Raw genomic sequence first — 144179 nt, 5'->3', positions numbered from 1 at the left:
TGTATCTGATGCCCTTGTCCTAGATGGAAGTGGTCGTGGGTTTGGAAGGGGCTGTCTAAGGATCTTTGGTGAATTGCTGCAGTGCATCTTGTAGATAGTACACACTGCTGCTACTGAGCGTCGGTGGTGGAGGGAGTGGATGTTTGTGGATGTGGTGCCAATCAAGTGGGCTGCTTTGCCCTGGATGGTGTCAAGCTTCTTGAGTGTTATTGGAGCTGCACCCATCCAGGCAAGTGGGGAATGTTCCATAACATTCCTGACTTGTTACTTGTAGATTGTGGATAGGCTTTGGGGAATCAGGAGGTGAGTTACTCACTGCCAGATTCTTAACCTTTGACCTGCTCTTGTAGCCACTGTGTTTATGTGGTGAGTGCAGTTGAGTTTTTGGTCAATGGTAACCCCAAGGATGTTGACAGTGTGGGATTCAGTGATGGTTACACCATTGAATGTCAAGGGGCGGTGGTTAGAGTGTCTCTTATTAGTGATGGTTATTGCCAGATGTGGATTGAGGGATAAATATTGGCCTGGACACTGGGGAGAACTCCCATGTTCTTCTTTGAAATAATGCCATGGGATATTCCACATCCAACTGAGGGGGCACAAAGGCCTCAGTTTAAAGTCTCACCTATTTAGACAGCGCCTCCAGCCATGTTGCACTGGGAAGTGTCAGTTTGGATTATATGCTCATTGTAAATTCTCCCAAGATGCCAGACACAAGCAAAACTCATGAACATTCTCCACTTTAAAACTCAAAGGGACACAGGGGAATATTTTTAAGAAGTGTCTTTCATAAGTGGATCCGGCTGTTAGGCACAGCTGGATACAAAAGCAGAAATCTGGTTTCAAGCCAACCAGGTCAGACCAAATTTGAGGCCTTACTCAGGGCTTAGTTCAAAGAATGAATTGTTTTATTAGATCTCTGTCCTACCCACTGCCTGGTAAAGCATCTACCTAGACAGGGATGACTATCACTCTGAAATGACAGTGACATAGGTGGCAAAGTCCACACCAGGTAATCCACACCTTACCCTCACTTATAGGGCTTTCAGTTACAACACTCACTCTCTCACACTCTACCCTCAGTGTAACGCTGTTACAACACTCTCTCTCTCACACTCTACCCTCAGTGTAACGCTGTTACAACACTCTCTCTCTCACACTCTACCCTCAGTGTAAAGCTGTTACAGCACTCTCTCTCACACTCTACCCTCAGTGTAAAGCTGTTACAACACTCTCTCTCACACTCTACCCTCAGTGTAACGCTGTTACAACACTCTCTCTCTCACACTCTACCCTCAGTGTAAAGCTGCTACAACACTCTCTCTGTTACACTCTACTCTTTCTCCAGGGTTTTCCGGTCTGAAGATATTAGCCTTCTTCTCTTAAAATGTTCTAGTTATTTTAAACTGTATTTTGAATTTCCACTACTGTTCTTTCTTACGCTGTAGAAATTACTGAGTAAGAAGTCTCACAACACCAGGTTAAAGTCCAACAGGTTTATTTGGTAGCAAATACCATTCTCCACATCGAAATTACTGAGGGCAGCTTGTAAAAGGGCAAGAAACAGCCAGCCAGATGATAAAACTATTCCCCTTCATCAGTTCAGTGATATCATTGTGCAATGAGCAGAGGAAGAGATTAGCAGTACAATGCCACCCCCTGGTGGACATTGCTAGTATGGCCAACATGTGCCATATATGTTTAAAATGCTCTGGGTATATTAAACCTGAGTGGGTTCGTGATCCGTAGTCCTTTCGGTATCTTGTCTGCTTTCTTGCATGTTTGTAGAAACTTGATATCTGTGTCGATATGCGCGATCTTCTTGGAGATCCTCTCCACTTGGAGCTGGCAGTTTGCGGCGTCGATGGTAGCCATGATGTGGAGATGCTGGCGTTGGCCAACGCCGGCATCTCCACATCATATATTAAACCTAACCCACCCTGATAGTAAACTGAAGGGATTGGAGAGGCTAAACTATTTCTCTGCTCCTGTTTGAATTTAATCAGCAGAAAGTCAGTTTTCTGCCAATCCAGGTTAGGTTAATATTAGCTGCCATCCAATCAATTGCCAGTCAGAACCATGATGTAGAAGTACCAGTGTTGGACTGGGGTGGACAAGATGAGGGGTCACAAAACACCAGGTTGTGATCCAACAGGTTTATTTGAAATCACAAGCTTTCAGAGCGCTGCTCCTTCGTCAGGTGAGTGCGCAGGCACAGAATATATAGACGAGTGCCTGCGTACATCGCTCCACTTCACCTGACGAAGGAGCAGCGCTCCGAAAGCTTGTGATTTCAAATAAACCTCAGTATCAGAGAGATGATCATTTTTATATTGTCCGGCATCTTTTTACAGTATTTTTAAAAATTCAATTTGAAGACTATAAAACCTATTAAATGTCACCTGGGGCAGCACAGTGGTTAGCCCTGCTGTCTCACAGCTCCAGGGACCCGGGTTCAATTCCCGGCTTGGGATCTCACTCTCTGTGTGGAGTTTGCACATTCTCACCGTGTCTGCATGGGTTTCCTCCGGGTGCTCCGGTTTCCTCCCACAGTCTTGGATAGGTGCATTGGCCATGCTAAATTCTCCCTCAGTGTACCTGAACAGGCGCTGGAGTGTGGCGACTAGGGAATTTTCACAGTAACTTCATTGCAGTGTTAATGTGAGCCTTACTTGTAACAATAATAAATAAACTTTTTAAAAAATCAGCATACACCTTTTAAATTTTATTTATAAAGTTTATTTCCTCACCTTCTCCAGCTCGACAATCCAGCAAGTTATCCACATTATTCCACGTTTTTGTCTCAAAGAATTCCTTGTCCATTCCTAATTTTCAACACTCCAACACTAGTGGTCCTAGGTTCTGGAATTCTCTCCATAAACGTCTCTGCCTTCCTATCTTTCTCCTTAAAGACACTTTTTAAAATCTACCTTCACCAATCCTAGTATCTGCTTATGTTTATGTTCATTTGACACTGATTCTGTTGAAACCCTGTGAGATGTCAACAAGTGGTTGTTGTTGTAAAGGAGCTTGGTCGTCTCCAGATTTGACACAGGTCTTACTCCTGGAACACGAACCCTCTGTTATAAAGGCACAAAATGCTGGAAGGGTTCACCAGGTGCCGGCAGCATCTGCAGAGAGAGGAGCAGAGTTAACATTTCAGATCTTCCATTAGAAATCAGGACCTGAAACATTGGCCGGAACTCTACCACTCGCCCGCCACAGAATCGGCGCGGGCAAGGGTGCGACAACAGAAATCTCTGTTGACCTCGGGCGGGAATTTCCAGTCTCGCCCGAGCCAGGCTGTAAAATCCCGCCCATTAACTCTGTTTCTCTGCCCCCACAGATGCTGCCTAACCTGCTGTGTGTTTCCAGCATTTTCTGTTGCTATCACAGATTTCCAGTTTCAGCAGTAATTTCCTCCTGCGTTAACCGCCTCTTCATATTGTTTAAAGATCCTGATGAATCTGCGGTATATTTCCAGCATCGTTCATTTGACTTGCTCATGGTGAGTTAGTTTAATATCCAACTGTTCTTCCTCCCTGTGAAGACGGCTGGTGTGACTCTCAAAGTGTGTAATACTGCACAAATTGACAACATGTGCAACTGTTATCATTGCTGGAAAACATTAGCAGGTCTGACAGCATCTGTGGGGAGAGAGTAGAACTTTCTGATTTGATTTATTATTGTCACATGTATTAGTGTACAGTGAAAAGTATTGTTTCTTGCGTGCTATACAGACAAAGCATACTGTTCATAGAGAAGGAAACGAGAGAGTGCAGAATGTAGTGTTACAGTCATAGCTAGGGTGTAGAGAAAGATCAACTCAATGCGAGGTAGGTCCATTCAAAAGTCTGATGGCAGCAGGGAAGAAGCTGTTCTTGAGTCGGTTGGTACGTGACCTCAGACTTTTGTATCTTTTTCCGGACGAAAGAAGGCAGAAGAGAGAATGTCCGAGGTGCGTGGGGTCCTTAATTATGCTGGCTGCTTTGCCGAGGCAGCGGGAAGGGTAGACAGAGACAATGGATGGGAGGCTGGTTTGCGTGATGGATTGGGCTACATTCACGACCTTTTGTAGTTTCTTACAGTCTTGGGCAGAGCAGGAGCCATACCAAGCTGTGATATAACCAGAAAGAATGCTTTCTATGGTGTATCTGTAAAAGTTGGTGAAGTCGTAGCGGACATGCCAAATTTCGTTCGTCTTCTGAGAAAGTCCAGAGTCAGAGTTCTGATGGTGGGATGGAACTTGTTGATGTCATCATATAGTTGTTTCAATGATTGTTCACCATGAGTCCAAAGGAAGAAAATGTCATCGATGTATCTAGTGTATAGCATCGGTTGAAGGTCCTGTGCGGTGAAGAAGTCTTGATCTTCATCCAGACTCGAAACATTGGCTCTATTCTCTCTCCACAGATGCTGTCAGACCTGCTGAGGTTTTCCAACATTTTCTGTTGATATTTCAGATCCCGGCATCCGCAGTATTTTGCTTTTATGATATCATTGCTGCATCCCTGTCACTGAACTTGCTGCTTCATCGTCCACTGATCTCAGTAATACCAACCGACTAATAAAAACAGAACATGCTGGAAATACTCTGCAGGTCAGGCCGCTCCTGCGTATTTATCAGAAATGCAAACAGTTTTAAAACCATTATAATTGCGGTATTTTATCCTTAGGAAAAATTGCATTTCCACAGTGTCTTTCTGACTTTAAGGCACTTTACAACCAACGCGGAACATGTGAAGTGTAGTTGCTGACGTGATGTAGCAAGGGTGGCTGCCAATTTATGCACAGCAAGGTTACATAAATAATATTGTGATCACAGCCAGATAATCTGGCCCACACACCCGGACATTCTCTCTTCTACCTTCTTCCATCGGGAGCGTAAGGAGAACATGCCCCTGTCTACATCATGATGTGGAGATGCCGGCGTTGGACTGGGGTAAACACAGTGGTACTGGGGGAGGCTTGGTTGCTGCTGCTGGTGATGCCAAGTTTCTCAAGTTTCCTGTTCAACCGGGATCTTGGGTTCATGTCACACTATCTGTAACCCCCACAACTTGCCTGGACTTGCAAAATCTCACAAGCTGTCCTGTCTGGAGACAATACACATCTCTTTAACCTGTGCTTAATGCTCTCTCCACTCACATTGCCTGTACCTTTAAGACTTGATTAGCTGTATTAGCATTGATTAGCTTGATTAGCATTCCAATCATTATTCTGTAAATCGAGTTTGTGTCTCCGCATGCCCTGTTTGTGAGCACATCTCCCACTCCACCTGACGAAGGAGCAGCACGCTCTGAAAGCTAGTGGCATTTGCTACCAAATAAACCTGTTGGACTTTAACCTGGTGTTGTTAGACTTCTTACCCTGTCTACATCAACAGGGACAAAGTAGAAAGGGTCAAGAGCTTCAAGTTGTTAGGTGTCCAGATCACCAACAACCTGTCCCGGTCTCCCCATGCCGACACTATAGTTAAGAAAGCCCCACCAATGCCTCTACTTTCTCAGAAGACTAAGGAAATTTGGCATGTCAGCTACAACTCTCACCAACTTTTACAGATGCACCATAGAAAGCATTCTTTCTGGTTGTATTACAACTTGGTATGGCTCCTGCTTTGCCCAAGACTGCAAGGAACTACAAAAGGTGTTGAATGTCGCCCAATCCATCATGCAAACCAGCCTCCCATCCATTGACTCTATCTACACTTTCCCGCAAAGCAGCCAGCCTAATTAAGGACCCCACACACCGCAGACATTCTCTCTTCCACCTTCTTCCTTTGGGAAAAAGATACAAAAGTCTGAGGTCAACTGACTCAAGAACAGCTTCTTGCCTGCTGTCATCAGACTTTTAAATGAACCTACCTCGTATTAAGTTGATCTTTCTCTACACCCTAGCTATGGCTGAAACACTACATTCTGCACTCTTTCCTTTCCTTCTCTATGAACGGTATGCTTTGTCTGTATAGCGCGCAAGAAACAATACTTTTCACTGTATCCCAATACATGTGACAATAATAAATCAAATCAAATCAAATAATCTGTTTAATGAGGGTGGGCTGGCCAGGAGACAGTGAAAATTGTCCTGTTCTACTTCAAAATAGTGCAATGAAATCTTCAACGTCTACCTGACAGCTCCTTGGTTTATCTGACAGTGCTACATTCTAAAATGGGGCTCCGATGAGAGACTCTCTCTTGAAATGAGGTGCTGTCAGTGGGAACCCACCTTGCGATGAGTTCACTGATTAATCGCACTCCCTCTTTAGAGTGGTTCCAGATGAACAGTTTTTTAAAAAGTTTATTTATTAGTGTCACATACAGGCTTACATTAACACTGCAATGAAGTTACAGTGAAAATCCTCTAGTCGCCACACTCCGGCGCCTGTTCGGGTACACTGAGGGAGAATTTAGCACGGCCAATGCACCCAACCAGCACAGCGCTCAGACTGTGGGAGGAAACTGGAGCGCCCGGAGGAAACCCACGCAGACACGGGGATAACGTGCAGACTCCGCACAGACAGTGACCCAAGCCAGGAATCGAACCCGGCTCCCTGGTGCCGTGAAGCAACAGTGCTAACCCACTGTGCTGCCCCACAGACCACAAACTGGAGGCCGCCTCTCCTTGTTCCAACTCTTCTGAGTCAACCAATAAAAACCAAATAAAATGAAGCGAGGGACAAAGTAAAAGGGGCAGCCCCTTAAAGGGGAACTACCCTACACAAAAACAAACCACACGTGAGACTTCTAAACATCAAGCCAAAATGTGATTAAATGTGATTAAATCCTCATTCCAAACCCCCACTTGGAGGGGAGGCAGTCACTTCAGTCTCTGCACAGTACAGCTGAGACCAGGTTTGATGGTCTGGAAGGAGAAGATGAATTGACAGACGAGGCTGAAATCTGGCCTACCCTGATCTCTCCCAAAACAACTGGAAGATTTGAAACAGAAACTCAGCGCCGTTTGAAATTTTCCAGGCCGGTGTATAATCGTTCCTGTTTGCATGAAGCTATGTTGTATTTTGTTCCTATCGGGCTGCGGATCTGAAGAGTGAGTCGAGGTATTTCTTACTCGTCCCTTGAGGAATGCAGACAGCAGCTTCACATGCGGACATTGTGTCAAACGACTGCTGGTTACTATCTTATTGGTTATTTTTTTATTGAATCTATTTTTGGCCTCCCAGTAGCTTTGGGATTAGGTAATCCAACAAAAAAAAATCTACTCGAAGGTTTTTACTCCAGTAAGTGCCTGAACATTGGAAAATCCACAAGGCAGCTTCCTGTGCGATAAAAGCAGGCCTGGAAATATTGACACAATCTGAAATGGTCTCAAATCAGGGACAAAGGAACAGGAGACCATTCAGCCCCCAGAGCCAGAGAAACCCTACAGTGCTGAAGGAGGCCATTCAGCCCATCAAGTCTGTACCGACAAGAACCCCACCCAGGACCTATCCCTGTAATCCCACATATTTACCCCACTAATCCCTCTAACCTACGCATCCTGGGACACTAAGGGGCAATTTAACATGACCGATGCACCTAACCTGCACATCTTTGGGGTGTGGGAGGAAACCAGAGCACCCGGAGGAAACCCACGCAGACACAGGGAGGACGTGCGAACTCCACGCAGACAGTGACCCAAGCCGGGAATCGAACCCTGATCCCTGGCGCTGTGAGGCAACAGTGCTAACCACTATGCCACCGCGCCGCCCTCAGTTGCACCATTCAGTTAGATCATGGCTCATCTGTATCGGAACTCCACCGAGCTACCTTGCTTACATTGTCCTTAATATCCTTGTATGGCAAAGAACTCAGTTTTGTTCATGAAGTTTATTTATTAGTGTCACAAGTAGGCTTACATTAACACTGCAATGAAGTTACTGTGAAAATCCCCTAGTCACCACACTCTGGCGCCTGTTTGGGTACACTGAGGGAGAATTTAGCATGGCCAACGCACCCTAACCAGCACGTCTTTCGGACTGTGGGAGGAAACCGGAGCACCTGGAGAATGTGCAGACTCCACAGGCAGTGACCCAAGCCGGGAATCGAACCCGGGTCCCTTGCGCCATGAGGCAGCAGTGCTAACCACTGTGCCACCGTGCCACCCCACTTGGTATTTTCAAGTGAGATTCTAACCTCAGCAACTTGCTTGGAGGGAGCGGGGGGGGGGGGGGGGGGGGGGGGGGGGGGCGGTGGTGGGGGAAGCGTTTGGGATTTCCAATGGCTGCTATTGTGTGACAGAGTGTTTCCTGGCTTCACCTCTGATCGGTCTGACTCTAACTTTTCCGGACTTCCCTACGCACCCTCAGCTCCACCCCCACCCACCCCCCCACCCCCCCCCAACCCCACCAGAGGAAATGCTTTCTCTATCTACCCTATGCAATTCACTCATTCATCATCAATCATCACTAAGACTCCTTAGGTTTCCATACTCAAAGGAACACAGGCCAGGTAGGTACAGTTCAACCTTCCTTCAGAATTTAATCCTTTTCGCCCTGGCATCATTCTCTGGTGAACCTGCACTGCCTCCAAGCCGAATAGGCCCATCCTGTCTTTCTAACAGTGTGAGGAAAAGAAATAAGAGCAAAAGGAGGCCATTTGGCCCCTCGAGACTGTTCCACCATTCAATAAGATCATGCCTGATTTGAAGATGGCTGAAAACCAAACTCAGTTACTCCAGATGTGGGGGTCTAACCAGAGCTATAAGATGACTTCCATTCCTTTGTATTTCAGATCTTTGAACCAATATCTCTCATAAAATAAGGATAGGAAATAAATACCATCGCTTTCAAAGGACATACTACGACAAAGGGAAATATACATCAATGATTTGGGTGAAGGAATTGAATGCAATATCTCCAAATTTGCAGACAACACTAAGCTGGGTGGCAGTGTGTGCTGTGAGAAGGATGATAACAGGCTGCAAAGTGACTTGGACAGGCTGGCTGAGTGCAATATAATGTGGATAAATGTGAGATTATCCACTTTGGTGGCAAAAACAGGAAGCTAATGGCATACTGGCTTTCATACCTAAGGAAGGATGTGCTGGCCTTGGAAAGGGTCCAGAGGAGGTTCACAAGAATGATCCCTGGAATGAAGAGCTTGTCGTATGAGGAACGGTTGAGGACTCTGGGTCTGTACTCATTGGAGTTTAGAAGGATGAGGGGCGATCTTATTGAAACTTACAGGATACTGCGAGGCCTGGATAGAGTGGATGTGGAGAGGATGTTTCCACTAGTAGGAAAAACTAGAACAAGAGGGCACAACCTCAGGCTAAAGGGACGATCCTTTAAAACAAAGGTGAGGAGGAATTTCTTCAGCCAGAAAGTGGTGAATCTGTGGAACTCTTTGCCGCAGAAGGCTGTGGAGGCCAGGTCATTGAGTGTCTTTAAGACAGAGATAGATAGGTTCTTGATTAATAAGGGGATCAGGGGTTATGGGGAAAAGGCGGAAGAATGGGGATGAGAAAAATATCAGCCATGATTGAATGGCGGAGCAGACTCGATGGGCCGAGTGGCCTAATTCTGCTCCTATGTCTTATAGTCTTATGGCTTTATAGCAAAAGGGTTTGAGTATAGAAATAAGGATGTCTTGCTGCCATCAGGGCCTTGGTGAGACCATACCTTGAGTATTATGTGCAGTTTTGGTCTCCTAGTCTGAGGAAGGACATTCTTGCTATTGAGGGAGTCCAGCGAAGGTTCACCAGACTGATTCCTAGAATGGCAGGACTGACAGATGAAGAGAGACAGGATTGACTGGGCTTGTACTCACTGGAATTGAGAAGAATGAGAGGGGATCTCATAAAAACATAGAAAATCCTGATGGGACTGGACAGGCTAGATGCGGGAAGAATGTTCCTGATGTTTAGGAAGTCCAGAGCTCGGGGTCACAGTCTAAGAATAAGGGGTAAGCCAATCAGGACTGAGATGAGGAAGAACTTCTTCACTCAGAGAGTTGTGAACCTGCGGAATTCTCTGCCACTGAAAGCTGTTGGGACCAGTTCATTAGATATGTTCAAGGAGGGAGCTGGACGTGGTCATTGCGGCTAAAGGGATCAGGGGGTATGGAGAGAAAGCGGGAGTGGGATACTGAAAGTGCATGATCAGCCATGATCATATTGAATGGTGCTGCAGGCTCGAAGGGCCAAATGGCCTACTCCTGTACCTATTTTCTATGTTTCTAGTATAGTATTGAGCTAGATAGGTATCATTCTCTGGTTCGCTACTGTCCTTTAGGGAAGGAAATCTGCCTTTCTTACCCGGTCTGGCCTAAATGTGACTCCAGAGCCACAGCAATGTGGTTGACTCTTAACTGCCTTCTGAAATGGCCGAACAAGCATGCATTTTAAGGGCAATTAGCGATTGGCAACAAATGCTGGCCCAACCATCCCATGGGTGGCACGGTGGCACAGTGGTTAGCACTGCTACCTCACAGGGACCCGGGTTTGATTCCCGGCTTGGGTCACTGTCTGTGCAGAGTCTGCACGTTCTCCCCGTGTCTGTGTCGGTTTCCTCCGGTTGCTCCGGTTTCCTCCCACAGTCCGAGCGACGTGCTGGTTACGTGGATTGGCCGTGCTAAATTCTCCCCCAGTGTTTCCGAACAGGTGCAGGAGTGTGGTGCCTAGAGGATTTTCACAGTAACTTCATTGCAGTGTTAACGTAAGCCTTACTTGTGACAATAAATGAATAAACTTTATGAACAAAACAAAGAAAAAAAATCCCCAGCTGTTCCAAGTCCATTTCCAGAGAGTTGAGCAGGATCTGGGGGCAGTAAACAGTCTCAGCATCGCGGGGCTGGACTGGGGGATACTGAGAGCAGAAACCATCAGAGTTCCCATTCCTAATCGCTATCCTGACACTTCCACTGGAAGAGAAAAGTTAGAGTTTATTTATTCGTCACAAGTAAGGCTTACATTAACACTGCAATGAAGTTACTGTGAAATTCCCCTAGTCGCCACACTCCGGCACCCATTCGGGTCAATGCACCCTAACCAGCACGTCTTTCAAACTGTGGGAGGAAACCGAAGCACCCGGAGGAAACCCATGCAGACACGGGGAGAACGTGCAGACTGCGCACAGGCAGTGACCCAAGCCGGGAATCGAACCCGGGACCCTGGCGTTGTGAGGCAGCAGTGCTAACCACTGTGCCATCCATAGGATGCTGCATTGGATGAAGACAAGGTGAGACCTGGCTATTCCTGCAAAAGTTGCGGGTTCAAGTTCCACTCTAAACACTCTGAGCACAAAAACTCTAGGCTGGCATTGTTGAAGGCACCATCTTTCAGATGATATGTAAACGGAGGCCCCATTCGCTCCTTCAGGGAACATAAAAGATCCCAGCGCACTGTTTCGAAGGAGAGCTGGGGAGTTTCTCCTGTGTACTGAAAGGCTGTCGGAACAGTAACCCAATTGGGTAGGCACCATCGGGTAAAGAGAAATGATAAAGGGCAACTGATTAATAAGCCTGCAAGAATCTTCCACAATCTGTAATGAAACAATAGTGATAGAAGAACGGAAAATCTCAGAGAGATTAAATAAACCTGAAAGTCCTGGAAGTCTGAAATTAAACTGGTGAAGTGTCCAGCAGATCAGTCAGCCAATGAAAGGACACATGGATCCTCAACCAGGCTAGGAAGTCAGTCCCCTTTCACATTCCTCCTTAACCAATCCCTTGGAATCGAGGATGAGTTGCTTCCAATTCAGTCCAATGGGTTCTGAGATGGCTGATAAGTCCACTGCATGACCTTCAAACTCTGCCCATGTGGGACAGGCGCTGCTTGAAGGGTTGGGCAGATGGGTTGATTGGAGGTTGGTGCGCCTCCTCTGATGCCCCGACTCCACCTCTGTAACTTCCTGACAAAGTCCCTCGATGGGTTCAGATCCTGACCAAACAAGCATTCTGCATTTTGCTCGGTTAATAAGCCAGGGTCCCCCATGAATTGCCAGGTGTGGTTCACTGCTGAAGGGATGCTTTGAGGACATCTCAAAGTCTTTCCGTTGCCCTCCTGGGAATCTCCGGCTGCAATCGAGTTCCAAGCAGAACAGCTGCTTCAAAGGTCTGTGTCTGGCGTGTGAAAGCCATGTCCCACTCCGTACAGCTAGTTTTGAGTGATTAGTGCTTCAGTGCTTGGCCAATTGGCTTCAAGGAGGATGCTGCTTTGCACCACCCCGCTAACTGCCTTTCATTGTACTTGTTGAAACAGAGCAGGGTGGAGTAGACATGCAGAGGTCAAATGTTCCAAATATTGGGTGGGATTTAAGCAAACGCGTCATCCCAGTACAGCTATTTCACCTTTATTCCACTATCAGCATCTTTGTTAGTCTTCAATGCTCCCATTAACACTGCTTTGCCTTTTGTCCATGACATCTTTATCAAACTGTCCTTAGCTCTGACCTATCCCTGACCAGGGGCGGCCCGGTGGCACAGCTGGGCAGCACAGTGGCACAGTGGTTAGCACTGCTGCCTCACAGCGCCAGGGACCCGGGTTCAATTCCGGCCTCAGGTTACTATCTGTGTGGAGTTTGCACATTCTCCCCATGTCTGCGTGGGTTTCCTCCCACAGTCCAAAGATGTGTAGGTTGGGTTGATTGGCCATGCTAAATTGCCCCTTGTGTCAGGGGGATTAGCAGGCTAAATATGAGGGGTTACGGGGATAGGGCCTGGGTGGGACTGTGGTCGGTGCAGACTCAATGGGCCGAATGGCCTTCTTCTGCACTGTAGGGATTCTATGATTCTATTCCGCTCCACCTCCTTTCCAACTATATAATACATCACATCTCGATCTCTCTTCAGCTGTGAAGAAATCACATAGACTTGAAACATTAACTGTGTTTCTCACCACACAGATGCAGCCAAACGTGCTGAGCTTATCCAGCATTTTCTGTTTTTATTCCCAGTACGATATTGTGAAGCCTGAGAGTGCTACCAGAATATCAAGCAAGCTAGTTTTCCTGTTTTGCATCTTTTTTGATGCAATGAGTTGTTGAGGTCTGGAATATGCTGCTTGCAAAGGCGGTGGAATCGGATTTATTGGCAATTAATAGACAATTGCACAGATAGCTGAAAAGGAAATATTTGCAGGGCTATGGGTACGGAATAGGGGAGTAGGATCAACTAGATAGCCATTTCAAAGAGCTGGCACAACATGATGGGCCAAACGGCCTCATAGAAACCCGACAGTGCAGAAGGAGGCCATTTGGCCCATGGAGCCTGCACCAACAACAATCCCACCCAGGCCCTAGCCCTGAAACCCCACATCTTTACCCTGCTAATCCCTCTAACATACACATCCCGGGACACTAAGAGGCAATTTAGCACGGCCAATGCACCTACCCCGCACATCTTTGGACTGTGGGAGGAAACCGGAGCACTCGGAGGAAACCCACGCAGACACGGGGAAAATGTGCAAACTCCACACAGACAGTGACCCAAGCCGAGAATCGAACCCGGGTCCCTGGAGCTGCGAGGCAGCAGTGCTCACCACTGTGCCACCGTGCCACCCAACCACTGTGCCACATTGCTGCCTTTGTGATTCTATGAAAAGGCCACTCGGCCCATCAAGTGCGAGCCTTTCTTCTTGTATAATTGGTGTACTTTGCACACTCTATTTTGATTTGATTTGATTTAATATTGTCACATGTATTAGCATACAGTGAAAAGTATTGTTTCTTGCTATACAGATTGAGCATACCATTGTAAATATGCAATAATTAGCTATCCTCCTGTGGGGTGAGGTTGGAAAATCCTGGCCATCATTTACTACTTGTGTTCTATGACCGCAGGAAAACAGCACATGAGAAAAAAGACAGCACTGGTGTCTGCAAGCTGCATGTTAAGTATTATATTACTGCTGTTCGCTATATTATTTGGTCAAATCTTGAATCCTTTATACTTTTCTTCAGTATTACATGTCAAATCGGACACTCCGGCGATGAGTTAGGCCTTTGAAGTTGACAGGACGACTGTAATCTCTTTGAAAGCTTCTTTTTTTTATATTCCTGGTAATCAAAGAAAAAACAAACCAAGTTTGAGACACATGAGCATTTTCTATTTAAATAAAATAGTCTTGTCAGGAAAGGTCCTGTCCAGGGTTCACATAAAGATGAGTATCAACCTCATTGCACATGGAAATGATTTGATAAGTTCACCATTCTTCACATTGTCAAGTACCCGCACCTAGGATTTGAAGATTGTCCCTATGATTGTTGGAATCTTGTCATTTATTCAAGCTGAGAGTCAGACCTCCCTCTGCACACACACAATTTAGCTCTTAACGTCATGGTTTAATTATTTGATGTGCATTTTATCCTAGGAGAGAGGCTGGAAATTTGGAAATGGAAGTTGTAAGGTCTGTAAATGCACAGGATTCCTGCCTGAATCAAAAAAGTGAAAGGTTATGTTCACATTATTAGATGGCCCATTCGTCACAGTTCAACTAAGCGCATTTGGAACAGAAGAACCAAAAGGAGGCCATTCATCCCCTCATTGGGTGGCACAGTGGTTAGCACTGCTGCCTCACAGCACCAGGGACCCAGGTTCGATTCCCAGCTTGGGTCACTGTCTGTACAGTCTGCACGTTCTCCCCGTGTCTGTGTGGGTTTCCTCCAGGTGCTCAGGTTTCCCACCACAGTCCGAAAGACATGCAGGTTAGGTGCATTGGCCATACTGAATTCTCCCTCATTGTACCCGAACAGGTGCCGGAGTGTGGCGACTAGGGGATTTTCACAGTAATTTCATTGCAGTGTTAATGTAAGCCTACTTGTGACTAATAAATAAACTTTAAACCTGCTTTGCTGCCATTAAATTAGATCATGGCTAATCTGTATGTTAAGTCTACCTTGGTCTGTTACCTTTAACACTCTTGCTTAACAAGGACAACAGTACTGAAATTTCCTACCGAGACCCTACCACACTCAATCCCTCAAATGTTTCTTCAGAAGGAACTTTTCAAAATGCAGGTAATGAAAATACAACAAAACTTACTCCGACTTATAAATCAAAGAAAGGGTTTAATAAAGAAACATCATTACTCCAAACTTGGGGCCTCACCCTGGGCCACTCCAAGCTCTCCACAATTCTACATAGTTCCTTATTTATAGTGAATCAGCTGATCAGCTGACTATTACATCACTCTGTAATTGGTTCCATGGTTTACTGGGTCAGCTGACCCGTACATTTTGTTCCCATTGGTCACATTACATCCAATACAAAGTTGTCACCGGTTTTACATTCCAAGATCAAAAATCTTAGCAACCTTCAGGGGAGAGAGTTCCGGATCTCACAACTTTTGCATGAAGCAATGTTTCCTAACATCATCCCTGAAAGACCTTTCATTTTATGGTTACCAGCACTTTATCTGTGCTCCTGCCACCAGAAGAAATAGTTTCTCTCCACTTTGCTTTTTGAACCCTCTAATTACTTGCACACAAGTCTTGTTGTGGATTGATAACCTAATATAGGGACAGGCCGATGAAATTAATGGAGCTACAATTGGAAAGTTTCTATAATAACCAGTCAATCTTGTTTACCAGTTTTATGACTGGGTTAAAAATTTGCCCCATTTTGATTTTACCTTCCTAGAAACCAGGAATTGCGGGATCTATCACATCACTGTGTTTTTGATATTATTGGAAGTTATTTTGGACCCTGGCCCTGATCTAGAGAAAGTGTTGGTGTTACTCTGTCTAAAGGCCTCCGTACACCATTAACCTGGAATCTTATAAAGGAAGAGACAGGTACGGAGCAGACAGAAAATACCCATGCAGGCAGAAAGGGGCAGTGCTGTAGGTAAGTGTTTCTCAAATTGGGATCTATGGATCCTGGGGATCCATAGACACTTTCCAAGGTGCTGAGGGTGGCATGATGGCACAGTGGTTAGCACTGCTGCCTCACAGCGCCAGGGACTCAGGTTCAATTCCGGCTTGGGTCACTGTCTGTGTCTGCATGGGTTTCCTCCAGGTGCTCTGGTTTCTCCCGCGGTCCAAAGATGTGCAGGCTGGGGGCATTGGCCATGCTAAATTCTCCTTCAGTGTACCCGAACAGGTGCTGGAGTGTGGTGACTAGGGGATTTTCACAGTAGCTTCATTGCAGTGTGAATGTCAGCCTATCTGTGACTCATAAATAAAAACTTTAAACTTTAAAAGTAACATGCACATGCTCACCTAGCGGTGACGGCACGATAGCACAGTGGTTAGCACTGCTGCTTCACAGCTCCAGGGACCTGGGTTCGATTCCCGGCTTGGGTCACTGTCTGTGTGGAGTTTGCACATTCTCTTCGTGTCTGCGTGGGTTTCCTCCGGGTGCTCCGGTTTCCTCCCACAGTCCAAAGATGTGCGGATTAGGTTGATTGGCCATGCTAAAATTGCCCTTAGTGTCCTGGGATGCGTAGGTTAGAGGGATTAGTGGGTAAATATGTAGGGATATGGGGGTAGGGTCTGGGTGGGATTGTGGTCGGTGCAGACTCGATGGGCCGAATGGCCTTTCTCTGTGCTGTAGGGTTTCTAAGATTCTAAGGTTTCTTTCTAAGATAGCAGGGCCAACTTTACAGACGGATGAAGTGGGTGGCCAGAGATGGGTCTGGTGTGAACTGGGACTTGAGTATAACCACTGCAGTGCGGTGCAGAGTTGTCTGGCTGTCTCATCTCCGAGGGAAGTGCATACAGACGAAAGTAAAGTGTGTCATGAACAGTGAGAACCATTCCCTGTCTCGGTGTTACTGTTGGGTATATTCAGGGAAAAGGCTACACTCCCTCTGATGAAGGAAAAGTTAATTCCTGAACTCGTTTGTGCACTTCTCGACAAGAACATTTAATGGGAGTTCAGTGTATGGATCATAGAAATAGAAACCCTACAGTGCAGAAGGAGGCCATTCGGCCCATCGAGTCTGCACCGACCACAATCCCACCCAGGCCCTATCCCCACATATTTACCCGCTAATCCCTCTAACCTACGAATCCCAGGACTCTAAGGGGCAATTTTTAACCTGGCCAATCAACCTAACCCGCACATCTTTGGACTGTGGGAGGAAACCGGAGCACCCGGAGGAAACCCACGCAGACACGAGGAGAATGTGCAAACTCCACACAGACAGTGACCCGAGCTGGGAATCGAACCCAGGACCCTGGAGCTGTGAAGCAGCAGTGCTAACCACTGTGCTACCGTGCCGCTCCATGCACTGAGGATATGCACTGAGGGCAGGATTCACTGACTGATTATCGTAATGCATTGGAATACCTTTTAATATATATTTAATTAAAGTCAGGTTTTTGCAAAAGGGTAATTTTCTTTATTTTATTATTATCCAATCATTTTAATCAATGAGCAATGTACCTGAAACAAATTTGCATATTGACAATAATGTGACTCGAATGCCGAGAGCCCCACATGAATCGCTATATCCATTAGCAATCAGTAAATAAATGCAAATCAACAATGTGTGAGGGCGTCACAGTGGCACAGTGGTTAGCACTGCTGCCTCACAGCGCAGGGACCCGGGTTCGATTCCCGGCTTGGGTCACTGTCTGTGTGGAGTCTGCACGTTCTCCCCGTGTCTGTGTGGGTTTCCTCCAGGTGCTCCGGTTTCCTGTCCAAAGGTGTGCGGGTTAGGTGGATTGGCCATGCTACATTGACCCTAGTGTCGGGGGATTAGCAGGATAAATACGTGGGGTTACAGGAATAGGGCCTGGGAGGGATTGTTGTTGGTGTAGACTCGATGGGCCAAATGTCCTCCTTCTGCACTGTAGGGATTCTATGATTCTATGAAATATGTCAGGAAAATATCTGCTTTCTCAAACGCATTATTAGAACATTATTTACTCGCAGCATTTTCATGTTATGATTTTTATTATTGGGGTGGGGGAGGAAGGGCATGATTACTAATCTATTTCAACCAAAACCTTCGAGAATCACTGCCAAAGGGGACGGAACTAATTGCTGACTGATGGTGTTTTTACATTACTGGAATCCAGCTCACAGGAGCACACAGTTCTCCCTCCATCAGCTTCATCCCTGGACATGAAGAAGCAAACAGCTCTGGAACTGACAGCATCATACACCCACCAGTCTATGAACCTGCCACTGGGTTTTAAGCCACCAGTTTTTAAAAAGGGGTTTAAAAAACAATGGGCGGCATGGACAAATTGGGCCGAAGGGCCTGTTTCCATGTTGTAAACTTCTATGACTCTAGTTGCTTTAATTAGGGGTGTTGAGACTGCATGTTTGCAATCTGCTTAAGCAAAAGGGCCATTGCATCCCTTCAAGGTCAGTAGATCTGTTGGTTCTTCATAATTACGACCAGGCTGATTCCTGGAGCAGCGAGGCATTGCTATCACAGTCTCCTCACCGCTGATGCCTCCTGTTAGCTTTCTCATGTGGCGTTCCATCATCTCAATTTTGGTAGTCCACTTTCTCCCAGCTGGATCCCACTCCATCAATGACCCTGAGATAGGAGCTGGTGGAATCGGGGTAATGTCACTGGAACCCCATTTGGTTCATGAATGTCCTTTCGGGAAGGAAATCTGCCATCCTAACCTGGTCTGGCCGATACGTGACTCCAAACAGCAATGTGGTTGATTCTTAACTCTCCCCTTGGAAATGGCCCAACAAGCCACTAAGATCATGGACAAATAGGAATGGGCACCAAATGTTGGCCTTGTCAGCGACCTCCTCCACATCCCATGAAAGAATAAATAAAAAATACATAACACAGGTACAAGAGTAGCAGTGTAACAGTAGCTGTTCTGTTCTGTGTAAGTCTGTATTGCTCTTTTGGAAATGCCACCTTTTAGATGAGACATTATATCAAGATCCCATGTCCCATTCTACTTCAAATTTCACGGAGCAGGGGCATTCTCCCCAGTGTCCTGGCCAATCTTTAACTCTCGATCAACATCAGTAATACAGATTATCTGGTCATTATCACATTGCTGCTCATGGGGAGCTTGCTGTCTGCGAATTGGCTGCACTGTTTCCTACACCACAACAATGACTACACTTCAAAAGTACTTCATTGGCTGAAATGTTCTTTTGGGTGTGAAAGGCTATATATAAATGCAAGTTCTTTTTTGATTAAACTGAAGATTATCTTCATTCCCTATCCAGGGATCTCAGCCTCTTATTAAATAAAGCTTTCCGTTATTGGAGAGAATGAGATTCCCCTCCCTCCTCCTCGCTTTCAATGCGATACACTCACAGATGTTGTAAACTCATGTCAGTGTCCACACCCACACATGGGAAAAGCTTGATCACATTAAAGCAGGGATTCTCCGTCCCAGGCCCTAATGGACCTTTTGGCATGGGAGCCCTGTCTGCAGTATATCGCTCAAGTTGGTGCACTGACATTTCCTATCTGATTATCCGCCGGTATCATCTGGAGAGGAGCTGGAATGATCAGTCAAGTGCGACAGACTGAATCATTCATCCAAAAACAGAAGAGGTTTGTCTGGAATATTTTTCTCAACCACAGTGACCAGCTATTATCTAAACCGATCCAACCAGCATATTAAACTCTGCTGCCTGTATAATATTTCACGTGTCCATTTCTCTCTCTATCCGCACCGGCCCATTTAAGCTCTTGATCTCTTCCCCAAAAAAATGTGAAATTTAAAATTCATATCCTTGTGCAAAAATTTCTCCCCATCTCCTCCATCATTCTTCCATCATTACAGCCTCTCTCCCACTCACGGCTCCTGATTTACACTTAGTGGAGCCTTGCACTCACCTTCATTTCTGCTCCCCCATGACGTCATGCCCCCGGATCCTGCCCAGCCACGCCTCACAGAATGCAAAGGCGCACTTGTGGGCAGCACGGCGGCACAGTGGTTAGCACTGCTGCCTCACAGTGCCAGGGACCCAGGTTCGATTCCCGGCTTGGGTCACTGTCTGTGCGGAGTCTGCACGTTCTCCCCGTGTGTGCGTGGGTTTCCTTTGCACGCTCCGGTTTCCTCCCACAGTCCGAAAGACATGTCGGTTTGTGTGTTGGCCATGCTAAATTCTCCCTCAGTGTACCTGAACAGGCACCGGAGTGTGGAGACTAGGGGATTTTCACAGTAACTTCATTGCAGTGTTAATGTAAGCCTACTTGTGACGCTGATAAACTCTAAAAAGACACAAATATGCAAATTGACCACTGCTTTAGTGGTTTTTAACTTGTAAAAACATGTCTGTATGAATAATTTCGCATCTGAAATCCAAGCTGACCTCAGATGGTCAATATTGCCCTGGCTAACCCTCCCCACACACTTTCCTAACACAGTCCCCCTCCCTCACACCCTTTCTCCCACCTCCCCCATCTGCTCACAATCTCCCTCCACCCCTCACACTCTCCCATTCTCATGGACCTCGCTCGCCTGAGGTCTTCGAGGCAGTTTCCTGCCTCTCGTTGTCCCCCTCGTGCTGGTAAGGTTTGATTTGGCGCCTCACACTTCGCTGGTGCTGGCTGGCCTGCCCTCAGCCCTGGCTGGGTCCAGTGGCCCCTCAGCTTATCCCCTCGCTGCTGAGCCCCACTGGCCGGCTCACCACCCCGTGGTTTTCATCCAGTCCCTGCGCCTCGCTGGTGCTGGCTGGTCTGCCCTCCTCAGCCCTGGCTGGGTCGAGTTACCCTTCGCCTGCTCTCCTCGCTGCTCGACGGCTGGCTCACTGTAGCTTGTGGCTCTCGCCCGGCCTGGATCCTGCCTGCTGGCCAGCCCTCAGCTCCGGGTCGAGAAACCTGCTGGCTGCCACTTTTTTGCAAAAGTAAAACATGGGATCTTCTGCCTCTCTCCCTCCTCTCCTAGATGCCTTGCGTTCCCTGCGTGCACACCTCAACATTCAGACCAGTCTGCTTTCCCACTCTAAGGAGACTCAACCTTTCAGAATCAGATGTCGCTCTGCATAGCCTACTGATAGGCTCGCCTATCAGCAAATGCAGAGTTATCAGGCCCTGAATGTTGCCCACAGTTGCTGGCACGGGCACCCCCCCTCCCCCCACTGGTCAGGGCCCTGTGTCTAGGCACGGTGTATTTCATTGTAAATCCACCACTGTCACACAGCCTCTTCACTTCTGACGAAAAGGCACCAACTTGAAGCGTTAACTCTATCCTTCTCTCCACGGATGCTGCCTGATCTGCTGAGCATTTCCAGCATTCTCTATTTTCATCCTTACGCCCACCTTCATCTCACCACAGGCAACCACAAGTCCCTACAAACCCACTCTGAAATTCTCTCCACTGCCTTCTCCACTTCCATCTCCTCCTTTAAGACACTTCTTAAAATGAACCTTTCAGACTAAGCCTTTCAACACATTGTTCAAAGATCTTTCTTTGGCTTGGCATTCATTTTCATATTTTATGCCTTCATGAAGCACGTTGGCATGTCCACCTACATTAAGGACATTATAAATATTAATGGTATTATAAATATAAATGCAACTTGTCATTACTAACCGAACAGAGTATAATAAAAGGCATTCTGTTGCCTCTAACAAATAAAAGGGGTGCTATTCTCTGTAATATACACGGACATGCCATTTTCTGCAAGATATTGAGAGTCTGTTATACGGTGGTATACACAGTAAGAAGTCTCACAACATCAGGTTAAAATCCAACAGGTTTATTTGGTAGCAAATGCCATTAGCTTTCGGAGCTCTGCTCCTTCGTCAGATGGAGTGGAAATCTGCTCACAAACAAGGCACACAGAGACATCTGTATCTTTATTTGTCTCTGTATGCCTTATTTGTGAGCAGATTTCCACTCCATCTGACGAAGGAGCAGAGCTCCGAAAGCTAATGGCATTTGCTACCAAATAAACCTGTTGGACTTTAACCTGATGTTGTTAAAACTCTTACTGTGTTTACCCCAGTCCAACGCCGGCATCTCCACGTCATGAATACGGTGGTATACCCAGTGCCTGCTGTATTACAGTCCGTCCAAGGTTTGCTATCCTCCGAACTATACAGGGCCGGAATGGCTTGGCCGTTCATGCCGGCGGGACTTTCCCATCCTGCTGCAGCGAACGGAGATTTGGCTGGATGCCAAATTCTCCGACTGTGCTGCAGTGGGAGCGTGGAGTGAACGGCTGGTAAGATTATGCCCAGGGTGTTTATAAAGTTCTGTGTAATTTTAACCTTTAATAACATTGGACATTCACATGATAGAAGAAAACTGTAAATGGAATTTGAAAGCATAAATTAAATATTTTTATGTTAATATTGCTAATTTTGTTGTGCTGGTGAAATGAGTGTCTTGCTCGGCCAGTGAAACTGGTGACAGTGGAAATAGGTGACCTGTGTGTACTGGCTGGCAGAATGGAAGTCTAGAACATCTATGAGCAGAAAATCAACTGCTTGTGAGAGGAAAAATGTATCAAGAGAAACTCAATTAAAGTTCCTTTCCCATTTGCATTCAAAGCCATCAAGGTTTAAAATTGCACATAGGACCATAGAATTCCTATTGTGCAGAAGGAAGCCATTTGGGCCATCGAGTCTCCCTCTAACTTACACATCTTGGGACATTAAGGGGCAACTGAGCATGGCCAATCAACCTAACCCGCACATCTTTGGAATGTGGGAAGAAACCGGAGCACCCGGAGGAAACCCACGCAGACACAGGGAGAACATGCAGACTCCACACAGTCACTCAAGACCGGAATCGAACCTGGGTCCCTGGTGCTGTGAGACAGCAATGCCACCGTGTAGCAAGATTGTTTTATTCTTCTCCAATCCCCTTGCAATAAAGGCCAACGTGCCATTTGCTTTCCTAACTTGCTGCACTTGCATACTAACTTTCTGCATTCCTTGTACAAGCACACCCAAGTATATTTGAGCATGAACACTGACAAATTTCACATCTTTTTAAAATAAATACTCTATTTTTCTATTCTTACGACTGAAGTGAATACCTTCAGATTTCCTACATTTTACTGCAGCTGCCACCTTGTTACTCACAGGCTTTATAAGCTCCGTGTATTTAGGAGCTGTTCCCTTTAATATACGCAAAGAATGTCATTCTCTATTTTAAAATAATAAAGTTTCCCTATTCTCTCTCATTTGGACAGGGTTTATTAATCCTGAATATATATTGAGCATCTTCCATTTCCTATTTCTCTCTCTCTTAATACATAGGGCTTGCTATTGTCTAAGAAATGCAAGATGCTATATACACATATTCACTGTAAATACACAAAGTCCGATACTGACTATAAAACACACAGGTTTTGATACTGACTATATCACACAGGGTATGGTAGCCTGTATCATTTACAGAAGGGTAGCCGTTCTCTAGAACAACTGCAGATACCCTGCTTTTCCCTATAATGTGCACAGATTCTGCTGTTCTCTATCATATAACCATTCTGGCCTGGATTGTCATGTCTCCGTCTGCATCAGAACAGAGGGGGTTAGGGGTGGGGGCTTAAAAATGGTATATGGGACCCAATTCAAGGATTTCTATTCCATTCTTGTCACGTGTGATTTCTGTGGGTCTGGGATACTGGTGCCAGGTAGCAGGACCACACCCAGCGGTCCCAGACTGGGGTGGTTTGTGGTGAAGGGAGGGAGTGTTGGTAGTATTTTCATGCAGTCACGCATGTCTTGGTATGTGATGTGGTTCACAGCACCTCAGAGGAGCTAGGAAACACAGGGGAATCCTAGTCCCACAGGGGAACCAAAAGAAAAACAGTCACTTGCTCCTGGAATCTTTTCATTGACAAGTTTTGAGAAACAAAAGCAAATTGTTCTTTTAGTTTTAACAGTTAGATGCTTTATCATAAATTAGATGACTATAAGGCTCTGTCTTGCAAAGGTACGTTGTCCATCACATTGACCACCATAATGTATGTGTTTACATGCATTTCTCCCAATGGATAAAGTGCCATAATGCATTCAAAACTGAGAAAAATGTAGTGGAAAATTACTGTCATCTTTTTAACACTCCAGCAATCATTAGCTTTGAAAAAAATGGCCCTGATGTTGAATGTTAAAAAAATCTTGACAAGCAATTTGCTTTGAAATGGAAATTAAATAGTAATTGTAGCTTGAAAAAAGACCACATTGTATTTAGGTTTCAATGGGTTCCAGTGTTGACATTTCCCAAGATTTGTTCTGATAGCTGAAGCTTATGAATGCTCTGCTGAGTTTCAAAAGGTCAGCAAGGGAGTTATGTTCACATTTTGATGGGCAATTTTAAGAAGATATTTAAGGGTTCTCTGTCTTTGATGTTGTGTAAGTGGACAAGTGTTTATTTTTTGTAACAGATTGACTACTTGTGAGGACTTACATTTTTGGCTGGATTTTATAGATGTGATTTTCATTCAGTATGAAATGTATTTGAATATGACAATTGATAGATGTTTACTTTTTTAATGTCCATTTCAAATAGATCCTGAGGTCTGCCCATTACTGGAGAATAAATGAGGGGCATGTAGATAATACGGAAGTTTCAAGGCCCTAGAGGGGGCATGTTGGGTGGGCAGGGATGAGTGTTTGAGGTCCTGACATTCATCATTAAAACTGGGCTGATCCAAACGGAGGTTGGAATTCCAATCAGCTGGCCTGGCCATCCGTCTGCCTCCCGAGAACAGAAAAAAAAGCAGGCAGGGGCTGTTTTAAAGGACAGGGTTGGCCAGGTCGGGAAGTTTCCTGAACCCACCTTCATGCCTCCTCCATCAAATTCCGGCCCTCTTTATCACTTCCTATTACAAGCAGAGATCTAATGCTCTTTGTAATATAGAGAGGGGCCACTATTGTCTAAAATATACTCAACAGTCTGATATAGATATTATGCATGATATCCACTGCAACAACCACAGAAGTCTACTACATATTAAAGGTTACATGTATCTTAGAACCATAGAACATTACAGGACAGAAACAGGCCTTTTGGCCCTTCTTGGCTGTGCCGAACCATTTTTCTACCTAGTCCCACTGACCTGCACCTGGACCATATCCTTCCACACCTCTCTCAACCATGTACCTGTCCAAGTTTTTCTTAAATGTTAAAAGTGAGCCCGCATTCACCACTTCATCTGGCAGCTCATTCCACACTCCCACCACTCTGTGTGAAGAAGCCCCCTCTAATATTCCCTTTAAACTTTTCCCCCTTCACCCTTAACCCATGTCCTCTAGTTTTTTTCTCTCCCAGCCTCAGTGGAAAAAGCCTGCTTGCATTCACTCTATCTATACCCATCATAATTTTATACACCTCTATCAAATCTCCCCTCATTCTTCTACGCTCCAGGGAATAAAGTCCTAACCTATTCAACCTTTCTCTGTAACTCAGTTTCTCAAGACCCGGCAACATCCTTGCAAACCTTCTCTGCATTCTTTCAACCTTATTAATATCCTTCCTGTAATTAGGTGACCAAAACTGCACACAATACTCTAAATTCAGCCTCACCAATGTCTTATACAACCTCACCATAACATTCCAACTCTTATACTCAATACTTTGATTTATGAAGGCCAATGTACCAAAAGGACTCTTTACGACCCTATCTACCTGTGACGCCACTTTTAGGGAATTATGTATCTGTATTCCCAGATCCCGCTGTTCTACTGCACTCTTCAGTGTCCTACCATTTACCTTGTATGTTCCACCTTGGTTTGTCCTTCCAAAGTGCAATACCTCACACTTGTCTGCATTAAACTCCATCTGCCATTTTTCAGCCCATTTATCTAGCTGGCCCAAATCCCTCTGCAAGCTTTGAAAATCTTCCTCACTGTCCACTACACCTCCAATCTTTGTATCATCAGCAAATTTGCTGATCCAATTTACCACATTATCATCCAGATCATTGATATAGATGACAAACAACCAGCACTGATCCCCGTGGCACACCACTAGTCACAGGCCTCCACTCAGAGAAGCAATCCTCCACTACCACTCTCTGGCTTCTTCCATTGAGCCAATGTCTAATCCAATTTACTACCTCTCCATGTATACCTAGCGACTGAACCTTCCTAATTAACCTCCCATGCGGGACCTTGTCAAAGGCCTTACTGAAGTACATGTAGACAACACCCACTGCCTTCCCTTCATCCACTTTCCTGGTAACCTCCTCGAAAAACTCTAATAGATTGGTTAAACATGACCTACCACGCACAAAGCCATGTTGACTCTCCCTAATAAGTCCCTGTCTATCCAAATATTTGTAGATCCTATCTCTTAGTACTCCTTCCAATAATTTACCTACTACTGACGTCAAACTTACCGGCCTATAATTTCCCGCATTACTTTTTGAGCCTTTTTTAAACAACGGAACAACATGAGCTATCCTCCAATCATCCGGCACCTCACCCGTGGATACCGACATTTTAAATATATCTGCCAGGGCCCCTGCAATTTCAACACTAGTCTCCTTCAAGGTGCGAGGGAATACCCTGTCCGGTCCTGGGGATTTATCTACTCTGATTTGCCTCAAGACAGCAAGCACCTCCTCCCCTTTAATCTGTATAGGTTCCATGACCTCCCTACTTGTTTGCCTTATTTCCATAGGCTCCATGCCAGTTTCCTTAGTAAATACAGATGCAAAAAACCCATTTAATATCTCCCCCATTTCTTTTGGTTCCATACATAGCCGACCACTCTGATCTTCAAGAGGACCAATTTTATCCCTTACTATCCTTTTGCTCTTAATGTACCTGTAGAAGCTCTTAATTTTAAAATTTTTGTCACTTTATTTAACTGGCTTGTGAAAATCTACAGGACGACGCAACTGGGCAGATTGAATTCAAAATGTAAATTAATGCACTTGAAAGTAAGAATAAGAAACAATAGTAAATTCTAAATATATTAGGGGAGCAGAGAAACCTTGATGTGCAGAAGCGCATGCAAGTTGGCAATATAATTAGATAAAGGCATTTTTTAAAATCCCTGATTTTTAACTGTGGGAACAGAAAACAAAAACAAGGTGCAAATGTTGAGTGTGCAAGGCCTCAGGATGTGGTTGAAATTGCGTGTGCAGGTTTGAGCTACTGAAGGAAGATAAAAGCAATGAAAAAGTTTTCCATAAATTATTTCTAATGCCCTTTAGGGAGGGAAATCTGCCATCCTTATCCGGTCTGGCCTACACGTGACTCCAGAACCACAGCAATGTGGTTGACTCTTACCTACTCTCTCAAATAGCCGAGCGAGACACTCATTTTAAGGGGAAGTGAATGTTGGCCTTGCCATCGAAGCCCAGATCCCATAAGAGAACAAATTTTTGAAAGATTCTTCAGGTATACACACCAGTGGCTATAGGCCAATATTTATTGCCCAGCCCAATTGAGTGGCTCACTAGACCACCCCAGAGGCCATATGGAGCCAACATTTGGTATTATATATAAAGGAACTGCCATACAGTGCTCTTTCCTGCTCACTATAATTATATAAGTACGGTTATTCTCATAACATACACAAGGGGCTGCTATTCACTCTCAAACCTTCAGAATTTGCAAATCACTATAATAAATAAAGCGGCTGCTATTCGCCAATAAATACAGAGGTCATCTTATTTCCTGTTACACTGACGAGGCTTGGTTCCTCATCGCTAACTGCACTCTAAACTCATGCATGAAGATTCATTAGATTAATTCCTGGGATAAGAGGATTATTCTGCTGGGAGAGATTGAGAACACTAGGCCTATATTTTGTGGAATTTAGAAAAGTGAAAGGTGAACTCATTGGAACATATAAATGTCTTAAGGAGCGCGCCAGGGAAGATGCTGGGAGGATATTTCCCCGAACAGAAGAGGCTAGAACTAGCGATCTCAGCCGGCCATTTAGGATCTAAGATGAAAAGAAGTTGCATTTAAATAGGGTCTTTCATGACTACCATGTGTCAAAAGCACTTTACAGCTAATTAAGTACTTTTTAAGCGTAGTCATTTCTGTAATTTAGGAACATAGCAGTTCGAAGACGTGCAGGTTAGGTAGATTGGCCACGCTAAATTGCCCCTTAGTGTCCCAAGATGTGTAGGTTAGATGGATTAGCAAAGTAAATGTGTGGAGTAACAGGGATAGGGCAGGGGAGAGGGCCTGGGTCAGATATTCTATCAGAGAGTTGGCGCAAGCTGAATGAGCCAAATGGCCTTTTCTGCACTGTAGGGATTTATTCTATGATTCTATGAATTTACACACAGCAATCTCCTACAATGTGATAATTACAAGATAATTTGTTTTAGGGACATTGATTTGATTTATTATTGTTACATGTATCAGGATACAATGAAAAGTATTGTCTCTTGTGCGCTATACAGACAAAGCAAACTGTTCATACAGTACACAGGGGAGAGGAAAGGAGAGGGTGCAGAATAGAGTGCGACAGTCATTGCTAGGGTGTAGAGAAAGATCAACTTAATATATGGTTGGTCCATTAAATAGGACCTTATTAGAGAGATTGAAAGAGTTGGAGCACAGTTTTGAGAACATAGAACGGGAGTAAAAGTTAGAATTAGAGGGTACGCTGGGGACAGCTCGCAAGAAGTCACCCCACTCCGGCGCCATCTTACTGATTGTATGACAGACCTGCATTGCCCCAAAATAGTATTATGGGACATTTTGAACACACCTGAGAAAGCAAATATCTGATTTGAAAGAAATCTTTTCTTCATGCTACACTGGAGTGCCGGCCTTGCTTTTTGCGCTCAAGTCTTGGATTGGAACTTCAACCCACCATCTTCTGACTCAGAGACAAGCATGTCACCAACTAAGCCAAAGCTAACAAAGAATTATGGAGCTTTGGAATTCTTGACCCCATGGAGCTGTGGAAGCTGATTTATTAAATATAATCAAGTCAGAGATTGATAGATTTTAGAGATGAAGGGAAGCAAAGGATATGGGGATAGTGAAAGAAGGGGTAGCAAGTCAGCTATGATCCTATTGAATGGTAGAGCAGCCTCAAAGGGCCGAATAGTTTACATCTGCTCCTATTTATTATGTTCTTATGAAAAGTAGCATCTTAGGCAGGGTATCTAAAGATAGCTACCATCTGAAGGCCTGTACTTTTCAGACATTTTGGACACTAATAGAACTCAAGTCCTTTTGCTCACTAACATCTTAAGTGCACCTTTTAATTTTAATGAAAATAAATTTGAAAATCAAACTGATGTAATTATTTCTCAAAATTTTCTATTAATTTTTATTCAAGTGAATGCATGTTTAAAGTCTTGAATCTCAGTTAAGTTGATGGCATCTACATCACCATTTATTGTGCCTCATGATTAGGCGTGTTAGGACAGTCAGTGGGAAAATAAATATTCACACTGGCTTTTTCTGCAACATTTGAAAGGAGCACAGAAGAGGCCATTCAGCTCATCATGGCTGTACCAGCTCTTTAAAACAGCTATCCAATAAGTCTCACTCTCCTGTAACCCTCCAACCCTCAAAGTCTTACAAAGTTCTTGTTAACATGTACAGTAGATATCCAACTTCATTTTGAAAGTTATTATTGAATCTACTTCCACAATCCTTTCAAATCGCATTCTTGATCATGGACATTTTGTTACACATCATCTTTTTGGTTTGTTTACTAATTACCTTTCCATCTTTGGTCCCTGGTTACCTATGCTCCACCAGTGGAAACAAATTCTTATTTAATATGTACAAAATAGGATCAGAAAACCCATCAAGCCTGATTCACCATTCAATAAGATCACGGCCAATCTCATAGAATCCCTACAGTGAAGAAGAAGGTCGTTCGGCTTGGAGAATACACCTATTCTCCAAGCATTTTACCCAGGCCCACCCATCACCTTATATATCCCTGTAACCCCATGCATGTCCCCGCTATTCCCCCTAACACTTAACAAGGGACAATTAACATAGGGGCAATTTAATATGGCCAATCCACCTAACCTGTACACCTTTATGACTGTAGGAGGAAACCAGAGAACCTGGAGGAAATCCACGCAGACATGGGGAGAACGTGCAAACTCCACACAGACAGTGACCCAAGGCTGGAATCGAACCCGAGTTCCCAGCGCTGTGAGGCAGCAGTACTAACCACTGTGCCACCGTGCTACCCTACGTTTGTATTGAATTCCACATTCCTCATCTACCTCTGATAGATTCTTGTTAGTCAAGGTTATCTACCTCTGCCTTAAAAATATTCAGTGACGCTGCCTCCACCGCCTTCTGAGGCAAAGGGTTCCAAAATCACACAACCCTCAGAGAAAAAAATTCTCTTCATCTCAGTCCTAAAAGGACAACTCGTAATTCTGGACTCAGCAACAAGAGGAAACATTGGGTGGGGTTCACTGGCCTCCCCGCCGTGTGTTTCTTGTGGTGGGGGTCTGCTGTTCGGCGGTGGCAGGATCTTCTGGGTACTCCGTCAGTGGGACTGGAGGTTCCTGCCAATGTACAATTCCAGCCATCATTTCCACATCCACCCTGACAAGACCATTCAGGATCTTATAGACTTCAATCAAGTCACCCCTCACTCTTCTAAACTCCAGTGGAAGGAAGCCTAGCCTGTCCAACCAATCCTCATAAAACAACCTGTTGATTCCAGATGTCAATCCAGTAAACATACTCTTACCAAAGCTGTTCATAATTTTGAATACTTTATTCAAACACCTCCATTCAATTCCCTCTTAAACATCTCTGCTCTGAGGAGAACAATTCCAGATTCTCTACGCTCACCATATAGCAGAGGTGGATTAACAGGGTCAATACATGGGGTTATGGGGATAGGGCCTGGGTAAGGTGCCCTGTTGGTGGGTTGATGCAGATGCAATGGGCTGAATGATCTCCTCCTGAACTGTAGAGATTCAATGATTCTATGATTCAGCTCTGGAATTCCCTCCCTAAATTTCATCACCTTTTCTCCTCTCAGATGCACCTTAAAACCAGGCAGCACAGTGGCACAGCAGTTAGCACGACTGCCTCACAGCTCCAGGGACCGAGCTTTGATTCCCAGCTTGGGTGACTGTCTGCATGTTCTTCCTGTGTCTGTGTACCATATTCCACTGGTGTTGAAAGATTCACAATGGAAAAACATGGATTAAATTGTACGTATTAATAACCTGATTTAAATTAATATACTTAGAGCAATCAAGACTCGAAATGCTCACTGGGACCCTAAGTATACAAAGGGTATGATCTACTGGTAACTTCCGGCAACTTGGAGAGTAATTCATGATGTGGAGATGCCGGTGTTGGACTGGGGTGGGCATAGTAAGAAGTCGCACAACACCAGGTTAAAGTCCAACAGGTTTATTTGGAATCACGAGCTTTGGAGCACTGCTCCTTCATCAGGTGAGTGGAGAGGTAGGTTTCACAAACACGGCACATATAGGCAAAGACGTGATTGCAAGATAATTACAGATTGGAATGTGAAGAATGGTTGGAAGCAGGTTTATACAGTTAATCATGTCATTACAGGTACAGACGTAAATGGAGAGATGGATAATCACATATTAAAGAGGTGTGAATTGTCTCAAGTCAGGACAGTTCGTAGGATTTTGCAAACCTAGACAGTATGGTGGGGACGACAAGTAGTGTGACATGAACCCAAGATCCCAGTTGAGGCCGTCCTCATGCGTGCGGAAATTGGTTATGAGTTTCTGCTCGGCGATTCTGCGTTGTCTTGTGTCTTGAAGCCCGCCTTGGAGAACGCTTACTCTAAGATTGGAGGCTGAATGCGCTTGACTGCTGAAGTGCTCCCCGACTGGAAGGGAACACTCTTGCCTGGTGATTGTTGCACGGTGTCCATTCATCCGTTGTCGTAGCGTCTGCATGGTCTTGCCGATGTACCACGCCTCAGGACATCCTTTCCTGCAGCGTATGACAACATTGGCTGAGTCACAAGAGTATGTACCATGTACCTAAGTGCGTGGTGTTCTCACGTGTGATGGTGGGTATCCGTGTCAATGATCCGGCACGTCTTGCAGAGGTTGCCGTGGCAGGGTTGTGTGGTGTTGTGGCCGCTGTTTTCCTGAAGACTGGGTAGTTTGCTGTGTACAACAGTCTGTTTGACGTTGGCCGATTGTTTGAAGGCCAGAAGTGGGGATGTGGGGATGGCCTTGGCGAGATGGTCATCGCCATCAATGACATGTTGATGGCTCCGGAGAAGATGTCGTAGCTTCTCCGCTCTGGGGAAGTACCGGACGATGAAGGGTACTCTGCCTGCCGTGTCTTGTGTTTGTCTTCTGAGGAGGTCAGTGCGGTTTCTCGCTGTGGCGCGTCGGAACTGTCGATCGCTGAGTCGAGCGCCATATCCTTAAGATATGGGGAAAATATCTTAAATATGAGTCATGGGGAAAGGGTCTGTGGGGGTGGAGTGCAGCCCAGTGTGAGGGTTATCGGGGGACTGATGAGATTCAGTCGGAGGGATGATCAGTGGAGGAAGAGGGTCAGTGATGGGTGATCACTGGCGGAAGGATTGAGGGTCATGGGGAGAAAGTCAATGGGGGAGATGGTCACTGGGGTGGGGGAATCACAGGGGAGAAGGAGAGAGGGTGAGTGTAGTAGGTGGAGGGATGATCAGCGACAAAGGGCTGGAGGGTCGCTGAGGGGGTGATGGTCAGGGGAGGAGATGGTCATGGGGGAGGCAGTCGGGAGTGATGGCAAGGTGGGAAGTGAGTGTGAGATAATCATGGGCTATGAGGTGATGGGGAGAGATGTCGAGAGGCGAAGGGCAAGGAAAAATTGAATGGAAGCATGGAAGTAATTTACTGTGAATGCTGGAACCTGAAACAAAAACAGAAAATGCTGGAAAATTTCCAGACCTGCTGAGATTTTTCAGTAAGTGAATCAACAGTTCCCAGTGTCATGGGGCGGTTTGTGAAACCAGCACCAAAAAAACTACTGACAACTCAAACTCACCGAGACTGTGAACAGACCTTCACTGTGAGGCTTCACTGAGACAATCAGGACATCCCTCAGCCCTGCCTCTGGACTACAGGATCCCATAGCAACCCCGCTGCCGGAAGGCGGCTCTTCCGAGTGGTGCGCGACGCTTTGCGACAGGAGCTGGCGCTTGTCACCCTTGGTTACGTGGCCGCCGTTTTCCGGCCGCGGCTCCTCGGCGGCGGTTTGGCGGCAGCGCGAGCCCGGTGCCCCTGGCAACGGGGGGGGGAGGCAGCGACGTCACCGCCCAGTGACGTCACCTGCGGCCCGCGACTGCTCCGCCGGGGCCCTGGGGCCCTCGACGCTGATTGGCGGATCTGGAGTGACCCTGCCAGGTGAGTGACGTTTGAGAGCCAGGGGGGGCAGAAGGTCATGGGGGAGAGGTCATGGTGAATGGTCAAGTCAGAGGAGAGAGGGTCAGTGGAGGAATGGTCAGTGAAGAAAGGGAGAGAAGGGGGGGGTGGGGTGGGGTGGTTCATGGTGAACGGTCAAGTCAGAGGAGAGAGGGTCAGTGGAGGAAGGGGGGGGTCATGGTGAACGGTCAAGTCAGGAGAGAGGGAGTCATGGGGAGAGTGTCAGTGGAGGAAGGAAAGAGTGCTGGGGAGAGGGTCATTGAGGAGGAGGAGGAAGGTCATGGCCAGTGGTCAGGTCAGAGGAGAGAGGGTCACTGGGGCAAGGGTCAGTGAGGAAAGGGAAGGGAAGAGGGGGAGGGGTCATGGTGAATGGGCAAGTCAGAGGAGAGATCTTCAGTGAGGAAGGGTTATGACGAGAAGGAAGTGGGGGTAGGAGTGAGCTCTGGAGAGAGGGGTCATTGAGGAGGGGGGGTCACAGGGAATGGTCAAAGGGAGAGAGAGTCATGGGGAGAGGGTCAGCAGGGAAAGGGGAGAGGCCAGGGAGCAGGGGACACGGGGAATGGTCAAGTTAGAGGGGGAGAGAGTCAGTGGGGAATGGAGAGAGATATGGGAGAGGGGGATCATTGAGGAGGAGGGTTCATAGGGAATGATCAGATCAGAGGGAGAGAGAGGCAAGGGGTGAAGGTCAGTGGAAGGAGAGAGATCTGGGGGAGGGGGGGTCATTGAGGAGGAGAGGTCATGAGGAATGGTCAGGTCAGAGGGAGAGTCATGGGGAAAGGGTCTGTGGGGGTAGGAGTGCAGCCCAGGGTGAGGGTTATCGGGCGATTGATGAGATTCAGTTGGAGGGATGATCAGTGAAGGAAGAGGGTCAGTGATGGGTGATCACTGGGGGAAGGATTGAGGGTCATGGGGAGAAAGTCAATGGGGGAGATGGTCACTGGGGTGGGGAATCACAGGGGAGAAGGAGAAAGGGTGAGTGTGGTAGGTGGAGGGATGATCAGTGGCAAAGGGCTAGAGGGTCACTGAGGGGGTGGTGGTCAGGGGAGGAGATGGTCATGGGGGAGGCAGTCGGGAGTGATGGCAGGGCGGGAAGTGAGCCTGAGATAATCCTGGGCTATGAGGTGATGGGGAGAGAAGTCAAGAGGTGAAGGGCAAGGAAAAATTGGATGGAAGCATAAAAGTAATTTAGTGTGAATGCTGGAACCTGAAACAAAAACATAAAATGCTGGAAAATTTCCAGACCAGCTGAGATTTTTCAGCATTTTCTGTGTTTGTGTTGGAAGATTGGATGGGTTGAGTAGAGGGAAGGGGTAGTATTTGAGAGCAGAATTGAGTCTGGAAACAATGGAAGGGGAGAATGCAGAGATGAGGAACGAATAGCAGGGCAAGGAAAGATACAGTCCAGGTTGCAGGGAACAGGAGGTTGGAGAGCAGATCTGTATAATTATTTTTCACTTGAATATTACTGAAGAGAGAGACATGTGGTGAAGCTTTTTGATTTGCACTCATCAGGACAAATGCAAGAATGTCAAATTTCAAACAAAGAATTTATACTAAAGGAAAATATTCTTCCTGATGAATGCAGGATGAAAAGCTTCAATAACAAGTCTCTCTTTTCACTAATATTTAAATTTTTTTCACCCGTGTCCAAACAACTCACAGATGCTTCCAAGATATATTTAAATGTAAAGAATAATATTGCGTTGAGAGGTTGTCAAACCTGGTTTGGGGGCGGCACGGTAGCATAGTGGTTAGCACTGCTGTTTCACAGCGCCAGGGACCCGGGTTCGACTCCCGGCTTGGGTCACTGTCCGTGTGGACTCTGCACGGTCTCCCCGTGTCTGCACACCTCCGGGTGCTCCGGTTTCCTCCAACATTCTGAATGACATGCTGGTTAGGTGAATTGACCCGAACAGACTGTGACGACTAGGGGAATTTCACAGTAACTTCATTGCAGTGTTAATGTAAGCCTTACTTGTGACTAATAAATAAACTTTTTTAAAAAACTGGTTTTGAAGCAGGGCTGTTAGTTTCTGTGTCACTTTAATCCCAGTTTCCCATTTCAGAATGTGTAGCAGTCATGTTCATGATGTGGTTCATGGTTGAGATTTGATTAGGACAGTGTAAAAGAGAGCCCAATCTATTGATCATGCACTGTATGCTAGCTTTTATCTCCCGATTAGAAATGCTGACTCCAGTTCAATAAGCTTGCGGTGATCATGTCACAGTGCATCAGCTGCAAGGGCCTGAAATGAATTTTGGCATCTGCTCTCACATCTACTACCCAGTGAAGGAAACCTAATGAGGACTTGTGGGGTGCAGTGGCTTAATCACCTTAAGAGACCAGGGCAAGATTTTCTAGCCCCATCAGGGTCTGGTACAGCGGCAGACAAAGTCCAAAAATACCGATACTGTTCTGATTTCCCAGCATTGGCCATTTGGTGGAGGCAGATTTGGCATTCTCTTGGTAAGCAGTCTATCAGGCTTATTAAGAGCCTTATTAGCAGCAGATAAAGGAGATTGGTCATGATTTTTAAGTTGACCTCCAGTTTCCCAATGCAGCAGGATGGAGATGGGGTGGTAGTTCCATTGCCTGGACATGGGGCAGTAGGCTGGGGTGCAGCACTTCAGAAAAGCTGACAAGCCCTTTCTTTTTAAAGTTTATTTATTAGTCACAAGTAAGGCTTACATTAACATTGCAATGAAGTTACTGTGAAATTCCCCTAGTCGCCATATTCCAGCGCCTGTTTGGGTCAATGCATCTAACCAGCATGTCTTTCAGAATGTGGGATGAAACCGGAGCACCCGAAGGAAACCCACGCAAACGCGGGGAGAAAGTGTAAACTCCGCACAGGCAGTGACCCAAGTCGGGAATCGAACCCGGGTCCCTGGCGCTGTGAGGCAGCAGTGCTAACCACTGTGCCTTGAGTGTGGGTGCAGCTGAAAGCCATTCTGTGGAGGAACATTTAAGACATAGGCACACTGGTGAGTCCCAGTGGAGGCAGTTTTTTTACTTATCACAGCATTTGAGGCTTGTAATGGACATTCTACAATGGGAGTTCTCCCATTTCACAGCACCAACATCCTTTATACTACATAGAATTACATAGAATATACTATTTACTGTTTAAAATAATGGGTCTCCCATTTAAGACAGAGATAAAGAGATTCTTTTTTCAGAGGTTAGTGAGTCTTTAGAACTCTTCCTCAAAAGCAGTCTTTAACTATTTTTAAGGCAGAGGTAGATAAATAGATTCTTGATTTTAAAAAAAGGGATGAAAGATTGTCGTAGGGTAGGGGGGAATGTGGAGTTGAGGTTACAATTAGGTCAGCCAATGATCTTATCGAATAGCAGAACAGGTTCAATAGGCTCAGTAGCCTACTCCTGCTCCTAGTCCATATGTTCATATGATGTATGGCACAAAAGCAGGTCATTGGCCCATTGAGTCCATATCAGTGTTTATGCTTCACTTGAGCCTGCTCCATCTTTGCTCATCTAAATCTACCATCCTAACCATCTATATTTCTTTTTCATCCATATGCTTCTCTAGTTTCCTCTTTAATGCATCTATACTATTTTCTTCAATCACTCTCAGTGGTAGCGGGTTCCACACTCTCACCACTCTTTGGGTAAAAATGTTTCCTTTGGATTTTGTCAATGACTATCCTTTATTGATTGCCCCTAGTAATACTCTTTCCCATATTATTCTCTCTGTATCCACTCTGTCAAAACCTTTCATAATTTTAGACCTCTATTAGATCACCGCTCAGCCTTTTTTCAAGAGAGAAGCAACCCAATCTGCCAATACTTTCCTGATATTTATACCCATGCATTTCTGATATCATCCTTGTAAATCTTGATTTTTGATTTGATTATTGTCACCTGTCACTGTACACAGTGAAAAGTATTGTTTCTTGCGCGCTATACAGACAAAGCATACCATACATAGAGAGAGAAAGGAGAGTGCAGAATGTAGTGTTCCAGTCATAGCTAGGGTGTAGAGAAAGATCAACTTAATGTGAGGTAGGTCCATTCAAAAGTCTGACAGCAGCAGGGAAGAAGCTGTTCTTGAGTCAGTTGGTACGTGACCTCAGACTTTTGCATCTTTTTCCCGATGGAAGAAGGTGGAAGAGAGTATGTCCAGGGTGCGTGGGGTCCTTGATTATGCTAGCTGCCTTTCCAAGGCAGCCTTCTCCAGTGGACCTTCTTCTCCAGTGCCTCTATATCCTTTTTATAAATGGTGACGAGGACTACTCACAGTCTAAGTCTGAACTAACCAAACTTCGATATAGGTTTAGCATATTTTCCCTTCGTTTTAATTCTATTCCTTTAGAACTAAAACCCAGTTTTGCTTAATTTACTTTTCTATTGCCTTGCTAACTTGTGGCACACCTTTTAGTGATTGATGTATTGGTACTGAGTATAACATTCACACACCAGATTGAAGATAGAAATTTCGAAATGTCTAACTTACTAAAGGGGTTGATGTGGCTGAGTTATTGCAAGAAGTGCCACAACTCAGCCACCTGCTGTTACAGAAAATGGCTCAGTGATGGATCAGTCTGAAAGCCTGCATCGGTCATGCAGAATCGCGGGTAGGAAATAATAAATGGAGAGGTCGTGTGAATCTGTTCAGTGCTTAGATCTTTATTGATGCGTTTTGCTGCTGATTATCTGCTATGTCTATCTAACTTTCCTTCAGTCTCTGTTTATCTCCCTCTCTCTCTCAATGTGCTTTTCAGTTAACCTTTGAGCCGTGCATAGCAAAAGGAGGCAGGTCTGACCCACGCTATCAGCAGCGTGCACCTATCAACTCAAGATGTTGAGGTGACATTCAGCAGCAAGAAGCTTAATATAGAAGCCGTGTTGTCAAGGTCCTTCCCTCCTACACACTGTGCCTTTACCATATGGCTAGGTAAGTTGTGCAACTCCTTACCTCATGCTAAATATTTTCAGACTGCATTTTTCTTCATGATTTAACAAGTTAGGTTTGATAATTAAAGGTCGAAAGGATTATTCTTTTTTTAAAAGTTTATTTATTAGTGCCAGAAGGAGGCTTACATTAACACTGCAATGAAGTTACTGTGAAAATCCCCCCGTCGCCACACTCCGGCGCCTGTTCGGGTACACTGAGGGAGAATTTAGCACGGCCAATGCACCTCAGCAGTACGTCTTTCGTACTGTGGGAGGAAACCGGGACACCCGGAGGAAACCCACGCAGACACGGGGAGAACGTGCAAACTCCACACAGACATGTCGGAAATCGAACACGGGTCTCTGGCATTGTGAGGCAGCTGTGCTAACCACTATGCCACCGTGCCATCCTCTGCCTCTTCTCCTCAGTTTAAGGGGCTTATTTTATATCATGGCCTGATGCAGGTCTGGAAATGATGAAACTGTTTGCTTTTGAAAGGGTAATGATCTGTAACTGATGGAGCCAGTGCAGGATAAGTAATTTCATTGGAACTTTGATTATCTGACATTATGAAAAGTGGGGTTCAGGAACATCTCAAAGGATAATGAAAAGGGATAGAAAGTTTAAGCCGTCACAAGTACAATGGACAAAACAGCGTAACAATGACTATGACAGCTTACCAATATGTACAACCCAATGGCCAGCTAACAGCAGTGGAGCCTGTCTATTGCAGTCTACTATGGGCCAAAGTGACTGCTGGCATCTCTTTGCAGGATGCTAACAAATCCAATCATTTTAAATTAATTTGAGTCATGAGACTAAGTTTTGTTTTACTCTATGTGGTTTTTTAAAAATAAGGATTTGAATTTCCCATGCTCACAGGAAGTTCCATGGGATAATGGGACGGCGCCCTGCCAACTACAATTGCCTGCTTATTTTAGCACCGTTGAGAACTCGCAGTACAATGCAGGGCTTTCCTGATGATTTTCAGCACACAACTACAGTGCCAATCAAAGTACCTTGCTTCGACCTTATAAAGAAACATAATATAGAATCCCGACAGTGCAGAAGGGGGCCATTCAGCCCATCGAGCCTGCACCGACAACAATCCACACAGGCCCTATCCCCGTAACCCCATGTATTTACTGTGTTAATCTCCTGACACTAAAGGACAATTCAGCATGGCCAATCAACCTAACCTGCACATCTTTGGACTGTGGGAGGAAACCAGAGCAGCCGGAGGAAACCCACGCAGACACGGGGAGAATGTGCAAACTCCACACAGACCGTGAGACCCGAGGCTGGAATTGAACCTGGGTCTCTGGCGCTGTGAGGTAGCAGTGCTAGCCACTGTGTTGCCTATAGTCTTATCTTGGCAAAGCTGGCACATTATGCGTCAATTGAACGTTGACTGGCAGTGGGCAGGACTTCTATCTATCATTGGGAGGAAGTCCCAACTCGGAGAGCAGTCTGCCAATCAGATTGGCCGATAGCTCTCCAATCCTCTCCAAGTACAGCGCTGCAATGGCCAGAACAGGTACTGCAGCCTCTGCTTGGAACTAAGTCCATAAGCTTTTGGAGCGCTGCTCCTTCGTCAGATGGAGTGGAAATGTGCTTTCAAACAGTGCACAGAGACACAAAATCAAGTTACAGAATACTAATTAGAATGCGAATCCCTACAGCCAGCCAGGTCTTAAAGGTACAGACAATGTGGGTGGAGGGAGCATTAAACACAGGTTAAAGAGATGTGTATTGTCTCCAGACGGAACAGCTAGCTTTAAGACCTGGCTGGCTGTAGGGATTCGCATTCTAATTAGTATTCTGTAACTTGATTTTGTGTCTCTGTGCACTGTTTGAGAGCACATTTCCACTCCATCTGACGAAGGAGCAGCGCTCCGAAAGCTAATGGCGTTTGCTACCAAATAAACCTGTTGGACTTTAACCTGGTGTTGTTAGACGTCTTACTGTGTTCGCCCCAGTCCAACGCCGGCATCTCCACATCATGGAACTAAGTCCCCAGACTAGGTTTGGTGAGGGACGGATTCCATTTCATCTCTCACCGTGGAAGCACGGTGGCACAGTGGCTAGCACTGCTGCCTCTCAGTGTCAGGGGCCCAGGTTCGATTCCAGGCTTGGGTCACTGTCTGTGTGGAGTTTGCATGTTCTCCCCGTGTCTGCGTGGGTTTCCTCCGGGTGCTCCGGTTCCCTCCCACAACCTAAAGATGTGCAGGTTAGGTGAATTGGCATGCTAAATTCTCCCTCAGTGTACCCGAAAAGGCGCCGGAGTGTGGTGACTAGGGGAGTTTCACTGTAACTTCATTGCAGTGTGAATGTAAGCTTACATGTGACTAATAAATAAACTTTATTTATATTTTAAGCCGGTTTGGTGAGTTGAAGTTATCCAGCTGGAAATGAGAAAAAGAGTTGAGAATAACTTTGAACTGGTTCCAGGAGAATGAAGTAAGGGACAGAGTAAAGTATAACTACATACAGAATAAAGTATAAGCCTCCTCCAGCCCCCCTCCGCTCAACAGCTTTCGTATCCCCTAAATTTTCACCCCCGGGGCACAGTAGGAAAAGTTCGGGAAGCACGACCTTCCTCAGTTTGATACAGTTAATTGGCTTTTTAAGCTTCTTCAGAGCTCAGTTCAGAGCCAAACACTTATGTAGACAAATGTGCCAACCTTATTTTGGTCAACACGATCCCAAGACAATGATTATTTCACCTTTTTTTGGCGTTGTTGGCTTTGGATCTTTTCTTAGCATATCTTTACACCCACACTGTTTTGGGGAATAGTGGGGTAAGTGGTGAAAGGATTCTTGAGCTGTCTAACAGCCAATTGAACTGCGTATGGACACTTCCTTCTGTGGCCAACAAGTCCTGGTGTTGAACTTGAACATGGAGATCCTGGTAGGGGTGCTGTCACTGTGCTACAATACCTGCTCTTGTATTTGGATTGCAATTATGAGACGGATGATGCCATAAATACTCATTTTGAGTACAGAGCAGCAATGCTCCCTTGATCCAGTCCAGTGAATATTGGGGAAGAGTTACAATTGCTGTAGAGACCAATAACTTTTGAAAAGAAATTCAAACTTTCAGTAAATGACTTGAAATTTCAAGGTTTCAAGATTTAAGCTGTTACTCTAACAAACTAAAAGCGACATTGACTAAACACCATTTCAGTAGATGCAGATCACCAGCGCGCCTGCCAGCCCAAAGTCGAAACTACAGAAACATCCTGCACTTAACTTTTACAATGACTAAAAATCCCCCTGCCTCAGTTCTACTTTACTCTGTCCCTTAAGTGGATACTTCATTCGTTCAAAGCTCTCCTCAGCTCCCTTTCCCTTTTCCAGCGAGAAAGCTTCCATTTCCCAAAACTGGCTTTCAAGGTGAGGGATGAATTTGAGTCCTTCTCTCTAACCAAAGCTCGGTAAATCATTTAACTTTACTTTAAACCCTCACTAGCTTGGCTTGTTTAATCTGAGCATCCTGCCTGCTGAGCATTAGAGACTTGCTGCCTCAGTCTCTGCTCTCTCCCTTACATTCTTTCAGACTGACCCTGTCTTTGAGATTCAGTGATATTTTGAGGAAAACCTGCAGCCTAATCCGGCAATGGCTTGTCATGGACTCTTCCCCCCCCCCCCCTCTATGGAAATGTGAATCCCATAGGCCTTGTATCCCTTGCATGGGGAGGCGGTAACCTAGTGGTATTATCACCAGAGTATTAATTCAGAAACTTAGCTAATGTCCTGGGGACTTGGGTTCGAATCCCGCCACGGCAGATGGTGACATTTGAATTCAATAAAAAATATCTGGAATTAAGAATCTACTGATGACCATGAAACCATTGTCGATTGTTGGAAAAACCCATCTGGTTCTTTAGGGAAAGAAATTTGCCACCCTTTCCTGGTCTGGCCTACGTGTGACTACAGGCCTACAGCAATGTGGTTGACCCTCAACTGCCCTCTGGCAACTAGGGATGGGCAATAAATGTTGGCCAGCCAGTGACGCCCATGTCCCATGAATGAATAAAAAAAGGTAGAAATCCTCTAGACCAAACCCCCCCCCACCTGACCCGCAACTTAATGGAAGTTTGAGGTACCTGTTTGAGATATAACCAATGAACCTGACAATCCTAACACGTTCCAGGGAGTTGGAAACTAACAGTTTATCCACGATCAGCGCAGCTGCTCAGGTCATTGCTACAGATGTGAATATCTTGTCCCTTTGGACCATCAAAACAACCCAGTCCTCTTTAACCTTTAACAACCAAGCCACCCAGGCTTGTTGCCAGCAGAATTCAGTGAAGATCACAGGACCTCTTCATTGCTCCATGTTACCTCAAATTAAAGACAGTGCCAAAACAAATCGATCTTATCAACTTTGTATTTGTAACAGAAGCCCGGATAACTGAAACTCTGAATAAACCGCAAACTTAAAATGCAATGAATGAAAAGTTAAAGGACCAGAATATTGCTGGTGATCTGTCCTTTACTTTCAAGATCTGGAATTCCTCTTTCTGCTCATATTGCTCTCTCCCCCTTATTCTGACTTGCCACACAATGCATCCTTCAGCAGCCTGGCTGCAGAAACTGCCTACTGGCCTTGGCCACTGTTGCTGTTGTGCCTGTGTTTTGCAGAGGTGTAAGCATAACTCATTGCTGAGAATGAATGTTTGGCACGGTATGTCAGAACAAAAACAAAGCCGTTTGATCTAAAGCTGAGAAGAATAACAGAAGGTCTCAGCTGGGGCCCTTGGTAGAATTGGAATGCAGCCAAAGGGAGATAGTGGCCAACGAGGAGCAAAAGAGTCAAAGGCAAAGTCCCGAAGGAGGTGTCTAACCACAGGTAAAAATGGCCAAGCACAGTGGAATTTCCCTCCAAGATAATCTAGCAAAACGTCAGGCTAGCAATCTAACAGTACTGCCAACTTCACTCAACCCCAACCAGCTGGGGTCTCGGGATGATATTCCTACTTTCTCTGCAATACATGTTGTAGTTATCCATAGGATATTAACTGCTTCAGAGTATTGAGACTCTGTTGCATGCTGTAAACTGTGAGGCATGCATTGAGCTGATATACTTGCAAGCAACCATGAGTGCCTTCAGTAAATAAATACGATAACATTACGTAGTATTCAATATTAAGAACGTACTCAGAAAAAATTATTGTGGGAGGTGACAGTCATGGGCCCAGTAGAAATCACAAAATCCCTACAGTGCAGAAGGAAGCCATTCGGCCCACCGAGTCTGCATCGACAACAATCCCATCCAGGCCCTATCCCCATAACCTCACACATTTACCCCACTGATCCCTCTAATCTACACATCCCCGGGGCAATTTTGCATGGCCAATCAACCTAACCTGCATATCTTTGGACTGTGGGAGCAAGCTGGAGCACCGGGAGGAAACCCATACAGACACGGGGAGAACGTGCAAACTCTGCACAGAAAGTTGACCCGAGCCGGGAATCGAACCTGGGTCCCTGGCGCTGTGAAGCAGCAGTGCTAACCACTGTGCCACCCCAGTGTGTGCTGTGTCTCAGTGCATAGTACATTCTGAATCAGAAAGCCATGAGTTCAAGATTAATTCCAGATTAACTGGCCTGGCACTTCAGTGCAGTACAACTGTTGGCGATACAGTCTTTCAATGAGACTTTAAACTGAAGCCCTCTCAGGAAATGTTAAAGATGTTATGGCACCACTTCAAAGAAAAGCAGGGGAGTTTCATGGGGTCAGATTTTATGGGACCTACCCACCCTTAGCTAAAATGTCAGGGGTGCAGAACCCACCCATAATCCCAATGGCTGCGCTGCAGCTGTTTAATGCCGGGACAGTTGATTGCTTTAAGGCAATATTAATGGTCCTTTCTCAGGAGGCAGTCCCGCTTTAGAGAACTACTGGAAAACCTTAATCCTAGCTGTTCCAGTAGCAATTACTGGGACTGCAGGCAGTTCCTAATGCTGAGGAACCTGGATTTACAGGTAGGTCTGTGGTTGGGGGTCACAATGAGGCAGCTGAGCAGTGACGTCGGGGTGGGGGCCAGATTCACGAGACCATGGGGGAGAGTTGCTGGGGAGATAATGACCACGGATGGGGATGCCTCAGATGGGCCAACCCTAGTGAAAGACGCCCCCCCTTGCCCAACTCCAGCCTGTGCAGCTAAAGCTGCTAGGCTTCTGGGTTTGGCATGTGCCTCCCCCTCTGCCACAGGTAAAAGATGGGATGAGGCCCTCGGGTGGCCAATAATTGGCCACTTAAGGGCTTCAATGGGCCCAAAAGTGGCTTGTTGCCCAACGCCTCCCCTTCACACCCATAAAATTTCAGACAGCTTGGGGATGGTTGGGTAGGCAGCTGGAAAGCCTCCGTGCCCTGCGGTCTGCAAGCTTGTCAACGGAGCACCAAAAAATCCAGCCCCCAGTGTCCTGACCAATATTCATCCCTCGATTAATATCTAAAACAGACGATCCAGTCATTTATTTCATTGCTACGCCCAAGTTGGCTGCCTGGCTTCCTGCATTACCACTTCAAAAGTATTTAATTGGTCGCAAAGGTTGTGAAAAGTGCCATCTAAATGCAAGCCTTTTATTTTTCATTATGTAATGACAGGCAGTAATTACTATAGGATTAAAATGTTGCCTTTGAATTTTCTTTCAGAGTTTGGTTTTCCTGTTTGTTTCCTGCATCGTGGCACTTCAGCCTGTCCCCCCTAAACACCACAGCCCGGCAGAAAGTGGCGTTTGCAGGTGTCCTCTTCACATTCTGTCTACTGTTCTTCCTCATTTTTATGGAATATCGGCATTGGAGGCCAGCATTCAGGGACAAAGAGCTGGAAAAGTAAGTCGAATCTATAGTAAGGCTGGAAATTACTATTGACTATAGCAGGTAAATTTGTTTGACACTCCCCTGTCCATTTTTATTTAGCGGAGGCTTTAATCTATTTGTGAATGGTTCTGTTAAAATAATGAACGATGAAATGTTGTATATGTGTGCTGAATCCTGTGCCAGCTTATTGCCATCGTGACGTGTAGAATGCTTTGAGGCAGAGCAGGTCTTCAACGCAAACAAAATTGGCCCGTTCTGGAAGAAAATGCCAAATAGGCCTGACATCTGCCCAGAAGAAAGGACAGCTCCTGGTTTTTAAGCTGCAAAGGACAGGCTAACACTCCCACTATGTGCCAATGTGGCTAGCTTTAAATGTGAACCAGTGTAAATAGTGAGTGATTGCAGAGCTCTGAGATGCAGAAGGATCTAGGTGTCCCAGTGCATGAACGGCGAAAGGTTAGCGTGCAGATGCAGCAAGTTACTAGCAAAGCTAATAGAATGCTATCGTTTATTGCAAAGGGAATTGAACACAAGAGTAGGGAGGTTATATTTCAATATTACAGGGCATTGGTGAGATTAAATCTGGAGTACTGTGTGCAGTACTGGTCTCCTTATTTAAGGAAAGGTGTATTGGAAGCAGTACAGAAGTTTACTAGATTAATACCTGGAATGGGCACGTTGTCTTCTGAGGAAAGGCTGGACAGACTAGACTTGTATCTGCTGGAGTTTAGAAGGTGACTTGATTGTCACAAGTAAACTTACATTAACACTGCAATGAAGTTGCTGTGAAAATCCCCTCGTCGCCTCATAGAACATAGAACATTACAGCGCAGAACAGGCCCTTCGGCCCACGATGTTGCACCGACCAGTTTAAAAAAAAAAGCAGTGCCACCGTGCCGCCCTCAATTTAATTCACTCCCATTATAAAGTATGTTCACAATTTGCAATCTTGTCCTCAGTGAGAATTTTTAGGAATGCAGCCCTCACAAACGGAAGGACTTTACTGAGATGGGATCAATATAAAATCCCGAATTACATGTTGATAAAGAGCATTGGCTCAAGAGCGGCTTTGTCCTCATGGTGTTTTTATAAATCAGTCTGGTGAGTGAGGCTTGTGACAACATGACACTGGGTGTATAGTTAGTGCACACTATAGATTTTGATTTGACAACTACTGACCATAATGGTACCTTTGCGATCGCTGAAATATCTGGAACTGCACAGAAGACCAGCCAGTCATTGGAAGTGAGGGTGGCACCGTGGCACAGTGGTTAGCACTGCTCCCTCACAACGCCAGGGACCCAGGTTCAATTCCAGCCTTGGGTCACTGTCTGTGTGGAGTTTGCACATTCTCCCTGTGTCTGCATGGGTTTCCTCTGGGTGCTCCGGTTTTCTCCCACAATCCAAAGATGTGCAGGGTAAGGTGGATTGGCCATACTAGATTGCCCCTCAGTGTTCCAAGATATAGCGGGATTGGTGGTGTAAATACGTGGTGTTATGCGGTAAGCCTGAGTAAAAGTCGGTGCAGACCCGATGGGCTGAATGGCCTCCATCTGCCCAGTAGGGATTCTAATATTCTAACAGCTAGTTTAACATTTAAAGAAGGAACCTTCATTTGACAGGGACAGTCAAGTAACAGTCATTTTTATAGGACAGACCAAAGCAGAATGGTGAGATGGAGGAGGTCAAAGGTACAGATAGAAGTCAACTACTTTCATAGCAAGATATAAATAATGGGTTAAGTACCATTTAAATTAATACAGATATAAATAATATTAGTGGATAAGTTGTGCATGGAGAGTTAAGGCGACATGTAGTTTTCAGGTGAGATTGGGTTAGAGAGTACAGAGATGTGATTCACTCATGTATCCTGTTCTTATTTTTCTATTCTGAAATTTTGTGATCCCACTTTTATAATGGAAAATGCTGTTGTAAGATTACCATGCTATAATCACACCCTCTTGCCAATAGTAATGGGGCAGGACTCCCACTGGTGGGAGAATGTAATGTCCAATTTGAGGCCCAGATTTTATGCTGGGTGGCAAAGCAATAGCGCTTGCTGCTGACCTCAAATCAGTTTTCTACAGAGTGGATTTCCCCTTTCCCAATGTCAGTTTGAATCTGGCGCCAAGCCAGGGGATCTCTAGGCATCCACAATAAATTATGGCATCAAACCGGGAAAGCAACCAATTGCATTGAAGTATTCTCATGGACAGCAAATTCGGATGTAAAATGTCTTGATTATCCTTCACTTGATGGCCTAGTGGTATTATTGCTAGACAATTGATCCAGAAAATCAGCTAATGTTCTGGGGACCCGGGTTCGAATCCCGCCACGGCAGATGGTGGAATTTGAATTCAATAAAAAATATCTGGAATTAACAATCTACTGATGACTGTGAAACCATTGTCGATTGTCGGAAAAACCCATCTGGTCCATTAATGTCCTTCAGGGAAGGAAATCTGCCGTCCTTACCCGGTCTGGCCTACATGTGACTCTAGAGCCAGAGCAATGTGGTTGACTTTCAACTGCCCTCCAAGGGCAACTAGGGATGGGCAATAAAATGCTGGCCCAGCCTGCAACGTCCGTGTCCCACAAGTGAATTAAAAAAAATCTACCTCCACTCAAACTTGTTACTCCAAATTGCAAATGGTAAGAAAACAGAGGCTTGTTGACTCTCGAACTTTCTCCTTTCATCCCCTTAACTCCATCTTCTGTTTCCCTCCACATCTTTGCCTTCAAAATTCAACTTTAAAAAAAAAATTAGAATTAGGAATGAGAGTACCTGTTTGCCTTTCTTGTCTTCCTCTCGTTCTATCCCCTCTGTCATCCGGTTTAACCCTTGACTTTGACCTTATTTGTTACTCTAAAAGCAGGCAAGGAAATCAGCAGTCTGTAGAACTTAGCTTTCTTTCTGAAAATTGAAGTAACATTGCAGACATACTTTAAGAAAGACCTCAGTTTAGCTTTTGATAATTGTCCTCAACTGCTTCAAATCGTTTTGCGAAACGTTTGAACACAAACGGCTAGATACCAAAGAAAAAGTAATTGGCGTAGCTGACGGAGCAGCAGCTTGGGAAATGAGTTAGACCGCACACAGGCACAGACTCACAGTGTGACAGCCCTGGACAAAAATATCTGCCAGAACCCCAGGCTTTCAGGAAAGGCTAAGGTCTTGACCAAATTTTAATAAAGGCATTAAAAGACAGAAACGACAATTCAATGGATAAGTATAATCATTGTCTTTTAGAATGTGTAATTTTAAAGCTTATTTATTTTGGTTAAACCCCTATTTTGGACATTAGAAATTTCAATTTTTGAAGAAAGAATTATGAATGAAATAAATTTAAGAAAGCACTTTTAAGAGAATTGTAGGAATGCGATGGCCAGATCGTGGATTCAGACTGATGACCATACATCGTTTTGCCATTATAAAATGTAGAATAAGAAGTCTCACAACACCAGGTTAAAGGAGGATCGGGTGAGTGGAGAAAGGACTCGGCTGATGAAGGAGCAGCGCTCCAAAAGCTCGTGATTCCAAATAAAGCTGTTGGACTTTAACCTGGTGTTGTGAGGCTTCTTGCTCTGCCCACCCCAGTCCAACGCCGGCACCTCCACATCATTATAAATGTAGGCATTGTAATTTATATTAAAAAAGAAATCGATAACGAAATGTATGACAAAAATTGTTAAAGTAGCGAGTTGGATGGATTTGAATCTTGACCAAGCAAGAAGGGTTTTTTTTTGTTGCGCTGTATAGTGGGAGTTAAACATCGCAGCCATAGCTCAGATCTCTGCCCATAACCTGTCAGAAAAGATTTGTAACTATCCTGCTCAATCTACAGCTCAGAGACAGGCTCCTGCCATGTCTTGCTGTCATTGTTAGCCATTCTGTTCCCATCATAATCTCCTGCTCTACAGGAACTCAATCAAGCTTATTTATTATTCACCACAAGGACCAACCATCCGATCAAAGAAGATTCAATCAGCGATCTCTATCAAAAGTCGCTGGTATTCTTCCTTTTTCCTGTCACGCTTCCCGTAATCGGGTGAGCCAAAAGCCATATTTCAGCTTTCGTGTGTCACATTTTTTTCAAATCTTTCACAAACTTTGTTTCCTTTTGGCATAATTCGCAGTAATTGCTGAATGTATTACTGCTTCATCTGTGAGGCAAGACTGAGCATGATGCTACTGATATATAAAAGGTCCTGATCCAGATCTGACTTCAGCCTAGACCTAGACCAGTTTTTCTATGTTTCTATTAGGTAGGCCTGAAAGGTAGGGATATGTTCGGCACAACTTGTGGGGCCGAAGGGCCTGTTTTGTGCTGTAATTTTTCTATGTTTCTTCTATGTTTCTAGACCTGTTGACAGGTTAGGCCATTATATCATTTGTAAATTGTATATGCCATTTTGTTATTGGCCATAAGATTATTATTTTTTTAAAATGCTTGCACTTGTGAATATCTTTAAGTTCCCTTCACCCCCCCTTTCTGTCCCAATTTGCTCCGTAAAGTGTTGATTCTTTCTGAGAGATAGTTCCCAGGATGCGGATTGGCTTCCACTACTTCATCTCAAGTGGCCCTAAGTATTGTGTGGGTTGAGGATTGGGAGGCCTTTCAAACAGTCACATCGTAGTGAAGGCCAATCTTATCCTTGCTCAACATCCAGGCAAAGATGTGGGAATACAAACACACCCGATGGAGATTCAGAGTGGGTAGCCTATTTTAACCTTTATAACCATGCTGTGTTGTGGCCAATTGTTGTGCCTACTACCTTCATCCCTAATATGATCAGCTAATGCCACAAACCGAGAGTTGAACCTGCGATCCTTCTGCCTTGTACAATCAGCTGGCCACTGGCTGATTTACAAGGATGATAACAGAGAGAACAGAATTGTGTGGGTATAAATATCAGACAAAGATGAGCAGGCTTGCTTTCCTTTCTGAGGAATGGCCTGTTAGAGGTCTTTAAAATGATGATGTGGAGATGCCAGTGTTGGACTGGGGTGGGCACAGTAAGAAGTCTCACAACACCAGGTTAAAGTCCAACAGCTTTATTTGCCATCACGAGCTTTCGGAGTGCTGCTCCTTCATCAGGTGAGTGATCATCAGGTGATAAAGGAGCAGCACTCCAAAAGCTCGTGATGGCAAATAAACCCGTTGGACTTTAACCTGGTGTTGCGAGACTTCTTACTTTAAAATGATGAAAGCTTCTGGGCGGCACGGTAGCACAGTGGTTAGCACTGCTGCTTCACAGCTCCAGGGTCCCGGGTTCGATTCCCGGCTCGGGTCACTGTCTGTGTGGAGTTTGCACATTCTCCTCGTGTCTGCGTGGGTTTCCTCCGGGTGCTCCGGTTTCCTCCCACAGTCCAAAGATGTGCAGGTTAGGTTGATTGGCCAGGTTAAAAAAATTGCCCCTTAGAGTCCTGGGATGCGTAGGTTAGAGGGATTAGCGGGGAAAATGTGTGGGGGTGGGGCCTGGGTGGGATTGTGGTCGGTGCGGACTCGATGGGCCGAATGGCCTCCTTCTGCACTGTAGGGTTTCTATGATGAGAGTGAATAAAGTGTCTGAGGAAGGATGTCCTTGCTATAGAGGGAGTACAGCGAATGTTTACCAGGCTGATCCCTGGGATGGCAGGTCTGTCATATGAGGGGAAACTAAGTCGGTTAGGATTATATTCAATGGAGTTTAGAAGAGTGAGAGGGGATCTCATAGAAACTTATAAAATTCGAACAGAATTAGACAGGGTAGATTCAGAAAGAATGTTCCCGATGGTGGGGGAGTCCAGAACTAGGGATCATAGTTTGGGATAAGGGGTAAACCTTTTAGAACTGAGGTGAGAAGAAGTTTCTTCACCCAGAGGGTGGTGAATGTGTGGAATTCACTCCCACAGAAAGTAGCTGAGACCAAAACGTTGTCGGATTTCAAGAAGAAATTAGATATAGCTCTTGGGGCTAAAGGGATCAAGGGATATGGGAGGAAGGGGAGGATCAGCCATGATCAAGATGAATGGCAGAGCAGGCTTGAAGGGCCGAATGGCCTCCTGCTTCTAGATTCTATGTTTCTCCTCCATCTTATTTTGTTCAGTCCTTATTTGGGGCTCAATGTCTTCCAATTATGAAGTCTCTGGACCTGAAATGTGAACGTCTCTCTCCCCTCTCTCTAAATGCTGACTGACCTGCTGTGTATTTGCAGAATTTTCTGTTTATAATGCCACAGCGTAGAGACAAAGGACAGGGTGTAACATCCATGAGATGGTCTTATGCCTGAAATCGGAATGAATTTGCTTGAAGTTCAAGCAGATCTGGTGTAAGAACAGAAAATGCTGGAAATACTCAGCTAGTCCTGCAGCGGTGGAAAGTGAAGCAGAGCTATTGGTTGGAATCTTGTGTCCTCCATTTGGCACATTTGGTATTGGGGGGTGGGGTGCCACCTGGCTCCCACTGTCTTCGTTGGGGCCTCCAAGCTTGGCTCCGCCGAATACCCCACGGAACATGCCTCCCTTATCGCCATTTGGGCCTGGCTACAGAACCCAGAAGTGGCCACTGATCCTGGTGACAGTGCCGGGGCCGCGAATGGCCAGCATCTCTCGGAGCTGGGACTTCCCAAATGGGGGCGGAAGTCTCGCCTGAGCCAATTAACCCTCTGAAAATTTAATGGGTGTGGGGCAACTCCAACAGAGCTGGGGTGCGCTCACCATCAGCTTTTACCATCCAGGAACTCCAGTGAAGTGCAAAATTCTGCCCTTAGAAACTGAGAAGTGTGACTTGGATAATTGAACTGCATGAATCAGACATGGCAAGCTGCCATTTGGTCATTTAGCAGCTTGCTCAGGTGTGACTGAATATATATTTTCTCCAGTATTTTCAGGTGAAGGACAGGCTGTATCTCTATCTGAGTTTTCATGAGCCAGAAACCTGACCTCATCCAAAATTCTGCTGCCCATGTCCTCACATATTCACCCTCTATGCCTACTGATCTAAAGCATGTGAGAGCAGAAAAACGTTCTACTTAGACTGATAGGTGGATTGACTGGCCTTCCTCGTGCTCTATTTTTAAACAAAAGTAGCCTTCAGAGGTTATATTTCTGCTTTACTCCTTTCCCAAGGTTAAATCTAGTCATATTTTTCCAGTCAACGTAAAGCTGACGGTTTTGATGGCCTTGAGCTCCCTCCCTGCCCCTCCAATTAATTAATGGCCCACAGAAAGTGTGTACTGTGCAAACTATACCACATATTGTCCCAACCCTTTGCTGCTGCGCATGAGGAACAAAAATATACAGAACTTGCAGCACTGAAACAGGTTGTTCAGTTCATCTACTCTGAGTGGCTGTTCATGGCCCACAAGAATCTTCTTCCACCTTAATTCACCGAACCTCATCAACATAACCATTGATTCCTTTCTAATGTATTCCTAATCTATTCCTTTTTAATAGATAGATCGATAGATACCCTACAGTGCAGAAAGAGGCCCTTCGGCCCATCGAGTCTGCACCGACCACAATCCCACCCAGGCCCTATCCCCATATCCCACCCACTAATCCCTCTAACCTAGACATCTCAGGACTCGAAGGGGCAATTTTTAGCATGGCCAATCAACCAAACCTGCACATCTTTGGACGGTGGGAGGAAACCGGAGCACCCGGAGGAAACCCACGCAGACACGAGGAGAATGTGCAAACTCCACACAGACAGTGACCCAAGCCAGGAATCGAACCCAGGTCCCTGGAGCTGTGAAGCAGCAGTGCTAACCACTGTGCTACCGTGCCGCCCACAGCAGCATGTATACACATTAAAAGAGAAGCTGGATAAACAATCAAAATTGATTGCATTTGATACCATTTGGGGTCTCGTGCTTTCAGTAAAGCTAGGGTTTAGAGAATTTTAACCAGATAACAAGTGAGATATAAGTCCTGTCATGACATTTAAGAATTTTTGGGAGGGGGGAAAAAGAAGAAAGAATGCCAATGCCTCAATTTTCCAGATTCAAGGAATTTTCCAGGAATTCAAGATCAATCCAAGACACTTCTGTGCCCAACCCTGGAGAAAAATAATCAGGATGTTTAAAAAGATTGTTTTTTTTCTTGTAATTTTCTTTGGACATTTCTCTTTACCAGATATAAAAAATATTGAAAGCAGGAAAAAGACTGTTTTACAGCGAATCAGTATCCAGTCGGGTAATGAGTGTTTTTGTTTTCCATTGACATGGGAAGGCAGTACATCACAAGGATGGATGAGTTGTCTGACTAATGGCTGGACAAATCATGCGATGAAATCTCCAGGACAGGAAACTTATATCTCACTTGTTATCTGGTTCAAATTCTCTAAACCCTAGCTTTAATGAAAGCACTAGACCCCAAATGGTTTCAAATGCAATCAATTTTGATTGTTTATCCAGCTTCTCTTTTAATGTGTATACATTAAAAAGGAATAGATTAGGAATACATTAGAAAGGAATCGGTGGTTATGTTGATGAGGTTCGGTGAATTAAGGTGGAAGAAGACTCTTGTGGGCCATGAACAGCCACTCGGAGTAGATGAACTGAACAACCTGTTTCAGTGCTGCAAGTTCTGTATAATTTTGTTTCTCATGCGCAGCAGCAAAGGGTTGGGACAATATGTGGTATAGTTTGCACAGTACACACTTTCTGTGGGCCATTAATTAATTGCAGGGGCAGGGAGGGAGCTCAAGGCCATCAAAACCGTCAACTTTACGTTGACTGGAAAAATATGACTAGATTTAACCTTGGGAAAGGAGTAAAGCAGAAATATAACCTCTGAAGGTTACATTTGTTTAAAAATAGAGCACGAGGAAGGCCAGTCAATCCACCTATCAGTCTAAGTAGAACGTTTTTCTGCTCTCAAATGCCTTACGCGCAAGGAAGAATTTGGGAGACATTCTGTGATAAGTTTTGTTTCAAATGAATCCAGAAGAAATGTTTAAGGATCAGAAATCTTCCAAATGTTTTCCTGTGGTTGAAAATTCATGTTCATTAAAATTCTGCATGGCCAGAAATTCTCTGGCATTTCATCCTGCCCTTCATTGGCGAATCTAGGTAGTAAGTATTGATGTACTTTAGTGAATCACCTGAAGCTGATCTGTTCTTATCCAGGAGTTGATCTAGGTTAACTTTCTAATGCAGCACTGAGGAAGTGCTATATTGTCAATGGTGCCGTCTCCTGCATCGGACATTGCATCAAAATCCTGTCTACTTGTTTTAGTGTTTCAGGTTGGATATTTAAAGATTCCATGGCACTATATGAAAACAATCAGGAAATTCTCTTGGTTGTACTGTCCCAACATTTATCCCTTAATCAACAGCACCAGAAATGCAGGAACTAGTCATTCATCTCATTGTTGCTGGTGGGATCTAGAAACTGTGTAAAATGGCTACCTTGCAAAATGGCTGCCACACAAGCTTTACTCTTCAAAATAACTGGAGTTCAAGAATTTTTGATCAATGTTTTTGCACTACAGTGTTTGTCCCCTTCCATCATCTCCTGAAGCTATTGATTCTGCTGCTGCAGTACGGTTCCTCGGAGCAGTTGATCTCTGGGGCTCACTGAAGTGTACAGCTGACAGGCAAAAGCTTTCCACCTGACTTCCAAGAGGACCCCTGGCCTCTACCTCTGTTCTCATAGAAGAACAGAAGCAGTGGTGGAAATTACAGCGAGAGGATGAGTTTTATAACTTTACAGCTTCATTCACAAACAGAGGGTCAATTGTGGATTTCTTTTTCCTGTTCATTCCCAAAATGTGGGGATTGCTGGCAAGCCCAGGATTTATTGCCCCTCCCTAGTTCCCCGTGCGGCGAACCTCCTTCTTGAGCCACTTCAGTCCAGGTGGTGATGGTATCTCCATGACGATATAGGGTCTAAGATATAGTTCCAAGATTTTGACCCACTGACAAAAAATACTCTTGAGTATCAACACTTCGCCTTATTTTGCGCTGCCAACTATGTCATTCTATTTAATTCATTTATTATTATCACAAGTAGGCTTACATTAACACTCCAATGTACTTACTGTGAAAATCCCCTCGTCGCCACACTCCGGCGCTTGTTCGGGTACACTGAGGGAGGATTTAGCAAGGCCAGTGCACTTAACCAGCACGTCTTTTGGAGTGTGGGAGGAAACCAGAGCACCCGGAGGCAATCCACGCAGACACGGGGAGAACGTGCAGACTCCGCAAAGACAGTGACCCAAGCCGGGTCCCTGGCACTGTGAGGCAGCAGTGCTAACCACTGTGCCACCATGCTGCCCTTATTTTAAGAAAGGATTACAGTAAAGCAGTTAGGGCTTTGTGGCTGTTTGCTTCAGAGAAGAAAGAGAATCATAGAATCCTACAGTGCAGAAGGAGGCCATTTGGCCCATCGAGTCTGCAGCGACCACAATTCCACCCAGGCCCTATCCCCATTACACCATGCACTTACACTAGCTCGTCCCCCTGACACTAAGGGACCATTTAGCATGGCCAATCCACCTAACCTGCACATCTTTGGACTGTGGGAGGAAACCGGAGCACCCGGAGGAAACCCACGCAGACACGGGGAGAATGTGCAAGCTCCACACAAACAGCTTATTGGTAGCGTTCTTTGAAGTAGGCTTTAATTGATTTAAAATTTTGGTGCACATTTTAGAAAGCTTTGCACTAATCCACCAAGTGTGGATGCACAATTTCACAATGTTTACATAAGAACATAAGAAATAGAACATAAGACACTTATGGATGCACAATTTCACAATGTTTACATAAGAACATAAGAAATGGGGCGGCACGGTAGCACAGTGGTTAGCACTGCTGCTTCACAGCTCCAGGGTCCTGGGTTCGATTCCCGGCTCGGGTCACTGTCTGTGTGGAGTTTGCACATTCTCCTCGTGTCTGCGTGGGTTTCCTCCGGGTGCTCCGGTTTCCTCCCACAGTCCAAAGATGTGCGGGTTAGGTTGATTGGCCAGGTTAAAAATTGCCCCTTAGAGTCCTGAGATGCGTAGGTTGGAGGGATTAGCGGGTAAATATGTGGGGGTAGGGCCTGGGTGGGATTGTGGTCGGTGCAGACTCGATGGGCCGAAGGGCCTCCTTCTGCACTGTAGGGTTTCTAAGCAGGAGTAGGCTATTCGGCCCCTGGAGTCTGCTCTGCCATTTAATACAATAATAACTGATCCACTTCAACTCCACTTTCCTTCCTGCTCTTCATTTCTCTTGATTCCCTGAGAGATTTTTAAAAAACCTATAGATTTCAATCTTAAATGAACTCAACAGTGGACACCACAATGCTCTGGGGTAGACAATTCAAAAGATTCACAACTTTCTGAGTGAAGAAATATCTCCTTACCTCAGTCCTAAACCATAGAATCCCTACAGTGCAGAAGGAGGCCATTCAACCCAATGAGTCTGCACCAACCACAATCCCACACAGGCCCTATCCCCATAACCCCACACATTTACCGTAACTAGTCTCCTGACACTAAGGGGTAATTTAGCATAGCCAATCCGCCTAACCTGCACATCTTTGGACTGTGGGAGGAAACCGGAGGAAACCCACGCTGACATGGGGAGAACGTGCAAACTCCACACAGATAGTGACCCAAGCCGAGAATCGAACCCGGGTCCCTGGCGCTGTGAGGCAGCAATACTAACCACTGTGCCACCGTGCCAGCCTTTATTAACCCTTATCTTGAGGCCGCGCCTTATGTTCTCGATTTCCCCAGCCAGAAGAAACAACCTCTCAGTGTCTACCCAGTCTAAGCCCCTTCAGAATCTTGTATGCTTGTGTGTTAAAATAGTCCTTCACCTAATTTCCCATGTGGAAAAATCATCAGATTGATTAACTCTGTCATCTCAACTCTGTCTCTCATTAATCCAGTAAATCAACTTGCATTTCAAACAACTGCCTTCTTAGAAATGAATACCTCCAAGTTACTCACATTGATGCAGTAGATAACGCTATATGATGGAGTGATACCAAGCTGCAAATTGTAAGCTTGCTTTAAAAACATTTCTGCTTATCCCTACCCTTGATGTACGAAGGAAGTCATCTCTGACCTCTTCCGAGAATTGCATACTGTGTTCTTTTAGGTTGTCCTGATGGTTGAGAGGTAAGCACAGAGAGAGGATTAAGGATTAACTATTATTAGCTCCTCCGCTCTCGCAAAAGCAATGATCTATTTTTGGACATCTTAAGTTTGTGTCCAGGGAACGTTTCCTCGTGTAATCTGGACCCATCGGCGCACATTGTGCTTTGCTGTTCATTTTCTTTCCCAGATGTGACAGTTTACGTAAAATCGCAATTTATTGCTCCATCTGACACTGACCTTCTTGCTGTGTTTTGATGGAAACGGCTTCCTCCTATTGAGAAGGCAACCCTGTGCCCAGGGTATCGGTGTAGGGAAGTACCAATTTGCTCTCAAGTGCATGTTTCCAGGAATGATTGATGTCCATCTGTTTCAATAAAAATCTCACATTGTTTCTGTATGCTTCATTTTTCTATTTTAAGCTCTTGCACCCTTCATCCCCTAAATGCCACACATTGTAGAACATTCCCCCACCCCCTTCCCCTCACTGGCATGTGCCAATCCCACTTCAGAGGAAACTTTCCAGTGTGAACTGTGATGTTACATAGAATCATAAAATCCCTACAGTGCAAAAGAGGCCATTTGCCCCGTCGAGTCTGCCTGGGTAAGATACTCCTGTCAGGCCGTCTCCCCCACCCTATCCCTGTAACCCCACACATTTGCCATGGCTAATCCATCTAACTACACATCTTGGGTCAATTTAGCATGGCCAATCCACCTAACTTGCGCATCTTTGGACTGTGGGAGGAAACCAGAGCACCCAGAGGCAACCCGCACAGACACAGGGAGAATGTGCAAACTCCACATAGGCAGTCACCCAAGGGCGGCACGGTGGCACAGTGGTTAGCACTACTGCCTCACAGCTCCGGGGACCTGGGTTCGATTCCCGGCTTGGGTCACCGACTGTGTGGAGTTTGCACGTTCTCCCCGTGTTTGCATGGGTTTCCTCTCTCAGTCCAAAGATGTGCGGGTTAGGTTGATTGGCCATGTTAAATTGCCCCTTAGTGTCCCTGGATGTGTAGATTAGAGGGATTAGTGGGGTAAATATGTGGGGTTACGGGGATAGGGCCTGGGTGGGATTATGATTAGTGCAGACTCGATGGGCTGAATGGCCTCCTTCTGCACTGTAGGGATTCTATGATATTGTAGGAATTCTATGACTGGAATCGAATCCAGGTCCCTGTGAGGCAGCAGTGCCACCGTGCTGCCCATTTGCTGAATTATTATTTGTCCCCATTAGTGACTTTCTTTCACCTTAATTCTTCCCTAACCTGGAGCGCTAGGGAAAACTGAGTACCTTTTTGTAGCCTGTTTGGGATCAGCTAACTCTTGCATGAACTGGAGGAACAACAATGGGACCTCCATGATCTCCACAGTTGTTCCACATTAAACAACAAGCTTATAAACTGGACCAACAAGGAGCCCCTCCTTGGGCATCTGTTAAAGAAAGAATGATATTTGATGTCATTCTCTGTTACATTTTCCAGCTGTAATTGTAATGGGCTTTTGATCAGAAAAGCGAGTCACAAATTGTCTGTTTCAAATATCGTATATTTCAATACCAATAGCCAGCTCTGAGAGATTCAGAATAGGAGCAAAATGAGTCACAAAAGCATGTCACCGCCCGTGGAAGCATTGCTTTCCGGTGATTCACCTGGCTTTTCCCGTCAGTCAGTCAGTCAGTTGTTTGAAATGTGCCTTGCAACGCACAAAGCAACTACCTGTGCTTGTGGGCGATATTTTGAGCTAAAATTCTACTAACGGAAGGAGCGCTGTGGCTAATTTGAGGGGAGGCTTCTCTCAGTTATAGGTGACGCAGACTCAGATGGTACCGTGTTCACTGCCTGCACAAGCAGCAACCTGGCAGTGGACCCCTCTGATAAAGTGCGTCCTTCTGAAATCTTTGCAGTTGGAAATTTTGATGTATGCACCCAGGGGTTGACGCAATGACTCCTTTCTTTTTCATTCAGCAGTGCAGTAATCTTAAAATAGGCTTTCACTAAATCTTCAGCTGCTTTTATTCTGCATCTGTGTTGGGGTTAAATATTATCACCACTGAGCCAATAGTTGCAAACATGACAATTTTCAAATCTTTTTTATTTGTTTGATTTTTTAAAAAATGATTAAAAGAAACACTTCAGAGCTTTGCGTGCATGTCTTGGAAACGTCACTTATTGAATGCCCAATTCATACTTGTAAATTGTTAACTGTGTGCTGCTGTATGCAAGCGTATGTTCAGTAGTTTTCGTTAGTCATTGTTGCTGAGTTTTCTCATGTACTCTGGTAAGTCTCTGAGAATTTGATTGTGTCGTGACTGGAATTAGAGCCATCACTATCAGACAGACTGCAGAGTAAGGATTCTGATCAACCGCAATAGGCAGATGTAACCACCTAACTTCTTACGACCAGTTATTCCACGATTTAATTTTAAGTTTAAAGGTTATTTATTAGTCAAAAGTAAGGCTTACATTAACACTGCAATGAAATTACTGTGAAATTCCCCTAGTCGCCCCATTCCGGCGCCTATTCAGGCCAATGCACCCTAACCAGCACGTCTTTCAGAATGTGGAAGGAAACCGGAGCACCCGGAGGAAACCCATGCAGACACGGGGAGAACGTGCAAACTCCACACAGACAATGACCCAAGCTGGGAATTGAGTTGGCAGTGCTAACCACTGTGCCACCGTGCCGCCCCTATCGTGCAGCATTGGGGTGTGGCACATAATGGAGAACAAACATCAAGGATGTAAAGAGTGGGGGAGAAAGTGAGACTGAGGTTAGATGGCTGCCGAGCTTGGGTTGAGTGAAGACCTAAACCGGGTAGGTTTGACAACTCTAGGAGGTAGCTGAAGGATTCTTCATTGTTATTCAGAATAAGGGGGTGTATCTTGAGTTTGGAAGGGACAGGATAGGAAAATGCTGATACTGTAGTCTTGGAGGACAATCCAATAAAGTGTATTTACGATTTAGCAGTTTGATGGAACTAAGAACAAATAGTTAGGTACATTGACTCGAACAGGCGCCGGTGTGCGGCGACTAGGGGAATTTCACAGTAACTTCATCGCAGTGTTAATGTAAGCCTTACTTGTGACTAATAATAAATAAACTTTACTTTAAAATAAGTACCTTCCATTTTTTGAGAGATTTTGCTATGCTGCCAGGATTGTCTGATTTAATCCCACATTGCCCCTTCAACAATTTGAATCCGGAAGACTAATTGAATTGATTATTCTTGGTTTCTTGCTGATGCACACCATACTTAACAGTACTTTGCTCCTTGAGTATGATGAGCTACGCACTTTGTAGAGAAGCCGTGCTTCAGTTCTCATGTGCGATAATTTGGCCAAATTGAAGGAAAATGTGCAGATAAGGGTCAATCTCCACGCGCCTAATATGATTTACTTCAATATTGCACAACATCTTATGACCAAGGAGTATAGAATTTCTCATGCCGCAACAGGAAAGTGAAAATTTCTGCTTACAGAAACAAATTATGGCGGGCATAAACAGCGTTACCAGCGCACACACACTCGATTTCTAATGATCTATAGGGAGCAATCGGAAGCAATTCCCACTCATTTTGCAGTCTGTCGGCAGCAGACGCTAATTGACGTGGTGTTGAACCAACAACTTGGAAGGGCAGGATTGTCTTTTGTTTGAAATTTAATACAGGTAATGCAGCAATTTAGTTCTTTGGCAGGGGGCTGGAGACGACTCGTCACCTTTTGACACCACTTACGAATGTGAAAGCTGGCAATCTTTGGAGATTTAAACTTATTACGCCATAAGCAATATTCAATATCAATTGTCTTCTAGTTAATACAAGCCCTTCAGATGCTGTTATCATGATGGGCGCTTCAACAGGTGCTCCTGTCTCTTACAGCTTTATCAAAATCTCTGCACCACTTGCTATCAAGAGGAGCTGTACCTCCAGTGCCAGGCAACCTGCAAGAGCTGAAAATCCTTGGCACATTGTTCTTGAGCCTGTCAGTTTTCAATTTCTCCAGGCATCTGAATCTTCTGAACCCCATTCTCATCATCCCACCGCCAACCCCACCCCCCGACCCCGGCTCCCACCCTCCCGACCCCACAGCTCCCGATTTCAGCTTAGCACTCCTACAAGTGTCTGCTGGCTCACGGCCAGTCCTCTGACACTCTCACCAGTGAGTGCTCTTCACATTGCCAGCCTGTGCAGTGCATATTGGCACGTATTTGACTACGGAGTACATCGCAGCAAGCCTGACCTTGTTCCCACTCCACGTTGTGCATGTTCCCACAGCATCCACTGTGGAGTGGAATCGGCATGCACGCTGATATTTTATTTCCTGCTGTTAATTTTAGCCCACCCCAATCGAGAGCCAGCATCCAGTTCTGATTCAGTACAGTCCTGTTAATATGCCACCTAGCCAGGCGTTGCCTAATTATTTTAAAGCTAATTTGTTAAGTGTTAAGGTTTGTCCACTGGTCTGTTGCACCAAATTATAGCAGCAATAACTCTTTCTTTCTTTACATGTTTGGGGTTCTTCAAGTGTTTTACCTTCTGATTTTTCATCATTTACCCTTTGTTTAAGCATAACAACTAGTGCGGCACGGTGGCACAGTGGTTAGCACCGCTGCCTCACAGCGCCTGGGACCCCGGTTCAATTCCAGCCTTGGGTCACTGTCTGCGTGGAGTTTGCGTGTTCTCCCCGTGTCTGCAAGTCAAGGCAGAGGAATACTGAAAGGAGAGATTGAAATACTGGAAGTGGAACCTTGGTGAAGGCATCAAAGAGAAAGTGTTGTTTGGCAGATGGTTCCAAGATGTTTTTTTTCGTTAGTGGAGTTCGGAAACACTCGTGTGGAAGCCGGAGTTCGAATGAGACCAATTGGCTCACAATGTGATAAGCACCTGAGAAGATTTGATGAGAAATCTAGATTTATTTGTGGCCTCTGCCACTTGGTTTCAGAGTGTGGTGTGTCTGAATATAGTTGGTTTGGTAGTTTACAGTGACTGTGTACCTACCAAGAACAATGTTGCATAAGATAACAGTAACTTGTGTTATCCTTAATAATCTGCGTACGTCTGTGACGATTTGGTGGCGTGACGGAGTATTGTATTTTTTTAAAGCTTATTTATTAGTGTCACAAGTAAGGCTTACATTAACACTGCAATTAAGTTACTGTGAAAATCCCCATGTCATCACACTCCAGCGCCTGTTCGGGTTCACTGAGGGAGAATTTAGCATGGCCAATGCACCTAACCAGCACGTCTTTCAGACTGTGGGAGGAAACCGGAGCACCCGGAGGAAACCCACGCAGACACGGGGAGAAGGTGCAGACTCTGCAGTGACCCAAGTCAGGAATTGAACCCGGGTCCCTGGCGCTGTGAGGCAGCAGTGATAACCACCTTGCCGCCTTTTTCGAGTCAATCTTTTCATGCTTGATAAATGTTCCACTCTTTTGTTAAAAGCTAATTGATAGTTCTGTGACTCTGTTCATCCATAGAATCCTACAGTGCAGAAAGAGGCCATTCGGTCCATCGAGTCTGCACCAACCACAATCCCACCCAGGCCCTATCCACATATCCCTACATATTTACCCGCTAACCCCTCTAACCTATGCATCCCGGGACACTAAGGGGCAATTTAGCATGGCCAATCAACCTAGCCTGCACATCTTTGGACTGTGGGAGGAAACTGGAGCACCCAGAGAAAACCCACGCAGACATGGGGAGAATGTGCAAACTCCACACAGACAGTGACCCGAGCCGGGATTCGAACCCAGGTCCCTGGAGCTGTGAAGCAGCAGTGCTCACCACTGTGCTACCGTGCTGCCCCCACATCTCTAAAAGCAAAAGTTGCGATCTATTGAGCTAGGGTTCCATTCTGAACCTTATTGTCCGATAGTAACATCAACTGGGATCACAACACTGCTTAAACGCATCATGAATTACCAGCCCTCACTCTCCATTTGCTGGAAGTTATCAGTGGATCCTGCCCTTTGTGTACTGAGGTTCCCAGTGAGCATTTCGAGAATCGATTGCTCTAAGCATATTCATTTAAATCTGGTCATTAATACAAACAATTTAATCCATGTTTCTCCATTCTGAACCTTTCGATACCAGTGGAATGTGGTAGGGGGTGGTGGTATGGGGCAGATGGAGCAGAAGGCCGGGGAAGAAAGCTGTCATCCTAACCTGTGCTGGCTTCCAACCCGAAACTAAACATCCGATCTCCATGGAAGATAAATCCTGCCTGGGACTGTCGATCCATATAACAACTAATCCTGCTGGAAAAGTCAATTTTAATCACTTAAGTTGCATCTTAGCTGGCTTATGCACAGACTAAACCCTGCCGCTGGTGAACCTTCTTGCAAAATAATTCCGAGTGGAGCTAATTAAGTTTACAAGGTTTCTCCAGTCCCCCCGTTGATTGGGGTTTATACTATGGCACTTGTAGTTGTGTCAGCTTGGTTGGTAACACTCTCACCTCTGAATCACAAAGTTCCAGGTTCCAGTCCCATAGAATTTTACAAGACCAAAAGAGGCCCTTTGGCCCATCATGCCTGTGCTGGCTATCAAGTACCTGTCTATTCTAAATCCCATTTTCCAGCATTTACATAAGACCATAAGAACTAGGAGCAGGCCATCTGGCCCCTCGAGCCTGCTCCGCCATTCATTAAGATCATGGCTGATCTTTTTGTGGACTCAGCTCCAGTTACCCTCCCGCTCACCATAACCCTTAATTCCCTTACTGTTCAAAAATTTATCTATCCTTGCCTTAAAAACATTCAATGAGGTAGCCTCAACTGCTTCACTGGGCAGGGAATCCCACAGATTCAAAACCCTTTGGGTGAAGAAGTTCCTCCTCAACTCAGTCCTAAATCTGCTCCCCCTTATTTTGAGGCCATGCCCCCTCGTTCTAGTTTCACCCGTCAGTGGAAACAACTTCCCTGTTTCTATCTTATCTATTCTCTTAATAATCTTATATGTTTCTATAAGATCTCCCCTCATTCTTCTGAATTCCAATGAGTATTGCCCCAGTCTACTCAGTCTCTCCTCATAAGCCAACCCTCTCACCTCCGGAATCAACCTAGTGAATCTCCTGTGCACCCCCTCCAGTGCCAGTATATCCTTTCTCAAGTAAGGAGTACTCCATGTGTGGTCTTTCCAGCTCTTTACATAGCTGCAACATAACCTCCCTGGTTGTATTGTGTGCTGTGATGTCTCATGTGCTCATCTAAGCCCACGCTAGGAGCACAAATCTCAGGGCTGGCACTTGGGTGCAGTACCGCACTGACGGGAAATGCCATCTTTCAGATCGGATGGTGAACTGAAGCCCCGTCCCCCTCCGCAGGTGGACATTGGTAAGATTGTTATTTCAAAGATGATCCAGGGAGTTACTCCGGGCGACCTGGCCAATATTTATCCCTCGGTCAGCATCAGATTATCTGGTCATCAGCACATTGCTGTTTGTGGGAGCTGCTTTGTGGGGGCAAATTAGCTGCCACCTTTTCCACAAGTTTGACAACTCTTCAAAAAGACTTCATTGGCTGTAAAGCCCTCTGGTCGTCACAAATGCACATTGTTCATTTTTGCTGGATAGGCTACGTAGAACTTTCTCCCTGAACCCTTATCTCCAGCATCGTCCTCTCCTAACCTTTGAAAAGCTCATGATCATAGTATAAAGGATTAAATATATAAATATATCAGGGGTGATTTTGCCTCTACGTTCGTCACTCGCTAGTGACATAACAAGTTTCACTAAATTTAAATATGATTAATGGGCTTCCTAGCCACATGTCCCTCCTCATTAAATATTCATACGGCACATCGACGAGGTTCCAGCTGCTATTTGAGAAGGTGAAGCTGTCGAGGGGATCCCACCTGGAGCGCCAAGGTAAGTATAGTGCCCGGGGCGGGGGCGAGGGGTGTGCCTGGGCACAGCCCCCAGCACAGGTTGGCACTGCAGTGCCAGCCTGTGACCATCTGTGCCAGGGTCAGGCCCTCTGGGGAGCCCAATCGCATGGCATTCCTGTTATGTGGGATAGGAGAATGGGAGTGCCGAGGCCTGTGAAAGAGGGAACCTGGCAGTGACGGGGGAAGGGGCAGTGAGAGAGGGGGGAACCTGGCATTGAGGGAGGGAGTGGACACTGATGGGGGGAGCGTTGGGGGGGGGGGGGAGGGGGGTGATACCACCATAATGATTGTGGGAGCGGGTAGGAGAGACCCCAATAATGGTGCGGTGGGCGGAGAGAGGCTCCGATACCTTTGGATAGTGGGTGCTGGGGCAGTTTAATATCAGTTCTGATCAGGATACCCTTTAAAGATGGTGCCCCGATCTCTGTGGAGATGGCCTTGCCAACTCTATCAGGTCCCGCCCTGCCAGAGTGACAGCATAAACCACACCCCCTTTCCCAGCACCCTCCCCGATTTTCTTCTTTCAGAGTGGCTGAAGATCTGGTCTGAAAGCTCGGCAGTGGATCTGATATCAGTCTCTCTGGAGAAATGCACACTGTTTTTCAGTCAGAGTCTGACACTGACAAATAATGGGAAAATTCCACCCATAGACTTTTCATCAGTGATGCAAATCACATGATAACAGGACACGGAGAAAGATGGTTCCATGTAGAGTTTTGTGTAGAGACTACCTTGTAAATAGTTCGTATAATGTTAAATAGAAGACAACAGTTGCTCACAGTTTGGACTGCAGCTTTAATAATAAGTCCACGATCATGATGACTACATATCAGGCCAAAGACAGCAGTTACAGAATGAACACCCACCTTTTCAACTGGACCCTAATTCCTTTGTGTTGCTGCTTGGGTCTGTTCTACCTTCATTCTGAAAGACTTTGGAGCATTGTTGCGGTTTTAGAGGCGCGATATTAGGTTGTGTTTGTGACGTCACCTCCGTTAGCCAAGTGAAGGCTTTGGTCCAGAGTGTTGATTGGCCAGAGATTGCAGGGCCTGTAGTTTGGCCTGTAGGGAGAGCAGCAGAATGTGTCGATGCTCTGCCCAATAAACCCCCGCTGTTTGCTCTCGAAACAATGACCAAAATCTCCTCCAAAATGACACGGGGGAAAAGACCCATGAGAGTTAAAATCTCAGCACGAGATCGGGGCCTGTGATGCGCTGCCAAGTGAGGTGGTTGAGGCAGATACATTAGGGACATTTAAGGCTTATCTGGATAGACACATCAACAGGCGAGGAATAGAGGGCTGCAGGTGGTTGGTCTAGGTGGGACAACGTGATCGGCGCAGGCTTGGTGGGCCGAAGGGATTGTTCCTGTGCTGCGCTGCTCTTTGTTCTTTATGAACTAGGCCAAAAGAATTGTAACTTTAAGAAGAAATGTTTTGGTAAATTTGCAGCATCATGAGTGAGGATCTGTCCTCCTTTCTCCCTGTTCGTCTTCGTGTACAGGACACTTTGGGCCTTGTGGCCGCCGATTGAGAAGAGAATCTGATTGCGTGGGGCGGCACAGTGGTTAGCACTAGTGATTCACAGCGCCAGGGATGGGAGTTCGATTCCCAGCTTGGGTCACTGTCTGTGTGGAGTCTGCACGTTCTCCCCGTGTCTGCATGGGTTTCCTCCGGGCGCTCCGGTTCCCTCCCAAAGTCCGAAAGACGTGCTGGTTAGCTGCATTGGCCGTGCTAAATTCTCCCTCAGTGTACCCGAACAGGCACCGGAGTGTGGCGACTAGGGGATTTTCACAGTAAGTTCATTGTAGCATTAATATAAGCCGACTTGTGACACTAATAAATAAACTTCTCCGGGTCTCTGCTGGCTTGTCAGTTAGGGAGAGCCAGAAAGCAGAGTCTCCAGCTTTTATCCAGGTGTCCCCTTCTGTCGAGGGAGACACTGCAAGCCTGAAAACTGTACTGAACGGATCAAATTGGTTAGTTTTATAAGGAAGGAAAAATGTTATTTGTTTTTGTATGACAAGAACCACGTGACTTTATCAGCGCAGTATACCGCTGTCCCTGCGGCAGCTAGCTGAGCTAATAAGTTGTGTATTGTTTTTAAATCTCTCTCTCTTTTTGTAGATACATGTCCAGGATTGAAGACATGGAAGCGACAGATACCAATGATGAGGAGTTGAACTACGGAGTGGTGATAGACTGTGGAAGCAGTGGGTCCAGGGTGTTTGTGTACTTCTGGCCGCAGCACAATGGGAACCCTCATGACCTGCTCGACATCAAGCAGATGAAGGACAAAAACAGGAAGCCAGTGGTTAAGAAAATCAAACCAGGTAATAATCATGGGGCAAGGAACAGGAAGAGGCTTTGCGAGTGTCAATGAGCAAACCTAGTGTGCACGTCACGCACGACAGGAGTCTTAACTCAGTATTTCCACGGTGAAGGAGTTCTTTGGACAGCAAAGAGGTTATTCATGTCACTCCAACACTTTCTGACAGACTGGCGACTGGCTTCCAGTCTCCACCCCCTTTTTACAAACATCCATCACGTCCTGTACGACAGCTTGATTCGCTTTGTTAACCTTGTGAGTTGAAGGATTGTGGGTCCAAGTCCATTGTCAGAGACTTGGGCACACAATCGACTTGGGCACACAATCTCTGTAGCCACTCTCAGGCAGCGCCAAGGGAGCACTGCTTTATCAGGGATGCTGCCCTTCAAACAGGCTGCCAAGCTAAACGAAAGCATGAAAGTAAGAGACCAGGAAGTCGTATTTGACTTGACACTCGATGTGTCGAGTCAGCGCAGAGCATCAATCTGCAAAGGCTGTGCAATGTTGAACTCAAACAAAATGTGTTGGAAACACTCAGGAGGTCAGGCAGCGTCTGTGGGCAAACACGGGTCAGATTGGCCTTTTATCAGAGCTTTCCAGTGACCTAGGGGCGGCTCTGCGGCACAGTGGCTTTTTAAAATTCATTTGTGGGACATGAGCGTCGCTGGCTGGCCAGCATTTATTGCCCATCCCTCGTTTCCCATGAGAAGGTGGTGGTGAGCTGCCTTCTTGAATCGCTGCAGTGCTGTGGGTTGACCCACAATGCCGTTAGGGAGGGAATTCCAGAATTTTGATCCAGTGACTGCGAAGGAATGGTGATATATTTCCAAGTCAGGATGGTGAGTGGCTCGGAGGGGAACTTGCAGGTGGCGGTGTTCCCATGTATCTGCTGACCTTGTCCTTCTAGATGGAAGTGGTCGTGGGTTTGGAAGGTGCTGCCTAAGGATCTTTGGTGAATTGCTGCGATGCATCTTGTAGATTGTAAAAGTAAAGTAGAGTAAAGTTTATTCATTAGTCACCAAGTAAGGCTTACATTAACATTGCAATGAAGTTAGTGAAATTCCCCTAGTCGCCACAGTCCGACGCCTATTTGGGTCAATGTACACATTGTACACACTGCTGCTACTGAGCGTCGGTGGTGGAGGGAGTGGATGTTTGTGGATGTGATGCCAATCAAGCGGGCTGCTTTGTCCTGGATGGTGTTGAGCTTCTTGAGTGTTGTTGGAGCTGCACCCATCCAGGCAAGTGGGGAGTATTCCATCACACTCCTGACTTGTTCCTTGTAGATGGTGGACAGGCTTTGGGGAGTCAGGAGGTGAGTTACTTGCCGCAGTATTCCTAGCCTCTGACCTGCTCTTGTAGCCACTGTGTTTATGTGGTGAGTCCAGTTGAGTTTTCGGTCAATGGTAACCCCAAGGATGTTGACAGTGGGGGATTCAGTGATTGTAACACCATTGAATGTCAAGGGGCGGTGGTTAGAGTGTGTCTTATTGATAATGGTCATTGCCTGGCATTGTGTGGTGTGAATGTTACTTGCCACTTGTCAGCCCAAGCCTGGATATTGTCCAGATCTTGCTGCATTTGCACGTGGACTGCTTCAGTATCTGAGGAGTCGCAAATAGTGCTGAACATTGTGCAATCATCGACGAACATCCCCACTTTTGATCTCATGACGGAGGGAAGATCAGTGATGAAGCAGCTGAAGATTGGACCCTAACCCTGAGGGACTCCTGCAGAGATGTCCTGGAGCTGAGATGACTGACCCTCCACAACCATCTTCCTATCAACTCGGTATGACTCCAATCAGCAGAGTGTTTGCCCCCTGATACCCATTGATTCCAGTTTTGCTAGGGCTCCTTGATGCCACACTCAGTCGAATGCGGCCTTGATGTCAAGGGCTGTCACTCTCACCTCACCTTTGGAATTCAGTTCCTTTCGTCCATGTTTGAACCAAGGCTGTAATGAGGTCAGGAGCTGAGTGACCCTGGCAAAACCCAAACTGGGCGTCACTGAGCAGGTTGTTGCTGAGCAGGTGCTGCTTGGTAGCGCTGTTGATGACCCCTTCCATCATTTTACTGATGATCGAGAGTAGACTGATTGGGCGCTAATTGGTCAGGTTGGATTTGTCCTGCTTTTTGTGTACAGGACACACCTGGGCAACTTTCCACATTGTTGGGTAGATGCCAGTGTTGTAGCTGTACTGGAAGAGCTTGGCTAGGGGAGCGGCAAGTTCTGGAGCTCAAGTCTTCAGTACTATTGCCAGAATATTATCAGGGCCCATTGCCTTTGCAGTATCCAGTGGCTCCAACCTTTTCTTGATATCACGTGGAGTGAATCGAATTGGCTGGAGACTGGCATCTGAGATGCTGGGGACCACTGGAGGAGGCTGAGACGGATCATCCATTCGGCACTTCTGGCTGAAGATTGCTGCGACTGCTTCAACCTTATCTTTTGCACTGATGCGCTGGACTCCTCCATCATTGGGAGTTGAGCGTCTTCAAGACAGAAATTGATAAATTCTTGATTTCTCGAGGAATTAAGGGCTATGGGGAGAGAGCGGGTAAATGGAGTTGAAATCAACCATGATTGAATGGTGGAGTGGACTCGATGGGCCGAATGGCCTTACTTCCGCTCCTATGTCTTATGGTCTTATGGTCTTATTTAGGATGGGGATATTTGTGTAGCCTCTTCCTCCAGTGAGTTGTTTAATTGTCCACCACCATTCACGGCTGGATGTGGAAGGACTGCAGAGCTTAGATCTGATGGGATCGTTTAGCTCTGTCTATCACTTGCTGCTTATGCTGTTTGACATGCAAGTATTCCTGTGTTGTAACTTCACCAGGTTGACACCTCATTTTTAGATATGCCCAATGCCGCTGTTCCTCCTGCATTCTCCATTAGCACTGCTGCCTCACAGCGCCAGGGACGGGAGTTCGATCCCAGTCTTGGGTCACTGTCTGTGCAGAGTCTGCACGTTCTCCCCGTGTCTGCGTGGGTTTCCCCCGGGTGCTCCGGTTTCCTCCCACACTCCAGAGATGTGCGGGTTAGGTTGATTGGCCACGCTAAATTGCCCCCTTATTGTGAAGAGAATAGCAGGGTTACTTGGGGTTATGGAGATAGGGCCTGTGTGGGATTGTTGTCAGTGCAGGTTCGATGGGCTGAATGGCCTCTTTCTGCACTGTAGGGATCGTGTGTGTCGGCCTAGATGATGAGCTCAAGCTCCTCGCGTGTGGCTGAAAACCACAAGCTTCTAAATCGGAGGCCAGGGCGCGAGCAGAAACCTTCAACAGCTGATGTTCTTGATAACCAAATAGCGTCATAGAGGTTTGCAGCATGGAAACAGGCCCTTCGGTCCAACTTGCCCATGCTGCCCCTTTTTTTAGACCACTAAGCTAGTCCCAGTTGCCCGCATTTGGCCTATATCCCTCTATACCCATCTTACCCATGTAACTGTCTAAATGCTTTTTATAAAATCCCTACAGTGCAGCAGGAGGCCATTCGGCCCATCGAGTCTGCACCGACCACAATCCCAACCAGGCCCCATCCCTGTAACCCCACACATTTACCCCGCTAATCCCTCTAACCTGAGCATCTCGGTACACTAAGGGGTAATTTAGCATGGCCAATGCACCTAACCCGCACATCTTTGGAGTGTGGGAGGAAACCGGAGCACCCGGAGGAAACCCACGCAGACACGGGGAGAATGTGCAAACTCCGCACAGACAGTGACCCGAGCCGAGAATCGAACCCGGGTCCCTGGAACGGTGAGGTAGCAGTGCTAACCACTATCCCACCGTGCCACCCTTTTTAAAAGACAAAATTGTACCCGCCTCTACTACTACCTCTGGCAGCTCGTTCCAGACACTCACCACCCTCTGAGTGAAAGAATTGCCCCTCTGGACCCTTTTGTATCTCTCCCCTCTCACCTTAAACCTATGCCCTCTAGTTTTAGACTCCCCTACCTTTGGGAAAAGATATTGACTATCTGGCTGATCTATGCCCCTCATTATTTTATAGACCTCTATAAGGTCACCCCTCAGCCTCCTACGCTCCAGGGAAAAAAGTCCCAGTCTATCCAGCCTCTCCTTACGACTCAATCCATCAAGTCCCAGTAGCATCCTAGTAAATCTTTTCTGCCCTCTTTCTAGTTTAATAATGGGAACAACTTGGTGAATTATGTCTTAGCCCTGGCTTCGAGGGTTGTGGGCCCACCTCCCAAGGACTTTAGCACAATATCTAGGCTGGCCCTCACTATCCCAGAAGCTGCCTTTCAGGTGATTCTTTAAGGTTTAGCTCCTCTGATGATTCTGCTGAGCTTAAAGAGTCAATGTCACGATTTGAAACCCAGGGAGTTCTCCCAGTGTCCTCCCCTGCGACCTCCCCTCAGCCACCAACACCAAAGGAAGGAGAGAAATACATTGGCTATTCATCTCGTTGCAAGCTGTTGGAAAGGTGCTGAACGCAGCTGGTCTGTCTACATTTCACTGACTGAATAATAACTCAACTAGTTCTTAAATACCTGACGTGATGTATGTGATGAGCCACTACATAAATGTAATTTTCTTTTTCATTAAGCACTTGATTCCAAGGGGAGTGTAACTGATCTGCACTAACTGTTTCGGTGGAGCTCTGCTGCCTCCCTCTGGTTGTGAATCTGTATTGCATCTAAACATACAATGCAACCTCGTCTGATTCTACTAGGTCCATCAGCCGTGCTTAACCCTGGTCCTCTGCTGCCTGTTCCAAGTCTGCTGGAGCTAATAATAGATTGACTATTCGGGGCCTTGCTTTTCTAAATGAAGTCAAATTTGTTGGTTCTTCGTTCCACTCTGGAGGCTCTTAAATCAAACCTGATTGCTGCTTTCACCTTGCTTTCATTAAGCTGCTAGTTCTAAGCAGAGGCACTGGCTGCCGTTCACTAGCCGGGGCTTTACTCACCTTTCAAAACGTAATTCCCCCCCCCCCCCCCCCCCCCCAGACTGGGGACTAAACCACAACGTGGTGGTGGGTGGCACAGTGGTTAGCACTACTGCCTCACAGCGCCAGGGACCCGGGTTCAGTTCCGGCCTTGAGGCACTGCCTGTGTGGAGTCTGCACCTTCTCCCCGTGTCTGCGTGGGTTTGCTCCGGTTTCCTCCCACAGTCCAAAGATGTGTAGGTTAGGTGGATTGGCCATGCTAAATTGCCCCTTTGTGTTCAAAGATGTGTAGGTTAGGTGGATTAGTGGGGTAAATATGTGGGGTTACGGGGTGAGTTGGAGCAGGCTCGATGGGCCGAATGGCCTCCTTCTGCCCTGGAAGGATTCTATGATTTTGTTTTCTGCAAAGCACGGAATCCTAGAATCCCAGCAGTCCAGGATGAGGCCTATCGAGCCTGCACCGACTCTCCAACAAAGCATCTTACCCAGGCCCTATCCCCAAAACCCCACGTATCTACCTCACTAATCCCCCTAGCCTACACATCTTGGGACACTATGGGGCAATCCAGCATGGCTAGTTTACCCGGCCCACACAGCTTTGGGACTGTGGGAGCATCCGGAAGAAACCTACGCAGACACGGAGAGAACATGCAGACTCTGCACAGTCACCCAATCCGAGAATCGAACCTGGTTCCCTGGCGCTGTGAGGCAGCAGTGCTAACCACTGGGCCACCCGTGCTGCCCCATGCATCTCATGTGCAGAAAGACATCTCAGCCCAACGAAGACAGAAAGAATTGGACACCAAGTCGGAGGGTTTGAAGAGGGCACGAGGCTGAGAGAAGAGATTGGCGAGGAGCTGGCAAGATTGAAGGGTTCCTGAGAACAGCCATTGAGGCCTCTTGTACCAGCCCCTCCTCCCTCAAGCCCCCTCTCCGGCTGACAGTAGCTAACTCGGCACGGATTCGAGAGGCCGTGTGGCTTCGTGTTGTACCGGGTGACCCCCTTTCTCCACTCAGCCAATGTGAGAGAATTGCGCCTTTCACAAACTCAAGATATCGTTTGGATGAGATGTTAAACTGAGACCCTCTGCCCTCTCAAGTGAGTGTAAGCCACTCCGTTGAAGAAGAGTGTGGGAGAGGGGGGAGTGCGGGGAGAGGTGAGACTTACCCGATAAAGAAAACTTGAGCAGGTTGGGCCTATACACACTGGAGCTCAGAAGAATGAGAGGTGATCTTATTGAAGCGTACAGGATCCTGGGGTGGATAGTGGGAGGATGTTTCCACTTGTGGGAGACTAGAACCAGGAGACACAGCTTAAAAATGGCAGAACAGGCTCGAAGGGCAGAATGGCCTGCTCCTGCTCTTAAGTTCTACATTTGTACGGCCATTATCACATTGCTGTTTGTGGGGGCTTCCTGTGTGTAAATTGGCTGTTTCCTGCGTTGCAACACGGACGACATTTAAAAAAAACTTAATTAACTGTAAAGGGCTTTGGAACATTGCATAGAAACATAGAAGATAGGAGCAGGAGGAGGCCATTCGGCCCTTCGAGCCTGCTCCGCTATTCATCACGATCATGGCTGATCATCCAACTCAATAGCCTAATCCTGCTTTTTCCCCATAACAAAGAACAAAGAACAGAACAGCACAGGAAACAGGCCCTTCGGCCCTCCAAGCCTGTGCCGCTCCTTGGTCCAACTAGACCAATCGTTTGTATCCCTCCATTCCCAGGCTGCTCATGTGACTATCCAGGTAAGTCTTAAACGATGTCAGCGTGCCTGCCTCCACCACCCTACTTGGCAGCGCATTCCAGGCCCCCACCACCCTCTGTGTAAAAAACGTCCCTCTGATGTCTGAGTTATACTTCGCCCCTCTCAGCTTGAGCCCGTGACCCCTCGTGATCGTCACCTCCGGCCTGGGAAAAAGCTTCCCACTGTTCACCCTATCTATACCCTTCATAATCTTGTATACCTCTATTAGATCTCCCCTCATTCTCCGTCTTTCCAAGGAGAACAACCCCAGTCTACCCAATCTCTCCTCATAGCCAAGACCCTCCATACCAGGCAACATCCTGGTAAACCTTCTCTGCACTCTCTCCAATGCCTCCACGTCCTTCTGGTAGTGCGGCGACCAGAACTGGACGCAGTATTCCAAATGTGGCCTAACCAGCGTTCTATACAGCTGCATCATCAGACTCCAGCTTTTATACTCTATACCCCGTCCTATAAAGGCAAGCATACCATATGCCTTCTTCACCACCTTCTCCACCTGTGTTGCCACCTTCAAGGATTTGTGGACTTGCACACCTAGGTCCCTCTGTGTTTCTATACTCCTGATGACTCTGCCATTTATTGTATAACTCCTCCCTACATTATTTCTTCCAAAATGCATCACTTCGCATTTATCCGGATTAAACTCCATCTGCCACCTCTCCGCCCAATTTTCCAGCCTATCTATATCCTGCTGTATTGCCCGACAATGCTCTTCGCTATCCGCAATTCCAGCCATCTTCGTGTCATCCGCAAACTTGCTGATTACACCAGTTACACCTTCTTCCAAATCATTTATATATATCACAAATAGCAGAGGTTCCAGTACAGAGCCCTGCGGAACACCACTGGTCACAGACCTCCAGCCGGAAAAAGACCCTTCGACCACTACCCTCTGTCTCCTATGGCCAAGCCAGTTCTCCACCCATCTAGCCACTTCTCCTTGTATCCCGTTTGATCCCGTTCACCCCAAGTGCTATATCCAGCCGCCTCTTGAATACATTCAATGTTTTGGCCTCACCTACTACCTGTGGTAATGAATTCCACAGGCTCACCACTCTTTGGGTGAAGAAATGTCTCCTCACCTCCGTCCTAAATGATCTACCCCGAATCCTCAGACTGTGACCCCGAAATTTGCTGTGGAAATCAGTCTTTCTCCTGTTCAGGACATCCCAAAGCCAATGCAATACTTTTGAAATGCGCTCAGTGACGCAGTGGGAAGAAACACGGTAACTAATGTATGCACAGCAAACTCCCACAAACAGCAGTGAGATAAATGACCAAATAATCGGTCTTAGTGATGTTGATTTTGGGAGAAATATCGGTCAGGACTCCAGGGAGAGCCTGCTGATCTTCAAAATAATGTCTTGGAATCTTCTCAGTCCGCCTGAGACTGCAGACAAAGCTTCAGTTTAACATCTCCTCGAAAACACGGCACCTCCAACTGTGCAGCACTCAGTTAGTACTGCGCAGCACTCAGTTAGTACTGTGCAGCACTCAGTTAGTACTGCGCTGGTGCAGCAGCCTAGAAAGATTGTGAGATCAAGAATATCTTGCAGGAGCCTGTGGCTAAAATTTTTTTTTGTGGACGACACACTGTTTAACACTGCTGCCTCGCAGCACCAGGGACCAGGGTTCGCTTCTATCCTGCGAAGATTGTGCAGAGTTTGCACGTTCTCCCCGTGTCTGCGTGGGTTTCCTCCGGGTGCTCCGGTTTCCTCTCACAGTCCGAAGATGTGCAGGTTAGGTGGATTGACCATGCGAAATTGACGCCTAGTGTCAGGAAGCCCAGCAGGGTAAATACGGGGTTTATGAAGATAGGGCCTGGGTGGGATTGTGGTCAGTGTAGACTTGATGGGCCAAATGGCCTCCTTCTGCACTGTAGCGATTCTATGATTCGATATGGTATAGAACTTGACACATGACTTTAAGACTCCAAGCAATACTGAGCCAAGGCTGACCCTTAAGAACATAATTTGGAAAATAAAGTATTTAATAATAATATGATTTTTTAAATAAAGTGAACTATTTTATATTTTCAGGTGAATCAGCAGTGAAGGGAGATGCTGGCTATAAGATGCAGTGCACGCATTGTGTATCCGCAATGCAGCATTACTGCCCTCTTGTGGTTACATGTATTATGGACGCTAGCAATTAAATCAGTTCAAAATTCTGTACATACACATAACTTTCAGGTTCATTGTACCCTAACAGAGATTGTTCTTAATAGCAATTATTGACTATGTGTGAGGCTGTTTTTGTTTTAAAGATCAGGAGTGTGTAAATGGAGCAGCACGATGACAGAGTGGTTAGCACTGCTGCTTCACAGCGTCAGGGACCCGGGTTCGATTCCCGGCTTGGGTCACTGTCTGTGTGGAGTTTGCACATTCTCCCAGTGTCTGCATGGGCTTCCTCCGAATGCTTCGGTTTCCTCCCACAGTCTGAAAGCCGTGCTGGTTAGGTGCATTGAACAGGCGCCGTAGTGTGGCGACTAGGAGATTTTCACAGTAACTTCATTGCAGTGTTAATGTAAGCCTTACTTGTGACGAATAAATAAGCTTTTCTAATACCAGGAGCCGTGTCGGTGTAAAACTAAAACAGGTGGAAAAGTGTGACAGAGCAATTAGGGTATGAGGGAGAAAGAATCTTTTTGCTGGCAACAGTCGCTTCAGAACCCAGCAGGTCTCGCTGGTTAGTGACCACGAGTGGCTGTATCCTCCACACTGCAGGCACTCAGGGTAGCTCAACCCTTGCGCCACACTAGTTGGGCTCAGCTAACTCGGCAAGAGTCGAATGGGGTCCGCATGGTCCTGTTGTTCTTTATGATGAACTTGTCCCAACCAAGGAGTTCTTCTTTCCCAATATTTGTCCTGCTCCTTGCGTTGCACGCTGAGAGGATTATGGCTTACGACAAGAAATTTAACAATAGTGAAGGAAATAAATAATGAAGTGGCGCAGTGGTTAGCACTGCTGCCTCACAGAGGCACGGTGGCACAGTGTTAGCACTGCTGCCTCACAGCGCCAGGGACCCAGGTTCGATTCCCGGCTTGGGTCACTGTCTGTGTGGAGTTTGCACATTCTCCCCGTGTCTCCGTGGGTTTCCTCTGGTCTCCTCCCACAGTTCAAAGATGTGCTGGTTAGGTGGATTGGCCATGATAAAATTGTCCCTTAGTTTCCAAAGATGTGCAGGTTGGGGGAGTTAGAGGAATAAATGCGTGGGCTTGAGTGGGATGCCCTTTCAGTGAGTCGATGCAGACTGGATGAGGCTAATGGCCACCTTCTGTACAGAAAGGAGAAAAAAGCAATGTAAGAATATTACATACCTGGAATCTACATTTATATTGCCTCTGTTGTTTCGAAGCCTGTCCATGTCGCGTACAGAGGAGAAATGGACTTTCAGGAGTAACTGCAAGAGGCGACTAAAAGCACAGTTGAAAAGATGCTTTCTCACCAAGGTTTTAAAGGACGCAGAGAGGAGAACAGTGACTTGTGTGTGTGTTTGTGTTGAGGGGAGAGGGGGGTGGGTGGGGGGAGGGAGCATGCAGGAAAGCTGCATTGGGTAACAGTGGACAGATGCATCATCTTTCTAGTATAAGCATGATGGGCTGAATGGCCTCCTCCTGTGCTGTACCATTCTGTGAATCTGCAACAAAGGCCTTGAACGTCACTGAGTGTGTGCTTGCCTCGTGTGATGGAGGTCTTACAAGAGTTGTCTCGGAACTTATATTACTATATTAATGCCCATTCATTGCGCTGCTATTTCAGGCATCTCAACACTGGCCTCCTCCCCAGAGAAAGCCACGGATTATCTCCATCCTCTGCTGAGGTTTGCCGCTGGACATGTTCCTGTTGTGAAACATAAAGAGACACCGCTGTACATCCTCTGCACTGCTGGAATGAGGCTGTTACCGGAAAGGTACTGGAATTGCAGACAGAAGAATTTCACTGGCACTTCTCAGTAAATCAAATTACTGACATGTTGAAAAGTACTTTGACAATTACCGTTCATAGGATGTGCTGATCTTTGCAACGAGACCATTGCTGGTCATGTTTGCGTTTAAAAAAATTCCAACATCTCCCACGGAGTTGACTATTGTTAGGTTGACGGGTGTAGCTTTCCTCCAACGTCCTGCCAACGTGCATCTCACCATCAGCCACATCCCTGCAAATGTTTGAAAGATGCTTAGCATCATGGTCACGCCTGCACAGTATCCCAGCATTCGTCTCTGGTAAACTGGAGATGGAATCATTCCCCAAGGGTTGTGGGTGACAGTGGCAAATCTAGCATATGTTGACATCTCTAATTGCCTTTGAACTGTGAGGCCGTTTCAGAGTCAACCACATTGCTATGGGCCACAAGTAGGCCAGACCAGGTAAGGATGGCAGATTTCCTTCCTGAAAGGGCGTTTTCTTTTTACAACTATTGATGATAATTTCATGGTCAACATTATCGAGACAAGATTTCAATTCCAAATTGAATTTAAATTTAAATTCCACCAGCTGCCATGGTGGGATTTGAACCCATAGCCTGGCTTTCTAGATTATTGTTCGACATTATCACCATCTTGACTAGCGGGCCATGGTCCACTATCGCCACCTTACCTGAAATCAGTAAGAAGTCTCACAACACCAGGTTAAAGTCCAACAGGTTTATTTGGAATCACGAGCTTTCGGAGTGCCGCTCCTTCCTCGGGTGAGTCACTCACCTGATGAAGGAGCAGCACTCCGAAAGCTCGTGATTCCAAATAAACCTGTTGGACTTTAACCTGGTGTTGAGAGACTTCTTACTGTGCCCCACCCCAGTCCAACACCGGCATCTCCGCATCTTGCCCGAAATCAGCTAATAATTATGTTGCAAAGGCCAGGGAGTGAAACAGAGAACTCCCTGCTGTGTACAGACCTCCCTCGTCACTGCGCACTGAACATTTTTACAAAGGAGCAAGTTTTCCAATTATTCAATTAGATCAGCTCTGAATTCCGACCTTACAAGGAAAAGAAGTCCTGGGTTATAGATTTTTGTTTGAAAGACCCCTTTACTACAGAAGGGGCTAAATTTCTGTACCAGCAAATCAATTTTAATTTCTGTCCTGAAAATCCTTTTATGTTAGGTCCCCGCTGGACTTTTCTGGTGATTTCAGTTCATAGAATAGAATCCTAGAATCCCTACAGTGCAGAAGGAGGCCATTTGGCCCATCGAGCCTGCACCGACAACAATCCCACCCAGGCTCTATCCCCATTACCCCACATATTTACCCTGCTAATCCCGCTGACTCTAAGGGGCAATTTACCAGGGTGAATCAACCTACGCCACACATCTTTCGAGTTGTGGGGAGTGTTCCTGGAGCAGCCCCATTGCAAACACAGGGAGCCTGTAACTGCAGACGGGGCTGGGGGGCCTTACTGGAGCTATCTGAGTGGTGAGACCACATGGTGAGCTGATGAACGATATTTGAGCAAAACAAAACCCTCACCCCCTCCTTCCCCTAGACTCGCCCCTCTGCTAAAATAAAACTCCGCCCCTCTGCTAAAATAAAACTCCGCCCCTCTGCTAAAATAAAACCCCGCCCCTCTGCTAAAATAAAACCCCGCCCCTCTGCTAAAATAAAACCCCGCCCCTCTGCTAAAATAAAACCCCGCCCCTCTGCTAAAATAAAACTCTGCCCCTCTGCTAAAATAAAACTCCGCCCCTCTGCTAAAATAAAACTCCGCCCCTCTGCTAAAATAAAACTCCGCCCCTCTGCTATGCTGTCTTCTAGATATATATTTAGATCAGCGATTTAGCTTTTATTGGTGCTAATTGCGTTTAAGTCTTCAATGTGGAATCCAATGCAAATCTTCTTCTTTCTCAGAAGATTAAGGAAATTTGGCATGTCAGCTACGACTCTCACCAACTTTAACAGATGCACCATAGAAAGCATTCTTTCTGGTTGTATCACAGCTTGGTCTGGCTCCTGCTCTGCCCAAGATTGCAAGGAACTACAAAAGGTCGTGAATGTAGCCCAATCCATCTCTCAAACCAGCCTCCCATCCATTGACTCTGTCTACACTTCCCGCTGCCTCGGCAAAGCAGCCAGCATAATTAAGGACCCCACGCACCCCAGACATTCTCTCTTCCACCTTCTTCCTTCGGGAAAAAGATTCAAAAGTCTGAGGTCACGTACCAACCAATTCAAGAGAAAGTAGAGATGTTGGTGGGCTTTCTTAACTATAATGCTGGCATGGGGGGGGAACCTGGACAGGTCGTTGGTGATCTGGACACCTAAAAACTTGAAGCTCTTGACCAATTCCACTTTGCCCCCATTGATGTAGACAGGGGCATGTTCCCCACTACGCTGGGGAACTCTGTTGGAGACTTCCCATTGCCAGAGGGAGATTCTCCACTTTGCTGTTCAATAATGGGTGTCTCTGTCATGGGGGGTTGTTGGGGAAGAGGGGCAGAGCAGCATCTGGGGTGGGGAGGGGGAGGGAGGGCAGCAACCCCCCATGTTCTAAAATGTTTCACTGTAAAATTGCATCAGCCTGCCTTTCACAGGGGGGTATAGCTGCTTTGAGTCAGTCTGCTGATGTTGCAGAGGGCTGGGAAAGTGGAGTCTCCCATTAGAGCAAGTTTCTGCCTCCCAGCTGAAAGTCCTGATTGAAGGCTAGGGCACAGTGTATCCAAGCCTTGCTACTAAAGTTCCAGTGCGGTACACCAGAAGGATTGTCACTACTCAGGGCAATTAACACTTAATTAATTAATAAATCCTATAATTAAAATAATGTTGAGTGCAAAATCTGATCTGAATTTGAATGTGTTGAATCTCTCCAGACAACAGAGTGCCATTCTCGAAGACCTCTACACTGATGTGCCAGTCGAATTTGACTTCCTGTTTTCAGAGTCCCACGCAGAGGTGATTTCCGGTAAACAAGAAGGTGTGTATTACAGTTCATTCATTCTGCATCACAGCTTAAAACTGGCTTCTTATCCACATCACTGCGCGGCCTTTTGGCGAAGATCAAGCATTGGACCAAGCCCAAGATGGGGTGCACTGCCTTTGCTTGTCAGCTTGGATCTTGTTTGTCCCCTTTTGGGGGACCATGAATTGGATTGAAATTGAATTTGACTTGATTTTTGGAGCAAGCATGAAGGTGGATTAAGGGTTTTTTAAAAATACTTTTCCAATTCAATCAAATCAAGTCCAATTCAGAGTCTCAACAAGTTGAGACATTTCCGATCCAGGCTGGCAAGACAGGGCAAGCGACCATTTACCCTGTCCTGGGCCTGATCTACATGAGCCAAGCTGATTGGAGGAGGGAAAGCAATTCCTCCTCCAAGACTTGAGCTCATTTGCATCTTAGCCAAAAGGCTGAGATGCCGCTTTTAAAAATTGCTTCATATGAAACATATGAAGCTTCAATGTAACCTAATGACCTCAACCAAGTGCAGCATCCGCATAACTACGCTTGATCTTAGCCAAAAGGCCCTGTCTACTCTCTGCATTGGCTTTGTAACTCTGAGGAAGGAATACATTTTTTAAAATGTTTTTACGTTCCAATCCCCCACTACCAACAGCCAAACAAAAGATTCATTGGACAAGCAGCAAGTAGGGCCACCCTCATTGGACAAGTAGCATGTAGGGCCATCCTCATTGGACAAGCAGCACGTAGGGCCATCCTCATTGGACAAGCAGCACGTAGGGCCACCCTCATTGGATAAATGCATAAGGGCCACCCTCACTGGACAAGCAGCATGTAAGAACATAAGAACTAGGAGCAGGAGTAGGCCATCTGGCCCCTCGAGCCTGCTCTGCCATTCAATAAGATCATGGCTGATCTTTTTGTGGACTCAGCTCCACTTACCCGCCCGCTCACCATAACCCTTAATTCCTTTACTGTTTAAAAATGTATCTATCCTTGCCTTAAAAACATTCAATGAGGTAGCCTCAACTGCTTCACTGGGCAGGGAATTCCACAGATTCACAACCCTTTGTGTGAAGAAGTTCCTCCTCAACTCAGTCCTAAATCTGCTTCCCCTTATTTTGAGGCTATGTCCCCAGGTTCTAGTTTCACCTGCCAGTGGAAACAACTTCCCTGCTTCTATCTTATCTGTTCCCTTCATAATCTTATATGTTTCTATAAGATCTCCCCTCATTCTTCTGAAATCTAATGAATATAGCCCCAGTCTACTCAGTCTCTCCTCATAAGCCAACCCTCTCAACTCCGGAATCAACCTAGTGAATCTCCTCTGCACCCTCTCCAGTGCCAGTATATCCTTTCTCAAGTAAGGAGACCAAAACTGTACACAGTACTCCAGGTGTGGCCTCACCAGCACCTTATACAGCTGCAACATAATCTCACTTTAAACTCCATCCCTCTAGCAATGAAGGACAAAATTCCATTTGCCTTCTTAATTACCTGCAAACCAACTCCTTGAGATTCCTGCACAAGGACACCCAGGTCCCTCTGCACAGCAGCATGCTGCAATTTTTTACCATTTAAATAATAGTCCATTTTGCTGTTGTTCCGACCAAAATGGATGACCTCACATTTACATGTCACATGTAGGGCCACCCTCATTGGACAAGCAGCTTGTAGGGCCACCCTCATTGGACAAGCAGCTTGTAGGGCCACCCTCATTGGACAAGCAGCTTGTAGGGCCACCCTCATTGGACCAACAACAAATTATTCATCAATGATCTACACAGTTTAAGCCAGTTAACACTAAGTCCTGGGCCTTGCTAACCTGTTCTTAAATTCTTTGTCCTTGAGCAAATGGGTTATTTAGAGAGAGAGAGAGGGTGTGTACACTCCAAACTAGGGGAATTGAAGCTACTTCTGTCGCTTTCTGGGTGAGTTTCCAGTTGTGTCAGACAGCAGCCCAATTGAAAACAAATGAGTTATATTTCAGGTTCTCAGTGTTAAGTACAAATAAAAGGTGAAAAAGAACTGATAATGTTGGAAATCTGAAGCAAGAAAAGAAAAAGATGTAAATGACAAGCATATGAGGAAGCATCGGTGGAGGGAAATTCTGGATGTAGCAACAGTTCTTGTTTTGCCTTCTGTAGATTCTGACTTTTTCTAATTCAGTCACCTGAAAGGTGATGGGAATCTGGAATTCCCCTTCTCCCAAATAAGCTATGGGAGCTGGGGGTTTAGTTTAAAGTTTCAAAGCTCTGATGGTCGTGTTTCTTAAGGTAAATGGGGTGAGGGTTATAGAATCAAGATAACGGATCCGTCACCTTCTAATTGAATGGCAGCATGGGCTCATGGCACTGAATACAAAGACCAAAGAAAAGTACAGCACAGGAACAGGCCCTTCGGCCCTCCAAGCCCGTGCTGATCATGATGCCCTAACTAAACTAAGAAAAAAACTTTCTGCCCTTACTCGGTCCGTATCCCTCTATTCCCTCCCTATTCATGCACCCATCCAGATGCCTCTTAAATGTTGTTAATGTGCCTGCTTCCACCACCTCCTCTGACAGCGCGTTCCAGGCACCCACCCCTCTTTGCGCGAAAAACTTCCCCTCTCACATCTCCCTTAAACTTTCCCCCTCTCACCTTGAACCCGTGCCCCCGTGTAATTGACACCTCCACCCTGGGGAAAAAGCCTCTGACTTTCCAGTTCCTAGGCCAATGACTTGAAGAATATTGTGTACAGTTTTGGTCACCCTGTTATAGGAAAGACACCGATAAACAGGACAGAGAGCAAAGGAGATTTACGAGGATGGTGCCAGGACTAGTGGGCCTGAGCTATTGGGAGAGGTTGGCCAGGCTAGGGCTTTATTCCGGGGAATGTAGGAGAATGAGGGGGTGACCTTATTGAGGTGTTTAAAATCATGAGGGGCATAGATAGGATGAACGAAAATAGTCTTTTTCCCCCAGGGAAGGGGAATTGAATACTAGAGGGCATAGGTTTAAGGTGAGAAAGGAAAGATTTAAAAGGGACCTGAGGGACAACCTCTTCACGCAGAGGGTGGAGGGTGTAGGGAATGAGCTGCCAGCTTGGCAGGCAGCTTGGGGTGGCACAGTGGCACTGCTGCCTCACAGCGCCAGGGACCCGGGTTCAATTCCCAACTTGGGTCACTGTCTGTGTGGAGTTTGCACATTCTCCCCGTATCTGGGTGGTTTTCCTCCAGTTTCCTCCCACAGTCCAAAGACCCGTGGGTTAGGTTGATTGGCCATGCTAAATTGCCCCTTAGTATCAGGGGGACTAGCTAGGGTAAATGGGGATGGGGCCTGGGTGAGATTGTGGCCGGAGCAGACTCGATGGGCCGAATGGCCTCCTGCACTGTAGGATTCTATGATTCTATAAGAAAGTGGTTGAGGCAGGTTCAATAGCAACATTTAAAAAGCATTTGGATAAGTACATGGATGGGAAAGGATTAGAGGGAGATGGGCCAAACACGGGCAATTGGGAGTAGCTGGGAGGGCACCGTGGTCAGCATGGGCTGAAGGGCCTGTTTCCGTGCTGTATTGCTCTATGACTCTAATGGTATCTAAGCTGGGACTTTTTTCTCTGGAGCGTAGGAGGCTGAGGGGTGATCTTGGAGAGGTCTATAAACTAATGAGGGGCACAGATCAGCTCGATAGTCAATATCTTTTCCCAAAGGTAGGGGAGTCTAAAACTCGAGGGCATAGGTTTAAGGTGAGAGGGGAGAGATACAAAAGTGTCCAGAGGGGCAATCTTTTCACACAGAGTGTGGTGAGTGTCTGGAACAAGCTGCCAGAGGTAGTAGTGGAGGCGGGTACAATTTTGTCTTTTAAAAAGCATTTAGACAGTTACATGGGTAAGATGGGTATAGAGGGATATGGGCCAAATGCGGGCAATTGGAACTAGCTTCGGGGTTTTAAAAAAAAAAATGGCGGCATGGACAAGTTGGGCCGAAGGGCCCGTTTCCATGCTGTAAACCTCTGACTCTACGACTCCTCTACTCTATAAAGTGCACTTAATTCCCAAGCCTTAGCTTTGACATGACTGAACTTAATGCTTCTCCCACACAGAGTCGCTGTGATGCTTACATTTCTCACTGAACACAATACAGGTCAGGAAATATGCACAAATTCTGCACCTGAATCATTGAAGAATTGTAAATGTTTCACGTGACGCTGGAGCACAGGTCAAAAGTAGCCAAGCATGAAATTGGAGTTCCGGGCTAGCTTTGCTTTTGACTTGTTAAATTAGTTGTTGCAAATTAACCAGTTTGCAAAGTTCTCCGTTCGAACTCGTGTCTGTTTTGTAATTTAAAATGCAGATGTGTATGCTTGTTATATTTATAGAGTACAGAACCACGGCGCTGTAGTAGTGTACGTGTCAGTTCACAGCTCTGTAGGTGAGACTATTTAACACTTGCAGTGTCTGTGCAATGTGGAGTATTAGCCCAAGGCAAGCTTTGAATTTTTGCTGTGCTCTCTAACAAACTACTGAACGCCCTGCTAAAGGCAGAGAGGCTAGATTCACCACATGCCGTAGTCTCAAATCACTGCAGATAAACAGGCCCCAAGTTCGTCTCCCAGTCTTTACTGAGTTAGGTGATCCCAGTTGAAGAGCTGTTGAAAGCCCCCCCCCGTTTATTTTTCTGCTAGTTCCAGATGTGGATACCAGCTGAGGATGTGCGTGGGCTCAGCTCAGGGGGTTTTCTCACCTCTGAGCCAGAAGGTTGTGGGTTCAAGCCCACTCCAGAGTCTAGGGCACAAAATCGGGGCTGACACTCTCAGTGCTACTCTTTCCCTTGAGACAGTAAAATGAGGCCCTTTCTGCGCTCTCGGGTGTTAATGAGAAAAACCCCATGGATGGTACGATTTCTAAAATAAAAAGAATCCCCAGTATCTTGGTCAACATTCATAGAATCATAGAATCATAGAATCCCTACAGTGCAGAAGGAGGCCATTCGGCCCATCGAGTCTGCACCGACCACAATCCCACCCAGGCCCTACCCCCACATATTTTTACCCGCTAATCCCTCTAACCTACGCATCTCAGGACTCTAAGGGGCAATTTTTAACCTGGCCAATCAACCTAACCCGCACATCTTTGGACTGTGGGAGGAAACCGGAGCACCCGGAGGAAACCCACGCAGACACGAGGAGAATGTGCAAACTCCACACAGACAGTGACCCGAGCCGGGAATCGAACCCGGGACCCTGGAGCTGTGAAGCTGCAGTGCTAACATTGGTCCAAAGATGTGCAGGTTAGGTTGATTGGCCATGCTAAATTGCCCCTTAATGTCCTGGAATGTATAGGTTAGAGAGCTTAGCGGGGTAGATATGTGGGGTTACGGGGATAGGGCCTGGGTGGGATTGTTGTCGGTGCAGACTCGATGGGTTGAATGGCCTCCTTCTGCACTGTAGGGATTCTATGGATTTGGCACTGCACCGATGTCTCTTTAAGACAGATTACCTGGTCAACACAGCTGTTTGCGGGATCTTGCTGTGCACATATTGACTGCTGCGTCTCCTACATTACAACAGTGCCGACCGACACTTTAAAAAAGTACCTTTATGACCGTAAAGCACTTTGGAACGTCCAGAGGTCATGAAAGTCACTCTGGGTGTGCAAGTTTGTTCTTCCTTTTGCCAGTCGACCCACTAGTCTCTCAGTCTCTGTATCTGGGTTCCCACATGGGAAATGATCACTTGAATCAAACAGCAGCAGGATGGTTGGAGCTTGTGGCACTGAGTCTGAGAGTTTGGGAGAGGACGGGGACAGAGAAGTGAAGTGCTCTGCAGAGCTAATGCATGCGGGCGTCAGTATGGGTCTGGCACTGATCCAGCTTGCTTGGTGTTCTTCCGTGGTTTTCAGAGGTCTTGAGCTTTGTTGCAGCAAAATACCTACATTGCAATGTTCTTTTTAAAAAAATAATATTTGAATTTGTGATTTTGTGACACCCAGCGAGTAATTGCGTGTTTTTAGTGAGCTGAGAATTGCGATCAGCAGCTCCAGCGGCCCTGTGCACCCATGCTGATCCAAATAAACCCCACAATCGCAAGTGTCACTGCACCTCAGCATTAGTGTAACCGGTATCTGGGTCAGCCGCACAAAGGTAGTGTAGTTTACTCCCTAAGCTAGGATAAAAATAAGCTAAGCTAGCAAAAACAAGAAGGCAGATTACTAACTGAATGGCTGCAAATTGGGAGAGGGGAGTGTGCAGCGGGACCTGGGTGTCCTTGTGCACCAGTCACTGAAGGTAAGCATGCAGGTGCAGCAGGCAGTAAAGAAGACATGTTGGCCTTCATTACGAGAGGTTTCGAGTACAGGAGCAGGGATGTGTTGTTGCAGTTATGCAGGGCCTTGGTGAGGCAACACCGAGAGTATTGTGTGCAGTTCTGGCCTCCTTTTCTGAGGAAGGATGTTCTTGCTCTCGAGGGAGTGCAGCGAAGGTTTACCAGGCTGATTCCGGGGATGGCGGGACTGATGTATGAGGAGAGATTGACTGGGTTAGGACTGTTTTTGCTGGACTTCAGACAAATGACGGGGGGGATCTCATGGAGATTTATAAAATTCTAACAGGACTAGACAGGGTAGATGCAGGGAGGATGTTCCCGATGATTGGGGTGTCCAGAACCAGGGGTCACAGTCTGAGGATTCGGGGTAGACCATTTAGGATGGAGATGAGGAGATATTTCTTCACCCAAAGAGTGGTGAGTCTGTGAAATTCATTGCCACAGGAAGTAATTGATGCCAAAACATTGAATGTATTCAAGAGGCGGCTGGATATAGCACTTGGGGCAAATGGATCAAAGGTTATGGGGAGAAAGCAGGATTAGGCTATTGAGTTGGACGATCAGCCATGATTGTAATGAATGGGGGAGCAGGCTCGAAGGGCCAAATGGCCTCCTCCTGCTCCTATCTTCTATGTTTCTGTAAGTGTATGAAAATGTGCTCTGTATTAGAGTGAAAACAAAATACTGAGGATGTTGGAAATCTGAAATTAAAAACAGCAAATGCAGGTCAGGCAGCATCTGTGGGGAGAGAAACAGAGTTAACGTGTCGAGCCCTTATGACTTCTTCAGAAAGCTCTGAAGAGCAGCTGTACTGGATTCAATACATTACCTCTGTTTCTCTCTCTATAGATGCTGTCAGACCTGCTGAGCTTTCCCCAACATTTCCTGTTTTTTACTTTATTGGGGTATCTTGGTTTCCATTAGCTTTTTAGTTTAGAAAATCATAGAATCACTACAGTGCAGAAGGAGGCCATTTGACCCATCAAGTCTGCACCGACCACAATCCCACCCAGGTCCTATCCCCGTAACCCCATTTACCCTGCTAGACCCCTTAAACTAAGGGGCATCTTAGCATAGCCAATCAACCTAACCCGCACATCTTTGGAGTGTGAGAGGAAACCGGAGCACCCGGAGGAAACCCACGCAGACACGGGGAGAATGTACAAACTCCACACAGACAGCGACCCAAGGCCAGGAATTGAACCCGGGTCCCTGGCTGCTGTGAGGCAGCAGTGCTAACTACTGTGCCACCGTGCCGCCCTTAATTATCCTTTTGTTTTTCCGTTTGAAGATATAACCCACACCCCTTCTAAATATGGCTCCAATAATCAGTCAGCAATGGTTGCTCACCTCAGTAATGTAACCACCCTTGTAGCCAAACTAGATAGCATCTCATCTTCAGATTGTGCAGGGTTCCTGTTGAAACGTGGTACAGTCAGAATTGGTTAATTTAAACATTAGTTTACTTCCCTTTTAAAACCAAGTGGTTTTTTTTTGCTCGATGCTTGAAATTCCTCCCATTATCTCTTGGATTTCTGTTCAGATATCCATCCACTAGAAGGTGACGGAATGTCAGGCCATGTGTACATAAGCAACCCACGCTTACACATGGACACTGTAACCTCGAGTGAAATATAGACATTTCATCGCGTTTGCTCAGGTTGTCCCATCAGAGTTGAATCGCACTGGAAGTGTCCCTTCGTGTGTAAGTTCCACCATTAATATTGATCCTAAAAAGTGAAGATTTCATCTGTGGACGGATAATTTTGACTTGTAAGGGCTGGAGGTGTAAGTTTGCTATTTTCTTTACAAATGACCACATGACCCAGCTAAAACTGTAGCATGTGAGGCTTTTACAAACCACAGAATTGTTAGTAGTGAAGAAGGCCATTGGCCCATCGTGTCTGCAGTGCACGATTGTTAAACGGCTTCATTTCCCTTGCATTTTATTTTATCTGTCCGATTTCTTCACTGCCTTCCTCTTGTCAAGATACTGACTCTTTGGAGTACAATTCCATAGGCTTCAATCATCCACCTTATTCAAACCCCCACAGTGAATGTTAGCGGGCTATTCAGATGGCTTCTGTCAGTCTCTCCAAGCCTTGCGTTAGCATTCTGCTATTCGTAGCCATCTTCCAGCCTTCTTATCAGACTCCACGATGTGCACGTTGTGCGATAAGCAAGACATGACAAAAGGAAGCATTTGTACTGTGATTAAGTAAGGCCCCCATTTTCCCCTCCCTCTCCCAAAAAAGAACATAAAGAACATAAGAACTAGCAGCAGGAGTAGGCCATTTGGCTACTTGAGCCTGCTGTGCCATTCGGTAAGATCATGGCTGATCTTTTCATGGACTCAGCTCCACTTACCCGCCTGCTCACCGTAACACTTAATTCCTTTACTGTTCAAAAATCTATCTATCTTTGCCTTAGGAACATTCAATAAGGTAGAGGTAGCCTCAATTGCTTCACTGGGCAGAGAATTCCATAGATTCACAACCCTTTGGGTGAAGAAGTTCTTCCTCAACTCAGTCCTAATTCTGCTCCCCTTTATTTTCAGGCCATGCCCCCTAGTTCTAGTTTCACCCGCCAGTGGAAACAACCTCCCTGCTTCTATCTTATCTATTCCCTTCATAATCAAAAGCCTAAAGTTGTGGATCCAGCGCAGAGCGTGTGACTAATGCTGAGGTCATGGAATCATTTGTGACTCTGAAGGAGGCCATTCAATCCATCAGACCTATGCTGTCCCTCTGTGGGGACATCCAGTTATTTCCAATCCTGTGCCCTGTCCTGTACCCTGCAAGTATATGTCCTTCACGTGCCCTTCTAATTCCCTATTTAGATCAATGATCATCTCCGCTCCTGCCATCCTCACACGCCGAGAGTTCCAGGCCTTTACCACTCTCTGCATAAAAAAAGTTCTTTCTCATATCCCCTCACTACATCTCTTGACCGAAGCCTTAAATCTGTGTCTCCGAGTCCTTGTACCATCAGCCAATGGGAACAGTTTTTGTCATAATTTCTACACCACTTTTATATCTCTACTCCCACCCTCTACGTCCCCGCAATCAGTGTCACACGCAAACACAAGAAATGCTGGAAAGTCTCAGCAGGTCTGACAGCATCTGTGGGGAGAGAATAGAGCCAACGTTTCGAGTCTAAATGACCCTTCGTTAGATCCTTCGTCAGGGTCATCCGGACTCGAAACGTTGGCTCTATTCTCTCTCCCCACGGATGCTGTCAGACCTGCTGAGATTTTCCAGCATTTTCTGTTTTTGTTTCGGATTCCAGCATCCGCAGTATTTTGCTTTTATCTCCACTCAGCATGTTGGGTCCTGAAGCATCTTCTCTGTTGTCTTATTTTACTTATTCAATCTTGTTACTGACGTGTAGAATTATGTTAACAGGAGTCTATGCCTGGATTGGAATCAACTTTGTTCTTGGGCGATTTGACCACATTGAAGATGGTAAGTCCGCCTGTTTGCGTGTGACACTGATTGCGGGGACGTAGAGGGTGGGAGTAGAGATATAAAAGTGGTGTAGAAATTATGACAAAAACTGTTCCCATTGGCTGTCGGTACAAGGACTCGGAGACACAGATTTAAGGCTTCGGTCAAGAGATGTAGTGAGGGGATGTGAGAAGGAACTTTGTTATCAAATTTGTCCATCGGGTGGGTAGGGATCTCCCTAGCCCAAAAGGTCGTGAATGTAGCCCAATCCATCACGCAGACCAGCCTCCCATCCATTGACTCTGTCTACACTTCCCGCTGCCTCGGCAAAGCAGCCAGCATAATTAAGGACCCCACGCACCCCGGACATTCTCTCTTCCGCCTTCTTCCGTCGGGAAAAAGATACAAAAGTCTGAGGTCACGTACCAACCGACTCAAGAACAGCTTCTTCCCTGCTGCCATCAGACTTTTGAATGGACCTACCTTGCATTAAGTTGATCTTTCTCTACACTCTAGCTATGACTGTAACACTACATTCTGCACTCTCTCGTTTCCTTCTCTATGAACGGTATGCTTTGTCTGTATAGCGCGCAAGAAACAATACTTTTCACTGTAAATACATGTGACAACAATAAATCAAATAAAATCGGATTAACCCAACGTGATCCTTGCTGTCTATTCTGGTCTATGTCCAACACTCCACTCTTGACTCTAGTGCCCTGTCTCTCTCTCTCTCTGCCCGGCCGCTTCTTTTCTTCACTTTTGACAAATTTCAGCCCCTTTTCTCTGGAGTTTTCTTCCCAAACCTCTCTGCTTGGCTAGTCGTCTTTCCTGTTTCTAAAACTATTTTGAAACCAGCAGTGCTGTTAGCTGCCAGGATTCTCTTCTCCTCTCTGCCATTTGTCCTGTTCTTCCTCTGAAGCGCTTTTGGCTTGTTTTTCTCCCCAAGTGTTACCTCGGTGTAAGTTGTTTTTCTTCCTCATTCTGGCTCGGCCAGTTTCTGTTTCATGTTTACTGCTTTATTTTAGTCTCCAAAAAGTTATTTTTGCAGGAAATGTCTGCAAAACCACCAACATCCTTTAAGAATCCCCTAATTTCACACGTGTCTGATTTGAAGAGTACATAAAAATCCTTCAGATCGTTAAAAGGCAAGCAACTGTGAGCAGCCTATTTGGTCTCCCCATCCAAAAGGATGAGCAAAGCTTAGATCCAGGAACATAGGAGCAGCAGTTAGCTAGTTAACCCCTCGAGCCTGTTTGATCATTCGATGTGATTTTTCGTGGCTGATCCTTATTCCAACTCGGTGGCACAGTGGTTAGCACTGCTGCCTCACAGCGCCAGGGACCCAGGTTCGATTTCCAGCTTGGGTCACTGTCCGTGTGGAGTTTGCACATTCTCCCCATGTCTGCGTGGGGGTGCTCCGGTTTCCTCCCACACTCCAATGATGTGCGGGTTAGGTGGATTGGCCATGCTAAATTGCTCCTTAGTGTCAGAGGGACTAGCTTAGGGTAAATGCATGGGGTTATGGGGTTAGGACCTGGGTGGGATTGTGGTCAATGCAGACTCAATGGGCCGAATGGCCTCCTTCTGCACTGTAGGATTCTATGATTCTAACTCCATTTACCTATTTTAACTCTATATCCATTAATCTCCTCAACTAGTGAAAATCAATGGACTTCAAATTGAAGGTTAATAAACCAAGCTGTCATCTGATGCAGTTTGTGGAAGAGAGTTCCACACTTGTACCACCTTTTGATAAAGTTAAAGTTTATTTATGAGTCACAAGTAGGCTTACATTAACACTGCAATGAAGTTACTATGAAAATCCCCTAGTCGCCATACTCTGGCGCCTGTTCGGGTACACTGGGTGAGAACTTAGCATGGCCAATGCACCTAACCAGCACGTCTTTCGGACTGTGGGAGGAAACTGGAGCACCCGGAAGAAGCCCATGTAGACACGGGGAGAACAGTCAGGCTCCACACAGACAGTGACCCAAGACAGGAATCGAACCTGGGTCTCTGGCGCTGTGAGGCAGCAGTGCTGACCACTGTGCCATCATGCCACCTTTGTCGAGGCAGTGGGAAGTGTAGACAGAGTCAATGGATGAGAGGTTGGTTTGTGTGATGGACTGGGCTTTGTTCACAACCCTTACTTATTTAATCACTTAACCTATAGTCCAAGGGGAAGAGATGCAAAAGTCTGAGGTCACGTACCAACTGACTCAAGAACAGCTTCTTCCCTGCTGCCTTCAAACTTTTGAATGGACCTACCTGGCATTAAGTTGATCTCTGTCTACACCCTAGCTATGATTGTAACACTACATTCTGCACTCTCTCATTTCCTTCTCTATGAACGGTATGCTTTGTCTGTAGGGCACGCAAGAAACAATACTTTTCACTGTATGTTAATACACGTGACATTAATAAATCAAATGAAATCCAAGAAGTTGTTCTGGAGTCGGTTGGTACGTGACCTCAGACTCAGGTATCTGTTTCCCGATGTAAGGGGTGGGGTGGGCACGCTGGTACAGTGGTTAGCACTGTTGCCTCACAGCGCCAGAGACCCAGGTTCAATTCCCGTCTTGGGTCACTGTCTGTGAGGAGTTTGCACGTTCTCCCCGTGTCTGCGTGGGTTTCCTCCGGTTGCTCCGGTTTTCTCCCACAGTCTGAAAGAGGTGCTGGTTAGGGTGCATTGACCCAAACAGGCGCCGGAGTGTGGCGACTAGGAGAATTTCACAGTAACCTCATTGCAGTGTTGATGTAAGCCTACTAAATAAACTTTAAAACTTTACATTAAAAGAAAGTGGAAGAGAGAATGTCCGGGGTGCTTGGAGTCCTTGATTATGCTGGCTGCTTTTCCGAGGCAGCAGAAAGTGTAGACAGAGTCAGTGGATGGGAGGCTGGTTTGTGTGATGGTTTGGGCTTCGTTCACAACCCTAACTTAACTTAATCGCTTAAGCTATAATCCTAGGAATTCTAGTCTATGTTACATAATTTCTGCTCCTAATTTAGACTCCAGAGCCCTTTCTGGAGAAGGGGAGAGAGGACAGTTTCATTCCATTAGTCTGTATTGGATTGAAGCCTTCGGCTTAACCAGGCCGGACATGACAGCTGCTTTCGGCCTGTACACAGTCTGAATTTGAAGTTGGTTAGAGCGACATAAAGTTTGTTGCACCCTGGCTTTAAAATAACTGGACAAATATCTGATTGAGAAAGGAACTGAATGTTCCAAGGACAGGCTGAGATGAACTGTTATGGTTTCCATTGTCCTGGGTCACAGGAAACTCTCGCAGCGGGTCGGAACTGAATAACAAACAAAATGTAGATAGAAATCCTGGCAGTTTTCTTTAACTAGCCGCGGATGATACAGACAACTTTATTGTGAGCATTTTCAGTTGTGGTTACAAACCAGTCCTACTTCCCCACAACCCAAACAGCTAAGCAGGGGAGAGTCTTTGATGGTGCGGGTTATTGATGGGTTGTTAGAAGCAGCAACACAAGATGGCTCAAATGGCCTTATTTATCCTTATCTATTTATGGTCACCAGCAACATCCTGCGGGTTGCCATTGTGAGTGGAGTGGGTGGCACAGTGGTTCGCACTGCTGCCTCACAGCGCCAGAAACCGGGGTTCAGTTCCCATTTGGGGTCACTGTTTGTGCGGAGTCTGCACATTCTCAACGTGTCTGCGTGGGTTTCCTCCGGGTGCTCCGGTTTCCTCTCACAGTCCGAAAGATGTGCCGGTTGGGTGCATTGGCCATGCTAAATTCTCCCTCCGTGTATCCGAACAGGCGCCGCCAGTGTGGCGACTGGGAGATTTTCACAGTAACTTCATTGCAGTGTTAATGTAAGCCTACCTGTGACATGAATAAATAAACTTTATAAAAATTCCCAACTTTAATGTCGAACCCTATGCATGTAGGAGCTCCAGGAGCCTGACTTCCAATTTTGAACTCCTTTATAATTATATCTCTCCCAAAAGTTCTGAAATGCCACCACTGCTCCCACGAGGAATCATCTTTAAGAAAATGCCCACTAGTTTTCCTACATTGTACCAATAAAACATTGCTGGATCTGCTTTTAACCCAGCTTTTAGGACAGACTTAACTGAAAAATACCATGATGTGGAGATGCCAACGTTGGACTGGGGTGGGCATAGTAAGAAATCTCACAACACCAGGTTGAAGTCCAACGGTCCAATAAACTGTTGGACTTTAACCTGGTGTTGTGAGACTTCTTACTATGAAAAATACCAGACCCTGGTGCATCATTCAGCCCGTAAACACACTTGTTCAGCCTCCAGAATTTCCCCTCTATATCTCCATCTCCCTTTGGAGGCTTTAAGAAATTTTCTCTTTGAAGTTGTTCCCCTTGCATTTTTGCTTTCACGTCAATAGATTTATATTCCATTGTCTCTAAAATTGCGAGGAAAATTCTCAAACCTTGCTTTTCCCATTGGGGACACTGTTGGGGAGTCTACTTTAACTTCCTGGTTGCCCAGTTGTTCCTCAAGGCCCTGAGCTAAGATCTGATCTCAGTTTCACACATACCATCAGGAAGTACTTTCTCTGTACATATCTGGGGCGAATGGGGTCAAAGGTTATGGGGAGAAAGCAGGATTAGGCTATTGAGTTAGACGATCAGCCATGATCGTGATGAATGGCGGAGCAGGCTCGAAGGGCCAAATGGCCTCCTCCTGCTGCTATCTTTCTATGTTTCCATATCCATTTATAGGCTCAAAGATCTATGGGACAATATTCATATTTTCACACATACTCCCGAATTCATCTTTGGTAAATTGTCCTCCACTGTCCATGAAGAATTTAGCTAGTGCTCACAGCCCCATTCCTATCCATCTTTCCATTACTTTATCGATAATCGCTTTGTGGGTTTTCCAAAAATCACTGTTGACGCTACATCTCTAAAATGTAGGAGAAAAATATTTTTACTTTATTCCATACTTTGAGATCCATCTTCACAGTTCCATTAAAGTCTCTCGCCAAAAGAAGACTTGCTACTGGTCACAATGGCATGCTCCTTTACTCCTTAGAAGTTGCACATTTTTCACTAAAATCCTCGACAAGTCTCCCTCGTGTATTCCTCATCCAGTACTCCTGCACCCTTCAACAGAATCTTCAACCCACGGCCAGAGGGATGCATCAGCTGTTGACGTTGTTTGGCAATAATTTGTTTCTTCCCTTTAAGCTCCTTTTCCCAGCTGTCATTAATACCCCTTTAACATTCTGTCTAGTGATGATAGACTTTAAAGGCGTGCGATAATGTCCCGGCAGTGTAAATTGTAAATCTATCAAAAAATAATCGCTTTATCATGCTCCATGTTCAGCTGCATGTGGATCTTTGCCTTTGAAGGTTTACTTAAGGGAAGCAGTGGCATAGCGACCTTATCACTGGCCGTATTATCATAGTTGTATTATCATTGGACTAGTATTTGCTGATGACACCAAGATTGGTGGAGTAGTGGATGAGGAGGGCTGTTGTAGGCTGCAAAGAGACATAGATAGGATGCAAAGTGGGCTGAAAAATGGCAAATGGAGTTTAACCCTGATAAATGTGAGGTGATTCATTTTGGTAGGACTAATTTAAATGTGGATTACAGGGTCAAAGGTAGGGTTCTGAAGACTGTGGAGGAACAGAGAGATCTTGGGGTTCATATCCACAGATCTCTAAAGGTTGCCACTCAAGTGGATAGAGCTGTGAAGAAGGCCTATAGTGTGTTAGCTTTTATTAACAGGGGGTTGGAGTTTAAGAGCCGTGGGGTAATGCTGCAACTGTACAGGACCTTGGTGAGACCACATTTGGAATATTGTGTGCAGTTCTGGTCACCTCACTATAAGAAGGATGTGGAAGCGCTGGAAAGAGTGCAGAGGAGATTTACCAGGATGCTGCCTGGTTTGGAGGGTAGGTCTTATGAGGAAAGGTTGAGGGAGCTAGGGCTGTTCTCTCTGGAGCGGAGGAGGCTGAGGGGAGACTTAATAGAGGTTTATAAAATGATGAAGGGGATAGATAGAGTGAACGTTCAAAGACTATTTCCTCGGGTGGATGGAGCTATTACAAGGGGGCATAACTATAGGGTTCGTGGTGGGAGTTACAGGAAGGATATCAGAGGTAGGTTCTTTACGCAGAGAGTGGTTGGGGTGTGGAATGGACTGCCTGCAGTGATAGTGGAGTCAGACACTTTAGGAACATTTAAGCGGTTATTGGATAGGCACATGGAGCACACCAGGATGATAGGGAGTGGGATAGCTTGATCTTGGTTTCAGATAAAGCTCGGCACAACATCGTGGTCCAAAGGGCCTGTTCTGTGCTGTACTGTTCTATGTTCTATGTTCTAGTAGTGCAGAGACAAAGGGCGTGATTTTACGGTTTCACTCGTCCCAAAACCATAAAATCCTGACCGAGGTTAACGGACCTTTCCATGGTCCGCCCCTCGCCCGCTCTGATTCCCGTGGTGGGCGGGGTGGTAAAATTCCAGCCAAAGAGTAAAGCTCTGGGAACCCGGGTTTGAATCCCACCACGGCAGGTGGCGAGATGTGAATTCAATAAAAACCCAAAATTAAAAGTCTGATGGTGAACAAACCATTGTCAGTTGGAATAAAAGTCCATCTGGTTCACTAATGTCCTTCAGGGAAGGAAATCTGCCGTCCTTACCTGGTCTGGCCGACATATGACTCCAGAGACACAGTAATGTGGTTGACTCTTACAATGTCCTTTGAAATGGCCCAGCCAACCACTCAGTTCAAGAGGAACAAGCAATAAAAACTGGCCCAGCTATTGAGGCCCTTGAGTAATGAATAAATAAAAACCTTAATAGTAAAGGTATTTCGCTCGAAAGATCAGTACAGGATACTCATTACCAGACTGGTGACCAATATTATTCTTTCCGATTTGTTAGTAATGTCCTCCTCACCTCCGTATCTTCCATGTTGCCTCAAAAACCGTTTTTAACATTTTTAATGATATTTTGAGTCACATTTAAAGCACCTCTGACCACCCCTTGGTTATTTCATAATTGCCCAACTCCCAGCCTATTATAGTTCCCAAAATGTCTCTGTCTTATAATTTTTTGTCTGTAATTCTTCTTTTGTACAGATGTTTGGGCCCTGTATTTGAATGGGCTCAAAATGTTGCTCGTGTCGTAGCCTCCAACTTTGGTGTCACTACTGAACACCCCGTTTGCACCATAAAAGCAGCCAGAAATGAATTGTTTCTCAATGTATCCTTCACTTTGAATCTAAATCTGGTTAAAACCAAGAGCATATCTATGTTTGACTCGCTAAGACTTCTTCATCAGCACCTTCCAAACCCGCAACCTCTACTACCTAGAAGGACAAGGGCAACAGATGCATGGGAACACCAACATCTGTGGATTTCCCTCCACTGTGGGAGGCACAGTGGTTAGCACTGCTGTCTCAGAGCACCAGGGACACAGGTTCAATTCCGGCCTCGGTCACTGTCAGTGTGGAGTTTGCACGTTCTCCCTGTGTCTGCGTGGATTTCCTCCGGGTGCTCCGGTTTCCTACCGCAGTCCACAGATGTGCGGGTTAGGTTGATTGGCCATGCTAAGTTCCCCTTAGGGCGATTAGCAGGGTAAATGTGTGGGGTGTTGGAATGGATGGGATTGTTGTCGGTTCAGACACGATGGGCCAAATGGCCTCCTCCTGTACTGTAGGGATTCTAGGTTGCAGACCATGATGCCTTGGAACTATATCACCGTTCCTTCATCGTTGCTGGGTCAACCTCCTAGAACTCCCTTCCGAACAGTACTCTGGGTGTACTTCCATCACGTACCACGTGGACTGCAGTGGGTCAGGATAGTGGCTCGCCACCGCCTTCTCAAAAGCACCAAGGGAATGGGCAATAAGTGCTGACCTCACCGGTGACACTCACATCCGAACAACATTTTAAAAAAAAGTTGCATTGATGCTGTGCTGATAAAGCTTATCAGATTTGAACAGGTCACTGATCTAATCAAAGCCTCTTTCTTTTCCTGTTCTCATAGCGTCATTGAGGTTTACAGCATGGAAACAGGCCCTTCAGCCCAACTTGTCCATGCCGCACTTTTTTTTAAACCCCTAAGCTAATTCCAATTGCCAACATTTGACCCATATCCTTCTACACCCATCTTACCCATGTAACTGTCTAAACACTTTTTAAAAGACAAAATTGTACCGCCTCTACTACTGCCTCTGGCAGCTTGTTCCAGACACTCACCACCCTCTGTGTGAACAAATTGCCCCTCTGGACACTTTTGTATCTCTCCCCTCTCACCTTAAACCTATGCCCTCTAGTTTTAGACTCCCCTACCTTTGGGAAAAGATATTGACTATCTAGCTGATCTGTGCCCCTCATTATTTTATAGACCTCTATAAGATCACCCCTCAGCCTCCTACGCTCCAGAGAAAAAAGTCCCAGTCTATCCAGCATCTCCTTATAACTCAAACCATCGAGTCCCGGTAGCTTCCTAGTAAACCTTTTCTACACCCTTTCTAGTTTAATAATATCCTTTCTATAATAGGGTGACCAGAATTGCACACAGTATTCCAAGTGTGGCCTTACCAATGTCTTGTACAACTTCAACAAGACATTCCAACTCCTGTATTCAATGTTCTGACCGATGAAACCAAGCATGCTGAATGTCTTCTTCACCACTCTGTCCACCTGTGACTCCACTTTCAAGGAGCTATGAACCTGTATCCCGAGATCTCTTTGTTCTCTAACTCTCCCCAACGCCCTACCATTAACTGAGTAAGTCCTGCCCTGGTTCAATCTACCAAAATGCATCTGTTCTGATCTGTTTTTAGATGATGACGCCCGTGTTGCCGTAACTGTGTCCAGCAACCCTAACCAAGGCCCTGTGATTCGCAAACGCACTGTTGGCATACTGGACATGGGTGGAGCTTCTGTTCAAATTGCTTATGAGGCGACAAATCCTGTAACCTATGTCTCACCAAAGCAGGTGAGTATCTAACTTCATTTGAATTATTATCAAGGGTATTTACTCAGGATGGCTCCTTTTAGATGATCTCAATGTTTGCGAGTAATGAATTACATCGCCACCTCTTTCTTGGTCTCCTCATTGACCGACGCACGAAGCCACTTTCCAATCTTAAAAAGGTAAACCAAAATCAATGGTTTTTCACAGCCCAGGTTCAATCCTTGTGTGCGGATTTCCACTGGGAAGCGTTTAATCAATGGACAAAAGCCAGGGCTGAAGTGAGCTCTGTTGGGATTTCCCTATGCAGTTGGATAGCATTTACACCTGAACAATAGACACACTGGAAAGTACTAGAAGGTAACTTCCAGATGTTGAACTGACTTCTAGTGAGTTGATGCTATTGGCAAGGGAATGATAGAAACTTACCACTTAGTATTCCATGGTTATCAGTTAAGGTATTGCTTCCTCTTCATCTAACTAGGTACTCTGTAGCCTTCAATAATGAGTTCAACAAGTTCAGGCTATGAACCCTAAAGTTAAAGTTTATTTATTAAGTAGACTTACATTCACACTGCAACAAAGCTATCGTGAAAATCCCCTTCTCCCCACACTCCGGCGCCTGTTCGGGTACACTGAGGGAGAATTTAGCATGGCCAATGCAACTAACCTGCACATCTTTCGACTGTGGAGGAAACTGGAGCATCCAGAGGAAACCCACGCAGACACGGGGAGAATGTGCAAACTCCACGCAGACAGTGACCCAAGCCAGGAATCGAACCTGTGAGGCAGCAGTGCTAACCACTGTGCCACCGTGCCACCCCGTCCCCAATTTTGATTCTTTGTTTGCCATGTGCTAGTTTGAATTTTGTTTTTAATGTTTTTGTTTTTGGACAGAGCTGTTCATTAGTCGGGCATTTACACTCACTTTGGACTAACGCCTTGTTTCTTTACTACAACTGTTACCGCCCTCTTTGCCTATTGCTCCCTTATATCTTCATCATTTAATCTCTCCCTTTCTCTGCCCTATTCCAGACCTTCCTTTTTGTACTTCCTGTCCCTCCCCACAAATTAGATGGCGTGTAACCCATCAAGTTTCTATCTTCCTTGAGTCCTGAGGAAGTGTTACATTGAACTCATTAACTGGGTTTCTCTTCACAGATGCTGCCAGACCTGCTGAGTATTTCCAGCATTTTCTGGTTTTATTTTGGAATTCCCACAGCTGTGGTATTTTGCTTTTATCTCTACCTTGTTAAAATCCCTCCATTGCTCCTTCCCTTTCCTGAAACCTGCTCCGGCTCTCCAGTCTTCTGAAAATCTTACATTCCTGTAACTCAGTCATTGTACGGATCTTCACTTTTTTTGGCACACCACCTCCCTAGTTGTCCGGGCCCTATACTTCAAAACTCCCTCTCTAAAACTCTCTAACTGACCTCCCTTAACACGCTCCATAAATCCTGCCTTAATGACCAAGGCCGGAATTTTATATTGCTTGGGTAGATGCGTACCCGACCTGGGAGTGTGTGAAATCGTGCGAGAAGACATTGGCTGCATGTCCCATTGTCATAGAATCAGAGGAACCCTACAGTACAGAAGGAAGCCATTTGGCCTATCAGGTCTGCACGGACCATAATCCCACCCAGCCCTATCCCCGTAACACCACGTATTTACCCTGCTAGTCCTCCTGACACTAAGGGGCAATTTACCATGGCCAATCAACCTAACTCACACACCTTTGACTCTGGGAGGAAACCCACGCAGACACGAGGAACATGTGCAAACTCCACACAGACAGTGATCTAAGCTGGGAATCGAACCTGGGTCCCTGGTGCTGTGAGGCAGCAGTGCCAACCACTGTGCCATTGTGCCGCCGCACTGTGCCACCGTCATTGCGCACTTGATTTGATTTATTATCACATGTATTAACATACAGTGAAAAGTATTGTTTCTTGCGCACTATACAGACAAAGCATACCGTTCATAGAGAAGGAAACGAGAGAGTGCAGAATGTAGTGTTACAGTTAGGGTGTAGAGAAAGATCAACTTAATGCAAGGTAGGTCCATTCAAAAGTCTGACAGCAGCAGGGAAGAAGCTGTTCTTGAGTCGGTTGGTACGTGACCTCAGACTTTTGTATCTTTTTCCCGACGGAAGAAGGTGGAAGAGAGAATGTTCGGGGTGCGGGGGGTCCTTAATTATGCGGCGGGTGTTTGCAAGAGTCGGAAGCATGTCAGTTGACAATCAGTTAGTCAACTTAACCCATTAAGGGGCCAATTGAAAGCAATTTGAGGTGGGCTATCTATTTTTATGGTTGGCAGGCAGGCAGATTGGCCAGGCAACCTTTACGTTTTAGCTTCAACCTTGACCCAGGGTGGGATAAGATGTAAGAGCTGAAATAAAATTTAAAACGGGGCTGAGGTTTGTCTTTGAATGCGCTGTCCAGACATTATTTGCAGGGTTTTATCACTGAGATTTAATTTGTACAGCTTCGCAGCCGCTGTCTCCTTGAGGGAGTCCATTAGCCCATTGGGGAGTGGCACGGTGGCACAGTGGTTAGCACTGCTACCTCACAGCGCCAGGGGCCCAGGTTCGATTCCCAGCTTGGGTCTCTGTCTGTGCAGAGTGTGCATGTTCTCCCTGCGTGGGTTTCCTCCCCCAGTCCGAAAGACGTGCTGGTTAGGTGCATTGGCCATTCTAAACTCTCCCTCAATGTATCCGAACAGGCGCCGGAGTGTGGTGACTAGGGGAATTTCACAGTAACTTCATTGCAGTGTTAGTGTAAGCCTACTCGTGATTAATAAATAAACTTAAAACAAGAAGCACCAAGGATTGCCATGTATTTATTTGTACTTGGCAAGTTTCAGCAGAACGACATTTGCTGTCAGTTGGGTGAAAGGGATGTTTTTTGTAATGGCTCTCGACTTTTGCCAGCTGAGATCGGAGTTGCTGCCTGAGCTGTTGCAGCCCATGCTCCTTCGCTATTGTTTTGACCTGTCTGTCTATAGATAACAACATTCCAATTCAAGATTCTGTCCAGGGTCAGACTTGGTTGTTAGCCGAATGTATTAATCACCAAGTTCTAACTGTCAAGGGAAAGAAGGGGAAGGGAAGCATTGGTAATGTAGGTTATATGGTCACACAGCTGACACTTCATATAAAACTGGTCAAATTCCTGTGGCATTACACACATTGTGTCAACACCAATCGTCAGATAAAGCAGGATTGAAAGATGCCCTTGGGCGTGGAGACATAATTCAAGCCTCGTTCTAAAGTCCGACATTCTGTCCTTATTCTTCTGTAATACTTTGATCATAGTGCTTTTCATAACTTCAGGAGGTCCCAAAGTGTTTTTATGTCTCACGAAGTGTAGCCTTTTATTGTAATATAATCAACATGTGGCAGTTCAGGAAGCAACCAGTGGAACTGGTAAGAATGTGGGATTCATCAGACTGAAGACAGCTAATTGGAAGATGCAAAGAGGAGGCACCACAGTGCTGCCTTTGGCAGGAGGGTATAATTACAGCATAACAAGTCTACACAGGCACTTTTCAGTAAACATAGGAATTCATTACAGAAGTATTAACACCAATTAGGAGTAGAATTTTTAATATTATAGAAACTGAACTTTTTTTTGAAGAAGAGCTTTGAGACCTGTAGTGATCCATAGAAACTAGTAGCAGGCGTAGGCCATTCGGCCCTTCGAGCCTGCTCCGTCATTCATTTTGATCATGGCTAATCATTGAATTCAACATCCTGATTGCCCCTGCCCCCCAATCCAATCGCAACATGGGCAGTCTTCACTCTTTCTGGTTGTATCACAGCTTGGTATGGCTCCTGCTCTGCCCAAGACCGCAAGAAACTACAAAGGGTCGTGAATGAAGCCCAGTCCCATCACGCAAACCAGCCTCCCATCCATCGACTCTGTCTACACTTCCCGCTGCCTCGGAAAAGCAGCCAGCATAATTAAGGACCCCACGCACCCCGGACATTCTTTCTTCCACCTTCTTCCGTCGGGAAAAAGATACAAAAGTCTGAGGTCATGTTCCAACCGACTCAAGAACAGCTTCTTCCCTGCTGCCGTCAGACTTTTGAATGGACCTACCTCGCACTAAGTTGATCTTTCTCTACACCCTAGCTATAACTGTAACACTACATTCTGCACTCCTTTCCTGCTCTATGAGTGGTGTGCTTTGTCTGTATAACGCGCAAGAAACAATGCTTTCACTGTCTACTCATACATGTGACAAAATAAATCAAATTTGAGTTTCAGTTCGGGGACTGACTGATTCTGACGCGAGATAGAATTATTTAAAAATTGTCCCATTCCCAGCACTGATGGATTTCGCCTCTGAGAAGGAGACAGTTCATCCAAAAAACATGAAAGGGGATTTATTTCGTTTTCATTCCTTTTGGCTTTTTTTTGTAAGGAAGGATAGAGGGTTATTTCTGTGGATTTTGTTTTGTGGAGGCTTTTGTAGTGCGGAGAACAAGTATTCAAGAGACTGTATGTGCCTTCCGCATTGTATGAATTTAACTTTATAAAACATGTCATTCTGACTAAGCTGCAGGTTTATCTTTGCAGGAAGAAGCTGCAAAAGGTTTACTGGCTGAATTCAACCTCGGCTGCGACTTGCATCATACTGAGCACATGTACAGGGTTTATGTCACTACTTTCCTGGGATTCGGTGGTAATTATGCACGGCAACGCTATGAAGATCTCATTTTTAATAATACCACTAATACAAATAGGTACGTGACTACGAGAGGTACGAGAGGGCTAGAATACAAGAGCAGGGATGTACTTCTGAGGGTGTATGAGGCTCTGGTCAGACCCCATTTGGAGTATTGTGAGCAGTTTTGGGCCCCGTGCCTAAGGAAGGAAGTGCTGGCCTTGGAAAGGGTCCAGAGGAGGTTCACAAGAATGATCTCTGGAATGAACAGTTTGTCGTATGAGGAATAGTTGAGGACTCTGGGTCTGTACTCGTTGGAGTTTAGAAGGATGGGGGGGGATCTTATTGAAACTTACAGGATACTGCGAGGCCTGGATAGAGTGGACGTGGAGAGGACATTTCCACTAGTAGGAAAATCTAGAACCAGAGGGCACAGCCTCAGGCTAAAGGGACGATCCTTTAAAACAGAGATGAGGAGGAATTTCTTCAGCCAGAGAATGGTGAATCTGTGGAACTCTTTGCCGCAGAAGGCGGTGGAGGCCAGGTCATTGAGTGTCTTTAAGACGGAGATAGATAGGTTCTTGATTAGGAATCTTAGAAACCCTACAGTACAGAAAGAGGCCATTCGGCCCATCGAGCCTACACCGACCACAATCCCACCCAGGCCCTACCCCTTTATCCCTACATATTTACCCACTAATCCCTCTAACCTACGCATCCCAGGACACTAAGGGCAATTTTAGCATGGCCAATCAACCTAACCCGCACACCTTTGGACTGTGGGAGGAAACCGGAGCACCCGGAGGAAACCCACGCAGACACGAGGGGAATGTGCAAACTCCACACAGACAGTGACCCAAGCCGGGAATCGAATCCAGGTCCCTGGAGCTGTGAAGCAGCAGTGCTAACCACTGTGCTACCATGCCACCCGATTGATAAGGAGATCAGGGGTTATGGGGAAAAGACAGGAGAATGCGGATGAGAAAAATATCAGCCATGATTGAATGGTGGAGCAGACTCGATGGGCCGAGTGGCCTAATTCTGCTCCTATGTCTTATAGTCTTATGGTAACATACCATAGGACAGTAGTTTATGGTCAGCAACCCAAGCTTACTGAGCATGGCAGTGGTTCAACCTGCAGGTCTGGGCTATCTGTTGTGAACTGGGAGATGGTTGGCAGGCTGTCAGTGGCTTCAATGCCCCAAATTAGGGAGCGGGAATCGCATCGGGTTCATGCTCCTGATTCCTGGCCAGCATTCCTTGTTTTAAATGCCTGTGCATAGCCGTTGGGTGAGGCTGGATGGAAGGATTGAAAAATTGTTCCTGTCCCAACACTAACAGATTTCACCTCTGAGAATACAGTTCACCCAAAACACACACAAAAGGAGATTTATTTGTCTTTCATTTCTTTTGGCTTTTTTTCTGTAAGGGTGGGTAAGGGGTTATTTCTGAGGATTTTATTTTGGTGACATAGGGACGAGAGCAAGTATTGAAGAGATTGTTTCTGTACGCACCTCTCACAATGTATTCACTCTGCCCTTTGTGGTCAGACGTTGGCTGTTTATGCTCACATGTAGTGGCTAGCGTAGTAGAGGACGGTCAGTACTAAGAGAGGAAGAGCAGAAAATTGGGGAGAAATGGGCAGATTTTATAGGAACTGGTTAAAAACAATACTGAAAAGCAGAATGATGCATTTGCCACATATCACTAGAAGGGAAAGGACGAACCTTATTTCGAGGTAGCATCTTTCATATGCTCGAGATGTCCTAAGGCGCTGGGGCGGCACAGTGGTTAGCACTGCTGCCTCACAGCGCCAGGGACCCAGGTTCGATTCCCGGCTTGGGTCACTGTCTGTGTGGAGTTTGCACGTTCTCCCTGTGTCTGCGTGGGTTTCCTCCAGGTGCTCCGGTTTCCTCCCACCATCCGAAAGACTTGCTGGTTAGGTGCATTGGTCATGCTAAATTCTCCCTCAGTGTACCTGAACAGTTGTCGGAGTGTGACGACTGGGGGATTTTCACAGTAACTTCATTGCAGTGTTAATGTAAGCCTACTTGTGACACTAATAAATAACTTAAACTTATTTGTATGCCTAGGTTTAAGTGGATATTATTTTAATTTGATTTCTGCTGCGCCAAAATGCCAACAAAACTCTTGTTATTTCAGGACAAGTATTTATCATAAAGCTATATATTTTGAAATTGGCACCACACTGTGCACTGGGTTATAATTCTTACTGTCTTCTGTGCAAATGGAGCAACAGCAAACAAATGAATGACTTAAGAATTAATCGAGTGGCTCAGAGGGTTTATATATAGAATAATAATGGTTACCTGGGCTGACCTACAGGCTGGATCTATGAGTGTCATAGAATCATAAAATCCTTACAGTGCAGAAGAAGGCGATTCAGCCCAACAAGTCTGCACCGACTCTCTGAAAGAGCAGGCCCACCCCTTTGCCCTATCCCTGTAACCCCACATATTTATTACAGATTGTGGGAGGAAACCGGAGCACCCAGAGTGAACCCACGCAGACACGGGGAAAACGTTCAAACTCCACACAGACAGTGACCCAAGGTGGGAATCGAACCCAGGTTCCTGGCACTGTGAGGCATCAGTGCTAACCCACTGTGCCACCATGCACGCCCCTGTCTATATATTAAAATGAATGTCTGTATATTAGAATCGCGAATACCAGGACAATGACAAAGCGGCACTGTAATTAAAGTTTAGAAAGCTTGTATTTATTAATGGTTGTCAAAATGTCATCAGGGCAAGCTAAGTACGTATAAAACTGATTTCAAAAATCAAATCAAAAGCAAAACCGGATATAAACATGACATCGACATGTAGACGGATGTCACTTTTTCGGGTACAGATTAATTGGAACAAATGACAGGGGAAGGAAAGGCTGTTTAACTCGGTGGAAATATATTTTGGAATACAGAGCGGTTGCTTTTTTTTTTGCAGATTACTCGGCCATCGTATGGGCATGAGCGCAGAGAGCCCCTACCTCGATCCCTGCTTGTCTGTTGAAACAACCGACACCATTCAGAAGGATGAGCAGACATTCTTCCTGAAAGGAACCGGGAACTTTGACGAGTGTTGCAAGCAAATGAAACCATTCCTGAGCAAAGGGAATGAGGCCAACTCTTCCCTCAATGGGGTTTACCAGTCCCCCATTGACTTCTATAATAGTGAATTCTATGGATTCTCTGAGTTTTATTACTGTACTGAAGACGTGTTGCGTATGGGAGGTCAATATGATGGTGTTAAGTACAAGAAAGCAGCCCAGGTATGGAAATCCAGTGCTTCTCCCACATGGTCAGAAAAAATAATTTTTTAAAATAATATACAATGTTCTAAAATATAAAATTTACAGATCAGAAGCCATTCTTTTTTATTCTTTCACGGGATGTGAGCATCGCTGGCTGGGCCAGAGTTTATTGCCCATCTCTGATTGCCCCTTGAGAAGGTAGTTTTGAGCTGTCTACTTGAGTCACTGCAGCCCCTGAGGTGTAAGTACACCCACAGTGCTGTTAGAGAGGGAGTTCCAGCACTTTGACCCAGCGACAGTGAAGGAACGGCGATATATTTCCAAGTCAGGATGGTGTGTGGCTTGGAGGACAAGCGGTGGTGTTCCCAAGCATCTGCTGCCCTTGTCTAAGATGATAGCGGTTGCCGGTTTGGAAGGTGTTGTTGAAGGAGCCTTGGTGAGTTACAGCTGTGCATCTTGTCTATGATACAAGCTGCCACTGTGCATCAGTGGTGGAGGGGGGTAAATGTTTAAGGTGGCGAATGGGGTGCCAGTGAAGTGGGCTGCTTTGCTGTGAAGGGTGTCAAGCTTCTGGAGCGTTGTTGGAGCTGCACCCATCCAGGCAAGTGGGAAGTATTCCATCACACTCCTAACTTGTGCCTTGTAGATGGTGGACAGGCTCTGGGGAGTCAGGAGGTGAGTTACTCATTGCATAGATCTAACCTGCTTTTGTAGTCCATTTGAGTTTCTGATTAATGGTAACCCCCAGCACATTGATAAAATTAAAGTTTATTTATTAGTCATAAGTCGGCTTACTTTAAGACTGCAATTAAGTTACTGTGAAAATACTATAGTCGCCACACTCCGGTGCCTGTTCGGGTACACTAAGGAGCAATTTAGCATGGCCAATGCACCTAACCCGCACATCTTTGGACTGTGGGAGGAAACCGAAGCACCCGGAGGAAACCCACGCAGACACGGGAGAACGTGCAAACTCCACACAGACAGTGACCCAAGCCGGGAATCGAACCTGGGTCCCTGGCGCTGTGAGGCAGCAGTGCTAACCATGGTGCCACCCCAATAGTGGGTGATTCAGTGATGGTAATGCCATTGAATGTCAAGAAGAGATGGTTAGGTTCCTTCCTGTTGGAATTGGTCATTGCCTGGCATCTATCTGGTGTGAATGTTGTCACTTAGCAACCCAAGCCCGAACGTTGTCCAGGTCTTGCTGCATTTGGACATGGATGGGATTGTTTCAGTATCTGAGGAATCACAAATGGTGCTGAACATTGTGCAATGATCAGTGAAAATTGCACTTCTGACCTTAATGTTGGAGGGAAAGTCATTGGTGTATATGCTCCACATGAGCCTTCTCTCAGTCCTCTTCATCAACCTATCAGCACCACCTTCTATTCTTTCCTCCCTTGTGTGCTTATCTAGCTGCCTCAATGCACCAGTGTATTCACCTCAACTACACCTTGTATAGAGAGTTCCACATTCCTAACCAACCCTCCTGAACAGAAATGGATAACATTTCATCAATAGGACAGGTTAGAATCATAGAATCCCGACAGTACAGAAAGAGGCCATTTGGCCCATTGAATCTGTACTGACAACAATCCCACCCTATCCCCGTAACCCCGCACATTTATCCCACTAATGTCTCTAACCTACGCATCCCGTGACGTTAAGGAGCAATTTAGCATGGCCAATGCACCTAACTGCACATGTTTGGACTGTGGGAGGGAATAATAGGGGGCCCAACACAGATCCCTGTGGTACGCTCTGGAAACTGGCTTCCAGTCGCTGACGCAGCCTTCTGTCATCACCCTCTGTCTCCTACAACTGAGCCAATTTTGAATCCAACTTATCAAATTACCGTGTATCCCATGTGAATTTACCTTCTTTACAAGTCTCCCATGTGGGAGCTTGTCAAAGGCTTTGCTGAAATCAATATAAACTATATCGACTGCACTACCCTCGTCTTCACACCTGGTCACCTCCTCAAAAAATTCTAGGCATGACCTCTCTCTGACGGAGCCATGCTGACTATTCCTGATCAAGCTTTGCCTCTCCAAGTGGACATAGATGCTTTCCTCCAGACGTTTCTCTAATAGTCTCCCTACTGCTGACGTGAGACTTGCCGGTCTGTAATTCCCTGGTTTATTTCTACAACCCTTCTTAAATAGCGGAACCATATTAGCTGTTGTCTAGTTGTCTGTCACCTCCCCTGTGGCCAGAGAAGAATTGAAAATTTGGGTCAGAGCCTCTGCAATCTCCTCCCTTGCCTCCCATAGCAGCCTAGGGCACAATTCATCTGGACCTGGAGATTTATCCACTTTTAAGGCTGTTAACACCGCCAATACCTTGTCCTTCTCGATGTCAATTTGCTCAAGAACCTCACAGTATCTCTCCCTGAATTCCATACCGTTGTCCTCATTCTCTTGGGTGAAGATGGATGTGAAGTAAATATATGAGGCTTGTATCACAAGGAATAGGTGTCAGGGCACGGCCTTCTAACCAAGCCTCACTGGCAGTAGTCTTGCTTTTTTTCTTTCTCTGAATGTGGATGACGGTGGCGAGGTATTTATTTTCTGTGGCTTTGTATTCATTTAAGATCACATCGAGAATTAGCCTGGAACTGGCAAGGATGAGCTCGTTAGACTGTGTTGACTACAATTTAGCAGTTCCAAAATTGACATTTGAGAAAAGCAGGGAACAGTAAAGCAACAAATTGAATTTGCCATTGTATCTGCAAACACATCAACAATATTGTATTGAATGTATAGTTGTGGATTGCCATCTCTGCAAGCCTGATGGGAGTGTGTTCTCTGACAGGTTTTTGTGATAACCGACAGCCTTTAAGATTAATTTTATTTCACCCCAAACTTTTGTTCGTAGGAATACTGTGCTACCAAATGGATGAAGCTAAAAGAGCGGTTTGATCTCAATTTGTTTTCATCCCACGCCGACCTTCACAGATTGAAGTAAGTTGTGCCAAAGACTTATCTTAACGGCGCAGAAGCTTGAGCAGAACGACATAAATCTCTGCCCAAGTAAACTTTCAAGGACTGTGGTTGATGTGTGTGTGTGTGCACCAGAATACTGACTGAGACACTGTATTAAGTGAAACCGTATACAGATTATTCTCCAAATCCCCCCAACACAATTGGGTAAATCCAGACTTCGAGTCAGGGATAGAGAAGGACATAACTTGATAGGGAAATTAGGGTTGGGCAGCAAATGCTGGCGATGTTTATGTCCCATCAGCAAATATTTTAAAAATGCTCCAAGTATGTCTTTTCTCCCTTCGCTGTGTTTGTCCCAGTCCTCTTATTGGAGGAAAAAAGGAGACAGGAAAAACAGATTTTTTCATTTGGAATGTGTTCCTGAATAATAAGCCACCCCCCAGTTATCTGTTTGGAGAGTGGTATTCACAAATGTAGTGTAGGCTGTCTTGTATTTATAGAATGGTTACTGCACAGCAGGCGGCCATTCAGCCCAGCGTGTCTGTGCTGGCTCTCTGCAGGAGCAATTCACCTCGTGCCTTTTCCCCAAAGCCCTTTCCAGATAGTGATCCAATTCTCTTTTGAAAGCCTCAATTGACCCTGCCTCCACCATACTCTCAGGCAGTGCATTCCAGATCCTAACCACTCTCAGCATGAAAAAAAATTCTCATTGCGCCCCTTGTCAGTTACCTTAACTCTGTGCCTTCTGGTTCTCGATCCTTCCACCAATGGGAACGGTTTCTCTCTGTCTACTCTATCCAGACCCCCCCCCCCCCCCCCCATGATTTTGAGTACCTCTATCAAATCTCCTCTCAACCTTCTGTTTCTGAAGGAGAATAACCTCTTCAGTCTGTCTAAGTAACTGAAATTCCTCATCCCTGGAACCATTTGTATGAATCTTTTCTGCACTCTCTCTAACGCCTTTGCATCCTTTCTAAAGTCTGGTGCCCAGAACTGAAAGCAATACTCCAATTGAGGCAAAACCAGTGCTTTATACAAGTTTGACATAATTACCTTGCTCTTGTACTTTACACCTCTATTGATAAAGCCCTGATTGCCATTTACTCACAGGTAAATGTGAGGTGATTCATTTTGGTAGGACTAATTTAAATGTGGATTACAGGGTCAAAGGTAGGGTTCTGAAGACTGTGGAGGAACAGAGAGATCTTGGGGTCCTTATCCACAGATCTCTAAAGGTTGCCACTCAAGTGGATAGAGCTGTGAAGAAGGCCTATAGTGTGTTAGCTTTTATTAACAGGGCGTTGGAGTTTAAGAGCCGTGGGGTTATGCTGCAACTGTACAGGACCTTGGTGAGACCACATTTGGAATATTGTGTACAGTTCTGGTCACCTCACTATAAGAAGGATGTGGAAGTGCTGGAAAGAGTGCAGAGGAGATTTACCAGGATGCTGCCTGGTTTGGAGGGTAGGTCTTATGAGGAAAGGTTGAGGGAGCTCGGGCTGTTCTCTCTGGAGTGGAGGAGGCTGAGGGGAGACTTAATAGAGGTTTATAAAATGATGAAGGGGATAGATAGAGTGAACGTTCAAAGACTATTTCCTCGGGTGGATGGAGCTATTACAAGGGGGCATAACTATAGGGTTCGTGGTGGGAGATATAGGAAGGATATCAGAGGTAGGTTCTTTACGCAGAGAGTGGTTGGGGTGTGGAATGGACTGCCTGCAGTGATAGTGGAGTCAGACACTTTTGGAACATTTAAGCGGTTATTGGATAGGCACATGGAGCACACCAGGATGATAGGGAGTGGGATAGCTTGATCTTGGTTTCAGATAAAGCTCGGCACAACATCGTGGGCCGAAGGGCCTGTTCTGTGCTGTACTGTTCTATCTAGGTGATTGTGCTCCCAACACTGCTCCAATGTCCAGAGTTGGAACAAACTGCTCCAAATTTTCTAACTTGCAAACCTGACACCAAAATCCTCGATTCTAAAAGTTTTTTAAACAAATGTAAACACTGTCTCGCAACGTTGCTTCAAGTGAAGATTTTCAGTTGTTCTTCAACTAAAAGGGACACATTGGAATTCAAGCTGTGAACCCACATGGGAGGGGTGCGGTGTTAGTTCTGGTTACCAAATCGAAATGGCATGCATCATGGAGGAATGCTACATATAACCTCACATCATCCCAAATGTGTCGCTAGTGCTCACATTTCTCAAGGGCAATTAGGGATGGGCAATAAATGCCTTTCACATCCAGTGAAAGGATAACAATAAAGAACAGGACAGCACAGGGACAGGCCCTTCAGCCCGCCAAGCCCCTGCCAACATGATGCCTTTCTAAACTAAAGACCTTTTGCCTCTCTGCGGTCCGTATCCCTCTATTGCCTGCTTATTCATGTATCTGTCAAGATGCCTCTTAAACGTTTCTATTGTATCTGCTTCTACTACCTCCTCTGGCAGCGCATTCCAGGCACTTACCACCCTCTGTGTAAAAAAACTTGCCTCTCACATCTCCTTTGAAGTTTCCCCCTTTTACCTTAAACCCATGTCCCCGAGTAATTGACATTTCTACCCTGGGAAGAAGACTCCGACTATCCATGCCTCTCATAATTTTGCAACTTCTATCAGGTTAACCCTCAGCCTCTGACATTCAAGTGAAAACAAACCAAGTTTGTCCAATCTCTCCTCATAGCTAATACCCTCCAAACCAGGCAACATCCTGGTAAACCTTTTCTGTACCCTCTCCAAAGTCTCCACATCCTTCTGGCGGTGTGGTGACCATAACTGTATGCAGTATTCCAAATGTGGCCTAACTAAAGTTCTACACAATGAATATTTTAAAAGTATTTTTGGAACAAAATTTGTGCTGAAGGACTAGGATTTAGTAAACACAGCACCTCTGTTCAAGTAGAAGACAATACAGGACATTATAGGACAGTTGGCCTGGCCCAATTGTAAATAAACTTTTTGTAGCCATAATACAGCATGACATTAGTTAACACTTACAGAGGTGTTACAGAATGGCTGATCAGGAGCACTCAGTTCGGATTTGTAAAGGACTGGTTGCAACCTAGTCCAGATGGTCCGGTTTCCCCCACAGTCCAAAGACGTGCTGGTTAGGTGGATTGGCCATGCTAAAGTGCCCCTTAGTGTCAGGGGGACTAGCTAGGGTAAATGCATGGGGTTATGGGAATAGGGCCTGAATGGGATTGTGGTTGGCAGACTCGATGGGTCGAATGGCATCCCTCTGCACTGTAGGTTTACCAGGATGTTGCCTGGTTTGGAGGGTATTAGCTATGAGGAGAGATTGGACAAACTTGTTGCACAGGGGCACGGTGGTTAGCACTGCTGCCTCACAGCACCAGGGACCCAGGTTCAATTCCTGGCTTGGGTCATTGTGTGGTGTTTGCACATTCCCCTCGTGCCTGCGTGAGTTTCCTCCAGATGGTCCGGTTTCCCCCACAGTCCAAAGACGTGCTGGTTAGGTGGATTGGCCATGCTAAAGTGCCCCTTAGTGTCAGGGGGACTAGCTAGGGTAAATGCATGGGGTTATGGGAATAGGGCCTGAATGGGATTGTGGTTGGCAGACTCGATGGGTCGAATGGCATCCCTCTGCACTGTAGGGTTCCATGATTCTAGGTTGTACTTGACAAATGTTTGATTTTTTGAGAAAATCGGTGCACGAATAGAGGGAATGGGATGGATGTTGTACACGTAGCAACTCAGGATATTTTTGATGAAGTGCCCCATAAGAGATTGTTATATAACTGAAGACATGTGGTCTGAAGGGGAATATAGTCAGATGACTAAAGGACAGAGAGGACACATTCACGGGGGTAGGGCAATGGATATTTTTCAGAAAGGAGTATTGTCCCAAGAGTTTGTGCTGCACCTTTGTTTTCAATTTAAACTGATGATTTTAGCATAATTAAATGGATGAATAATATCTTAAGGTTGCCAACAATGCCAGTTTAATGGTAAATTGTGTGGGGATTTACATAACAATATGGCCTCATTGTCAGAATGCTCAGATAGGCCACAGATGCAGATCAATGCAGAGAAAAGTGAAATAATAGTTTAAAGGGATAGAAACTGAATTTCTAACTGAGATTACATCCAGGGCTTCTGATTAACTGAACTATAAATACAAGCAGTAAAGATCATCATAAAGATAAATGAGATTCTGAGTTTTACACAAAGGAACTCAAATAAAGTTAAAGTTAATTTATTAGTCACAAGTAAGCTTATATTAACGCTGCAATGAAGTTCCTGTGAAATTCCTCTAGTCGCCACACTCCGGCACCTATTTGGGTACACTGAGGGAGAATTTAGCATGGCCAATCCATCTAACCAGCACATCTTTTGGACTGTGGGAGGAAATCGGAGCACCCGGAGGAAACCCACGCAGACACAGGGAGAACGTGCAGACTCTGCACAGACAGTGACTCAAGCCAGGAATCGAGCCTGGGTCCCTGGCGCTGTGAGGCAGCAGTGCTAACCACTGTGCCACCGTGCCGCCCCGAGGGAAGTGACATTGAAGTTGTACATGACATTGGTTAGACAATAATTGGAGCATTAAAGCCACAGGACAGGCACCATGAAGATTGACGAGAATTGTACCGGTCATTAAGATCATTAAAATGTGAAAGCAGAGTTGAACAAATGGGGACTTTTTCATTCTGAAAGCGATTAAGGGAGGATCTAATTGAGATTTTCAAAGTTATGAAACATTTTGAGAGAGAGTACAGAGAAAAGATTGGGCTGTATTTTACTGGGCTCACCCACAACTTTGTCTCCGACCTCTGTGCTCCCCTCCCCCCCAAACTAAAAGGTTTGGCGGGAGGGGATGTTGGTGGGGAGTTGCTTGCAGCAATTTAATGATTTAATGCTGTGTAAATTGCTTCAAGGCAATACTTATCTCTGGAGTCCCAGCTTAGAGACCTGCCAGCCAATCGGTCTAGTCCCAACAGTGCCAGCTAGAAGTGGTCAGGATTGGTACTATGCAGGCAGTCCCAGCACGCCAAGGAGCCTGGGTAAGCCTAGAGTTGGGGGACTCAGTGGTGAAGGCAGTGGGTGAGGGGAGGGGGTGGGTGGGTTCAAGAACAGCGAGACTGACTTTGGACCTAAGGGACCAACAATGGAGGTTCCCACCTCTCTTGCATGATACCAGCCTGTGTAACTAAAGCTGCTGGGCTTTCTGCATGGCGTGGGCCTCCCTCCACTCACCCCCATCCCACCCACCCCTTGCCTTGAGGAAATTGTCATGAGCTGCTTAAGGGCCTCATTAGGCCACAAGTGGGCAGGTTCCAAAACGCCTCCTCTATTCCCACCCCCCAGAAAAAAATCAGACAGGTTGGGGCAGACAGGTAGGTGAAGGGGAGGCCACTCGCTGGATCTTGCATGCTTCCTCACATTCAAATCTGTCAACAGGTGGGAAAATCCGTAACAAGGGCTCATTAACTGAGGAAGCCTTTAGGAAGGATAATTGTTCTGCATGTTAAGCATTTTGGAACATGGAATGCTTTACTTTATTGTCCAATTGGGGCAGAGATTTAACATTTCAAAGGAAATTGCATTAGTATTTGAAAAGGGAAAAAATAAAGGCAAGTTATAGAATCCCTACAGTGCAGAAGGAGGCCATTTGGCCCATCGAATCTGCACCAACCACAATCACACCCACACCCTATTCCCGTAACCCAACGTTTGCCTTGCTAATCCCCTGACACTAGGGTCAATTTAGCACGGCCAATCAACCTAACCCGCACATCTTTGGACTGTGGGAGGAAACCGGAGCACCCAGAGGAAAGACATGGGGAGAACGTGCAAACTCCACACAGACAGTGATCCGAGGCCGGAATCGAACCCTGGTGTCTGGCGCTGTGAGTCGGCAGTGCTAACCACTGTGCCACCGTGCTGCCCCAAAGTTGTGAGGCAACTCCAAAGACTTGAGCAAATAGTCTCGGCTGATACTCCAATGGCATTCCAATGGTGCACTTCACTGTAAAGTGTTTCGGAGCATCCTAAAGTTATAAGAGGTGGTAAATTAGCGCAAGTTCTTTCTCTTTAAACAAGTGACCCATTTGAAAAGCCACAAGAACAGTGGATTGATTCACTGCATCCTGTAAATTCTGTGACCCACCGACATTCGTGCACCTGCCTTTCCCCCAATCGGTTTTGAACAGATAAGATGGCATCCCTGAAACTGTCACTGCGAGAAGATTGAGTTGTTCAGTGAGTGGGAATGACCGGGGCTGTCAGTTCCGCCAATGATATTTCGAGAGTCCAAAATTCCTACAGATCGGAGGTGATCCATTGTTGATTTGATTTATTATTGTCACATGTATTAGTGTACAGTGAAAAGTATTGTTTCTTGCGTGCTATACAGACAAAGCATACCGTTCATAGAGAAGGAAACGAGAGAGTGCAGAATGTAGTGTTACAATCATAGCTAGGGTGTAGAGAAAAATGAATTGTTGCAATGACATTCGTGAACTGTGTAGGTGTCAGATTAATGAACTTGCTTTGATAAGTAACCTTTATATGGATCCTTTTAATTTTCATTTTCAGTAAATTTAATCTGGCAGCTCTAATGAATCACTGTGTCAGCAGAACAACAACTGCCTCACTTTGTGAAGCTTTATTTAATTAGAGTAAAAGTCTCTTAAATAGTGTTTGTTTAACAACATTTTGGCAGTACCCAAGTATATCTGGAATCCTGTGACCAAAACCCACACCAACAAGCCTCTACACCATATCCTTTACACAGCTCCAAGAGCAAGAACATGGTGATGCTGTTCGAATACATTTGAACCATTTTACCGTGTGCAAAATGCTGAAACTGAGTTAAAATGTTAAAAGATTTGAACACTATTTCAAAATTTAACAAATACTCCTGTTTGTACATAGAGAGGCTCCATTTCCTGCATAATATCAGAAATTGGAGCAGGAGTAGGCCATTCGGCCCCTCAAGCTTCCTTCCCCATTGAATAAGGTCAAAACTGATCCCAGACCTCAAACTTCACTTTCCTGCCCAATCCCCATACCCCTTGATTTTCTGGAGTTCAAACGTTGTTCCATCTCAGCCTTGAATGTACCGAATGGCTGAACATCCACAGCCCTCTGGGGCCAAGAGTTAGTGAAGAAATTCGTCCTCATCTCAGTCTAGTATGACCATCCCATAGCCTGAGATTATGCTCCCTGGTTCTAGATTCCTCATGTGGAGATGCCGGCGTTGGACTGGGGTGAACACAGTAAGAGTTTTAACAACACCAGGTTAAAGTCCAGCAGGTTTATTTGGTAGCAAATGCCATTAGCTTTCGGAGCCCATAGAAGGAGCAGGGCTCCGAAAGCTAATGGCATTTGCTACCAAATAAACCTGTTGGACTTTAACACTTGCTGTCTAGATTCCTCAGCCATGGGAAACTTCTTAGTGTCTACCCTGTCAAGCCTCCTTAGACTCTCATGTGTTTAAACAGATCACCATTTATTCTTCTTACTCAGTCTCTACTCAGTTGGTAACCCTCTCATCCGAGGAAACAATCCAGTGAATCTTCATTGCACCATGGCCAAAGCAAGTGCATCTCTCCTGAGATAAGGCCACCAGGGCTCTGCTTTTCATGTTGATTTGGACCTTTAACACAATCCTGCAATGCTGTCATTTTTGCATTAGTCATTAGTTCTAAGTGGCACCCATTACACAATGTAATTTATACATTGGGAAGTTAATAAACAGCAATGTTGACACACGGCCGCAAGTGATTCATAAGGGCAGCATCCCCAAACAGGCTTTCTCTCTTCCTATCACAAAGTATTTATGTTGTAATTACAGCACAAAAGCAGGCAATTCAGACCAACAGATTTCCACCCTTCTGTATCCTTCCAAATGGGCCTTAACATTTCACCAAAAAAACCAGTACCAGTTGGCTGTTGTTCCATTCTGAACATAATTTGGGGGCTGACAAACCCAAAGTAAATAGGCAGCCCTGTCATAGAGATATACAGCACGGAAATCATTGAATCCTACAGTGCAGAAGGAGGCCATTCGGTCCATCGAGTCTGCACCGACCACAATCCCACCCAGGCCCTATCCCCACAACCCCATGTTATAAACCTAGCCAGTCCCCCTGACTCTAACGGGCAATTTAGCATGGCCAATCCACCTAACCCACACATCTTTGGATTGTGGGAGGAAACCGGAGCACCCGGAGGAAACCCACGCAGACACGGGGAGAATGTGCAACCTCCACACAGACAGTGACCTGAGGCCAGGATTGAACCTGGGTCATTGGCACTGTGAGGCAGCAGTGCTAACCACTGTGCCACCGTGCCGCCCTTTGGCCCAACTCGTCCGTGCCAACCAGGTTTCCTAAACTGAACTAGTCCCATTTGCCTGCATTGGACCCATATCCTTCCTGAAACTGTGTCTAGGAAAACTGTGTTTATACAATAGTTAAGCTTCAATATCAAGTGAAAACAAAAGAACAAGACCTGATCATTCAGCCGCTGGAACCTATTCCACCATTCAATTAGATGTTGGTTATTACATATCTTAAACTCCGTTTACCTGCCTTGGTTCCATATTCCTCAATATCTCTGTCTAACAAATGCCCATCAATTCCAGTTCTGAAATTTTCAATTGACTCCCAGTTGTTGAAGAGGGAGAGTTCCAGAGGAAGTGCCTGCTGACATAACCCCTCTGACTGGCGGACTCTAATTTTAAAGTTGTATCTTGTTCCACACAGTCCTACATGCTAGTGCTGTAAAACGAAAGGAAAATTGTAAACTTCTCAAGGAGAGCAGTGGCATGTGTGGCCTACGCCAAGCTGTGTAAGACCATGTTCTAGGACTGGCGTCAATTTCAAGGTTTTTGTGTCGTAAAGTACTTACAAAACAAAAACAAGTCATTCAGCCCAATTAGAACCTCCTCTCAGTCCTCTTCATCTCACTCCTTCAACATATCATTCTATTCCTTTTTCCCTCATGTGCTTATCTAGTTTCCCCTGAAATGCATCAATGCTGTTTTCCTCAACTTGTGTTAGCGGGTTCCACATTCTAACTGCTTTCTCGGTAAGGATCCTTATCCTGAATTCCCTAATGGATTCATTACTAGTCATTATATATTTGGGTTCCTCGTTCTGGTCTTGCCCACATATGGAAGTATCATTTCTGTGTCTACCCAATCAAATCCTTTCCTAATCTTGAAGATCTCTACCAGGCCTCTCTTCACTTTTACTTACCGGAGATAGGAGCCCCAACCTACTCAATCTTTCCTGATAGATATTACCTGTCACAGCTGGCCTCGGTGCCATCACTAACCTGCTGATATTGAATGGAGGCAAGTACATTTATGCTATGAGGGAGAGACAAGTTAGAGTTGTCTCTGGGTGGCACAATGGTTAGCACTGCTGCCTCACAGCACCAGGGACTCGGGTTCAATTCCGGCTTCGGGTCACTGTCTGTGCGGAGTCTGTACGTTCTCCCCATGTCTGCGTGGGTTTCCATCGGGTGCTCTGATTTCCTCCCACAGTCCAAAGATGTGCGGGTTAGGTAGATTGGCCATGGTAAATTGTCCCTTAGTGTCCCAAGGTGTGCAGGTTAGGGCGATTAGCGGGGTAAATACATGGGGTTACAGGGATAGGGGCTGGGTGGGATTGTTGTTGGTGCAGGCCCGAAGGGCTGAATGGCCTCTTTCTGCTCTGTGGGGATTCTTTGATTCTTGCTTTTTTTAAGCATTAGGCTCCAGTTATACAGATGCTTTCACATTGACACAAAGCAACTGCAGGTGAAAACTCTACCTGTATTTAGGTAGAGGAATCAGGCTAACAGTCCCCCATCTGTGCTCTCTATAAATATAAAAGGTTCGTCATCTAGGAGAAGAGCTCCTCGTCTGCTGTCCCAGAATGAGTGTGCAGGGCTCCTTTGCAGCTGAGGCTAAGAGTGCAATCTGGAACAAAGTACAATCATCAGCTTAACTTAGGCCTACCATTTGAGAATTGCACTCTGTGCATAATGAAGGACAGCAGTAACTGTAACATAACAACTTCCTTAGCTGCATATCGTGTAACTGCACAGAGGCTTCCACAGACTCGGCACAAGGTGACCATTCAATCGTTCGCTAGCTGCCTGGGATGGTCCTGGCCTCTCCCTTTTGTTCCCAGATCATGGAGATGGTTTTCTGAATATTTGTACAGCTCCTGTCTTGGTTCTGCCATGATTGTTAAATAAGCTGGCTCTCTGTGGGAGTTTTAGAGGACTGATTCTATTCATTTGCTGTTTTCTTTTTCTGAGAAACGCGTCGTGTATTTCAGCCAAATCTGATATGAATTAACAGTTAACCCTCAAAACTGACAGAAGGACAACAGGTGAAGGTTTGCGTCCAAAATTCTTCCGAGCGAATTCCTAATCTCAGCCAGTCTGCTGTAACTCTGCACTGTCGCGGGGGCCGGTGCTTGGATGGGACTTTAAACTGAAGTCTTGTCTGCCTGATTAGCTTCGAAGGTCTCCAGGCACTCCATCCAGTGTCCAAGCCAACATCCGCTCTCCGTCAGCACACACCGCATTGGTGAGTCATCTAATGGCTGCTGGCACTGAGTTGCTGCCACATCTCCCAAGATTACAAGTCACTGCACTGCGTTGTGGAAGTGCCTGGAAATGATTTAACAAGTGATAAGACTCTACATGGGCTGAATGCTCTGCTTTTGTGCAGTGACTGTCTACGCAGGAGAGTAAGATTAAACTCGATGACTCATTTGGAGAGTAGCATTGGTGCAGAGATTATTTCTTTGCTGGAGTGTTCTGTTCTATGATTATTATATTCATGCAAGCAGATGGATGGCAAGAAGTAGAGATTGGTCTTGCCCACATTTGGGGCGGCACGGTAGCACAGTGGTTAGCACTGCTGCTTCACAGCTCCAGGGTCCCGGGTTCGATTCCCAGCTTGGGTCACTGTCTGTGTGGAGTTTGCACATTCTCCTCGTGTCTGCGTGGGTTTCCTCCGGGTGCTCCGGTTTCCTCCCACAGTCCAAAGATGTGCGGGTTAGGTTGATTGGCCAGGTTAAAAATTGCCCCTTAGAATCCTGGGATGCGTAGGTTAGAGGGATTAGTGGGTAAATATGTGGGGGTAGGGCCTGGGTGGGATTGTGGTCGGTGCAGACTCGATGGGCTGAATGGCCTCCTTCTGCACTGTAGGGTTTCTATATCTATTCTATATCATATCATTTCTGTGTCTACCCAATCAAATCCTTTCCTAATCTTGAAGATCTCTACCAGGCCTCTCTTCACTTTTACTTACCGGAGATAGGAGCCCCAACCTACTCAATCTTTCCTGATAGATATTACCTGTCAGAGCTGGCCTCGGTGCTTGGAAGATTTGAATGGAAGATTTTGAAGTAGGCACGGACCAAATTGCAAGAGGAATCTTGAGTACTGATTTTTCTTTAAAAAATAAGGGTCAAGGCCCCATATTTTGGTCCCTTTACATAAGGAAAGAGATCCTGGAATTGGAGGCAGTTCAGAGAAGGTTCACTAGGTTGATCCCAGATGTGGAGGAGTTGAATAGGTTGGGCCTGTAACTCATTGGAGTTTAGAAGAGTGAAGGGGTGATCTTATTGAGACATATAAGGTTTTCAGGGGGCTTGACAGGATAGATGCTGAGAGGTTGTTACCCCTTGTGGGGGAACCTCGGACCAGAGGGCATAATCTCAGAGTAAGGGGGTCGCCCATTTAAAACAGAGAAGAGGAGGAATTTCTTCTCTGAGGGGAGTGAATCTGTGGAATTCTTTACCACAGGGGGCTTTGGAGGCTGGGTCATTAAGTATGTTTAAACCTAAGATAGACAGATTTTTTAATCAGTAAGGGAATCGAGGGTTACGTGAAGTAAGTTGAGGATTATCAAATCAGGTCATCCATGATCTCATTGACTGGCAGACTTGATCAACCAAATGGCCTACTTCTGTTCCTACGTCTTATGGTCCACAATATTAGAATGACAGTGTCGGGGGAGATGAGATAAGTCAAATTGTAGTAGACACCAAGCTTCTTTTTAAAGGAAGCACTTGTACTTAGGTTGCACCCTTCACAACCGTGGTATGTTTCAAATGCTTCCATGAAGCATCTTTGGAGTGTAGTCTCGTCTAGAGTTGTGAGCATTACCGCCCTTTATTCTATTGTTTCTTGAGGCTCTGGAATCCCCCCATGTAAGTCCTTCTCACCTCCATTGAGACATTCGTTAAAACCTAGCTCTTTGACCAAACTTTTATCCACCCGTCCCCAAATTCTCTTTATGCATCAAACTCTGTTTGATAGCACTTCTGTGAAAAAGACAATCTTCTACCTTTTTAACCAATCATGGGATGTTTTACTGCACTAAAGGCGCTGTATCAATGCAAATTACTGTTGTTGTTTGAGGGGAGGGGGTGTATGGTTATGATGGTATTTCATTGTCCTTCTCTAATCTTGCAGATATCAGTGTTTTAAGTCTGCGTGGGTGCACGAGGTATTGCACAGTGGCTTTAACTTTCCAGCTGACTATTCCAACCTGAAGACAGCCCAACTAGTCTACGACAAGGAGGTACAATGGACGCTGGGGGCAATTCTTTATAAAACTCGTTTTCTACCTCTTAGGTATGTGGCTTCATTACATCAACAAAAGAATGATAAGTGAAACTCAGAGTGGCTTTGAGAAGTCCGAATATGAGAATTGCAATGCTATATGTTTTTTTTTATACTCATTCGCGGGACATGGACGTCGCTGGCTGGCCAACATTTATTGCCCATTCCTAGTTTCCCTTGAACTGAGTGGCTTGCTAGGTAATTTCAGAGAGCAATGGAGAGTCAATCACATTGCTGTGGCTCTGGAGTCACATGTAGGCCAGACCAGGTAAGGACAGCAGATTTCCTTCCCTCAAGAACAATAGTGAACCAGATGGGTTTTCCCGACAATCGACAATGGTTTCATGGTCATCAGTAGAATCTTAAATTCCAGATGTTTTTATTGTCATAGAATCCCTACAATGCAGAAGAGGCCATTTGGCCCATCGAGTCTGCACGGACTCTGACAGAGTGTATTTTACCTGCGCCCTCTCCCCAACTCTATCCCTGTAACCCTACACATTTACCATTGCTAATCCATCTAGCCTACATATCTTGGGACATGTGTGCACACTGTGGGCCGGATATGGGGCTTTCAACTTTCACCATTTTGTACATAAAAATCGAACAGCAACTTCCGGTGACTGTACATAAACTGTGGAAATTAGGAAGTTTCTGTTTGATTTACCCTGCACTTCCAAAAGCCAGCATGAGACCACTGAAATACATAGAATGGCATGAAGGTGCTGCACTTAATCTCATAGATGCAGACTAAACTCGCCAGATAATGTTAGGACTTGTCCATTCAGGGTAAGTACCCTTTCAATACCAAGCAACCTCTCTGTTGCTGAAAGTTACATCTTGCAAGAATGAAGTCTCATTGCCTCAAATTTTAATATTTGTTGGAGATTTTTTAAAAATATTTTTTTATTGTTTCTTTTATGTATTGCTTTCTGATCCAATCTTTCATTCCCTCTCTTAGATTTTGTTTCTTGTACCTAATTTGACATCAAATTCGATATTCCAACAGAGATTTACTGGTTCAGACTCTGCTCATTAATAATTCTTCAGTCTGATTCATTAAGGAGTTATATAATTGCTTGCCCTGTTAGCCAAGTTCCCAGATGCCCTGTAGAGACCACTGCCGTGTGGATGGTTATCATAGAACCCCTACAGTGCAGAAGGAGGCTATTTGGCCCATTGAGCCTGCACCAACAACAATCCCACCCAGCCCCTATCCCCGTAACCCCACATATTTACTTTGCTAGTCCCCCTGACACTAAGGGGCAATTTAGTATGGCCAATCCACCTAAGCCACACATCTTTTTCACAGTATTTTCACAGTAACTTCATTGCAGTGTTAATGTAAGCCTACTTGTGGCACTAATAAATAAACTTTAAACTTTATATTTGGACTGTGGGAGGAAATCGGAGCACTTGGAGGAAACCCACGCAGACATGGGGAGAACGTTCAAACTCCACGCAAACAGTGACCCAAGGCCAGAATCGAACCCGGGTCACTGGCGATGTGAGGCAGCAGTGCTAACCACTGTGCCGTTATCAAATAGGAACTTACAATGCAAAAGCCTATTGGAGTGGCTGTTGTCAACATCTGGCCCATTATACATCAGAGTATCCTTGGGATAATTTTAATTTTGGTTAGTAAACTGGTGGAGTGAATCCCCTGCTGAATATAGAACCTATCTCGTTTTAAGATCTAACCTTGCACCTCCCTTCTCTTTTTCTCTCTCTTTCCTTCACCCACCCTCTATTGGTCTCATTCCAAGTTCTTCTCACTACTTCCCTGTCACTCCCCATCTTCCCTCTCACCCTCACTGCTTCTCTTCTCTCTCTCTCATTGTACAAGATTCTGTAAGAAATAATAATGATGATTTTCTTCTCTCCCCCTCCAAACAATGACAGGGATCTCCAGCGAGAATCCGGCAAAGCAAATCATTCCAGCTGGCTGCGTATCTCCTTCGTCTACAACCACTACCTGTTCTTTGCTTGTTTCTTTGTGGTCCTGTTGGCCATCGTCTTGTACATCCTGCGACTGCGGCGGATTCACCGGAGGGCGCAGTGGGAACTGCTGTGGTTGGAGGAGGGTGAATTGTCGACCGAGGGACCCTGACTTGTAACACTGCGAGAGGTGGAGAGATGGTGCTCAGATTTTCACAGATCCTTTGGGAAAATGTCTACCATATCCTCTTCATTTTCCAGGTCAAATCACACGTGGACCATAGTTTTATCTCGGATACCTCAGTTATTTATATTTCATTTGGAGTCTGCTCCTCCCGTTGCTTAACTTAGATGTTTTGGTCCTGTTCTACCAGCTGCCTCCCTTTCTGAAGCCAGAGCTAGTGGCAAACACAATAATATATATTTATTTTCATTCACTGTATGATTTTGGGATGTTAAGTTATGCATTGGAGCTTCTGATGATTTGTATGAATCAATGGGGCTTTTTTCCTGGTCTTGTCCATACTATCTGCAACAATCTTTTGGGATTCCTTCCACAGTGAGAGGTGGGGAGATGGTGCTCAGATTCTCACAGATACTTTTGGGAAAATGTCTACCATATCCTCTTCATTTTCCAGGTCAAACTGGACCATGGAAGGAGGGACTTGGGTTTGCGCCTCACTGCCCTGGCCCAATTCCAAAGACCTGGGGTGAGGCTTGAACCCTCAACCTTCTGACTCAGTAATTAGCGCTTCTGACTGAGCCAAGCTCACACTGCCAGAGTCATTCTAAGAGGGAACACACTGAAGCTGCAATGAGGGAGCCATTTAACATGGAATAAAACTGAGGAAATGGACTGAGGTTTTCCAACGTCCATAATCAATAAAGCCATTGATTTATAATTTTCACAGAGGGGACTAAATTTCAGAATTCTGGAAGATGATTTCCAAATTACTGGTGAAAACTCCTGAATAAATCAGAATCTGACTTGTTCAATCCCACAATGCAATGCTCTTGTTGACCATGATAGATCTTTGATTAAAAATGCCTCCCATTTAAATGTGCAATCTCAGAAGCCAGGGACAATTATCAATGCTGAATCAGTGCCTTGAGTTGCAACAGTGCGCAGAGCTAAGATTGTGGTAACTTGCTCTTGTCTGTGGACAGTTACATTTGCTGTTGATCCGTGCTCTATTTCTGCACTAAAGTTGAGGACCCTGGGCTTGGGAGGAGAATGTAATCCAAAGACCCAGTCTGCAGCTGCCGGCTCCCATCGCTGCCAAGATAACAGATGAGATGTTGAGCAACTCATGTTGGGGAGGAGGCGGCAGAGGAAGGGGGGGCGGGATTTGGGCTTGCGACCTCACTGCCCTGGCCCAATTCCAAGTGTCACAAGCCTTCGCAGCGTGAATTATGAGCAGCCGTTTGAAATTTGAAGAATTCTAGGACCGGGCATTCCTTTTAAACTATTGCCATATCATTCTTGGAAATCATCCTGGCACACATAAACACAATCTTGCAGAGAGGTTATCACAGCCCGACAGAACCGTTCTACATTGTTTTTCCTGAAATGATTTCTCTACTTCAGGCTCAAGGTGTCACATCACAGAACCTCTGGTTACTTTGAAACTTCCTGTGATGGAATGGCAAGAGCCATACAGATCCAGTACTCCATTGTTCTGGATTTGACCCCTGCAGTGTGTGTGTGATCTGAGATAACATTGCACACTTACGATTGCTGCTGCCGCTAAATTGTGCGTCATTTTTCTTCCAGGAATTGGACTTTTTTTTAAGAAAACTTACTGCTAACCAAATGGCGATTTGCCTCAGGGTTTTTTTTATAAAGCTGGGAATGTTCATCGTACAGTGCATTTTCTGGATCTGAATGAAAAGAAAAGGATTTGTATTTATAAAACGACTTTCCTGTTCTTGGGACATCCCAATGTGCTTCTCAGCCAGTTAAGTACTGTTGAAGGGCTGCAAGGTAGGTAACACGTTTGGGGTGGCACGGTGGCACAGTGGTTAGCACCGCTGCCTCACAGCACCAGGGACCTGGGGTTCGATTCCCAGCTTGGGTCACTGTCCGTGTGGAGTTTGCACATTCTCCCCGTGTCTGCGTGGGTTTCCTCCGGGTGCTCCGGTTTCCTCCCACAGTCCAAAGATGTGCGGGTTAGGTGGATTGGCCTTGCTAAGTTCTCCCTCAGTGTACCCGGACAGGCGCCGGATTGTGACGACTAGGGGATTTTCACAATAACTTCATTATAGTGTGACTAATAAATAAACTTTAACATTTTCTCATTAGCAAGGTCCGGCAAACAGCAATGTGATATTGACTAGATAACCTGTTATGTTGATTATGTTGACTGAGGGCTGCTGAATATTTACCAGCACACTGGAGATTGCTTCCCTACCCTTCTTCACTTTAGGCACATTGTCTCTTTTCTGCATCACATCTGAAAGGCAGCACCTCTGTCAGTGTGAAGATTTGGTGCATTAGGATTTTGTAATCAAGCCTTTAGAGTGAGACTCGAGTTCCTGAATGCGGCCAAAGAAGATGGGATGAGGATGTACATTCTCTAAGACTTCCTGTGTGAAGAGAGTTTGGGGCAGTTACAATCCTGCTGTTACAAGTGCTTTCCACAGCACTAAACTTCCCAGTTCAGCTACAGGGTGAAGCATATTAAAAACAAATTATAAAGAAAGAGCCAAAGCACGCCACAGAAATATGAGGTACTATTGAAGTGTAGTTACTGTTAGACTGAAGTTTTAACATTTATTTATTAGTCACAAGTAAGGCTTACATTAACATTGCTATGAAGTTACTGTGAAATTCCCCACACTCCGGCACCCGTTCGGGTCAATGCACCTAGCCAGACTGGGGAGGAAACTGGAGCACCCGGAGGAAACCCACGCAGACGGGGAGAACGTGCAAACTCCACACGGACAGTGTACCAAGCTGGTACGAACCCGGGTCCCTGGCACTGGAGGCAGCAGTGCTAACCACTGTGCTGCCCATAGGCAATAAGCTGGACTGATGCAGTAAAGGGATGATAGTTTAATGTTGTGATTGAAGTACGTTCTTTGTACTCCATCTAACCCCTGCTCTATCTAGTCTGGGAGTGCTTGGTGTGCACTGTTCCATCCCACAGCACAATCATCCTCAGCTAGGCAAACACCAATCTTTACATTCCCCCCCCCCCCCTGCCCACAGCACACATGTCCCATTCTAACCCTTCCCCTTCTAACCAGAAGAGTAATTATGATTTGGAGCTCATCACCTTCTTTCTGCAGGTTGGTTTGCCAACATATCATTCCCCCATTTTGATTTGATTTATTATTGTCACATGTATACAGAGCAAAGTATTGTTTCTTGCGCGCTATGCAAACAAAGCATACCGTTCGTAGCGTACATAGGGGAGAAGGAGAGGGTGCAGAATGTAGTGTTACAGCCATAGCTAGGGTGTGGAGAAAGATCAACTTATAAGGTAGGTCCATTCAAAAGTCTGATGGCAGCAGGGAAGAAACTGTTCTTGAGTTGGTTGCTACGTGATCTCAGACCTTTGTACCTTTTTCCCGATGGAAGAAGGTGGAAGAGAGCATGTCCGAGTTGCAATCTAACATTCAGTTTAACAAGGCCACTCCATGCAGAGACTCTGTGTGAACACACTGTCAGGACTCCTCCATCTCTATCCGTGGATTCTTCTACTTGGGTAACTAAATAGGAGATTTCCCAGCAGGCACAGTTTCACTCCAGGAGCACCATAGCAGAATATCTCCCGTTTTATGTCTTCCCTGACTGGGAACCATCCAGAGGACATTGGATTTTAGATCAAGGTACGGAATGCTGACGTTGGGTGTCAGCCTTTGCCCAATTGGGAGCGTTATTGTCACTGAGTCAAGAGGCTGGGGTTACAAATACCAGCCCAAAGACCCGAGCACATAATCCAGGCCGAAACTGCAATGCAGTACTTAATGCCGCACTGTCAAAGTTGCCATCTTTTGGATAATGTTAATCTGAGGTTCAGCCGAGTGTCTCAGGCGGATCGAAAAGATCCCAGTGGCACTCTTTGAAGAAGAGTGGATGAGATCTCCCTCAAGTCCTGGCCAATATTTATCCCTCAAGCACCATCACTTTGGAAACAAAAGGACCTTCTGATCGTTGCTGCTTTGCTGTTTATGGGATGTTGCTGTGCACTGGTCGATTGCCCAGATTCCTGCTTTGTAACAAAAACTACATTTTGAAAGTAATTCAAAGACTGCGAAGCATTGTGGCACATCCTGAGGTTGTGGCAGGAGCTATAGAAATGCAAGCTTTTTTTTCTTTCCTCCTTATGTAAAGTGGAACTGTTAACCCCTTGTTTGTTACACAAGAGGCCAGAGTGGAGGGACCATTGATTTCACTGCTTGCCTCTTGAAGCAAAGTACAGTGCAGTAGTAAGTATAAATCCCTGTTGGCAACCTTTGTTCTCACCATAGGCAGACACTGCTCTCGGTGCGCACACACTGCACCAATGTACCTATCGCAATGGACACCTGTGTGAAACTTCCCGCTACACTGGGAGCCGCTGTCCCATGGAAATGATGACCCATGACTGCACATTCTTGTTGCACCAACACACTGGATCTGCACGTGTCAATGGAGGGTTAGAAAATGGCTTTGTGCTGTAATGGTTGAAGATTTTCTTCCTGTCCCAGGATGTTGTTAAATTATTTCCCGATCTGTTATAACCCAGTCGGGTTTGCAGTGTTTTCTCCCCCAACATTAGGACTAAAAAACCCTCTGAATATACTTTTCTTTAAAAACACTATTTTGTTAGTTACATTTTTCTTCATGGACAGTTTGTTCAATAATGGGGACATGGGAAATGCGAGCGAAACTGGAGCCATGTGGTTAATAAGAACGGAAGAACTAGGAGCAGGAGTAGGCCATCTGGCCCCTCAGGCCTGCTCCGCGTTCAATAAAATCATGGCTGATCTTTTCGTGGACTCAGCTCCACTTACCCGCCCACTCACCATAACCCTTAATTCCTTTACTGTTCAAAAATCTATCTATCTTTGCTTTAAAAACATTCAATGAGGTAGCCTCAACTGCTTCACTGGGCAGGGAATTCCACAGATTCACAACCCTTTGTGTGAAGAAGTTCCTCTTCAACTCAGTCCTAAATCTGCTACCCCTTATTTTGAGGCCATGCCCCCTAGTTCTGGCTTCACCTGCCAGTGGAAACAACCCTCCCTACTTTGATCTTACCTATTCCTTCATAATCTTAAATGTTTCTATAAGATCCCTCTTCATTCTCCTAAATTCCAATGAGTATTGCCCCAGTCTACTCAGTCTCTCCTCATAAACCAACCCTCTCAACTCTGAAATCAACCTAGTGAATCTCCTCTACACCCTCTCAAGTGCCAGTATATCCTTTCTCAAGTAAGGAGACCAAAACTGTACACAGTACTCTAGGTGTGGCCTCACCAGCACCTTATACAGCTGCAACATAACCTCGCTGTTTTTAAACTCCATTCCTCTAGCAATGAAGGACAAAATTCCATTTGCCTTCTTAATTACCTGCTGCACCTGCAAACCAACTCCTTGAGATTCATGCACAAGGACACCCAGGTCCCTCTGCACAGCAGCATGCTGCAATTTTTTACCATTTAGACAATAGTCCATTTCGCTGTTATTCCTCCCAAAATGAATGACCTCACATTTACCAACATTGTACTCCATCTGCCAGACCCTCGCCCACTCACTTAGACTATCTGTATCCCTTTGCAGACTTTCAGCATCCTCTGCACATTTTGCTCTGCCACTCATCTTAGTGTCATCTGCGCACTTTGACACACTGCGCTTGGTCCCCAACTCCAAATCATCTATGTAAATTGTCAATTGCGGACCCAACACTGATCCCTGAGGCACACCACTAATGATCGCCAACCAAAAAAACACCCATTCATTCCCACTCTTTGCTTTCTGTTAGTTTACTAACCCCCTATCCATGCTAATACATTACCCGTAACACCGTGCACCTTTATCTCATGCAGCAGTCTTTTGTGTGGCACCTTGTCGAATACCTTCTGGAAATCCAGATACACCACATCCACTGGTTCCCCGTTGCCCACTGCGCTCGTAATGTCCTCAAAGAATTCCACTAAATTAGTTAAACATGACCTACCTTTCATGAACCCATGCTTCCCAATGGTTACTCTCTCTCCAGCCAGTACAAAGTGTACTAGTGACGACAGTCAAACTTGGCTCTGAGGTACTTCCTCTCCCTTTCAACATTCCAGTGGGAAAACATTTTGTTGCTTTCTCCTGCCCCGTGGCTATTGACCTCAGGAGCTCACCAAACTGGAGAATATCCTCGTCCTCCTAACCTGTGCAGAAGCAACATTATACTCCTACTGTCAAAGAACCCAAATTTGCTTTCCTGCTTAAACCTGTAACAACTAGATGGAGAAATTGTACGGTAGAGTTTGTTCTTGGAAACCAGTTGGAATCTCCAAACCACAGACCTGCCAGAGCTCAGCTGCAGACCATTTGGAGACTTCCTCTTTGGTCCTGTTGATGAATGAAGTGCCAAGAACACTAAGTCATACAGACCGGGATGGTACAGAGTCAGAAAGCAATACAATTGGATCTAGAAGCTGAGAAGGGGCTGGGGAAAGGGACTTGGTTCCTGCTGATAGGCAGTAGATCCCTTGGAGGAAAGGATTCCGCTCAGTTGTGGTGTTCTGCATCTTTTAATGGCTGCTGCCAAAACTCACATGAATGTCCATTTGGGTGAAGATATTCCATGCTGATGATTTGAGTTGATTTATTATTGTCATATGCATTAGCATACAGTGAAAAGTATTGTTTTTTATGCATTGTACAGACAAAGCATACTGTTCATAGAGAAAGAAACAAGAGAGTGCAGAATGTAATGTTACAGTTATAGCTAGGGTGTAGAGAAAGATCAACTTAATGCGAGGTAGGTCCATTCAAAAGTCTGATGACAGCAGGGAAAAAGCTGTTCTTGAGTTGGTTGATACGTGACCTCAGACTTTTGTATCTTTTCTGACGGAAGAAGGTGGAAGAGAGAATGTCTGGGGTGTGTGGGGTCCTTAATTATGCTGGCTGCTTTTCTGAGGCAGTGGGAAGTGTAGACAGAATCAATGGATGGGAGGCTGGTTTGCATGATGGATTGGGCTTCATTCGTGACTCTTTGTAGTTCCTTGCGGTCTTGGGCAGAGCAGGAGCCATACCAAGCTGTGATACAACCAGAAAGAATGCTTTCTATGGTGCATCTGTAAAGGTTGGTGAGAGTCGTAGCTGACATGCCAAATTTCCTTCGTCTTCTGAGACGGTAGAGGCGTTGGTGGGCTTTCTTAATTATAGTGTCGGTATGGGGGGACCAGGACAGGTTGTTGGTGATTTGGACACCTAAAAGCGTGATGGACCCGCGTCCCACTAGAGTCCCAAACTGTAGGAGAGGAATGAAAATAGGGAGTGAGGGAAGGGTTTAAAAAGCATTACTGAACTCCAATTTATTATTCCCAGTGCATCCTACTAAATTATATCTCATTAATAAATAGGATGCTTCTGAGTTCTCCATAGAATTGACCACTGCTCATGCTGGCTGTTTAATTGACCTAACAGTAGGCAATCTTGAAGCGTGGTTCCAAAGTCTAATGTTCCTTTTGTGTAGCGTAGATCCCACTCCTACCATTAAATGTATAACAGCCCAAATGAGTAACAGTTCCAGCCATTGAGTTGTGTTGATGGTCAGGTTTGTGGTTGAAACTCAGTGGGAGTTAGCACGAGATCTACTGAACAGCCAATGGTGGACTATGTTGTAGGGCTACCACTTTGCTTCTTTGAATCCAGCTCATCGTTTGGTATTTTCTACCTCTGCGGAAGATAGAACTATCTCTCCTGCTGAGAGCAAAGCACCACCTAATTAGCACTCGAAGAAAGATAAATGGCAAATTCTGATGTTTGTCAGTGTGTTCAATGTATATATTAGGATACTGGTTCAATACAAGTGAGTCCACTCACATGTCTGAGATTCCAACTCAGCATAACCCACATCTACATGTAACCCAGCATTATGTAATGCTGCCCTTGATTCTGAAACTGAGCCTCAATGTAAAGTCAAACAGGTGTGCTTTAGTTGTACAAGAATTACATGTGCACACTCTAGAACAAGGGTCATGAAGTTATTTGAAACGTGAATTGTTCTTAATCTTACATTGAAGTAGTATCAAATAATGTATTTATTGAACAAACAATGCATTTTCTTTGATTTAAAAAAAAATTCATTCTTGTGATATAGGTGTCACCAACGAGGCCAACATTTATTGCCCATCCATAATTGACACCTTAAATTTTGCACTGGGATTTCTCCCAACTCTCTTATCATTCCTCAGTGCCAGCCTGATCATTTCAGTCCTTCTCGTTGATAGGAGCAAGATTTAAGGACCTGTCTCCAGAAGTTAAATATCCAAAGGCTACTGTCAAGGATGGCACGGTGGCACAGTGGTTAGCACTGCTGCCTCACAGCGCCAGGGACCCGGGTTCGATTTCCGACTTGGGTCACTGTCTGTGCGGAGTCTGCACGTTCTCCCGTGTCTGCATGGGTTTCCTCCGGGTGCTCCGGTTTCTTCCCACAGTCCAAAGATGGTGGCCATGCTAAATTGCCTCTTCGTGTCAGGGGGACTAGCTAGCGTGAATACATGGGGTTATGGGGATCGGACCTGGGTGGGATTGTGTTCGGTGTAGACTCAATGGGCTGAATGGCCTCATGCACTGTAGGATTCTATTTCTTAACAGCTTCATCATGGCAACCCTATAGAGAACCAAATTCGCAGATACCTGAAATGTTTCCAGTTGATTTTCGGTTCAAAATGTACCTCATTTCATCTGTAACCATTGCTGCAGGCTAACCAATATCCAAAGCCAAGGCAATGCAAAGTATTTCCAGTCAAACCACTGCACACTGTGGTTTTTTCCTAAAGTCCCTGGTGGAAAACCTCTTGCTGAGGCACATCCACCAGTGGCAACTGAGCAGAACTGCTTCACATGGGCTAAATTTGTTGGCCAGTAGGGGGGATTGAACCAGCCACCTCTGCATTATTAACACCACTCTCTAACCATCTGAGCTAAATGGCTGCCCAAATCAATCAAGGCAACGCTGAGATTCAAACCCAAGCCTGTTCATTTGATAGGAGCAAGATTTAAGGACCTGTCTCCAGAAGTTAAATATCCAAGCGGCCGCATTTGGAGTATTGCGTACAGTTCTGGTCGCCGTATTATAGGAAAGATGTGGAAGTGTTGGAAAGTGTGCAGAGGAGATTTACCAGGATGTTGCCTGGTATGGTGGGAAAATTGTATGAGGAAAGGCTGAGGGGCTTGAGGTTGTTTTCGTTAGAGAGAAGAAGGTTAAGAGGTGACTTAATAGAGGCATACAAGATGATCAGAGGATTAGATAGGGTGGATAGTGAGAGCCTTTTTCCTCGGATAGTGTTGGCTAGCACGAGGGGACATAGCTTTAAATTGAGGGGTGAGAGATATAGGACAGATGTTAGAGGTAGGTTCTTTACTCAGAGAGTAGTAAGGGTGTGGAATGCCCTGCCTGCAGCAGTGGTGGACTCGTCAACGTTGAGAGCGTTCAAGTGGTTATTGGATAAACATATGGATGATATTGGAATAGTGTAGATTAGAGGGGCTTTAGATTGGTACCACTGGTCGGCGCAACATCAAGGGCCGAAGGGCCTGTACTGCGCTGTAATGTTCTATGTTTACTGGACAGGTGCTTTAACCAACTAAGCCACGGTGCCATCGAGCAAATTATTGATTGGAAGTCACCACGGTCCCAGCAGACCATAGGCTGCTCTCCACCTTTACGAGAGAGAGAGAGATACCCGAGTGGTGGTGATTTAACCTGAGGGTTACACCTCAGGAGAGGGGCAAGCTTGAGAAGGTGGGGTTTTCGTGGGAATTGAACCCATGTTGTTGGAGTCACTTCACATCACGAACCAGATGCTCTCTCTCTCGCTCTCTCTCTCTCTCTCCCAATGAGCGATGATCCAGGATTTGAACCTGAGATAACTCGCAAATTAACTCAAGGAAAGACTCTAAGTGAGAATCATATCCCTAGACCACCGAGCTGGTGGCCCTGCTGTGCTTTTTATATCACTTGGCTAACTCCAACAAAAGTGATGTGCTTCAGGTTTCTGAATGATTGTCCTACCTCTGTTGAGTCTTCAGATTGGTTGATTCCTAGGTCAAATCATTGATATTCAAATCATTTCCTTTTGATTTGTATTAATTGTTTGGTTGGGCCTGATTGGCCACTCAGAGTCTATTTAACAATGTACATTTGTATAGAATTTTGAAGAAGAAAAGTGACCAAATAAAAGTTCCAGGTTAACATTTGTTGATTCCAAAACAACAGGTTCTGTTTCAGTAAACATGTTCTCTTTTGGAAAATACAGCAAGCTGAAGGCCCTCACCCCACAGTGATAGCAGAAGCTGAAAGAATTCTACACTCAACACTCTCCAACACCATTCTGTGGAGATGCCAGCGTTGGACTGGAGTAAATACAGTAAGAGTTTTAACAACACCAGGTTAAAGTCCAACAGGTTTATTTGGTAGCAAATACCATTAGCTTTCGGAGCGCTGCTCCTTCGTCAGATGGAGTGGAAATCTGCTCACAAACAAGGCACACAGAGCCACAAACTCAAGTTACAGAATACTGATTAGAATGCGAATCTTTACAGATCTAATCAGTATTCTGTAACTTGAGTTTGTGTCTCTGTGTGCCTTGTTTGTGAGCAGATATCCACTCCATCTGACGAAGGAGCAGCGCTCCAAAAGCTAATGGCATTTGCTGCCAAATAAACCTGTTGGACTTTAACCTGGTGTTGTTAAAACTCTTACTGTGGCAACACCATTCTACCATGTGTCTTTGAAAGAGTTATCCAGGTAGTCCCATATCCTTGCTCTTATGGGCAGCACTGCTGCCTCACAACTCCAGGGACCTGGGTTCGATTCCCAGCTTGGGTGACTGTCGGTATAGAGTTTGCACGCTCTCCCCGTGTCTCCGTGGGTTTCCTCCGGATGCTCTGGTTTCCTCCCACAGTCCAAAGATGTACAGGTTAGGTGCATTGGCCATGTTAAATTGCCCCTTTGTGTCCCGGGATGTGTAGGTTAGCGGGATTAGCAGGGTAAATATGTTGGATTACGGGGATAGGACCTGGGTGGGATTGTTGTCGGTGCAGACTCGATGGACCGAATGGCCTCCTTCTGCACTGTAGGGATTCTATGATTTCCCCATAGCCTTGCATTTATGTCCACTACGCAAGGGTATATCCAATTCCCTCTTGAAAGTTACAATTAAGTCAGCTTCCACTATCCTTTCAAGCTCTGCATTTTTGGATCGTAACACTAGTTGCATAAAAACAAATTTCTCCTCTTGTCCCCACTGGCTCCTTTGCTAATGATCTGAAACCTGGTTTATGTCCCTCCTCCAATGCCAAACAGCTTCGACTCATTTGCTGTATTAAAGCTCTTAATAGTTTTGAATGCTGCTGTTCAATCTTCCCTTGACATTCTCTGTTCTGAACAGAATCTTCCAGGCTCTCTCATCTCTCCATGTCAACAGGCCTTAGAGTTCCACTTTTAACCTAAACTATGTTGTACAAAAAAAGGAACATGGCAACACATTTAGTTTACATTCAAAGAAAAATAAAACATAATCTCATCAAAGTTCTTATCAGCCACTAAAGTACTTTTGACATGTAGTCACTTTGTGATGTAGGAACTAATTTCTGCACAGCAAGCTCCCACAAGCAGCAGTGAAATAAATAACCAGATAATATTTTTTTAAACAATTTCTGATTGAGGGTTAATGGCCAGGGTACTTCCCAGCTATTTTTTAAAACAGGGGCCGGAACTTTCTGCCATTCGTGCCAGTGGGATATTCTGGTCTTGCCAATGGCGCACCCTCCGCCATGTGTTTCCTGCTGCCGTGCAGTGGATTCAATGGAAATTCCATTGATTGTGGAGGGACCAGAAGATCCTGTCATTGGCAAACGGTGCGCTGCTTCCCGCCATGAGGAGCATGTGGTGGACAGGCTGGAAACTCTCACCCATTTTCTCAGCGATTTCGGTTCAACATCGAATTGGAAAGAATACCCCGATGGTGCCTCAGTGTTATGCTGCAGTGCCAGCCCAGATTTCTGTGCTGAATGGGACTCAGAGATTCCTTGTGACTCAGACAAGAGTTACCAACTGAGCCATAGCAGACATCCCAATCAACACTGACTGTGATCGCCACATATCTGGCCTTAAAGACATTGCTGTCAGAGTCAGGAGGTACTCATGACCAGGATACATGGTTACAAGGAGTTCATCACTCTTCAGGCTTCGACCATTTCTTGTATAACACACAAACAGTAAATGGTGAGTAAGAGGATCTATGAATTATGAGTAATGGTTGGTTGATGTCAGGCTGAGGTTTTTAAAGCTTGCAGTTGCAGCGAGGGAATCAATCCCACAGTCCTTGAAAATAATAACCGGGATTCTCCCAGCCTGCTGCGCTGCTCGAGTAGCCAGCCTGGCACTGCTCACTGGGCACTGTGGCCTACTGAGGGAGGGCCGATTGGTGTGAGGGGGGAACCCGCTGTGCACCCTGCAATGGGGATTGGTGGGAGAGGGAGGGGGGCTGAACATTGGGGTGGGGGGAGATCGGGGTTGGCCATGGGGGGTGCATTAGGCAAGCAATGATTGGGGGGGGGGGGGGGGAGGGGGCGGGCGTGCGGTTGAATAGGCCGCTGATCGTTTTGGGGCGGGGGGGGTGTTGGTTTTGGGGAAACAATCGGAAGACCAGCAATTGGGAAACAGGTGATGGGGTGGAGGGGGTGGGGGGGGGGTGCCAAAGTGCAGGCGCCGATCTCCCCACTGACGGGTTGGCGTTGGCGCAGTGGCCCACTCATTTCTGCCTCTCCAGCAGGAGGAGGTCCCTTCCTCCTCCGCCCCCTCCCCCCCCCCCCCCCCCCCCCAACCTTACAAGTTTGAATCTCCCTGAGGCAATCTGGAACACAGAGTGCAGGAGAGTCATGAAACTAAGTACGCCCAAAACAAAAGGGTGAAAAAAATCTCCCATTTTCCCACCTGTTGAGCACTTAAGTTTATTTTGGGAGAATTCTGGCCATAAGGTTCATTCCAATTGGATCCGAATTTGAATACTTCTGTCATCTTTAACCTTATTGTAATTCTCATTGACAATCATCTGAAGGAACATATTGCAACTAAGGCACACTTACTCGTTCTTTCTTCAATAACACTGTGGGAATAAGTCAGGGACCTGGTTCAACATCTCAACACACAAGAATGATCCCTGGAATGAAGAGCTTGTCGTATGAGGAACGGTTGATGACTCTGGGTCTGTACCTGTTGGAGTTTAGAAGGATGAGGGGAGATCTTATTGAAACTTACAGGATATTGCGAGGCCTGGATAGAGTGGACGTGGAGAGGATGTAGGAAAATCTAGAACCAGAGGGCACAACCACAGGCTAAAGGGATGATCCTTTAAAACAGAGATGAGGAGGAATTTCTTCAGTCAGAGAGTGGTGAATCTGTGGAACTCTTTGCCACAGAAGGCCGTGGAGACCAGGTCATTGAGTGTCTTTAAGACAGAGATAGATAGATTCTTGATTAATAAGAGGATCAGGGGTTATGGGGAAAAGGCAGGAGAATGTGGATGAGAAAAATATCAGTCATGATTGAATGGCGGAGCAGACTCGCTGGGCCGAGTGGCCTGATTCTGCTCCTATGTCTTATGGTCTTACGCTGCAGTATCCCTGGCAATGCAGCACTCCCATTTTATGCACTGGAGGGAGTCTTGGCCCTGATCCATGGGTTGATACTAATAATAAGGGGTGCACACAGTCATCCATTAAAAATGTGTTAAAGTACATTACAGGACACAATACAAAGAAGGCAATGCACCTTTAAGGATAACAAAGCAACCACACAATCTAATTTGCCTGCCTATTTTTCCCTTGCATTTCATACTAGTTTGTGAGCTGTGTCAATACGAGGTAGATTCAAATAAGCACAGCTGCTATTGGTTCAGCAGCTGTTTCATCTCCATTTAAGTTAGGTGTCATACACGGAATTGAAATGATTCTCACTCGAGAAGGAAGCCAAATGTCTCATGCATTTTTCATTTGCAAATCCTGCCTGCTCGACATTTGAAGTTTCCTCCAAAACTGCAATATTCGCTTACTGATCATTAAAGGCCAATTTTATGTGGCCAGATTTCTAACCCTACTGTTGGTTGACATTTCTATCAACTGTGTATAGTCTACTGATAAATCAAAGTCCTTTCTGTGCTCTCAGATATCGTATTAGCGGCACGGTGGTTAGCACTGCTGCCTCACAGCGCCAGAGATCCGGGTTTGATTCCTGGCTTGGGTCACTGTCTGTGTGGAGTTTGCACATTCTCCCCGTGTCTGCGTGGGTTTCCTCCGGGTGCTCCGGTTTCCTCCCACAGTTTGAAAGACGTGCTGGTTAGGTGCAATGGCCGTGCTAAATTCTCCCTCAGTGTACCCGAACAGGCGCCAGAGTGTGGCGACTAGGGGATTGTCACAGTAACTTCATTGCAGTGTTAATGTGACTAATAAATAAATAAATAGTGCATCCGAGTAGAATCAAAATGCCAAAAAACATTGAATTGGGCAACTTGGACTTCAGAGAATAGACTGTGGCCATTAAAAGTGAAGAGTTGGCTTGTTATTTTCCCCTTCCAGTTTTCTATGCCTATCTTCAGAGGGTACTTACCTTCCAGGGTGCAATTCCAAAGCAATGGCTACTTTCCAGTACTTCACCTACAACAACTTCACTTATATAATGCCTGTAACATAGAAAACTGTCCCAAGGATGCTTCACAAAGTGTAATTGGACAAAAATAAACACAAAGCCAAAATAGGAGATATCAGAAGGGGAATTAAAAGCTTGCTCCAAGTATTATTTAGGAGGCTCTTAAATTGGGAGAGGTTTAGGGAGGGAATTCCAGGGCTTATGGTCTGGTCAGGCGAAGGCATGGCCCCCAGTAATGGGTGAAAAATGTGGGCATGCAACAGAGGACCTAATTGGAGGCCGCATTCCTCGGAGAGTTGTAGGGTTGCAGGTTATAGAGGTGGAGGAGAGGTTGGAGTTAGGCCAAAGAAGGATTTAAATACAATTAGAGAATTCTAAATTTGAGGGAGCTGGGAGCTAATGTTGGACTGTGAGCATCAGAATGATGGGTGAGAGGACAAGTTAGAATGCAGGGAACTGAGAGGCCATTCTTCACAGATCGGCTTAGAAAGAATCATAGAATCCCTGCAGTGCAGAAGGAGGCCATTCGGCCCATCGAGTCTGCATCCCTCTCTGGGTAGAGTAACTGAGTACCTTAGTAGATTAGATTGAGTATCTTATCTAGACACTCTACCCCACCCTATCCCCGTAACCCCACACATTTACCATGTCTAATCCATCTAACCTGTACATCTTGGGACACTAAGGGGCAATTTAGCATGACCAATCTACCTAACCTGCACATCTTTCGGACTGTTGTTCTTTGTTTCTCGTTTCAAGGCTTCATTCTATGATCATCTTGCTGGTGCCAGTACAGAGCGAGGCTGCGGATAGTTGGGAACCTGTCTCGGGGGCAGGGAATTCAGATGGTGTTTGTAAAGCAGAAGTGGAAATGAATAGGGTTGGGAAGCATTTTCCGATCAGGGCCAGTGTGATCTCCTGGACTCGTTTCGATCGCCTCAGGGGGTCGGAGAGGAATTTCCCAGATTTTTTTTTCCCCATATTGGCCCTGGGGTTTTCACTCTGGGTTTTCGCCTCTCCCTGGAGATCACATGGTCTGGAATGGGGGGGTGGGGGTGAGTTAATAGGTTGTGATGAACAAAGCATCGTAGCTGTGAGGGACAGCTCGGTGGATAGGATATTAGGATGTAGATAGGCTGGAAAATTGGGCGGGGATCCTGGATTCAGGATTCAATCCTGGACCGGGGAGCGGCGCGGGCTTGGAGGGCCGAAGGGCCTGTTCCTGTGCTGTATTGTTCTTTGTTCTTTTGTTCTTTTGTGGGAGGAAACCAGAGCAGCCGGAGGAAACTCACACAGACACGGGCATAATGTGCAAACTCCACACAGACTATCAATCATAGACTATAGAAGATCAGTAGAATGTTCCAATGAGAGGGCTTCTTCTGTCCTTCACTAACCTCCACGTATGTAGATCTTGGTTAGGCCACACTGGGAGTACTGTGAACAGTTCTGGTCTCCATATTACTTAAAGGGTATTGAGGCACTGGAGAAGATGCAAATAAAAAATTACCAGAATGATAAGAGAACTGAAAGTTGTAGCTATTGAGAAGGATTGAACAAGCTGGGGCAGTTTTCTCTGGAAAAGTGCAAACTGAGGGGGTGACCCAATAGTGGTCTTCAAGATTATGAAAGGGCTTGTTAGAGTAGACGCAGAGAAGATGCTTCCATCTACACAGCGAAAGCAGAACGAGCAACTATACATACAAGACAGTCAATATAAATTCAGTGCAGAGAGTAATGAGAATGTGGAACTTCTTACTAAATGGTGTAGTTAAAGTGTGTTTGTTGTATGGATGCTTTTAAGGAAAAGCTAGATAAACACAAGGGAAAATGGAGTGGAACACCATGTGATTGGGGTTAGAAGTAGACAGTGGCATAGTGGTAATGCCATTGGATTAATAATCCAAAAGCCCTGGTTAATGGTCTGGAGACATGGGTTCAAATCTCATCATGGCAGTTGATGGAATTTGAATTCAGGTAAAGGAAATCTGGAATTGAAAGCTAGTTTCAATAATGATGACCATGAAACTAACATCAATTGTTGAAAAAAACCCACCTGGTTCACTAATATCCTTTTCGGAAGAAAATCTGCCGTCCTTACCTGGTCTGACCTACATGTGACTCCAGACTCAAAGCAATGTGCTTAACTTTTAACATCACTCTGAAATGGCCTAGCAAGCCACTCAGTTCAAAGGTTAGAGAGATGGGCAAAAATGTTGGCCTTGCCAGTGATGCCCATATCCCATGAATTCTTTAAAAAAAAGTCTATGAGGAGACTGGTATGGAGCATAGTATCAGCCTGGACCTTTAGGGCCGAATGGTCTGTTTCCGTGTTTATAAATACTTTATAATTGGCTTTCCAGTGGCAATTACACGATAGCGATCAAGAGTGGTAACTAGGCTGACTCCCCCAAGCACAATTATAACCCAATGTTGCCTTGGCAGAGATCAGCTAATTAAACATTGACCATTTATTGTATCTGGAGTGTTTCCTATCCCTTACAAACTGAACCTTACAGGCATTCCATATTCTGTTCCTAATTTAAAAATATTTTGTTGACTCTTAATCTCGTATGTAATTTTAGAAATTACTTTAATGTAGATTCATCCTCATGTCATCTCGGAGCACTTCATAGTCAATGAATTACTTTTGCAGATTATTAAACGCGACAGCCAATTACTGTTGATATTGCTCCAACAGATAGGAATCAGACAAATGACCAGTTATTTTATTTTGGTTGTATTGATGAAGGGGAAATATGGACCAGGGCATCTCCCCTGCTTTTCTTCAATTATTGCCATGGGATTTTCAACTGAAGAGGCAGAGAGGGCCTTGGTTTGAAAGTTTAAGTTTAAAGCTTATTTTATAATTGTCACAAGGCTTACATTAACACTGCAATGAAGTTACTGTGAAAATCCCTGAATCGCCACACTCCGGCGCCTGTTCGGGTACACTGAGGGGGAATTTAGCACGGCCGATGCACCTAACCAACACGTCTTTTGGACTGTGGGAGGAAACCGGAGCACCCAGAGGAAACACATGCAGACACGGGGAGAACGTGAAGACTCCACACAGTGACCCAAGCCAGGAATCGAACCCGGGTGCCTGGTGCTGTGAGGCAGTAGTGCTAACCACTGTGCTACTGTGCTGCACAATGAAAGACAGCACCTGTGACAGTGCAGCACTCCCTCACTGCGAGTGGCAGCCTTGATTTTATGCTCCAGCCTCTGTAACTAAAACTTCAACCTTCTGTTGTAAAGGTTCACGCCCTAGTCATAAACCCAAGGTTCATTTGATTGAAAGTTAGGGAATCAATCTCCAGGCCTGTCCCCTTACTAAATTATTTGATATTCTAACGTCTTTTTGCATATATTTTATATCTAGATTTAATTCCGACAATATGGCTAGTTCAATGTCAAAAATTGATGACAGGAAGACTATGGTAGGTGAGGACCTAGAAACTATCATTATCACTAAAGAGGTAGTGTTGGGTAAGCTAATGGGGCTAAAGGTAGACAAGTCTCCTGGCCTTGATGGAATGTAACCCAGGGTACTAAAAGAGATGGTGGGGGAAATAGCAAATGCACTAGTGGTAATTTATCAAAATTCGCTGGACTCTGGCGTGGTTCCCACAGATTGGAAAACAGCAAATGTGACGCCACTGTTTAAAAAATGAGGTAGACAAAAAGCGGGTAACTATAGTTTAACTTTTGTAGTAGGGAAAATGCTCAAATCTATCAAGGAAGAAATAGCGAGACAGCTGGATAGAAACTGTCCCATTGGACAGACCGAGTAGACTGGGACTATAATATATCATTGGAATTTAGAAGAATGAGGGGGGATCTTATAGAAACATAAAATTATGAAGGGAATAGATACCATTGAAGCAGGGAGGATGTTTCCACTGGCAGGTGAAACCAGAACTAGATGGCATGGCCTCAAATAAGGGGGAGCAGATTTAGGAGTGAGTTGAGGAGGAACTTCTTCATCCAAAGGGTTGTGAATCTGTGAAATTCCCTGTCTCGTGAAGCAGTCGAGGCTACCTCATTGAATGTTTTTAAGGCAAAGATAGATTTTTGTAAAGTACAGGAATTAAGGGTTATGGTAAGTGGGCGGGTAAGTGGAGCTGGGTCCATGAAAAGATCAGCCATGATCTTATTGAATGGCAGAGCAGGCTCGAGGGGCCAGAGGGCCTACTCCTGCTCCTAGTTCTTACGTTCTAAAGGCTATCGGTGTAGTTGGTTATCTCGATGTGTGATATAATGCATCAAGCATGATTGAACAATCCTTTTTTAAATAAGGCAAGAACAGATCACCAAAGTATGGCAGCTCTGATACAGCTCTGATATTTAAATATGACTAGGATGACTTAACAGGAAAACCAAACATGAAATTCATGGGTGTCTAT

At 45.7% G+C, this 144179-nt stretch overlaps 1 protein-coding gene across 2 annotated transcripts; it reads left to right on the top strand.

Annotated features, from left to right (window-relative positions):
• Nucleotides 1-32973: 32973 nt before the first annotated feature.
• Nucleotides 32974-125966, top strand: LOC144500357 (ectonucleoside triphosphate diphosphohydrolase 4-like). 2 transcript variants are annotated; one of them, XM_078223117.1, is made up of 13 exons: nucleotides 32974-33131; nucleotides 37893-38065; nucleotides 44730-44909; nucleotides 66994-67199; nucleotides 77647-77797; nucleotides 80690-80793; nucleotides 90486-90545; nucleotides 99348-99502; nucleotides 104059-104225; nucleotides 107113-107437; nucleotides 110300-110385; nucleotides 122822-122983; nucleotides 124874-125966. In XM_078223117.1, the coding sequence occupies exons 2-13, from the start codon at nucleotides 38058-38060 to the stop codon at nucleotides 125079-125081; spliced, it is 1812 nt and encodes a 603-aa protein (XP_078079243.1). In that variant the 5' UTR covers nucleotides 32974-33131; nucleotides 37893-38057; the 3' UTR covers nucleotides 125082-125966. The 2 variants fall into 2 exon arrangements, with proteins under 2 accessions (XP_078079243.1, XP_078079244.1); XM_078223118.1 differs by lacking the exons at nucleotides 32974-33131; nucleotides 90486-90545 and having other exon boundaries at nucleotides 37927-38065.
• Nucleotides 125967-144179: the final 18213 nt, after the last annotated feature.

The sequence above is a fragment of the Mustelus asterias genome, chromosome 11 (genome assembly GCF_964213995.1).
Source record: "Mustelus asterias chromosome 11, sMusAst1.hap1.1, whole genome shotgun sequence".
NCBI classification, from domain to species: domain Eukaryota; kingdom Metazoa; phylum Chordata; class Chondrichthyes; order Carcharhiniformes; family Triakidae; genus Mustelus; species Mustelus asterias.
The sequence above is the reverse complement of the archived record's forward strand: the minus strand, read 5'-3'. Positions and strand labels throughout refer to the sequence as shown.

Bases quoted from the DNA above. Each gene is read 5' to 3' on its own strand.
- LOC144500357 (XM_078223117.1), top strand. The intron at 77,798-80,689 runs GTACTGGAATTG...GAATCTCTCCAG, and splicing joins ATGAGGCTGTTACCGGAAAG to ACAACAGAGTGCCATTCTCG. The intron at 110,386-122,821 runs GTAAGTTGTGCC...CTAATCTTGCAG, and splicing joins GCCGACCTTCACAGATTGAA to ATATCAGTGTTTTAAGTCTG.